The sequence below is a fragment of the Meles meles genome, chromosome X (genome assembly GCF_922984935.1).
Source record: "Meles meles chromosome X, mMelMel3.1 paternal haplotype, whole genome shotgun sequence".
Lineage (NCBI taxonomy): Eukaryota > Metazoa > Chordata > Mammalia > Carnivora > Mustelidae > Meles > Meles meles.
In genome coordinates, this window is record NC_060087.1 from 76,095,268 (window position 1) to 76,239,446 (window position 144,179).

The 144,179-nt window shown below is 37.4% G+C and overlaps 1 pseudogene; it reads right to left on the reverse strand.

Annotated features, from left to right (window-relative positions):
- Positions 1-4,513: 4,513 nt before the first annotated feature.
- On the reverse strand, positions 4,514-110,087 carry LOC123934689 (annotated as a pseudogene).
- Positions 110,088-144,179: the final 34,092 nt, after the last annotated feature.

Genomic DNA, 144,179 nt, shown 5'->3' on the forward strand with positions numbered 1-144,179 from the left:
AAGTGAACAGAATATACAGCCAAGAATTCTTTATTTATGACAGCAAAGCTGTCATTCAGCATAGATGGAGATATAAGAAAATTCCAGGACTGGCAGAGATTTAAAGAATATGTGACCATTAAGCTGGCCTTGCAAGAAATATTAATGGGGGTTCTGTAAAAGAAGAAAGGCCCAAAGAGTGATACAGAACAGAGATGTAAAAAGATGATCCATAGAAATAAGTACTTCAAAGGTAACATGATGAAAATAAAATCTTATCTATCAATAATCACTCCCAACGTGAATGGCATAAATGCTCCCACAAAACAACACAGGGTTGCAGATTGGATAAAAAGACAGTACCCATATATATGCTGTCTACAAGAGACTCATTTTGATATATCCAGACTGAAAGTGAAGGGATGGAGAACTATCTTTCATGCCGACAGACTGCGAAATAAAGCTGGGGTTGCAATTCTCATATCAGACAAATTAGATTGTAAGTTAAAGACAATAGTTAAAGATACAGAAGGACACTATATCCTTCTTAAAGGGTCTATTCAACAAGAATATCTAATGACAAGAATATTTATGTCCCCAAAATAGGAAGAGCGAACTACATAAGCCAACTGTTAAAATAAAGAGACATGTTGATAAAAATATGTTAATTGTAGGAGACACTAGCACAACACTGTCAGCAATAGACAGATCAACTAAGCAGAAAATTTACAAAAAAGAGCTTTGAATGACACTGGACCAGATGTATCTCATAGATGTATACAGAAAATTCCACCTTAAAACAAAAGAATGGTCATTCTTCTCAAACACACATGGGCCTTTCTATAGACAACATACTGGGTCACAAATCAAGGATCAACTGATACCATAGACAACATACTGGGTCACAAATCAGGGCTCAACTGATACCAAAAGATTAAGATTATTTGCTGCATATTCTCAGACCACAATGCCCTGAAACTGGAATTCAATCACAAGAAAAAGTTTGGAAGAAATTTAAACTGTTGGAAGCTAAACACCATCCTGCTCAATAATGATGGGTCAACAAGGAAATCAAAGAAGAACTTAATTCATGGAAACCAATGACAACAAAGACACATCAATCCAAAAACTATGGGATATGAGAAAGGTGGTCCTGAGGAGGAAATGCATAGCCATCCAAGCCTCATTCAAAAAAAAAAAAAAAAAAAAAGAAAGAAAGAAAAATCCCAAACACACCTACTATCTCTATACTTTAAAGATCTGGAGAAGCAACAACAAATTAAACCTAATCCAGGAATGAGAAGGTAAATAATTAAGATTAGAGCAGAGATTAATAAAAGAGAAACCAGAAATTCAGTAGAACAAATTAAAGAAACTAGAAGCTTATTCTTTGATAGAATTAATAAGATCGATAAACCATTGACTAGACTAATCCAAAAGAAAAGAGAATGGACCCAAATTATTAAAATTATGAATGAGAGGGGAGAGATCACAATAACACTAAGGAAATAAACACAATTATAAGAAATTATCATCAACATCTATATGACAATAAATTAAACAACCTAGAAGAAATGGATGCATTCCTGGAAACCCATAAAATATCAAGACTGAAACAGGAAGAAATTGACAACCTGAATAAACTAATAACCAGTTATGAGATTGAATCAGTAATCAAAAACTTCTCAAAAAACAAAAGTCCAGAACCTGAGGATTCCCTGGGAAATTCTACCAAACATTCAAAAAAGATATTTTACCTTTTCTCCTGAAGCTTTTTCAAAAATAGAAAAGTAAGGAAAACTTCCATACTTTTTCTATGAGGCCAGCATTACCTTGCTCCCCAAATCAGGCAAAGACATCATCAAAAAGGAGAATTTCAGCCCAATATCCCTGATGAATATGGATGTCAACATTCTCGAAAAGATCCTAGCTAATAGGATCCAACGGGACTTTAAAAGCATTCTCCCTTTTGACCAGGAGAGGGTTATCCCTGGGATGCAATGGTGGTTTAACATTCATGAATCAATCTATGTGACAAAACATATAAATTAGAGAAGAAAAAAGAAACACAATGTCCTCTCAATCGATGCCGAAAAACATTTAACAAAATACAACATCCTTTCATGATTAAAACCTTTCAGAGTATAAGAATAGAAGGAACATTCCTCAACTTCATAAGATTGATCTGTGAGAAACCCACAGCAAGTATCATTCTCAATGGGGAAAAACTGAGAGACTTCCCATTGAGATCAGGAACACGACAAAGGTGCCCGATCTCACCACTACTGTTCAACATAGGACTAGAAGTCCTAGCAACAGCAATCAAACAACAAAAAGAAATAAAAAGCATTCACATTGGTAAAGAATAAGTCAAACCCTCTCCACAGATGACATAATACTCTATGTGGAAAACCCAAAAGTTTCTACCCTCATATTACTAGAACTCATACAGCAATTCAGTAATGTGGCAGAATACAAAACCAGTGCACAGAAATCAGTTGCTTTCTTATACACTAACAATGAAACTGTAGAAAGAGAAAATAGAGAATTGATTCCATTTACAATAACACCAAAACTGATAAGATACCTTGGAGTAAACCTAACCAACAAGGTAAAGATCTATACAGCACGAACTACAAAACACTCATGAAAAAATTGAAGACACAAAAAATGGAAGAACATTCCATAGTCATGGATCAGAAGAATAAAAACTTTTAAAATATCCATGCTGCCCATAGAAATCTGTACTTTCAGACCATCCCAGTTTAAAAAAATGGCATTTAAAAATATTTTATTTATTTATTTGACACAGAGAGATAACACAAGTAGGCAGAGAGGCAGGAAGAGAAAGGTGTGGGGGAAGCAGGCACCCCGCCAATCAGATAGCCCAATGGGGGGCTCAATCTCAGGACACTGAGACCATGACCTGAGTCAAAGGCAGGAGCTTAACCCACTGAGCCACCCAGGTGCCCCAAAAGTGAGATTTTTTTTTAAATGCTGGGACAAACATCCCTAAATTTTGTATGGAAGCAGAAAAGAACCCAAATCACCAAGGAAATGTTGAAAAAGAAAAACAAAGCTGGAGGCATCACATTGCCTAATTTCAAGCTATATGACAAAGCTACATTTAGCAAGACAGCAGGTTCCTGGCACAAAAACACACACAGACCAGTGGAACAGAATGGAGAGCCAGAGTATGGACTCTCAACTGTATGGTCAACTAATCTTTGACAAAGCAGAAAAAAATATACAATGGAAGAATGAAAGTCTCTTCAATAAGTGATGCTGGGAAAATTGGACAGCTATATACAGAAGAATGAAACTGGACCATTCTCTTACACCATATGCAAAGACAAATTCTAAATGGATGAAAGACCTCAATATGAAACAGGAATCCATCAAAATCCCAGAAGAGAACATATGTAGTAACCTCTTCCACATCGGCCACAGCCACTTCTTTCAAGACACGTCTCCAAAGGCAAGGGAAACAAAACCAAATATGAATTTTTGGGACTTCATCAAGATCCAAAGCTTCTGCACAACAAAGGAAACAGTCAACAAAACAAAGAGGCAACCCATGGAATGGGAGTAGGTATTTTCAAATGACACTACAGAGAAAAGGCTAATGTATAAGGAACTCTTCAAACTCAACACCCAAAAAACATAATCAAGTCAAAAAATGAGCAGCAGACATGAGCAGACACTTCTTCAAAGGAGACATACAAAAGGATAACAAACACATGAAAAAGTGTTCATCATCATTAGCCACCATGGAAATTCAAATCAAAACCACATTGAGATACAAACTTAAACCAGTAAGAATGGCAAAAATCGACAAGGCAGGAAACAACAAATGTTGGAGAAGTTGTGGGGGAAGTTGAACCCTCTTACACTGTTGGTGGGAATGCTAATTGGTGTAGCCACTTTGTAAACAGTGGGGAGGATTCTCAAAAAATGAAAACTAATGTTACCCTATGACCCAGCAATTGCACTTCTGGGCATTTACCCCCAAAGATACAGATGTAATGAAAAGAAGAGACATATGAACCCCAATCATCATAGTATCATTGTCCACAATAGCCAAAATGTGGAAAAAGCCAGGATGCCCTTCAACAGAAAAATGGATAACGAAGATGTGGTCCTTATACACAATGGAATATTACTCAGCTATCAAAAAGATGAGCACCCAACTTTTGCATTGACATATTTAGGACTGGAGAGTATGCTAAATGAAGTAAGTCAAGCAGAGAACGTCAATTGTCATATGTTTTTGCTCATTTGTGGAACATAGGTAATAGCATGGAGTACATTAGGAAAAGGGAAAAATTACAGGGGATAGTTGTGACAATTCAATTGAAGATATGCTTGGGAACAGTCTCAGAGAACAGACTGGGTGTGGTGCATAAACAATGAATTCTGGAACATTGAAAAGAAATTTTAAAAATAAATAAAAATTAAAAAAAAGAAGCATCCCACTAAAGAATGAATGGGTCAACCAGGAAATTAAAAAAAATAATTTAAAATAATCATGATCCTATTCTATTAATCCTTGCCATCCTTGAGTTTATGGTACAATGTTTTGGTATTTGATGGGTCTATTTCAAGTGCCTCCAAACAACTGTCAATTGTTGCCTGCCAATTTGACATCTTCTTTTAATTAGCACCAATATTTAGAACACAGCTTAGAGCTATATGTTGTAGCTTCAATCTATCTGCTTTCCCAATAACAGCATTTGAACCTTCTACATGTCTTAAAGCTTTTGTATATATATATTTTAGTAGCTATCTCCCAGTTTTGGGATTTGAAAAAATATATTTCCGATTTCTTAAGTCTTCTCTTATTAGCAAAATTTTATCTACATATTTTAAATATATATCTGCTTCTTAAGATAAATCTGGATGATTGTCACCAGAACCATCATTTGGGAATATACCCCAGTGATGTCCCTCCTTTAGTTCTCTGCATTTTGTAATAACACATATTTTGGCAGGTTTTACACCTTTCACTTCTACATTTTCCATTATTCTTACCACATCCATTTCTTTAACTACTTGACCAAATACCATATTTTCCCCTCCAAATGAGGAGTTGGAACTGTTGATAAAGTACTAAGAACCACTTGTGTCACAGCTTGCATTTGCCATGCTCTATAAACCTTGCTCATGCTTATAATAGGAATTTTCATCTTCAAAAATTTCACTATAAATACTTTCTCTACATTTCACATTTTGATTTGAGAAATCTCCACCCTGAACAATAAATTTCTTAATAATTCATCGGAAAGGGCATCCTTTGAAATGGAGAGTTTTCCCAGTTGTGGGTCCAGTGAATTTTTCTCTTGTACCCTAGACATGAAAGTTTTTCGCAGTTTTGGGTACAATATCTGAGGATAATTCTAAGGCAACTAAACCAACTCACTCCCTATTGATGTCCATGTCAAAGAAGACTCTGGAATTACTGTGGTTGGAAGGCTTAGTCTGGGTGACAGTTGTGACACTTCAACTGAAGATGTGCTTAGGAACAGTCTCAGAGAACCTCATGGGCACACTGCATCTCAACCTGAGTGGCTTTCTCTTAAAAATATTTTATTTTATTTTATTTAAAAATTAGATTTACTTTTTTTTTTCAGAGAGGGGAGGCACAAGCAGGGAGAATGGCAGTCAGATGGAGAAGCAGACTCCTTGCTGAACAAGGAGCCCAATATGGGACATGGACCCAGGACACTGGGATCATGACCTGAGCCAAAGGCAGGTGTTTAACCACATGAGATACCCAGGCATCACAAAATAAAATATTTTAAATGAAAAAAATAAATAAATCCTTTCATCTTTAAGGCACTTTCTTCACATTATAATTTTCAAAATAGGAGAGAGAACAAAATATAGAACAAGCTTTGAGATAACAATTTGTGGTAATTAGGTTTGTTCCTTTTGCCTTCATTTCGGATCTATTTGTAAATGTGATGTTTGAAGGCCATTATTCTTGTTTTGGTTGTGTTGATCTTTTGTTACTTAATTGGTTACTGTGGATATAATCTATTCCAACAAATTACTTTTAACTAATATACCCTTTTATACTTTTCCATTTATTCCAAATGCTGTCCTTTTAGTATATTTTTTCCAATAATTACTCCCTTGCTCCTAATTAACTTGTGGAAAACAAACTTGCTGGGGATCCAAGGACCTCTGCTATATTGCCAGCACTTCATTCTTATAATTTGGACTAATATGGCTGGTTCATAGGCTATATAGCAGAAAATAATGATCTTGTTCTGGTCAAGAGGAAGGTGGGAAATGCAGCTTTTTAAAATTATTATTATTTTGTCTTTCTTCTGACCTTTGAAGGATTTTTAAAAATTTTTATTTATTTCTTATTTTTTATAAACATATAATGTATTTTTTTAATTTAAAATTGTTTTATTACCATGTTTAAAGAGCTTAAATAACTCTCTATACATATTTCTTCCTGGAAGGTTATAGATTTATTTATTTATTTATTTTTCTTTTTTTTCTTTTTTTTATTTATTTCTTTCTTTTTATAAACATATACTGTATTTTTATCCCCAGGGGTACAGGTAGGTGAATCGCCAGGTTTAAACACTTCACAGCACTCTCCATAGCACATACCCTCCCCAATGTCCATAACACGCATCCCCCTCTCCCACCACACCTCCCCCCAGCAACCCTCAGTTTGTTTTGTGAGATTAACAGTCACTAATGGTTTGTCACCCTCCCAATCCCATCTTGTTTCATTTATTCTTCTCCTCTCCCCCTAACCCCCCATGTTGCATTTCCATGTCCTCATATCAGGGAGATCATATGATAGTTGTCTTTCTCTGATTGACTTATTTCACTAAGCATGAAACCCTCTAGTTCCATCCACATCATCGCAAATGGCAAGATTTCATTTCTTTTGATGGCTACATAGTATTCCACTGGGTATATATATCACATCTTCTTTATCCATTCATCTGTTGATGGACATCTAGGTTCTTTCCACAGTTTGGCTATTGTAGACATTGCTGCTATAAACATTTGGGTGAACATGCCCCTTCGGATCACTACGTTTGTATATTTAGGGTAAATAGCCAGTAGTGCAATTGCAGGGTCATAGGGTATTTCTATTTTCAACATTTTGAGGAAACTCCATGCTGTTTTCCAGAGTGGTTGCACCGCCTTGCATTCCCACCAACAGTGTAGGAGGGTTCCCCTTTCTCTGCATCCTTGCCAGCATCTGTCATTTCCTGACTTGTTAATTTTAGCCATTCTGACTGGTGTGAGGTGGTCTCTCACTGTGGTTTTGATTTGTATTTCCCTGATGCCGAGTGATGTGGAGCCCTTTTTCATGTGTCTGTTGGCCATCTGGATGTCTTCTTTGCAGAAATATCTGTTCATGTCCTCTCCCGATTTCTTGATAGGATTGTTTTTTCTTTGGGTGGTGAGTTTGCTAAGTTCCTTATAGATTTTGGACACGAGCCCTTTATCTGATATGTCATTTGCAAATATCTTCTCCCATTCTGTCAGTTGTCTTTTGGTTTTGTTAACTGTTTCCTTTACTGTGCAAAAGCTTTTGATCTAGATGAAATCCCAATAGTTCATTTTTGCCCTTGCTTCCCTTGCCTTTGCCGATGTTCCTAGGAAGATGTTGATGCGGCTGAGGTCGAAGAGGTTGCTACCTCTGTTCTCCTCAAGGATTTTGATGGATTCCTTTCTCACATTGAGGTCTTTCATCCATTTTGAGTCTATTTTCGTGTGTGGTGTAAGGAAGTGGTCCAATTTCATTTTTCTGCATGTGGCTGTCCAATTTTCCCAGAACCATTTATTGAAGAGGCTGTCTTTTTTCCATTGGACATTCTTTCCTGCTTTGTCAAATATTAGTTGACCATAGAGTTGAGGGTCTATTTCTGGGCTCTCTATTCTGTTCCATTGATCTATGTGTCTGTTTTCGTGCAAGTACCATGCTGTCTTGATGATGACAGCTTTGTAATAGAGCTTGAAGTCCGGAATTGTGATGCCACCAACTTTGGCTTTCCTTTTTCAATACTCCTTTGGCTATTCAAGGCCTTTTGTGATTCCATATAAATTTTAGGATTATTTGTTCCATTTCTTTGAAAAAAATGGATGGTATTTTGATAGGGATTGCATTATATGTGTAGATTGCTTTAGGTCGCATAGACATTTTGACAATATTTATTCTTCCAATCCAGGAGCATGGAACATTTTTCCATTTCTTTGTGTCTTCCTCAATTTCTTTCATGAGTACTTTATAGTTTTCTGCATATAGATTCTTAGCCTCCTTGGTTAGGTTTATTCCTAAGTATCTTATAGTTTTGGGTGCAATTGTAAATGGGATTGACTCCTTAATTTCTCATACTTCTGTGTTATTGTTGGTGTACAGAAATGGAACAGATTTCTGTGCATTGATTTTATATCCTGACACTTTACTGAATTCCTGTATAGGTTCTATCAGTTTTGGAGTGGAGTCTTTTGGGTTTTCCACATATAGTATCATATCATCTGTGCAGAGTGATAGTTGGACTTCTTCTTTGCCGATTTGGATGCCTTTAATTTCTTTTTGTTGTCTGATTGCTGAGGCTAGGACTTCTAGTACTATGTTGAATAGCAGTGGCTATAATGGACATCCCTTCAGTGTTCCTAACCTTAACGGAAAGGCTTTCAGTTTTTCTCCATTGAGAATGATATTTGAGGTGGGTTTTTCATACATGGGTTGGATAATATTGAGGTATGTGCCCTCTATCCCTACACTTTGAAGAGTTTTGATCAGGAAGGGATGCTGTACTTTGTCAAATGCTTTTTCAGCATCTATTGAGAGTATCATATGGTTCTTGTTCTTTCTTTTATTAATGTGTTGTATCACATTGATTGATTTGCAGATATTGAAACAACCTTGCAGGCCTGGAATAAATCCCACTGTGTTGTGGTGAATAATCCTTTTAATGGACTGTTGAATCCTATTGGCTAGTATTTTGGTGAGAATTTTTGCATCTGTGTTCATCAAGGATATTGGTCTGTAGTTGTTTTTTATGATGGGATCCTTGTCTGGTTTCGGGATCAAGGTGATGCTGGGTTCATAAAATGATTTTGGAAGTTTTCCTTCCATTTCTATTTTTTGGAACAGTTTCAGGAGAATAGGAATGATTGGTAGAATTCTCCTGGGAAGCCGTCTGGCCCTGGGCTTTTGTTTGTTTGGAGATTTTTGATGACTGTTTCAATGTTCTTACCGGTTATGGGTCTGTTCAGGTTTTCTATTTCTATTTCTATTTCTATTTCTATTTTTCTATTTCTTCCTGGTTCAGCTGTGGTAGTTTACATGTCTCTAGGAATGCATCCATTACTTCCAGATTGTTAAATTTATTGGCGTAGAGTTGCTCATAGTATGTTCTCACAATTGTCTGTATTTCTTTGGTGTTAGTTGTGATCTCTCCTCTTTCATTCATGTTTTTATTTATTTGGGTCCTTTCTCTTTTCTTTTTGATAAGTCTGGCTACGGGTTTATCAATCTTATTAATTCTTTCAAAGAACCAGCTCCTAGTTTCATTGATTTATTCTATTGTTTTTTTTGTTTGTTTGTTTGTTTTCTATTTCATTGATTTCTGCTCTGATTTTTATGATTTCTCTTCTCCTGCTGGGTTTAGGGTTTCTTTCTTGTTCTTTCTCCAGCTCCTTTACGTGTAGGGTTAGGTTGTGTACTTGAGACCTTTCTTGTTTCTTGAGAAAGGCTTGTACCGCTATATATTTTCCTCTCAGGACTGCCTTTGCTGTGTCCCACAGATTTTGAACCATTGTGTATTCATTATCATTTGTTTCCATGAATTTTTTCAATTCAATTTGAAATTCAATTTTCTGGTTGAACCATTCATTCTTTAGAAGTATGATGTTTAGTCTCCATGTATTTGTGTTCTTTCCAAATTTCCTCTTGTAAATAAGTTCTAGCTTCAGAGCACTGTGGTCTGAAAATATGCAGGGAATGATCCTAATCTTTTGATACTAGTTGAGACCTGATTTGTGACCCAGGATGTGATCTATTCTGGAGAATGTTCCATGTGTACTTGAGAAGAATGTGTATTCTGTTGCTTTGGGATGAAATGTTCTGAATATATCTGTGATGTCCATGTGGTCCAGTGTGTCATTTAAGGCCTTTATTTCCTTGTTGTTCTGTTGCTTGGATGGTCTATCCATTTCAGTGAGGGGAGTGTTAAAGTCCCCTACTATTATTGTATTATTATTGATGTGTTTCTTTGATTTTGTTATTAATTGGTTTATATACATGGCTGCTCCCACGTTAGGGGCATAGATATTCAAAATTGTTAGATCTTCTTGTTGGACAGACCCTTTGAGTAGGATATAGTGTCCTTCCTCATCTCTTATTATAGTCTTTGGCTTAAAATCTAATTGATCTGATATAAGGATTGCCACCCCAGCTTTCTTCTGATGCGCATTAGCATGGTAAATTGTTTTCCACCCCCTCACTTTAAATCTGGAGCTGTCTTCGCATCTAAAATGACTTTCTTGTAGGCAACATACTGATGGGTTTTGTTTTTTGATCCATTCTGATGCCCTGTGTCTTTTGATTAGGGCATTTAGCCCATTAAGGTTCAGGGTAACTATTGAGAGATATGAATTTAGTGACATTGTATTGCCTGTGAGGTTGACTGTTACTGTGTATTGTCTCTGTTCCTTTCTGATCTACTACTTTTAGGCTCTCTCTTTGCTTAGAGGACCCTTTCAATATTTCCTGTAGAGCTGGTTTGGTGTTTGCAAATTCTTTCAGTTTTTGTTTGTCCTGAAAGCTTTTTATCTCTCCTTCTATTTTCAGTGATAGCCTAGCTGGAGTATTCTTGGTTGCATGTTTTCCTTGTTTAATGCTCTTAATATATCATTCCAGCTCTTTATGGCCTGCCATGTCTCTGTGGATAAGTCTGCTGGCAATCTAATATTTTTACCATTTTATGTTACAGACTTCTTTTCCCGGGCTGCTTTCAGGATTTTCTCTTTGTCAATAAGACTTGTAAATTTTACTATTAGATGATGGGGTGTGGTCCTATTCTTGTTGATTTTGTGTGGGGTTCTCTGCACCTCCTGGATTTTGATGCTTGTTCCCTTTGCCATATTAGGCAAATTCTCTCCAATAATTCTCTCCAATATACCTTCTGCTCCCCCTCTCTTTCTTCTTCTTCTGGAATCCCAATTATTCTAATGTTGTTTCATCTTATGGTGTTACTTATCTCTCGAAATCTCCCCTCTTGGTGCAGTAGCTGTTTGTCCCTCTTTTGCTCAGCTTCTTTATTCTCTGTCATTTCGTCTTCTATATCACTAATTTTTTTTCTGCCTCATTTATCCGAGCAGTGAGAGCCTCCATTTTTGATTGCACCTCATTAATAGTTTCTTTTTTATTTCAACTTGGTTAGTTTTTAATTCTTTAATTTCTCCAGAAAGGGCTTTTATATCTCCAGAGAGGGGTTCTCTCATATTTTCCATGCCTTTTTCGAGCCCCACTATAACCTTCAGAATTGTCATTCTGAACTCTAGATCTGACATATTACCAATGTCTGTATTGATTAAGTCCCTAGCCTTCAGTACTGCCTCTTGTACATTTTTTGTGGTGAATTTTTCCGCCTTGTCATTTTGTCCACATAAGAGTGTATGAAGGAGCATGTGAAATACTAAAACTGTGGCAAAGACCCCAGAAAAATGCGCTTTAACCAAATCAGAAGAGACCCCAAATCGTGGGGGGGAGAACGGGAATAAAAAGAGGTTCAGAAAAAAAAAGAAAAAAATTAAAAAATGAAAACAAATAAAGAAAAAATATAAAAAAGAAAGAAAAAATATATATATTAGATAAACTAGTTAAAAACGTTAAAAAAGAAAAGGGTAAAGTTTAAAAAAATTAGCAGAAGAAGAAAAAAGAAAGAAAAAAATTGAAAAAAAATAAATTAACCGCAAGACTAAAGAATCATGGGGAGAAAGCCATGAATGTCATGCTTTGCTTTCTCCTCCTCTGGAATTCAGCTGCTGTTCTAGGTATTGAATCTGCTTTCCTTGGTAGAAGAACTTCATCCTGGCGGGATTTTTTGTTGATCTTCTGGGGGAGGGGCCTGTTGTAGTGACTCTCAAGTGTCTTTGCGCGAGGTGGAATTGCACCACCCTTAACAGGGGCCGGACTAAGTAATCTGCTTGGGTTCGCTTTCAGGAGCTTCTGTTCCCTGAATGCTTTTCGTAGATTTCTGGAGGATGGGAATGAAAATTGCCGCCTCCCAGTCTCAATCCCGGAGGAGCCGAAAGCCTGGGGTCCCGCTCCTCAGTGCATCCCCAGAGACCAGCACACAATCACTCCCATATCCCCGGCCTCCAGCCATGCTCTGAGCTCACCCAGCCTGCGACCGGTTCAAGGTAACCCCAAACTGAGAGCTCACTACTTGGTTCTGTCTCTGTAGCCGGCTTCTCCGTTCTAATACCTGTAAGCTCTGTGACACTCCGACACCCCAACCCTTCTGTGACCCTGCGGGACCTGGGGCCACACTGACCCCGCGTGGGCTTCACCCCGGTTTAGCTTCTGGAGCAATGTCCCTCAGTGGAACAGACTTTTAAAGTCCTGATTTTGTGTTCCATTTTTCCGCCGCTTGCCTGGAGCTGGCCTCTCCCCCAGTGGTCTATCTTCCTGTTGTTTTGGATTCACTTCTCTGCCAGTCCTACCTTCCAGAAAGTGGTTGATTTTGTTTCTAGAATTGCCATTCTTCTCTTCAATCTCCTGTTGGATTTGTCAGTGTTTGCAATGTTTAGATAAGCTATCTAGCTGATTTCCTGCTACCTGATATAGTCTCAGCCTGCTACTTCTCCGCCATCTTGACTCCTCCCCTTTGGAGGATATTTTTAAATCCAATAATTCTTCATAAAGAAGTATTTCTACAAAAATTCATCTAAAATGCTTTTTTAAAAAGTTATTCTTGACTAATAATTTCATTAGTAAACTCTGCTTAGCTTTCTCATATTCTAAGGATTTCAGTTCCTGACCAAATTGTTTTGATAGATTTTTTTTTCAAGCAAAATAATTTTTCAAGAATTTAATAGGTCTTGTTGGTGGAAAGATTGGAGGTAATTGTTCTTGTTCTTTGAACTTAAACACTCAAATTCTGGCAGCATAACTTGGAAGTGGTCAGTCACAATTTTAAAAAGTGTGTTTATACCCACCATTGCAATGGTATTACACATTGCTGTGGTAGGCATCAGTTTTCTACCCATTTTAAAAATAAGGAAACTTATTTTTAAGTGGGGTGGAGTGGGGTGGGAGGTTGAGGAACCAGGTGGTGGGTAATAGGGAGGGCACGTACTGCATGGAGCACTGGGTGTGATGCCAAAACAATGAACACTGTTATGCTGTAAATAAGCAAGTAAAAATAAATAAATATAAAAAAATAAATAAAGAAGCATTTTTCTAGAGTGAAAAAAAATAAAAATAAGGAAACTAAGACATACACAACTAAGACAATGAAAATGAGTTGCTAAATGTCAACTAATATGTAGCATAGAATTACAATTTGAATTCCAGTTTTATGAGTCCAAAATCTTTTCATGCTCCTATAGCTTGCTGTCTCCCACAAAAGTTTTGGCTCTGAATTTGCTTTGTTAAATTTGTCTGGCTTTCATCAGTTAGGTAGAATGTTTAGGATCCTGGGATAGAGAATTGAAAACAGTGTTTCTCTGTTAAAATAATTGAATTTTCTCATCTACATATAGGGATAGGGAAAATAGTGGTGTTTTATAGGTTTCATTAAGAATAAATTTGAATATGCACAGCATCTTTTTTTAAAATTTTTTTTATATTTAGTTTATTTGACAGAGAGAAATCACAATTAGGCAGAGAGGCAGGCAGAGAGAGAGGAGGAAGCAGGCTCCCCACGGAGCAGAGAGCCCGATGTGGGGCTCGATCCCAGGACCCTGAGATCATGACCTGAGCTGAAGGCAGAGGCTCCAACCCACTGAGCCACCCAGGCGCCCCTGTACAGCATCTTAATAAAAGACAATTCACTGATTTCTTCTCCTCAAATTATCCAGATCCTCAAGTTGTAAAGAACTAAATAATCATTTCAAGAGTTACCAAATATAAAATTCAAAATAGAGAAAACTGCTCTCACATTGCTGTGAAACCTTTAACTACTTTTTAAATGACTGCTTGACATATTTTATTTTTTTTAAATTTAATTTAAATTTACTTTTGTGTGTGTTCCAAAATTCATTGTTTTTGCACCACACCCAGTACTCTATGCAATAAATGCCCTACTTAATACACACCACCAGGCTCACCCAACCCCCACACTCCTTCCCTCCAAAACTTTCAGTTTGTTTCTCAGAGTCCACAGTCTCTCATGGTTTGTTCTCCCCCTCCAACTTCCCCCAACTAACTTCTCCCCATTTTCCAATGTCCTCCATGTTATTCCTTATGGTCCACAAGTAAGTGAAACCATATGATAATTGACTCTCTCTGCTTGACTTATTTCAGTCAGCATAATCTCCAGTCCTATCCATGTTGATACAAAAGTTGGGTATTCATCCTTTCTGACGGAGGCATAATACTCCATAGTATATATGGACCATATCTTCTTTATCCATTCATCTGTTGAAGGGTGCTGTGGCTCTTTCCACAGTTTGACAACTGTGGTCATTGCTGCTATGAACATTGGGGGTAGAGATGGCCCTTTTTTCCACTACATCTATACCACTGGGATAAATACCCAGTAGTGTTATTGCAGGGTCATAGGGTAGCTCTATTTTTCATTTCCTAAGGAATCGCCACACTATTTTCCAACGTGGGGGCACCAACTTGCATTCCCACCAACAGTGTAAGAGGGTTCCCCTTTCTCCACATCTTCTCCAAGACATGTTGTTTACTGTCTGTCTTCTTCATTTCAGCCATTCCAACTGGTGTAACGTGGTATCTCAGTGTGGTTGATTTGAATCTCCCTGATGGCTAATGATGATGAACACTTTTTCATGTGTCTGTTAGCCATTTGTATGTCTTCTTTGGAGAAGTGTCTGTTTATGTCTTCTGTCCATTTTTTGAGGTGATTATCTGTTTTTTGAATGTTGAGTTTCAGGAGTTCTTTATAGATCTTGGATATTAGCCCTTTGTCTGTAGTGTCATTTGTGATTATCTTCTCCCATGCCATCAGTTGCCTCTTAGTTTTGTTGACTGTTTCCTTTGCTGTGCAGAAGGTTTGAATCTTGATGAAGTCCCAATACTTCATTTTTGCTTTTGTTTCCTTTGCTTTTGGGGACAATGTCTTGAAAGAAGTTGATGTGGCTGATGTTGAAGAGGTTATTGCTTATGTTCTCCTTTAGTATTTTGATGTATTCCTGCCTCACATTGAGGTCTTTTATCCATTTCAAATTTATCTTTGTGTATATTGTAAGAGAATGGTCGAGTTTCATTCTTCTACACATAGCTGTCCAATTTTCCCAGCAATATTTATTGAAGAGATGTTCTTTTTTCCACTGTATATTTTTTTCCTTCTTTGTCTAAGATTATTTGACCATCGAGTTGAGGGTCCATATCTGGGCTCTCTACTCTGTTTCACTGGTCTATGTGTCTGTTATTTGCCGGTACCATGCTGTCTTGCTGATCATAGATTTGTAGTAAAGCTTAAAATCAGGCAACGTGATGCACCCACTTTTGTTTTTATTTTTCAACATTTCCTTAGCAATTCTGGTTCTCTTTTGGTTCCATACAAATTTTAGTATTGTTTGTTCCCACTCTTTGAAAAATGCTGGTGGAATTTTGATCGGAATGGCATTGAAAGTATAGATTACTCAAGGAAGTATAGACATTTTAACAATGTTTATTCTTCCGATCCATGAGCATGGAATGGTCTTTCATCTTTTTGTGTTTTGTTCAATTTCTTTCATGAGGGTTCTGTAGTTCTTCGAGTACAGATCCTTTATCTCTTTGGTTAGGTGTATTACCAGGTATCTTATGGTTCTTGGTGCTATCGTAAATGGAATCGATTCTCTAATTTCCCTTTCTATATTTTCATTGTTAGTGTATAAGAGAGCAACTGATTTCTGTACATTGATGTTGTATCCTGCCACATTACTGAATTGCTCTATGAGTTCTAGTAGTTTGGGGGTGTAGTTTTTCAGTTTTTCATATAAAGTATCACACCATCTGTGAAGAGAGAGAATATGACTTTTTCTTTGCCAATTTGAATACCTTTTATTTCTTTTTGTTGTCTGATTGCTGTTGTTAGGACTTCTAGTACTGTGTTTAACAGCAGTGGTGAGAATGGACATCCTTGTAATGTTTCTGATCTCAAAGGGAAGGCTGTCAGCTTTTCCCCATTGAGGATGATATTCGCTGTAGACTTTCAGAAATAGGTTTTATGAAGTTGAGGAATGTTCCCTCTATCCCTATACTTTGAAAACTTTTATTCAGGAATGGATGCTATTTCTTGTAAAATGCATTTTCTGCATTAATAGAGAGGATTGTATGGTTCTTCTCTTTTCTTTTACTGATCTGTTCTATCACATTGATTGGTTTGTGAATGCTGTACTACACTTGCATCCCATGGATAAATCCCAACTGGTCATGGTGGATAATCTTCTTAATGTACTGTTGGATCCTATTAGCTAGGATCTTGTTGAGAATCTTGGCATCCATATTCACCAGGGATATTGGTCTGAAATTCTCCTTTTTGGTGTGGTCTTTGCCTGGTTTGGGGATCAGAGTAATGCTGGCTTCATAGAAAGAGTGTGGAAGTTTTCCTTCTATTTCTATTTTTGAAGCAGCTTCAGGAGAATTGGTATTATTTTTTCTTTTAATATTTAATAGAATTATCCAGGGAATCCATCAGGTCCTTGGCTCTTGTCTTTTGGGAGGTTTTTGATCACTGCTTCAATCTCGTTACTAGATATTAGTCTACTCAGGTTGCAATTTCTTCCTGATTCAGTTTTGGAAGTTTATAGATTTCCAGAAATGCATCCATTTTGTGTAGTAGCTTAACTTACTGACATATGACTGTTGGTAATAATTTCTGATGATTGTTTCTATTTCCTTGTTGTTGGTCATGATATCTCTCTTTTCATTCATAACTTTATTACTTTGGGTCCTCTCTCTTCCTTTGTATTAGTTGGTCCAGTGCTTTATCGATCTTATTGATTCTTTCAAAAATCAGCTTCTAGTTCTGTTGATGTGTTCTACTGTTGCCCTAGTTTCTGTCTCATTGATCCCTGCTCTAATCTTGATTATTTCCCTTATTGTATGTGGGGTTGCCTTAATTTGTTGTTGATTCTCCAGTTCTTTAAGGTGTAAGGAGTGCTAGTGTATTCTGGATTTTTCAATTTTTTTTTTTTGAGTAGGGCTTGGATGGCTATGTTTTTTCCCCCTTAGGACTGCCATTGCCGTATTCCACAGGTTTTGTACCAATGTGTCTTCTTTCTCATTGGTTTCCATGAATTTTTAAAGTTCTTCTTTGATTTCCTGGTTGATCCAAACATTCTTAAGCAGGGTAGCCTTTAGCTTCCACTTATTTGAATTCCTTCCATACTTTTTCTTGTGGTTGAGTTCCAGTTTCAAAGCATTGTTGTCTGAGAATATGCAGGGTATCTCGATCTTTTGGTATCAGTTGTGCCCTGATTTTTGACCCAGTATGTGGTCTATTCTGGAGAAAGTTCCATGGGCGCTTGAGAAGAATGAGTACTCTGTTGTTTTAGGGTTGAATATTCTGTATATATCTATGAGGTCCATCTGGTCCAATGTGTCTTTCAAACCTCTTGTTTACTTATTAATTTTGTGCTTGGATGATCTGTGTGTTACTGAGATTGGTGTGTTTAAATCCTCTACTATTAATGTATTCATATCAATGTGACTCTATATTTTGATTAACAGTTGTCTTATGTAGTTGACTGTTCCCATATTGGGGGCATAAATATTTACAATTGTTAGATCTTCCTGGTGGATAAACCCTTTTAAGGATAATGTAGTGTCCTTCTGTATCTCTGACTACAGTCTTTAGTTTAAAATCTAATTTATCTCATATGAGAAATCCCCAGTTTTCTTTTGAGGCCCATCAGCATAAAAGATGCTTCTCCATCCCTTCACTTTCAGTCTGAATGTATCTTTAGGTTCCAAATGGGTCTCTTTTAGACAGCATATGGACAGGTTCTGTCATTTTAGCTGATCTGCAAACCTCTGTCATTTTATGGGAGTGTTTAGGCCATTCATTTAGAGAGTTATTATTGAAAGATACATTTTTATTAACATCATGTTGCCTGTGAAGTCCTTGTTTCTATATATTGTCTCTGTAAATTTCTGTTCTATTATATTCTTGGATTCTTTCTTCTTCTATAGAACTTCCCTTAATATTTCTTGTTATGCTGGCTTGGTGGTCACACACTCTTTTAAACCTTGCTGGTCTTGGAAGCTCTTTATCTCACCATCCATTTTGAATGTCAGCCTTTCTGGATAAAGTATTCTTGGCTGCATGTTCTTTTCATTTAGTGCCTTGAATATGCCTTGCTTGTCCTTTCTGGCTTGCCGGGTTTCTGTGGTCAGGTCTACTGTTATTCTGATGGACTTTCTTTTTACATACGGAAATTATTCTCCCAGCTGCCCTCAGGAGCTCTTATTTAAATTTATGGTTCATCAGTATCACCATCAAATGTCTCGAGTTCTTTCTAGAATTGTTGATCTTGGGGGTTGTTCTTTCTGCCTCTAGGACATGAACACTGGTTCCATTACCCAGACAAATGTAAATAAGAAGAAAAAAAAAGAGAAAGAGAGAACTCAGCCAAAAAGAAACCCAAGGATAAAATTTATATAATACCAGAACAAAAACAAATACACAGAAACACTGACAGAAAAAGAATATGGGAGGGTAGCTATAAATCCTTGATGTGGGTGAGGAAGTTTATTTTGATTCTTCCTGTTGTGTATCTTGATATCTTTGTTAAAGGACTCAACTTCAAAAGAAAGGGAGATTAAAACTGGTTTATATATAGGGATAGTATTGATTAAGGAAAGAGGATTACCTTGAAGCTTATATCTATCTATCTATTTATACACACACACATACACACACACACACACATATATATATATATATATATTAAAAAAATAGAAAAGCAAAAGAAAAACACAGGTATATGTATGAAGAAGTTCAAGTTAAAAGGTTATTATGGAATATGTTGAATTGAACCTCTAGTTGTAATGGTAAGTAGGTTAAAAAATTAAAAAGAACAAGAATTGTGAGAACTAATTTAAAAATAAAAGTTGTATCTATGAAATGTACAGGTTTAGGGGAATACTAGGAACTTAATATCTTGTTTTCCCCTGATATTGGGGTTTTACAATTTTATGGGTACCCTGTAGTGGTTGCCCTCTCATTCTTTTGGCTGGCTTTCTGGGGGGAGGGGCTGCCCCATTGTTTTTCAGTGAATCTTGCTTGGCTTGAGTCCTCTGGCCCCCTATCAAGGGGCTGTGCTCTGGGGAATCCTGTTTTTCAGGCTTTTGTTCTCTGGTTGTTTTTGTGATTTCACGGCTTTTTGCAGCTTTTCAGAGGTTTAGTGGAAAGCAAATTGCACCCAGACCTCTGTCTCAGAGAGAAGCCTCAGTCTTCTCCCTTTGGGTGGTCCAGTACACACAGATTCCCCCTCTGCAAACTCTGCTCAGCTGTGCAAACTCCCACAATGCACGTCCCCAGCCACTGTCTCAGGGGTCACTGTCTCAGGGGTCACTGTCTCAGGGGTCAGCCCAAGCTGGTAGTATTCAGAGTCTCATTTGCTCCTTCGAGACCACTTGCTAGTGCCTGCACAGAGCTCTCTCAGGCGTTAGTGGGGAGCACAGTTCAGACCCCAGTTGTGTAGTGCGTGCAGAGCACAAATGGCTGTGGTTCTTAAGAGTGCTGGCTGGCGCTCACATCAGAGTCCCTCATGGGCACAGGTGAGAACTTGCTTAGCCCAGAGCTGGTGCAAGCAGCAGAAAGCTGGGGACTCAGGGACCATGGCCTGGAGGCATCGCCATACTCTCTCTGGCACAATTGGTTTCCAGCAGCGGCTGTCCTGTGTCCATGGACTTAGGCCAGTGCCATGACTGCCTGATTCACCGTTTCCCCTTAAGATCTTTTGCTCTTTTTTGAGTGCTTCTAACGAGACTCCAAGTTAACTCTGGTCCCTAATCACAGGGCACTTTCATATTGGGTTGTTACTTTCCAGTGGGTCAGTTCTGGTGCTACTGCCTTCTGTTTATCCTCAGATATCAGTCCAATCATTCCCACTCTGCTTTAATTCTCCACTGGAGTCTTCTGCCTCTGTAGAGATCCAGAAGTGTATAATCTTACATCTCAAGCTGATTGCATGAGTGTTCAGAGTGTTCTGGTAGATAGTTAGCTCACTTTAGGGGACTGTTTGAAACTAAGTCTTCTATTTCTCTACCATCTTGTCCCTCCTCTCAACTTTAAGTACTTTTGCCACATTCCCACCCATTCTCCTCCATATACACATCATCAACCTTTTAAATATCAAGAGTTGTATCAAAGAAGACTAACTTATCCCAAATATAACAAAAGCAAATAATAATAATAATAATAGCAATAATAATAATAATAATATAATGTGAATAGAAAAAAAAGAAAAGAAAAAAAAATCCCTGAATGACAGTGTATTCTTTTAAAGATTGTATTTGTTTATTTGAGAGAGAAAGAAGGAAATAGCAGTGGGGGAAGGGCAGAAGGAGAGGGAGAAGAAGACTTCTTCTTCTTCTTTTTTTTTTTTTTGAGAAGAAGTCTTCTCACTGAGCAGGGAGCATGAAGCTGGTCTCATCCCAAGTCCCTGGGGTTGGCAGCCCCCCAACTCTATGAGCCACCCAGGTACTACCCTCCTATTTTTATTAAAATATTTTATTTATTTAGACAGTTAGTTTTAAGAGTATACATAAACTGTGTTATTAGACTGAATTTCATTTGCTAAAGGCAAAGTTAGGACAAACTACAGGCCTAGTTGCTATAAAACATTCACTCCATCCCTCAATCAACTGGTAGCTTCTAGTGTATAAATTCTTCTCTGCCTCATTGTACGTTAGCTAGCTACACGACTGACCACATATTGACCTGAATGAGAGAAAAAATACATATAAATATATTTTTATTTAAGACAGCCACAACATCTATTATGACTATCATAATCAAGTTTTGAGTCCAACATTTTAAATAGATGTTTAGCAGTTTCTACCTCATAATTATGCAAAACAAAGAAATACTTGTTATCTTTATGATGTATCAAAGTTATCCTACACAGGAAAAAATGAAATAAAAAGAAAAAAGCAATGCTTAAGTGACACCAAATCTTTGTGATCAAAGGACAAAGGGGACATGGCTAACCTATTCAAAACCTTTCATTAAAAGATGAGTTTCCATGTGAGCACTGAGATACTGCAGAAAAAGATCCTGGTAATGAAATTAGTGTCACCTTGACCCTAATAGTTTCCACTTCTATTTCTTAAAACACTCATTCTTGGAGCTCTGAGCTATTATGCAATAAATCTGGCTACAATGTTAGAGACCAGGAAGGGATCAAAATATTACACTGAGAAAGAGAAAAGCCCAGCTAAGCTTACTGCCCCAACAACGTGCCAGGCCTGTGATCAAAGCTATCTTGGACCTTCCAGATGAGATGAGACACTAGATAAGTATTAATGAATGACCTTATTCAAGCTAAGGGAAAAAGCAAAATTATTTTACCAACTATGCCTTGTCTGAATTTTTGACACGTGAAAATTTTAGATATAATAAAAGGTGTGTTGTTTTAAACACTAAAGTTGGGAGTAGTTGTTACACAGCAGTATATATATATATGTAAATATATATGATATAATATAATGTGATATAATATAGTGTAATATAATATATGTGATATAGTGTAAATATATATGATATTTACTTTACCATGGTAAAGTAAATATCATATATAGCTAGCATTTTACTTCACTGTTATCTCCATAAACTCAAACAATAATTTAATATTTATTTAAAAAAATTCTGACTTACAATTTTGAATTTTTTTAACTAAAAATATCTTCAAAATCAGTAGTTTTTGTGGAAACAAAGGAACTTCAGTGCCCCAGTGTTGGACAACAGTAGCTTTATTGTGGATAAAATATGTTGTAAATGCATACATGTGATCTAACATAATTATAGAAAAATCCTAAAAGCAGATGTTGATGTTAAAATGACAAATATGTTACTCATGGCTATTTAGGTAAAGTAACATCATGCCTATGACTTAAATTACCTTCACCTGTTACATATAGTCACTTTTTTTTCATGCCAAATGGCAAAGGACTACTACTTAAATAAAGATATCTATTTGTCCTATTGGGATATTCATTATTTCCATTTTTAAACTAGCCAAGAAGTTTGCAGGGAAGATCAGAGATAAAAGAAGTATTTGTGAAATAAAAACAAATATCACAATATCAGCCATATCATACTATTTCTGAAAATGAGAGAGTTTATCTTTGGAGAAAAAAGACTGTTAAACTAAAAAGTCACATATGTCATTAAATAGGTGTAGGCTTTAAGAACACATGAGTTGGATAATATGTCTCGTTTCCTCATACATAATATTATGACCTTATTGTAAATACATACCTTAGAAAAGAAAACTTTTTATTAGAAAGTCTAAACCCTTTAGGTGTGAATGCCATTAACTTGAACAAGGGAACATGTATTCTTAGAAAAAGTATATTCTAAAATTAAAATTATTTTCATTGCATTTTATAGGTAATCTTAATTTATTTTTAATTTCAAATAGCATTAAAAGAACGTATGAGATTTGGTGTTTAATAAATGGAAGCTGTGCTTAAAATTTTTGAATCATTGTTATATAGATATTTCTGATTAGATAGTAGAAATGTTTTTTACTTTGAATGCATTGAAATACTTTGAAAATTGTTAAAGTAAGCATGCTTATAGAATCAATGCCCTTCTAGATGGTGATTTATCAAAAAACTTTCCTTCTCCAATTCAGTGAGGTGGACAGATCTCTGTACTAAGAATTAGTAGATCTGGCATTTAGTCTTTCTTTTGTCACTAATGAGCACTTAGACATAGTCAAGTTACTTTTTCTCCCTTAGTTTTCCTTTAGTCTATCTTTAGTTTACTAAGTGTTGAAATAGGACATTTTCATAAGAAGATCTTTAAGGTCTATTCCAGGTATAATTTTTTTATTATAATTTCCTCTCTAGTCTTGCTGAAGTCCTCATATTATTTGTTCCTTTAAGTAAAAACACTGAGTATTTTATTAAAAGGCAAATACTGTGTGAGAAGAGTTGCACATTAAGCCATTAATAATCATTAAAACCCCAAATTGATTCAGTTTGTTAAATTAACTATCAGGCACTTGAGGGAATAGAAGAAAGGGGAAGTTTGACATGAAGGGTAATGGGCAGAAAACTAATTGCAATGTGTCCTAACAAGCCAAGTGCTGATATACAGATATTGGGCACTAGTCTAGACAACATCAAAGTTTGCCTAAGAGAGTTCTTAGTGATATGCTCATGGGTGTAATGCAATAATGTCAAATACATACCCTAATTGAGACCCCACTGTATATGAAAAAGGGACTTATTTGATAACTTGGGTCCCAGATATTTTATTCTGGATCTGCTATCTCAAAAATAGCAAGTGACTTGCCATCATTTTGTGGTGGATTAAATACCTAACTAGAAGAGAAAAATATTGCTGTCCTGCTCCATGACAAAGTGAACTATAATAAGAACACATTTTTTAGGTCTGTCACAGTAAATGAACCCTTTCCAGGTAGTAGTAATTGTATGCTTTTGTAAAATGATGTGAAAGTTTTCAGCAGCCCTAAATTATACCTGCATCAAGAATGATAAAAAGAAGTATGAGTCTCACCTTCTATTTATTTATTTATTTATTTTAAATATTTTTTTAATTTATTTGTCAGAGAGAGTAAGAGCTAGCACAAACAGGGGAAATAGCAGGCAGAGGGAGAAGCAGGCTTCCCGCTGAGCAAGAAGCCCAATATTTGACTCAATCCCAGGATCACAGCATCACAATCTGAGCCAAAGGCAGATGCTTAACCAACTGAACCACTCAGGCATTCCTCACCCTCTTATTTACAGAGATTTTCCAAAACACTCACACTAAATTTGTACATAAATCTAATTGATCAGATGTTAGCCACTTATCCATACATAACTGCAAGAGATTTCTGGAAACAATGCTTAATCTGGGTACAGTGGATCATATATCTTGGAGGTCGATAGTAATCTGGGCCAAAATATGCACTATCACAGAGATCCTTACATACTACTTTTATTGAGGATAGAAAGTCTTCAGCTAAAAATGAAAATTAATTTTCAGAGAAGCCTTAAAGTTTGCAAGATTTTACTAACATAATTATCTAAATAAATAGTGATAACAGACTAGAATCCCAGAAAAGTATAATTATTATTGGAAGATAAAGCTTCTAATGTTAATAGTCAAAATACAGTAAAAATAAAAACAATAATAAATAACATATACAAGTACAATTTCTGTCTTGGATTATACACAATTATGCCTCTGAAAGAGTAGAACATATTCAAATTAGGAACTAAAGGATTAAAAATAACTGTCACTGGATGCCTGTGTGGCTCAGTCAGTTAAGTGTCTGCCTTCAGCTCAGATCATGATCCCAGAACCCTGGCAATGAGCCCCACATCAGGCTTCCTGCTCAGTGGGGAGCCTGTTTCTTCCTCTCCCTTTGCCTGTTGCTCCCCCTTGCTTGTGCTCTTTCTCTTGTCAAATAAATAAAATCTCAAAACAAAAAGAAATATCTTTCACTATAATGACTCACAGAGAATGAGCATATTAAAGTCACCAAAGTTCAGGAAAAAAGATGCTTTCCAGATAAATAAATAGAAACAGACATAGAAAAAAAAATTAACTAAACTTCTAGAATGTTCTACCTTTTCTACCTCTAGAACTTTCTACCTTGTCAGTATCATCTATAAACTTTTTATTTTTATTTTTATTTTTTTAATTTCTTCTCAGTGTAACAGAATTCACTGTTTGTGCACCTTACCCAGAGCTTCATGCAATACATGCCCTGCATAATACCCACCACCTGGCTCCCCTGACCTCCCACCCCCCACCCCTTCAAAACCCTCAGATTCTTTTTCATAGTCCATAGTCTCTCATGGTTCATCTTCCCTTCCAATTTTCATCAACTCCCTTCTCCTCTCCATTTCCCCATGCCCTCCATGTTATTTGTTATGCTCCACAAAAAACCTTTAAGACCAAAAATATATTTCATTAAGGATGAATTGTTTTTGCATCTTAATTAAAAAAAAACAGTTTTTAGGTATCATTTTTATCTATTGAACAAATATCAAAAAGAAATATCTGTCATCCATTCAATGTTGTTTCATAAGTTAACCAAGAGCTTTTTATATTATTGCTAATTTGTTCATACATTCTATTAGGTTAATAAGAAAAGCGTATCTAAAGAATTTAGAACAGAGGGGCATATAGTATAGTTTTGTTTTCAAAAATAGTCATTCTGGGACCATAAGAATCATGGACCACTACAAAAATAACAGAAGAGAACTACTGGTGTGCTGCAATTTGAGGTGACTCATTTTGAACAAAGGTTTCACAAAATCCATAGAGGATGGGCCACAGCAATGATAGGCCTGGAAAAATATAATTATAACTGTATAACAAACCAAAGGACAAATGGCATAAGAGAAACAGAGTATTGCAAGTTACTCACATGGTGCCATGTTAGGGACACTAGAAAAACATATATGTCTTCCCAGCTAACCCAGACATGGAACCTGAAATTCAAGATCAAACGCAACATGAATTACCAAGAAGGTAGCATAATAATCTGTTATCAATCATTAATGCCAAATCACAGATTTATTTATCATTCTAGCGTTCAGTAGGATTCTGAGTAGAAGAAGTACTGGAAAGGTAGGTTTGGTGTTAATAAGGTAATTAGTAAAAGTATGAAGCAAAGAAGCACTGGCAGAGTTAGATGGATGACTAGGAGGAAAAAGATCACAGGAACATTCTCTAGATAGCAGGAGACAAGACTCTAGGAAGTTAATACAACACATAAGACTAACAAGTAAATAAAAGTAAGTGCAGATCTTAGGAAGATGGTGGCAAAGTAGGGAGACCCTAAGCTCAACTTGTCCCCAAAATACAACTAGATAACTATCAAATCATCACAAATATAACAATAATTGATCTGAAGACTGGCAGAAAAAAAAAACTCTGCAACTAAAGGTAGACAAAAGGCCACATCAAAGAAGGTAGGAAGTATGGAGATATGGGTTGAAAGAGAAACAAACTGTGCTGCAGTGGGGAGGGAGGGAACCAGTACAGAGAAGGATGAGAGACAGAATAACACAGAGAGGAATGCACAGGGAAAACAAATTGCCATAGAACTGGCTTAGAGAACAAGAGGGATCAAATGTTGTGACTCCTGACAACCAATGGGACTTAAAGTATGGAGTCTGAAAGTCAGCAGGATTGGCTGGGATAGAGCTCTGAGGATATTGCACTGCTCTTAGAAAGCAGGCAGGCAAACAAACTACAGACATACAATGTGGATACCGTGACCTAAAGAGTGCCTGCAACATGTAGTAAGAGGTTATTTGCTCTTTTTAGAGTATGTACTAGAGTGGTGGCATTCAGGGAGACAATGCTCTGGGAACAAAGAAACTGGCTGGTACTACTTCCCTTCCTCACCATTCAGCATGAGCACAGGACTACCCGCAGGAACAAGAGAAGCACTGGCAGTTGTTACCTAACTTGTTTATTCCAAGCCTCACCTTCCACACTGCACATAGGTGAAACTCCCTTTCCTAGCCTCTGTCACACATGTCAGGAACCATCTCCCAGAAGACTGATACAAACATCTGCTCACACCACATCTTCTGATTCAGGAATATTGGGGAACTTTTGTTTTGGCACTAGCGGTGACAAGATTGATTTCACAAGTAGACCACAGCATAGCTACTTAAAATGCACCACACTCAAGCTAGGGAACCAAACACTGCCCAAAACAGACAAAGAGAGTTTCTGGAGATGACTGTACTGAAGGATTAAAAAAAAATCAGAGTGAAGCAGTATACATTGTAGATACTTGTTGAAGTGTCAGGCCCCAGAAACAGGGGCATTACATGACAGGGCACTACAGGATCTTTTCTTCATAAAGCTATTGCCCTCAAGGACAGGAGATATAACTGACTTTCTTAACAGGAAACAGGTAAAATGAAACAAAATGAGAAGACAGAGATATTTATTCCAAATGAAATAATAGGACAAGGTCACAGAGATCTAAGTGAAAAAATATAAGTAATATGGCTGATGGAATATTCAAAGCAATGACTATAAGGCTATTCACTGGATTTGAGAAAAGAGCAATAGACATCAGTGAGACCCTAACAGATAATGAAGATCCAATCAGAAATGAAAAATGCAATAAATGGCATTGGAAAAAAAAATGTTTCGTGCAATAAACAGCAAGCTGGAAGAAAGAGGGGAGAAAATTAATGACCTAGAAGATGGAGTAATGAAAAATAATCAAGATGAACAAAAACAAGAAAATGCAAAATGAGAATAGATTTAGGGAACTCAGTGACTCCATCAAATTAATAACATTCGCATTAGAGGAGTCCCAGAAGAAGACAGAGAAAAGGGGGAAGGAAATTTACTTGAAGAAATAATAACTAAAAACTTCTCAAATGTGGGGAAGGAAGCATATATCCATATCCAGGAGACACAAATTCTCCCCAACAGAAACAGCAAAAGAGTTGCACACAAAGACATATTGCAGTTAACTTGGCAAAATATAGTGATAAAGAAAAAAAAAAAGTTTAAAAACAGCTAGACAAAGAAGATGGTAACATACAAGGAAAACCCCATAAGGATAGCAGGCTATTTTTCACAAAATAACTTCCAGCCAGAAGGGACTGGCGTGATATATTGAAAGTGGTGAATGAGAAAAATCTGCAGCCAGCAGTACTCTATCTAGCAAGCCTATCATTCAGAATAGGAGAAATAATTTCCCAGACAAACAAAAACTAAAGGAGTTTGTGACTGATAAACCAGCCCTGCAATAAATATCAAGGGGGACACTTTGAGTAGAAAGTAGAGAACAAAAGTAACAATACAAAGGTAGGAAACACAAAAGTAATAAAGATGAATATTCTTGTAAAACATCAGACAAGGAACTCACAAAATAAAAGGATTGAAATATAACAACATAGACCTAAAATGTGGGGAAGGAAAGAAAAAAAGAATGTGTTAAAACTTAAGCAACCATCAGTGAAATATAGACTGCTATATGCAGAACAGGTTATATACAAAACTAATTGTAACCATATGCCAAAATGCAAAAAAAGTAAAATAAAAAGAGAAAGAAATATAAATATATAACTAAGGAAAATCAGCAAAACATGAAAGATAAAAAAGATCAGGGAAAATCTTCAGAACAACCACAAAAACTAAAAATGACAATAAAAAACACTCATAAAAGAAATTGAAGAAGACACAAAAAGATGGAAGACTGTTCCATGCTCTTGGATTGGAAGAATAAACATTGTTAAAATGTCTATACTGCCTAGAGCAATCTATACTTTTAATGCCATTCCGATCAAAATTCCACCGATATTTTTCAAAGAGCTGGAGCAAATAATCCTAAAATTTGTATGGAGTCAGAAGAGACCCCGAATTGCTAAGGAAATGTTGAAAAACAAAAACAAAACTGGCGGCATCACGTTACCCGATTTCAACCTTTACTACAAAGCTGTGATCACCAAGACAGCGTGGTACTGGCATAAAAACAGACACATAGACCAGTGGAACAGAGTGGAGAGCCCAGAGATGGACCCTCAACTCTATGGTGAAATAATCTTCAACAAAACAGGAAAAAACATTCAATGGAAAAACGACAGTCTCTTCAATAAATGGTGCTGGGAAAACTGGACAGCAATATGTAGAAGAATGAAACTCGACCATTCTCTTACACTGTACACAAAGATAAACTCGAAATGGATAAAAGACCTCAACGTGAGACAGGAATCTATCAGAATCCTAGAGGAGAACATAGGCAGTAACCTCTTCGATATCAGCCACAGCAACTTCTTTCAAGATATGTCTCCAAAGGCCAAGGAAACAAAAGCAAAAATGAACTTTTGGGACTTCATCAAGATCAAAAGCTTCTGCACAGCAAAGGAAACAGTCAACAAAACAAAGAGGCAACCCACGGAATGGGAGAAGATATTTGCAAATGACAGTACAGACAAAAGGTTGATATCCAGGATCTATAAAGAACTCAAACTCAACACACACAAAACAGATAATCATATCAAAAAAAGGGCAGAAGATATGAACAGACACTTCTCCAACGAAGACTTACAAATGGCTATCAGACACATGAAAAAATGTTCATCGTCACCAGCCATCAGGGAGATTCAAATTAAAACAACATTGAGATACCACCTAACACCAGTTAGAATGGCCAAAATTAGCAAGACAGGAAACAACGTGTATTGGAGAGGATGTGGAGAAAGGGGAACCCTTTTACACTGTTGGTGGGAATGCAAGTTAGTGCAGCCACTTTGGAGAACAGTGTGGAGATTCCTCAAGAAATTAAGAATAGAGCTTCCCTATGACCCTGCAATTGCACTGCTGGGTATTTACCCCAAAATACAGATGTAGTGAAAAGAAGGGCCATCTGTACCCCAATGTTTATTGCAGCAATGGCTACTGTCGCCAAACTGTGGAAAGAACCAAGATGCCCTTCAACGGATGAATGGATAAGGAAGATGTGGTCCATGAACACAATGGAGTATTATGCCTCCATCAGAAAGGATGAATACCCAACTTTTGTAGCAACATGGACGGGACTGGAAGAAATTATGCTGAGCGAAATAAGTCAAGCAGAGAGAGTCAAGTATCATATGGTCTCACTTATTTGTGGAGCATAACAAATAACATGGAGGACATGGGGAGATGGAGAGGAGAGGGAGTTGAGGGAAACTGGAAGGGGAGATGAACCATGAGAGACTATGGACTCTGAAAAACAACCAGAGGGTTTTGAAGGGGCGGTGGGGCGGGGGTGTGCGAGGTTGAGGAACTAGGTGGTGGGTAATAGGGAGGGCACGTACTGCATGGAGCACTGGGTGTGATGCCAAAACAATGAACACTGTTATGCTGTAAATAAACAAATAAAAAATAATAAAAAATTAAAAATTAAAAAATAAATAAATAAATAAATATGTGAAACCAAAAAAAATATATCTATCAATAATAACTTTGAATGTAAATGGACTAAACTTTCCAATAAAAAAACATAGAGTGATAGGATCAAAAAAAAAAAACAAACCACAAAGAAAAACAAAAAACAACACCCATGTATATTTGCTTAAAAAGGTCTTATTTTAATTATTTTTTTATTTCTTTCAGCGTAAAAGTATTCATTGTTTTTCCACCACATCCAGTGCTCCATGCAATATGTGCCTCTCTAACACCCACCAACTGGTTCCAACAACCTCCCATGCCCCACCCCTACAAAACCCTCAGGTGGTTTTTCAGAGACCATGGTCTCTCATGGTTCATCTCCCCTTCCAATTTCCCTCAAGTCCCTTCTCTATTCTCCATCTCCGCATGTCCTCCATGTTATTTGTTATGCTCCACAAATAAGTGAAACCATATGATACTTGACTCTCTCTGCTTGACTTATTTCGCTCAGCATAATCTCTTCCAGTCCCGTCCATGTTGCTACAAAAGTTGGGTATTCATCCTTTCTGATGGAGGCATAATACTCCATTGTGTATATGGACCACATCTTCCTTATCCATTCATCCATTGAAGGCCATCTTGGTTCTTTCCACAGGTTGGCGACCGTGTCCAATGCTGCTACAAACATTGGGGTACAGATGGCCCTTCTTTTCACTACATCTGTATCTTTGGGTTAAATACCCAGTAGTGCAATTGCAGGGTCATAGGGAAGCTCTATTCTAAATTTCTTGAGGAATCTCCACACTGTTCTCCAAAGTGGCTGCACCAACTTGCATTCCCACCAACAGTGTAAGAGGGTTCCCTGTTCTCCACATCCTCTCCAATACACGTTGTTTCATGTCTTGCTAATTTTGGCCATTCTAACTGGTGTAAGGTGGTATCTCAATGTGGTATTAACTTGAATCTCCCTGATGGGTAATGATGATGAAGTTTTTTCATGTGTCTGATAGCCATTTGTATGTCTTCATTGGAGAAGTGTCTGTTCATATCTTCTGCCCTCTTTTTAATATGATTATCTGTTCTGTGTGTGTTGAATTTGCGGAGTTCTTTATAGATCCTGGATATCAACCTTTTGTCTGTACCGTCATTTGCAAATATCTTCTCCCATTCCGTGTGTTGCCTCTTTGTTTTGTTGACTGTTTCCTTTGCTGTGCAGAAGCTTTTGATCTTGATGAGGTCCCAAAAGTTCATTTTCGCTTTTATTTCCTTTGCCTTTGGAGACATATCTTGAAATTGCTGTGGCTGATATGGAAGAGGTCACTTCCTTTGTTCTCCTCTAGAATTCTGATGGATTCCTGTATCACATTGAGGTCTTTTATCCATTTCGAGTTTATCTTTGTGTATGGTGTAAGAGAATGGTCGAGTTTCATTCTTCTACATATCGCTGTCCAGTTTATCCAGCACCATTTATTGAAGACGCTGTCTTTTTTCCACTGTATATTTTTTCCTGTTTTGTCAAAGATTATTTGATCATGGAGTTAAGGGTCCACATCTGGGCTCTTTACTCTGTTCCACTGGTCTATGTGTCTGTTTTGATGGTAGTACCATGCTGTCTTGGTGATCATAGCTTTGTAGTAAAGCTTGAAATCAGGGAACGTGATGCCGCCAGTTTTGTTTTTGTTTTTCATCAGTTCCTTAGTAATTTGGTGTCTCTTCTGATTCCATACAAATTTTAGGATTATTTGCTCCAGTTCTTTGAAAAATACCGGTGGAATTTTGATTGGAATAGCATTAAAAGTATAGATTTCTCTAGGCAGTATTGACATTTTTTTCCCATTTTATTTATTTTTTTCAGCATAACAGTATTCATTTTTTTATTTTTTTTTATTTTTTTCCATTTTATTTATTTTTTTCAGCGTAACAGTATTCATTCTTTTTGCACAACACCCAGTGCTCCATGCAAAACGTGCCCTCCCCATTACCCACCACCTGTTCCCCCAACCTCCCACCCCTGACCCTTCAAAGCTCTCAGGTTGTTTTTCAGAGTCCATAGTCTCTTATGGTTCGCCTCCCCTTCCAAATTTTTTTTTTAATAAACATATAATGTATTTTTATCCCCAGGGGTACAGGTCTGTGAATCGCCAGATTTACACACTTCACAGCACTCACGATAGCACTTACCCTCCCCAATGTCCATAGCCCCCTCCCCCTCTCCCAATCCCACCTCCCCCCAGCAACCCCCAGTTTGTTTTGTGAGATTAAGAGTCATTTATGGTTTGTCTCCCTCCCAATCCCATCTTGTTTCATTTATTCTTCTCCTATCCCCCTAACCCCCCATGTTGCTTCTCCATGTCCTCATATCAGGGAGATCATATGATAGTTGTCTTTCTCCGATTGACTTATTTCACTAAGCATGATACGCTCTAGTTCCATCCACGTCGTGACCCAGCAATTGCACTACTGGGTATTTACCCTAAAGATACAAACATAGTGATCTGAAGGGGCACGTGTACCCGAATGTTTATAGCAGCAATGTCTACAATAGCCAAACTATGGAAAGAACCTAGGTATTCATTGTTTTTGCACAACACCCAGTGCTCCAATCAAAACGTGCCCTCCCTATTACCCACCACCCGTTCCCCCAACCTCCCACCCCTGACCCTTCAAAACCTTCAGGTTGTTTTTCAGAGTCCATAGTCTCTTATGGTTCGCCTCCGCTCCCCAATGTCCATAGCCCCCTCCCCCTCTCCCAATCCCACCTCCCCCCAGCAACCCCCAGTTTGTTTTGTGAGTATTGACATTTTAACAATGTTTATTCTTCCGATCCAAGAGCATGGAATGGTCTTCCATCTTTTTGTGTCTTCCTCAATTTCTTTCATGAGTGTTCTGCAGTTCCTCGAGTACAGATCCTTTACCTCTTTGGTTAGGTTTATTCCCGGGTACCTTATGGTTCTTGGTGCTATAGTCAATGGAATCAATTCTCTAATTTCTGTTTCTGTGTTTTTATTGTTAGTTTATAAGAAAGCCACTGATTTGTGTACATTGACTTTGTGTCCTGCCAAGTTACTGAATTGCTGTATGAGTTTGTGGGTGGATTCTTTTGGGTTTTCCCTATAAAGAATCATATCATTGTTGAAGAGAGAGAGTTTGACTTCTTCACTGACAATTTGGATAAATTTAGTTCTCTTTGTTGTCTGATTGCCATTGCTAGGACTTCTAATACTATGTTGAACAAGAGTGGTGAGAGTGGGCATCCTTGTCGTGTTCCTGATCTCAACAGGAAGGCTGTGAGCTTTTTCCCATTCAGGGTGATATTTGCTGTGGGTCTTTCATAGATAGATTTTATGGAGTTCAGGAATGTTCCCTCTATCCCTATACTTTGAAGAGTTTTAATCAGGAAAGGATGCTTGACTTTGTCAAATGCTTTTTCTGCATCAATTGAGAGGACCATGTGGTTCTTTCTCTTCTCTTATTGATTGGCTCTATCACATTGATTGGTTTGCGAATATTGAACCATCCTTGTAACCCAGGGATGAGTCCCACCTGGTCATGGTAGATAATGTTTTTCATGTGCTGCTGGATCCTGTTTGCTAGGATCTTGTTGAGAATCTTCGCATCCATATTCTTCAGTGATATTCGTTTGAAATTCTCCTTTTTGGTAGGGTCTTTCCCTGGTTTGGGATCAGGGTAATGCTGGCTTCATAAAAAGAGTCTGGAAGCTTTCCTTCTGCTTCAATTTTTTGAAACAGCTTCAGGAGAATTGGTGTTATTTCTTCTTTGAAAATTTAGTAGAATTCTCCAGGGAATCCATGAGGTCCTGGCTCTTGTTTTTTGGGAGGTTTTTGATCACTGTTTCAATATCGTTACCAGATATCGGTCTATTCAGGTTGTCAATTTCTTCCTGGTTCAATTTTGGGAATATATAGTTTTCCAGGAATGCATCCATTTCATCTAGGTTTCTTATCTTATTGGCATATAACTGTTGGTAATTGTTTCTGATGATTGTTTCTATTTCCTTGGTGTTAGTTGTGATCTCTCCCTTTTCATTCATAATTTTATTAATTTGGGCTTTCTCTCTTTTCTTTTGGATTAGTGTGGCCAATGGTTGATCGATCTTATTGATTCTTTCAAAAAACCAGCTTCTGGTTTCATTGATACCTTCTATTGTATCTCTGGCTTCTACCTCATTGCTCTGGGCTCTAATCTTGATTTTTCCCCTTCTTTTGTGTGGAGTTGGTTTGATTTGTTGTTGGTTCTCCAATTCTTTAAGTTGTTGAGACAGCTGGTGTATTCTTGATTTTTAAATTTTTTTTTGATGGAGGTTTCGATGGCTATGTATTTCCCCCTTAAAACCACCTTTGCTGTGTCCCATAGGTTTTGGACTGAAGTGTCTTCATTCTCTTTGGTTTTCATGAATTTTTTATGTTCGTCTTTGATCTTCTGGTTTATCCAAGCATTCTTTTTTTTAATTTTATTTATTTATTTGATAGACGGAGATTGCAACTAGTCATATAGGCGGGCAGGGAGAGAGAGGAGGAAGCAGTCTCCTTGCTGAGCAGAGAGCCTGATGTGGGGCTTGATCCCAGGACCCTGGGATCCTGACCTGAGCTGAAGGCAGAGGCTTTAATGCACTGAGTCACCCAGGTGCCCTCTGATCCAAGCATTCTTAAGCAAGGTGGACTTTAGCTTCCAGGTGTTTGAGTTCCTTCCAACTTTTCCTTGTCATTGAATTCCGGTTTCAAAACATTGTGATCTGAGAATATGCAGGGAATAATCTCAGTCTTTTGGTATCAGTTGAGTCCTGATTTGTGACCCCGTATGTGGTCTGTTCTGGAGAAGGTTCCATCTGCACTTGAGAAGAATGAGTATTCTGTTGTTTTGGGGTGGAATATTCTGTATGTATATTTGAGGTCTATCTGGTCCAATGTTTCATTCAATGCTCTTGTTTCTTTATTGATTTTCTCTTTGGATGATCTGTCTATTACTGATAGAGGCGTGTTAAGATCTCCTACTATTATTGTATTCATATCTATATGACTCTTTATCTTGATTAATAGTTTTCTTTTGTAATTGGCTGCTCCCATATTGGGGGCATAGATATTTACAATTGTTAGTTCATCTTGGTGGATAGTCCCTTTAAGAATTATGTAGTGTCTTTCTGAATCTCTGACTGCAGTCTTTAGTTTAAATTCTAATTTATCTGATATGAGAATCGCTACCCCCGGCCTTGAGGCCCATTGGCATGAAAGATGCTTCTCCATCCCTTCACTTTCAGTCTGGGTGTATCTTTAGGTTCAAAACGGGTCTCTTATAGATGAAATATGGATGGGTCCTGTTGTTTTATCCAGTCTTCAACCCAGTGTCATTTTATGGGTACATTTAGGCCATTCACTTTGAGTTGATTATTGGTAGATACGTTTTTATTGACATTGTGTTACCTTTGAAGTCTTTCTTTCTGTAGATTGTCTCTATATTTCTGTTCAATGATATTCTTAGGATTTTTTTCTCTTTTATAGAACTCCTCTTAATATTGCCTGCAGTGTCAGCTTGGTGGTCGCATACTCTTTTAAGCCTTGCCATTCTTGGAAATTCTTTATCTCTCCATCCATTTTGAATGTCAGTCTTGCTGGGTAAAGTATTCTTGGGTGTATGTTCTTCTCATTTAGTGCCCTGAATATATTTTGACAGCCCTTTCTGGCTTGCCAGGTCTCTGTGGACAGGTCTGATGTTATTCTAATGGGCTTTCCTGTGTATGTAAGGAGCTTCTTTTTCCTAGCTGCTTTCAAGAGGGTTTGTCTACAGTTATAATTCTTCATTCTTACTGTCAGGTCTCTCAAGGACTTTCAAGAATCTATTATCTTGGGGGGGAACCGTTCTGCTTCTCGTACATGAATGCTGGTTCCATTCACGAGATTGGGTAAAATTTTCAAAGACAACTTGTTCCACTATATCTTCTAGACTTCTTTCTTTCTCCTCCCCTTCGGATTCCAATAATTCTGATGTTGGAACGTTTCATGGCATAATTTATTTCCCTGATTCTGTTTTCGTGGCTTCTGAGCTGTTTGTTCCAGGCTTCCTCCTGATCCTTTTTTCTGTATCTGTTTGTCTTCCAGATCGCTAATTCTATCTTCTGTCTCAGTTGCCCTAGATTTTAGAGAATTTAGATTAGATGGAACTCATTGAGAGCATTTTGAACATCATCCCTGGTGGCTTTCAGTTCTGCCCTAACATTGTGAACATCATCCCTGGTGGCTTTCATTTCTGCACCAATCAATTTAGTTTGGTCATCCATGGCTTTCTCCAGTCTGGCTATTGCCTGGATAATTGTTAGCCAGAATTCCCTTTCCAACATATTGCCTATGTGCATAGCCATTAGCTCTGTTGTAGAAGGCCCATCCTCTGTATTTTTCTTCTGTTGGGCATTTCTCCTCCTAGTCATTTTGGTGAGAGATGACTGATCAGATTTAGCTGGATGTATCAACTGTGGTGCATTTTAGGTGCACCCTGGAACGCTTCTGAGCAATCAGGATTCCCTACCCAAACAAAAGAAAAAAGAAAAGTAAAATAAAATAAGAGAGAGAGAGAGACGGGAGAAAAGGGAAGATAAAAGAGAAGGCTCAACCCACATGGGCCCCAGGTCTTATTTTAGACCTTAAGACACTAGCATATTGAAATAGAGGGAATGGAGAAACATCTACATTGCAAATATGTCAAAAGCATGCCAGAGCCATACTTATACTGGGCCAAATAGACTTTAAAATAAAGACTGTAACAATAGACAACGGTGGACACCATATAATCATAAAGTGATAATCTAACAAGAAGATAGAATAATTGCAAATATTTATGCACCCCACATGGGAACACACAAATACATAAAATATTTAATTAAAAAATTAAGAAAGAGAAGATGGTAGTGGAGTAGGAGGACCCTAGGCTTGCCTTGCCCCAGAAAAACAACTAGATAACTATCAAATCATCATATCCCCCAAATTAGCCCAAGGACTGACAGAAAAAACTGCACAACTAAAGAAAGAAAAGGGACAACATCCAAAAACGGATTTGCAGAAATGTGATTTAGGGGAGAAATTGATCATATATTGCTGCAGAGAGAAGGGAATTATGGTACTGGAGAGGTGTGAGAAGAGAAAGGAACACAGAGTACATGCACTGAGAACATTTCCCCAAAGACATTATCCTGGAAAATGAGAAATGCTGAAATTTCATGAGTTATTGCAACCAGCAAGAATTAAAACCTGGAGTTTTAAAGGACAGTAGGGATCTCTGGGATAAAGCCTGGAGAGTACTTCACTGTTCTTGGAGAGAAGGCAGGCAAACAACCCACAGGCAGACAACATGGAAACAGTGATCTAAAGAATGCTTGAGGCACACAGATGGGAAATTATTCACTCTTCTGAAAACGCATCTATAAAAGGCAGTGTTCATGAGGAAGACTTTTAGGGAACAAAGGAGTTGATAGGTGCAATTTCCATCCCCAACTTGTCATCATAAGTACAGAGCTACCTGCCAGAAACAGTACAGTGTTGACACTGGCTGCCTAAATTTCTTACACAAAGCTCCAGGCCGCTGTACTATGGCAGGAGTGTCCCAACCTGTCAGGGTTGCCTCAGTCACAGCAGAGCAGGTCCCTTCACCAGAAGACCAGCTAAACCACAGCCCATACTATGTTTCCCAGCCAGAGAGTTCTTCAGGGCCTCAGGGCTGGTAGAGGTGTTGTCAGGTATCATTTCACAAGCAGACCAGAGTATACCTAGCTAAAACTCACTACACCCAGGTCAGGGACCAAATACTGCCCAAAACAGGCAAGAAGTGCCTTTGCAGATGACTGGCCTGAAGGACAGAGTATCCACCCACAATACAATGGCAAATCACAGTGGACACTCCTACAAGTGCCAGACCCTGGACATTACATGACCTCTTCTTCATAAGGCCATTACTTTCAGGAACAGGAGACATAACTGGCTTTTCTGACACACAGAGAAAGCAGAAATTTAGACAAGATGGAAGAATTTTTCTGAAATGAAAAAAAAAAAAAAAAAGATTAAGGCCACAGCCAGAGATTTAAGCAAAACAGATATAAGTAACATGCCAGATGGAAAATTTAAAGGAATAATCATAAGAATACTCACTGGGCTTGAAAAAAGAATATAAAACTCTGGGACACCCTTAATACAGAGATTAAAGAATCAAAAAAGGATCAATCAGTGATGAAAAGTACAATAAATGAGATTGCAAAAAGGCTTGATCGAATAAACAGCAGGCTAGAAGATGCAGAGGAATGATTTAGTGACTTAGAATACAAAATAATGGGAAATAATAGAGGTGAACAAAAGAAAGAATTACGGAAGATGAGGATAGACTTAGGAACCTCAATGACTCCACCAAATATAATAACAATCATATTACAAGAGACCCAGAAGAAGAAGAGAAAAAGAAGCAGGCAGAAAATTTAACCGAGGAAATAAAAGCTGAAAACTTGCCTAATTTGGGGAAAGAAACAAACATCCAAATCAAAGAATCACAGAGAACTCCCTACAAAGTCAACAAAAGCAGGAAAAATACCAATATTTATTGTAATTAAATTTTCAAAAAATAGTGATAAATAAAAAATTAAAAAAAAAACACAAATCAGAATAGTCCTTAATTTACAAGGGAAGATCCATAGGGCTAGTTGGAGATTTCTGAACACAAACTTGGTAAGCAAGAATGGACTGGCATGATATATTCAAAGTGTCAAGGGGAAAAATCTACCACCAAGAATATTCTATCCAGTAAGAAGAATATTCAATACAAGGAGAAATAAGGCGTTTCCCACACTAAAACAGTAACAACAACAACAACACAAAACAAAAACAAAATAAAAACTAAGGAAAATCATAACCACGACATAAAACTTCAAGAAATATTAAAGGGGATTCTTCGAGTGCAAAGGAGAGAACAAAGGTGAAAAAACAGGAAAGAACCAGTGAAAATCAACAGAAACAACTACAAAATAAGGAATATAATGGCACAAAATATGTATCTATCTATAATTGCTTTGATTGTAAATAAAATAAACACTCCAAACAAAAGATACAGTGTGGGAAGCCTGGGTGGCTCAATGGGTTAAATGTCTTCTTTTGGCTCATGTTGTGATCCCAGGGTCCTGGGATTGAGCCCCGCATCAGCCTCCCTGCTCAGTGGAGTGCCTGCCTCTCCCTCTCCCTGTGCTGCTCACCCTGTTTTTCCTCTCTCAATCTCTCTGTAAAATAAATAAATCAAAAAAAATGCACCCTTTCTGACCACACACCATGAAACAAGAAGTCAACCAGAAGAAAAAAATCTGAAAAGACCAGAAATACATAGAAGTTAAAGAGCATGCTATTAAATAATTAAAGAGTTGATCAGAAAATCAAAGAAGAAAAAAATACATGGAAAAATAAAAATGAAAACACAATTGTCCAAAAGTTTGGGATGCATTAAAAGTCCTAAGTGGGGAGGGGGGAGGAGAAAAATGACAGAAGAGAGGAGACTTAAATTTCATCTGGTCCCAGGAATTCAGCTAGATAGTTGTCAAACCATTCTGAACACCTACAAACTCAACAGAAGATTGAAGGAAAGAATAGCACTTGAACAGAAAAGCGAACAGAAAAGTTACCACTTTCTGGAAGTTAGGACATGCAGAGAAATGAATCTGTGGTGATATACATGAAGACATGACACCACCATCAACCAGCTACCAGCCAGTGATAGAGCAACAGAGCATAAAATGAGAACGTTGAGAAGTCTGCTCTGCTGAGGCATATCATTCCAGTGGCTAAGCAGGGAATGGAACCCTTGCTGGGACAGTGTGGTCTCAGGACCCTCGGGGTCATAGAAAGACTGGGAGTGCCTGAGTGCAGAAGAACTCCCAATTGCCAGAGCTGGGAAGCCAGCTACAAAGACAGAGGTGAGGAATGGGCTCTCAATTTGGCATTGCCATAAACCATGATACACCACACAGCTCGGCCACTACTCTACAAGCAGGGACCAAACAAGTGGCTTATCCAAGGAGACTCCCATTCCTCCTGCAGTAGCAGAAACACAGGAGCACATTACAGGAATCTGCTGAGTTTGGAGACTCCAAACGGGGTCTTGTGCCAGAGATAGAAATGCTCAGACACAGGCTGGATGAGCACAGAGTGCAGACAGAGACCAGGGAGAGAAGAGTGATTTACTGCTTTTCTTAGAGGGCTCACTGAGAAGTAGGGCACTGAGTTCTCAGCTCCTCTAGGGCCAGAGATTGGGAAGCCACTATTTTCATTGTCATCATCTAAAGCTTCATGGAAAGACTTCAGGAAACACAAGCTACTGAGAGCAAACCTGAGCAGATTACATGCCTGGCTCCTAGCAAGGGCAGTGCAATTCTGCCTCAGGCAAAGACATTTGAGATTTGCTGCCACAGAACCCTCCCCAGAAGATCAGCAATTATATCCAGCCAAGACCAAGTTTACCAATCAATGAGAACTGCAAAACTCCAGTACTAGGGGAATACAGTACATAGAAATAACGGTGTTTTACCTATAGTTCTTTTGTCTTTCAAAGTTAATTTTTAATTTCTTAATTCTTTTTTCTTTTTCAATTTTTAAAAAATTTTTCTTCTTTCCTTTTTCAACCAACATGTTATCTTATCAATTCCTTTTTAGAAACCTTTTAAAATTTTCATTGTTATAGTCATATTCTAGCCCTTATTGTATTTAACTTTATTTCTTATACACACATATGCACACATTTTATATATACACACACAAACACACACACACACACACACACATATATATGTGTATATATATATATATATATATATATATATATATATATACACACATAAGTTTTCCTTTCTTTCAAATTTTGGTATATAGTTTCCTCTAACAGACAAAAAATAAACCCTAAATACAATGTATAGTTCTGTTCTAGTGTCCCACCTGATCACATTCTCTTCTTTTTTTTCTTTCTTTTTTCAATCAACTTCTTATCTTATCAAATCCTTTTTTTAAGAAATCTTTTCTTTAAATTTTCATCTTTATAGTCATATTTTATCTTTTATTGTATTTACTCTTATTTTATACATATATTTTTTTCCTTAAAATTTTGGGAGGCAGTTTCTTCCAACAGACCAAAATACACCCAAAATCAAGTATGTGGCTCTGTTCTATCCACCAGCCTGATCATATTTTTTCCCCTTTATTTTCCCCCCAGTTTCAGGTCTCTTCTGATTTGTTTAGTGTATATTTTTCTGAGATCTTTGTTACATTTTTAGCATTTTTGTTCTCTCATTCATCTATTATTCTCTGGATGAAATGGCAAGACAGAAAAATTCACCTTAAGAGAAAGAAAAAACTGTACTGAGTGTGAGGGACATAATCAATATGGACATTAGTAAGATGTCAGAACTCGAGTTCAGAATGACAATTATAAATGTACTATCTGGGCTTGAAAAAAAAAGCATAGAAGATGCTAGAGAATCCTTTTCAGGAGAAATAAAATAAGTAAAATATAACCAAATCAAAATGTAAAAGGTTATTAATAAGGTGCAATAAGAAATTTATTGTAGCTTTAACTGCTATGATAAATGAGACAGAAGAAAGAATTAATGAAATAGAAGACCAAATAATGGAGAATAAAGAAACTGAGAAAAAGAGAGACAAACAACTACTGGATCATAAGGGAAGAACACAAGAGTTAAGTGACACCATAAGATGAAAAAAATATTAGAATAATTGGAATCCCAGAAAAAGAAGAGAGAGGCAGAAAGTATATTAGAGCAAATTATACCAGAGAATGTTCCAAATTTGGAGAAGAAAACAGGCATCAAAATCCAGGAGGCACAGAGAACCCAACTCAAAATCAATAAAAATAGGTCAGTAACACATCATTTAATAGTAAACTTACAAGTCTTAGAGACAAAGTGAAAATACTAAAAGTAGCTCAGCCAAAAATAGTATGTCCAGCTAGGCTGCCATTGGAAATAGAAAGAGCGATAAAAACTTTCCAGGACAAACAAATTAAGACAATTTGCCAACATCAAACCAGCCCTACAGGAAGTATTGAAAAGGGTCCTCTAAGAAAAGGGAGAGCCTAAAAGTAACATAGATCAGAAGAGAACAGAGACAATATACAGTAACAGTCACTTTACAAGCAATACTATAACAGTACATTCATATCTTTCAATAGTTACCCTGAATGTAAATGAGCTACATGTCCCAATCAAAAGGCGCAGAGTATCAGACTAGATAAAAAAAAAATAATAAAACCTGTCAATATGCTGTCTGCAAGAGACTCGTTTTAGACCCAAAGACACCTGTAGATTGAAAGTGAGGGAGTGAAAAGCAATTTACCATGCTAATGGACATCAGAAGAAAGCTGGTGTAGCAATCCTTATATCAGACAAATTAGAATTTATACTAAAGATTATAGTAAGAGATGAGGAAGGACACTTTATCATACTCAAAGTGTCTCTCCAACAAAAAGATCTAACAATTTTAAATATCTGTGCCCCTAACATGGGAGCAGCCAATTTTATAACCCAAATAATAACAAAATAAAAGAAACACATTGGCAATAATACAATAATAGTAGGGGACTTTAACACCCCCCTAACTAAAATGGATAGGTCATCTAAGCAAAAGATCAACAAGGAAATAATGGTTTTAAATGACACACTCGACCAGATGGATTTCACAGATATATTCAGAACATTCCATCCCAAAGCAACAGAATACACATTCTTCTTGAATGCATATAAAACATTCTCCAGAACAGATCACATTCTGGGTCACAAATGAGGTTTCGGGTAATACCAAAAGACTAGGATCATTCCCTGCATATTTTTAGAACATAATGCTCTGAAGCTAGAACTCAGCCACAAGAGGAAATTTGGAAAGAACTCAAATACATGGAGGCTAAAGAGCATATTACTAAAGAATGAATGGGTTAACCAGGAATTTAAAGAAGACTTTCAAAAAATCATGGAAAAAATGAAAATGAAAACAAAACTCATCAAAATCTTTGGGATGGAGCAAAGGCTAAGAGGAAAATATATAACAATACAAGACTTCCCAAGGAAAAAGGAAGGTCTCAAATACACAACCTAACCCTACAGCTAAAGGAGATTGAGAAAGAATAGCAAATAAAGTGTAAATTGATCAGGAGAAGAGAAATAATAAAGATCAGAGCAGAAAACAATGAAATAGAAACCAAAGAAGAGTAGAATAGATCAGTGAAACTGAAACTGGGAACCACCTCTGGCCAGACATATCAAAGAGAGAGAGAGAGAGAGAGAGAGAGAAGGACCCAAATTAATAAAATCATGAATGAAAGAGGTGAGATCACAACAAACACCAAAGAAACACAAACGATTATAAAAACATATTATGAGCAACTATATGCCAGCAAGTTAGACAATCTGGAAGAAAATAATGCATTCATAGAGATGTAAACTACCAAAACTGATCCAGGAAGAAATAGAAGACCTGAACAGTCCTATAACCAGTAAGATTACTGAAGCAGTAATAAAAGAACAAATAAACAAACAAACTCCCAATAAACATGATGTCAGGACCAGATGGCTTCCCAGAGGAATTCCACAAAACATGTTTTTAAAATATTTTATTTATTTATTTGACAGACAGAGATCACAAGTAGGCAGAAAGGCAGGCAGAGAGAGAGGAGGAAGCAGGGTCCCTGCTGAGCAGATAGCCTGATGTGGGGCTGAATCCCAGGTACCTGGGATCATGACCTGAGCCAAGGGCAGTGGTTTTAACCCACTGAGCCACCCAGGCACCCTCTACAAAACATTTTAAGAATTAATACCTATTCTCTTGAAACTCTTTCAAAAAATATAAATTGAAGGAAATCTTCCAAACTCATTGTATGAAGGCAACATTACCTTAATCCCAAAACCATACAAAGACCCCATCAAAAAGGAGAATTACAGACCAATATCCCTGATGAATATGGGTGCAAAATTCTCACCAAAATGCTAGCCAGTAGGATCCAAAAGTACATTAAAAGGATTGTTCATCAGGAACAAATGGGATTTTTTTCTGACTGCAAGTCTGGTTCAAAATCCACAAATCAGTCAATGTGATATAGTACATTAATAAAAGGACAAAAACTATATGACACTCTCAATAGGTGCAGAAAATCATTTGACAAAGTATGGCATTCTTTCTTGATTAAAATTCTTCAGAGTGTAGTGATAGAGGGTACATACCTCAATATCCTAAAAGCCATCTATGAAAAATCCACAGTGAATATAATTCTCAATGGGCAAAAACTGAAAGCATTTCCCCTAAGGTTAGGAACACAGTCACTACCACCATTGTTGTTCAACATAGTAGTAGACGTCCTAGCCTCAGAAATCAACAACAAAAAGAAATAAATGTAATCCAAATTGGCAAATAAGTCAAACTCTCTTTCTTTGCAAATGATATGATACTTCATATGTAAAATCCTAGATTCCACCCCAACATTGCTTGAACTCATACAGGAATTCAGTAAAGAAGAATATAAAATCAATTCATAGAAATCAGTTTTATTTGTGTACACAAACAAAAGACAGAATTAAGATAATTTAAGGAGATGCTCCATTTACAATTGCACCCAAAACCACAAGATAACTAGGAATAAATCTAAACAAAGGCAAAGAATCTGTATTCAGAAAACTATAGAATATTCATAAAAGAAATCAAGGAAGAGATGAAAAATGGAAATAAGTTCCAAGCGCATGAATTAGAAGCACAAATATTGTGAAAATGTCTGCACTATCTAGATCAATCTACACATTCATTGCATTCCCTTTCAATATAACATCAACTTTTTTTTCACAGAACTGAAAAAAGAATCCTAAAATTTATATGGAACAGAAAAGACCCCAAGTAGCCAGAGGAATGTTGAAAAAGAAAACCAAAACCAGAGACATCCCAATTCCAGACTTTAAGCACTATTACAAAGCTGTAATAATCAATACAACATGGTAGGGACACAAAAAATACATATAGATCAATGGAATAGAATAGAGAGCACAGAAATGGACCCTCTACTCTATGGCCAACTAATCTTTGACAAAGCAGGAAAGAATGTCGAATGGAAAAAAGACAGTCTCTTCTACAAATGGTGTTGGGAAACTAGAGAGCCAGATGCAAAAGAATGAAACTGGAGCATTTCCTTACAGCACGCACAAAAATGGACTCAAAATGGATGAGAGACCTCAGTGTGAGACAGGGATCTACCAACATCCTAGAGGAGAACAGAGGCAGCAACCTCTTCGACCTCACCCACAGCAACTTCTTCCTAGAAACATTTCCAAAGGCAAGGGACACAAGGGAAAAATGAACTACTGGGGCATCATCAAGATCAAAATCTTTTGCACAGCAAAGAGTCAACAAAACCAAAAGACAACTGACAGAATGGGAGAAAATATTTGCAAATGACCTATAAGATAAAGGGTAGTATCTGAAATCTATAAAGAATTTATCAATCTCAACACGCAAAGAACAAATAATCCAATCAAGAAATGGGCAGAAGACATGAACAGACATTTATCTAAAAAAAGACACAAATGACAATAGACACCTGAAAAAGTGCTCAGCATAACTCAGCATCAGGGTAATACAAATCAAAACCACAATGTGATACCACCTGACCACAGTCAGAATGGCTAAAATTAAGAAGTCAGGAAATGACAGATATTGGCTAGAATGAGGAGAAAGAGGACCCCTCCTACACGGTTGGTGGGAATGCAAGCTGGCGCAGCCACTCTGGAGTACAGTACAGAGGTTCCTCAAAAAGTTGAATAGAGATACTCTACAACACAGATTTTGTACTACTGGGTATTTAGCCCAAAGATACAAATGTAGTGATCTGACAAGGCACGTGTACCCCAATGTTTATAGCAGCAATGTCCACAATAGCCAAACTATGGAAAGAGCCTAGATGTCCATCAACAGATGAATGGATAAAGAAGATGTGGAATAGATAGATAGATAAATATATCACATCATATACATATTTTTATATATATCATTTATATTTTATATATATTATATTTTATATATTATTTATATTTTATATATTATATATATAATATATAAAATGCAGCCATCAAAAAACAAAATCTTGCCATTTGCAGCAACGTGGATGGAACTAGAAAGTGTTATGGTAAGTGAAATAAGTTAATCAGTGGGGTAAAATTGTAATATGACCTCCCTGATATAAGGAATTTGAGAAACAAGACTTAGGAACATAAGGGGAAGAGAGGGAAAAAGAATGAAACAAGATGAAACCAGAGAGGGAGACAAACCATAAGAGACTCTTAATCTCAAGGAAATGAACTGAGGGTTGCTGGAGTGGAATGGGGTGGGAAGGATAGGGTGGCTGGGTGATGGACATTGGGGAGGGTATGTGCAATGGAGAGCACTGTGAATTGTGTAAGACTGATGAATCACAGACCTGAAACACTGAAACAAATAAGACATTATATGTTCATTTAAAAAAATAAAGTGCTAAGTGGAAAATGTAAAGAAATACATATATTAAGAAAAAAGAAAAATTTCAAATGGACAACCTAAACATACACCTGAAGGACCAAGAAAAAGGACAGCAAATGATGTTTAAAGCCATCAGAAGGAAGGAAATAAAAATGATTAAAGCAGAAAGGAATGATGTTGAAATTAAGAAAAGTAAGAGAGCAGATCAATGAAACCAGGAGGTGGCGCTTTGATAAATTAATAAAATTGATAAGCCTGTAGCCAGACTTTTCAAAAATAAAAGAGAAATTACCTAAATAAATAAAATCACAAGTAGTAGGGATAAATAAGAAACACCACAGAAATACAGAAGATTTTAAGTTATATTAAGAAAACTATAAGCCACAATTTAGAACAACTAAAAGAAATGGATAGATTTTTGGAAACATAAACTATGAAAAAGGAAACAGGACAAAACAGAAACCCTGAACAGACCCATAATCTGTAAAGAAATTGAATCAGTAATCAAAAAGCTCCCAACAAACAAAAATACAAGGCCAGATGGCCAATCAGGAGATTTCTACCAAACATTTTTTAAAGATTTTATTTATTTATTTGAGAGAGAGTGAGAGAGAATGAACAGGGAAAGCAACAGAGAGATGAAGAGGAGCCTCATGTGGGGCTCGATCCCAGGATACCGGGATTATGACCTGGGCAGAAGGCAGATGCTTAACCAACTGGGCCACCCAGGAGTTCCATCCACCAAACATATAAAAAAGAATTAATACCTCTTCTTCTGAAACTGCTCCAAAAAATAGAAATGGAAGGAAAAATTCCAGTCTCATTCTATGAGGCTGGCATTGCCTTAATCTCAAATCCTGACACAAACCTCACTAAGGAGAATTATAGACCAATATCCCTTATGAAAATATGTGCAAGGGGTGCCTGGGTGGCTCAGCGGGTTAAGTCTCTGCCTTCAGCTTGGGTCATGATCCCAGGGTCCTGGGATCGAGCCCCACCATCAGGCTCTCAGCTCTCTGCTGAGCAGAGAGCCTGTTTTCTCCCCTCTCTCTGCCTACTTGTGATCTCTCTCTCTGTCAAATAAATAAATAAAATCTTTAAAAAAATGGGTGCAAAAATTTTCACCAAGATAGTAACTAATGGGATGCAAAAGGACATTAAATGATTATTCACCACGACTAAATATGATTTGTTCCTGGGCTGCAGGGGTGATTAAACATCTGCATAGCTATCCATGTGATATACCATACTATTAAAAGAAAGGAGATAAAACATATGATCCTCTCAATTGAGGCAGAAAAAGCATTTGACAAAATACACAACTCTTTCTTGTTAAAAACCTTCCACATGTAGAGACAGAGGACCATATGTCAACATAATAAAGGCCATATACAGGACCCCACAGCTAATATCTCCTTAATGGGAAAAATCAGAGTTTTTCCTCTATCATCAGGAACATAAGAGGGATAGCCATTCTCACCACTTTTGTTTAACAAAGTACTGGAAATCCTAGGCTCAGCAAACAGACAACAAAAAGAAATAAAAGACATCCAAATAAACAAAGAAATAATAAAACTTTAACTCTTCAGAGGCAATGTGATACTCAATGAGAAAAACCCAAAAGAATCCACCACCAGATTGCTGGAACTGATACAGAAGTTCAGGAGTGTCACACGATATAAAATCAATGCACAGAACTCAGTTGCATTTCTATACACTATCAAGGAAATGGCAGAAAGAGAAATCAAGGAATCAATTTACATTTACAATTATAATCATTTATGATGGCTCCCAAAACCGTAAGATACCTAGGAATACCTAACCAAAGGGGTAAAAGATCTATACTCTCAAAACAATATGACATTATGAAGGAAATTGAAGAAGAAACAAAGGAATGGCAAAAGAATCCATGCTCATGGATGAGAAAAAAATATTGCTAAAATGTCTATACTACTTAGAATAAACTACATATTCAATGCAATCCTCATCAAACGCCATCAGCATTTTTCATGGATCTGGAACAAACAATCCTAAAATTTGAATAGAACCAGAAAAAATAGCCAAAGGAATGTAAAAAAGAAAACCAAAACTGGAAGCATCAGTATTCCAGACTTCAACCTGTGTTACAAAGCTGCAATTATTGAGACAGTATGATACTGGCACAAAAACAGATTCATAAATCAATGGAACAGAATAGAGAAACCAAAAATCTACCTTCAACTCTATGGTCAACTAATCTTAGATAAAGCAGGAAAGACTATCCAACGGAAAAAAAGACAGTCTCTTCAACAAATGATGTTGGGAAAATTGGACAGCCACACACCACAGAATGAAACTAGACTACTTTCTTATACCACACACAAAGGTAAATTCAAAATGGATGCAGGACCTAAATTGGAGACAGGAATCCATCAAAATTCTTGAGAAAACAAGCAGTGAAAAGTAGGAAATAGGGCAAACCACAGAATCCAAGAGAGATGGCTATATGAATACCAGAAATCATGGTTTACCAGAGCAGAGATTTGTAAGAGGAAACCAGCACAGGAAACAGAGGCCCATTGAAGTCTCTGAGTTAGTGGAAATATTCTCTATCTTGATAGTGGTGTTGATTATATGGGTGTATTTTCTATTAGAACTCATTAAACAATACCCTTAATATCTGAGCATTTTGGTCTATGTAAATTTATCTCAATATAAACAAAAATAGAAAAGTACTGCTTTCATAAAATTCTTAGTACATGGGAAAATACAAAACTTTTCATGCTAGGCATGAAAGGATTTCAAAATTGTGTAGAGAGAATGATTCCATTTGTATTTGTGTGTTTGTGTGATGAGAATAAACACTGGGAAGAATTCGTAATAAAATTTTAAAAAGGAGGGGAGAGAGAGACTATAATATCTCAGGTGGACAAAATAGGGTGATCTGTCTGTTTCTGATTGCTTTTTGTCTGTGCACTGGAAGACACTATATCCCAAAATTGCAAATTGCCTCACCCCTTATCAGGGGGATGGACTTAATGTGGGATTGTTGGCTGTGTGGCTTTTATTCCCTGGCATCTTTCTACTTCTCTTTAGAGGATCAGAGCAAATATGGTCATGTGGGAATCTCTGGCACTGAGTCACATGTTTGCAGTCCCATTTCTTCAATAAACCTTCCAGATAAAACCGTCTCCACTTCTGTGTGTACCAAACTCCACAGACTGACAATATTTATGCCCATAGAAACTCTTCTAGGGGAGTTTCAGGGACCTGTAAGTGTCTCTGCAGTTTGTGCCTTTGCAATTGCCTGTGGCCTTGGGCTCACAAGTGTACCCTTTTCTGCAGCTCCCAGGTAATGGATAGGTGCTGTCACAGTGTTCTTTTGGGGGCCACACCGCCCTGAGAGGTGTTGCCCTGTTGTGGGCACAAGACATTTTGTATCTTTCATGGGATGTTATACAGACAACAACTTCTAGTCCTTTTCAGGGTGTTCAAGCAGAGTGGTCTCCCTACTGGCCTGGCTCATGGTTCATGGTAAGCAGAGATGAGAGTCCCTTCTGGGCTCATGGACCATAACTAGTTTCCCTGATCCACTCCATGGGCACTCCATCAGTATGGGCTCCTGCGTTTATCCTGAGCCTTTTGGAATCCTTACACCACAATGATCCACCTAGAATTCTGTCCTTTTCATCTTCTCCACCCTTTTCATAAATGGATGCATCTCACTCAAGCAGATTTCCAAGGTTCCTGATTTTGTGCTCTGGTGTAATATCACTTTCTGGTGGCTGACTTATAGAGGCTTCTTCCCCCTCTCCATTTATCTTCCAATATTTCTTCTAAAGATTCAAGGTTCTGCACCTCCTACTTTGCAGAAAGTAGTCATTTTTTTCTGTCTGTAGAGACAGATAAGTCTTCTAACATCTCAGGTTGAATTTGTGTGTGTTCAGAAGTATTTGATAGATATCTAGGTAAATTCAAGAATATGAAGCAAGGTCCCCTACTCTGCCACCATCTTGAGGATTCCTCCAAGAGTACTGATTTCTTAATAAACTCTATAAAATGAAGCCCCGGATTTGAAATATAAAATACTAATATCTCCATTATTGTCTCTGCCATACTCTTCAGCCTCCTCCTTCCACCCTTGAATCTCACTGGCAATATATACCCCCAATCCAACAATTCTAAACTTCATGCAGTCCCCTCACATACACAACTGTTTTTTCTAATATCTATGGCTTTTTTCTTCTTTCCCCTGACCAATTTTCTCTTGCTTTACTTTAAATTTATTCAGCCAACATTCCTTAGAATTAGTTCCCTTTCTCACTACTATCACAATTCATTGAATTTGATTATATTTTATAGGACAATTATAGGTGTGAGTGAATACATTTAAAAAGTTTTGAATCAGGTTATCTATTGATAATACAGATAAGAAAGCAGCCTGAGGTCAGGCTTAAAAACATGAAAGATGATATATTAAGTCATCCAAAATAACGTCAAGTCATATTATGATCCCCTTTCAATGCAGAGGTTTTCTTGTTAGAAACTTCTTCAGAACTTCACATAAAACAGATAAGAAAGTTTTAAGGGGAACAAACTCAACTTGCAGGTGCCACAGTAGTTGACTTCTCTATTTGAAAGTTGTCACTTTTCTAGTGGGGGTGGCCATAAGGCTTCACAGACTCAAGAATATTTGCAAGATTAGCTGAATTTAGCTCTCTCTAATTAGATCCTTATTTCTTTCTTTTTTAAAATATTTTCCCACTAAGATTCAGAGTGTTTTAGGAATAGCCTACTTCAGAATCACCAAGAAGCATAGTAGATCAACATCCCTTGTTAGAGCCAAGCCTTAAAATGATGGAAGAGATGGTCTATTTTTAGTAAAGTGAATCTGTATCTCATGGCCCAAGTTCAGGATAAAATTGGATGCCCTTTTGCCTCAGGAAACTATTAATAATTAATGATAAATTTATTTCAAAAAGTGTTGTCCTCTTATTAACTTATGGAAAATAAATTAAAATATTAAACTCATTATTATTCATTCAACATTTACTGAGCATCTACTATATCTCAAACATAAGTTAGAGTGTAATATGTGCTGTTAGTGGAACAAATGACAATGAAGGATAGAAGACAGAGAAATGAGAATGATTCCAAATGAGTGAGAAGTAAGAAGGTCTTTCAAATTTGGTAGACTTACACAGTGATTTGTCATCTTAAAAAAAAATGCTGTGTATCCACTAGGTGCCACACATTCTCTAGTTGCTTCCAAATGTACATGTCCTAGAGCTACCTCTTACCAAAAAAAAAAAAAAAAACAAAAAAAAAACAAAAAAAAACCACTAATCTTAGTCCTATCCCATACCTGACAATCCCAATATTATCTTAAGCACTACTATTGAAAGAAAGACATCTAAAGATAGAAGAAACAAGTGATTCTGGGGCACACACTTCCTTGTATCCTCTATTAACATATATACTGTCCTTTCTCTATGTTTAAAGATTTTTCATTTATTTATTTGACACACACACAGAGACCACATGTATACAAAGAGGCAAGCAGAGAGAGAGGGGGAAACAGGCTCCCCACTGAGCAGAGAGGCTAACGTGGGGCTCAATCCCAGGACCATTAGACCATGTCCTGACCTGTAGGCAGAGGTTTAACCCACTGAGCCACCCAGGTGCTCCTCTTTCTGTATGTTTAAAATTCCCAACTCACTCATTCAGATAGATATGGAATCTTCTAATTGTATCAAATACCTATAAATGAATGATAAAAAGATCCTGGCCTAAAAAATGAATTAGCCTTGGGGAGATGCAGTAGATACAGCAAAGAAGATAGAATAAGATTTGAGAAATGTGATATATGACACCTAGAGAAGAAAATGAAGTTACAGTTATTCTAGCTCTAACTCATATCTTCAGTAGTAGATTCCACTACATATATCACTAATATACTTTATACCCAAAGAATATCAGGCTTCTATTTCTTAATGATGTACACTCAATTTCCATTAATTTGCTCAAGGTAATAATTTTGCCTTAGATGCTTTTCTTTCCATTTCACCCTGTTGAAGTTTCATCAATCCCTGAAAAATGCAAGTTTAAAAAAGCAACACCCTGGAGGATCTAGATGGTTCAGTCAGTTAAGCATCTGAATCTTGATTTTGGTTCATGTCATGATCTCAAGTCATGATATTGAGCCCACTCCACACTGAGCATGGACCCTGCTTAATATTCTCTCTCTCTCTCCCTCTCTGTCTCCCTTTCTGTCTCTCTCTCTGTCTCTCTCTCTCTCTCCCTCTTCTTCTTTTGTAAATAAATAAATAAATAAATAAATAAATAGGAAACCCTCTCTATGAAACTCTCTCAGATTTCTCCACAAGAAATTAATCTTTCCCTATAGATCTAAGCCACTTGTCTGTAATTCCATTATGACATTTATAGTGTTTAACTTATGCTAAATGGCATGTGTTTGTGCTTGCTGTCCTACAAGACTGTAAGTATCTCAAGAGAGGACAAACCTATTTCATTTATTTTGGTGAGTTGACATACTAGCTTAAAATTGTGCCTTGGCCATAGGTGCCCAATAAGAGAAACTGTCTTTAATATGGATAATGTAGAGAAGAGATAGGCAAGTTTTAGTCATGTACAGTTTTGAAACATCAGTGAACATACACAAAAACACAGTCACATAAAATCATATACAATAATGATGGCATTGCACTTTTAGGCCAGTTCCTTTCAAAAATTTTCATTATTTGACATACATTTTTTACAGTACAACAAATATGTTTATGATGGTATGCAAAATTTAAATAACAAAAATAATAGTAGCAATAATAGAGCTAATGATTATAGATTTTTTTTTAAATTTTCAACCAACATTTGGGATATAGCAGGAAAACAACAATTGAGGAGGAGGATCCTAGGCTCACCTCATCCCACAACACAACTTGCTAACTCTCAAATCATTCTTAATAAACTAGAAATAACCCTGAAGACTGACACAAGGAACAACTAAAGGGATAGAAGGCAGAGTGGGGATTTGGTTTAGGGAAGAAACGGGTAGTGACTCCTGATGAGGGGAGGGAGCCATGGTTATGGAGAAGAGCAAGAAATAGAGGAACACACAGGGAAATTCACAAGGAGAAAGTTTCTTCAAACTCATTGACTTGGAAAATGAGAAGGACTGAGTTTTGTTAGTTTTTCCAACAAGGAGACATTAAAGTCTGGAGTTGTTGTTGTTGTTGTTTTGTTTTGTTTTGCGTTTCCTTTTGTTTTTGAATTTAATTATTTTTATTAATATCTAATGCATTATTCGTCCCAGGGTACAGGTCTGTGAATCACCAGGCTTACATATTTCACAGCACTTGCCATAGCACATACCCACCTCAGTGTCCATAACCCAACCACCCTCTCCTGCCCCCCCACCCCCCAGAAATCCCCAGTTTGTTTTGTGAGAATAAGAGTCTCTTATGGTTTGTTTCCCTCCCGATCCCATCTTGTTTTATTTTTTCCTTCCCTACCTCCCAAATCCCCCATCCAGCCTCTCAAATTCTTCATACCAGATAGATCATATGATAATCATCTTTCTATAACTAATACCCTCAGCCTAATACCCTCTAGCTCCATCCACATCATTGCAAATGATAGGATTTTGGACTTTCCAGGGGCTGCATAGTATTCCACTGTATATATGTATCACATCTTTATCCATTCATCTGTGGATGGGCATCTACGTTCTTTCCATATTTTGGCTATTGTGGACATTGTTGCCATAAACATCCAGGTGCACGTGCTTCTTCAGATCACTGTATTTGTATCTTTAGGATAAATACCCAGTAGTGTGATTGCTGGGTCATAGAGTAGCTCTATTTTCAACTTTTTGAGGGATCTCCATGCTGTTTCCAAGAGTGGCTGCACCAGATTGCATTCCCACCAACAGCGTGTAGGAGGGTTCAACTTTCTCCACATGCTCATCAACATCTGTCATTTCCTGATTTAATTTTAGCCATTCTAACTGGTGTGGGGTTGTATCTCATTGTGGTTTTATTTGTATTTCCTTGATGCTGAGTTATGCTGAGCACTTTTTCAGGTGTCTGTTGGCCATCTGGGTGTCTTCTTTGCAGAAATGTCTATTCATGTCTTCTGCCCATTTCATAACTGGGTTTTTTTTTGGGGGGTGTTGGGTTTGATAAATTCTTTATAGATTTTAGATACTACCCTTTATCTTATAGGTTATTTGCAAATATGTTCTCCCATTCTATCAGTTGTCTTTTGGTTTTGTTGACTGTTTCCTTTGTTGTGCAAAAGCTTTTGATCTTGATGAAGTCCCAGTAGTTCATTTTTGCCTTTGCTTCCCTTGCCTTTGGCACTGTTTCCAGGAAGGAGTTGCTGTGGCTGAGGTTGAAGGGGTTGTTGCCTTTGTTATCCTCAAGGATTTTGATGGATTCCTGTCTCACATTGATGAGTCTATTTTTGTGTGTGGTATAAGGGAATGATCCAGTTTCATTCTTCTGCATGTGGCTGTCCAATTTTCCCAACATCATTTGTTGAGGAGACTGTCTTTTTTCCATTGGGCATTCTTTCCTGCTTTGTTGAAGATTAGTTGACCATAGAGTTGAGGGTCCATTTCTGTGCTCTCTATTCTGTCCCATTGATCTATGGGTCTGTTTTTGTGTCAGTACCATACTGTTGTGATGATGAAAGCTTTGTAATAGAGCTTGAAGTCTGGATTTGTGATGCCACCAAATTTGCCTTTCTTTTTCAACATTCCTCTGGTTAGTCTGGAGTTTTAAAGGTCAGCAGGTTTGGCTGGGATAGAGTCCAGAGGGCACTGTTTTGCTCCTTGACAGAAAGGAGACAAACAGGGGCACCTGAGTGGCTCAGTGGGTTAAAGCCTCTGCCTTCAGCTCGGGTCATGATCCCAGGGTCCTGGGATCGAGCCCCACATTGGGCTCTCTGCTCCGCAGGGAGCCGGCTTCCTCCTCTCTCTCTGCCTGTCTCTCTGCCTAGTTGTGATTTCTCTCTGTCAAATAAATAAAATTTTAAAAAAATTAAAAAAAAAGATTTAAAAGAAAGGAGACAAACAACCCAGAGGCAGACAGCATGGAAACAGTGATCTGAAGAACATCTGTATACACTGCGGGGAGATTATTTGATTTTATCTGGAGTGTACCTCTGAGAGATAGCATTCATAGGGTTACTTTTGAAGGAACAAAGAAGCTTTATATCATCATTTCCCCCCGTTCTTCACATAAACACAGAGCTATGTGTGAGAAATATCCCTTTGTTAACAAGGGCTGCCTAATTTGATCACACCAAGAACTACACTCCTGTACTCTGATGGAACTGCCTTTCCCAGTCCACATTTGCCTCAGTCCCAGCAAGATGGGCTCCTCCTCCAAAAGATAAGCAGAAACCCACATCTCCCAACCAGAGTTTTTATGGCCTCAGTTTAAGTGGAGGAGGTGAGAGATCCCATTTCACAAGCAAATTGGAACACACCTAATTAAAATTCTCCACATTCAAGCCAGGAACCAATACTTCACAAAGCAGGCAAAAATAGCTTCTGAAGATGACTTCCCTGAATGACAGAACAGCCAAAACAAAACATGCAGCACACATTAGAGACACTCCCTGACACAACATGCCTTGGGCATGACATGACCTCTTCTTTATAAAACCAACACTTCCAGAAACAGAAAACATAACCGGATCTTCTAACAGAGAGAAAAAGGCAAAGATTCAGATAAAATGCAAATACAGAATAATTTATCACAAATGAAAAAAACAAACAAGCAAACAAACAAGAAAAGGCCATAGCCAGAGATCTAAACAAAAGATTAAAATTCCTCTTCTTTATCCATTCATCTGTTGATGGACATCTAGGTTCTTTCCATAGTTTGGCTATTGTAGACATTGCTGCTATAAACATTCGGGTACATGTGCCCCTTCGGATCACTATGTTTGTATCTTTAGGGTAAATACCCAGTAGTGCAATTGCTGGGTCATAGGGTAGTTCTATTTTCAACCTTTTGAGGAACCTCCATGCTGTGAAGTGTGTAAACCTGGCGATTCACAGACCTGTACCCCTGGGGATAAAAATACATTATATGTTTATTAAAAAAAAATGGAAGAGGAGGCGAACCATAAGAAACTATGGACTCTGAAAAACAACCTGAGGGTTTTGAAGAGTCAGGGGTGGGAGGTTGGGGGAACAGGTGGTGGGTAATAGGGAGGGCACGTTTTGCATGGAGCACTGGGTGTTGTGCAAAAACAATGAATACTGTTATGCTGAAAAAATAAATAAAATGGAAAAAAATGGAAAGCCGGATCTCAAAAAAAAAAAAAAAAGATTAAAATTCCTGACATAGACTTTAAAGCAGTGATCATAAGGATACTCACTGGGATTGACAAAAGAGTAGAAAACTTCAGTGAGACCCTTGTTGCAGAGATAAACTAGTTACAAAGAATCCATCTTGGATGAAGAGTGCAATAAATGAGATTGGAAACACACTTGATGCAATGGACAGCAGGATGGAAGAATCAGAGGAACAAAGTAATGATGTCTAAGACAAAGCAATGAAGCTGAACAGAGAAAGAAAAATTATGCAATACAAGAATAGACTTAGGGAACACAGTGACTCCATCAAGTGTAATAACATTCACATTATGAGAGTTCCAAAAGAAGAGGACACAGAAAGGAGGGGGCAGAAAATCTGTATGAAAAAAATAATAGCTGAAAACTACCCTCATTTTTGGAAGGAAATAAGCATTCAGATATAAGAGGCACAAAGAACTCCCATCATAATCAACTAAAGCAGGCCAAAACCAAGACATATTATAATTAAATTTGCAAACTATGGTGGTAAAGAAAAAAAAATCATAAAAGTAGCAAGACAAAAGTTCCTTAACTCCAGGAACATACCCATAAAGCTAGCTGAGATTTTTCAACAGAAACTTGGCAGACATAAGAGAGTGGCGTGATAGATCAAAATGCTGAATGGTAAACAATCTACAGACAAGAATGCTATATACAGAAAAGCAACCATTCAAATAAAAGAAGTAATGGGGGTTTCCAAGACAAACAAAAACTCAAGAGTCTGTGTCCACCAAAGCAGCATTGCAAGAAATATTAAAGGAAATACCTTGAGTAAAAAGGAAACTATGGACTCTGAAAAAACAACCTGAGGGTTTTGAAGGGTCAGGGGTGGGAGGTTGGGGGAACAGGTGGTGGGTAATAGGGAGGGCACGTTTTGCATGGAGCACTGGGTGTTGTGCAAAAACAATGAATACTGTTATGCTGAAAAAAATAAATAAAATGGGGGAAAAAAAGGAAAGATGAAAAGTGACATTTAAAGGCAGGGATCCCAAAAGAAATAAAAATGAATAGTTCTATAAAAATCAGTAATGGAACTCACTTAAAAAATATGTAAAAATAATATATACCTGAAATATTAGAGGGGTGAGAAAATAATGAGTTCAAACACGAATGATCATCAACATAATTTAGCCTGCTATTTTCAGAAGATGTTATATATAAATCTACTGGAAACCATATATCACAAATGACTAAAAAATATACAAAGGAAAAAAATATGAATATATCACTAAGGAAAATCAGTAAACCATGATGGAAAGACAGGAAAGAAATAGAGAAAATTTTCAGAGACAACCAAAAAACAAGTAGTGACATGGCAATAAATTCATACCTATCAATAATTACTTTGAATGTAAATGGACTAAAGATTCCAATCAAACGGCATGGTGGGTCAGAAAGGATGAAAAATAAAAAAGACCCATCTATATACTGCCTATGAGGGACCTATTTGAGACTTAAAGACACCTGAAGATTGAAAGTGAAGGGAGGGTGGGGCGCCTGGGTGGCTCAGTGGGTTAAAGCCTCTGCCTTCAGCTCAGCTCATGATCCCAGGGTCCTGGGATCGAGCCCCACATTGGGCTCTCTGCTCTGCGGGGAGTCTGATTCCTCCTCTCTCTCCGCCTGCCTCTCTGCCTAGTTGTGATTTCTCTCTGTCAAATAAATAAAATATTAAAAAAAAAGAAAGTGAAGGGAGAGAGAAATTTTTATCTTGTAAATGGATGTCAAAAGAAAGCCAATACTAATAACAGACATAGTAGATTTTAAAACAAAACTGTAGCAAGAAAAAAAGGGCACTATACAATAATAAAGGGAATGATCCAACAAAAAGATATAACAATTGTAGGCGAACATGCACCCAACAGGGGGCACCCAAATATATAAAACAATTAATTAGAAATAAAAATGACCAATTGATAGTAAAACAAACAAATAAAAAACAAACAAACAAACAAAAAGTAAGGAACTTTAACACCACACATGTCAATGGACAGATTATCTAAACAGAAAATTAACAAGAAAACAGTGGCTTTGAATGACACCCTGGACCATATATGTTGAGAACATTACTTCATAAAATAATAAAATACACGTTCATTTCAAGTGCACATGGAACATTCTCTAGAATAGATCACATATTTGGTTACAAAACAGGCCTCAACAAATACAAAAAGATTTAAACCATACCATACACCTATACACACACTGAAACTAGAAGTGAGTAACAATACAAAATTTGGAAAGACCACAAATACATGAAGAATAAATACACCACAACTAAAGAACCAGGAAAGGAAAGAAGAAATTTAAAAATACATAGAAACAAATGAAACTGAAAACACAAGGTCCAGAACATTTGAGATGCAGCAAAAGTGGGAAGTATATAGCACTACAGGAATTTATGGCAAGAAGCAAGAAAAAAATCAAATAAACAACCTAAGCTTTCACCTATAGCAAACTAGAAAAAGAAAAAAATACCAACAATAAATCCAATAGAAGGAAGGGAATTATAAAGATTAGAGCAGAAAATAAATGACATAGAAACAAACAAACAAAACAGTACAAAAGATCAATGAAACCAGGAGTTAGTTCTTTGAAAAAAATCAATAAAGCTGAGAAACCTTTAGCTAGATTTATCAAGAAGAAAAAAAAGAACTAAATAAAAATCATGAATGACAAAGGCTAAATAACAAACAACACCACAGAAGTACAAATTATTAGAAGAGAATATTATGAAAAAGATCATATGTCAAAAATTGGACAATATAGAAGAAATTAATAAATTCTAGAAACATGAAAATTACCAAAACTGAAATAGGAAGAAATAGAAAAGTTGAACAGACTAATAAGAAGCAAAGAAATTGAATCAGTAATCAAAAAATCCCCAACAAACAGAAGTCCAGGATCGGAGGCTCAGATGGCTTCACAGGGTAATTCTACCAAACATTTAAAGAAGACTTAATACCTGTTCTCACCAAACTATTCCACAAAATATAAAAGGAAGGAAAACTTACAAATTCATTCTATGACACTACCATTACCCAGCTATCAAAAGCAGATAAAGAAGCCATTAGAAAAAAGAACTAAAGACCAATATTCCTGATGAACATAAATACAAAAATCCTCAACAAAATACTAGTCAACTTAATCCAACAATACATTAAAAAAATCATTCACCACAATCAAGTGGGGTTTATTCCTGGTTTACAAGGATGGATCAATATTCACAAATAAGTCAATGCCACACATCACATTAATAAAATAAAAAATAAGAAACATATGATCATTTCATTATATGCAGTGAAATAATTTGACAAAGTACACTAATCCATGATAAAAACCCTCAACAAATTAGGTTTAGATGGGACATTCCTCAACACAATAAAAACCATATGTGAAAAACACACAGCTAATGTCATCCTCAAAGGGGAAAAACTGAGAGCTTTTACTCTACAGTCAGGAACAACACATGGTTATTTACTTTGCCCACTGGTACTCAACATAGTACTATAAGCCTTATCCACAACATTAGGAACAATAGGATAAAACAAAATCTATAAAAAGGAAAATTAAAATAAAATAAAATAAAATACATCCAAAGTAACGAGGAGTAAAACTTTCCCTACATCCAGTTGATATGACACTCTATATAGAAAACCCAAAAGACTGCATTCAAACCATTGTTAGAATTGATCAACAAATTCAGTAAATTCACAGGATGGAAATTGAACTTACAAAAATCTGTAGCATTTCTATACTTTAATAATGAAGCAGCAGAAAGAGAAATTAATGAATTAGTCTCATTTAAAATTGCACTAAAAACAATAATATATTAATGAATAAACTTAATTAAAGTGGTGAAGTATCTGTACTCTGAAAATTACAAAATACTGATGAAAGAAAGTAATGATGATACGAGAGAATGGAAAGACATCCCATGCCCATGGATCAGGAGAACAAGCATTATTAAGATGTCTCTACTATTCAAAACAATCTATAAATCCAACGCATGCCTATTAAAATACCACCAGAATTTTTCACAAAGCTAGAACAAACAATTACTAAAATTTGTTTGCAACCACAAAGGAGCCCAAATAGCCAAAGCAGCCTTGACAAAAGAAAGCAAAGCTGGAGGCATCACAGTTCTGGACTTCAAGTTATATTACACAGCTAGAGTGATCAAAAGAGTACATTACTGGCATGAAATCAATGGAACCAGGTTCCAATTGATTGATCATATAGTTCCAAATGAACCTGAACATATATGGTAAATTAATTTTACACAAGTGAGAAAAGAATGTCCTATGGACAAAGGACAGTATCTTCAACAAACAGTGTTGGCAACACTGGACAGCAACATGCAAAAGAGTGAAAGTGAACCAGGTTTTTTTTTTAAAGATTTTATTCATTTATTTGACAGACAGAGATCACAAGTAGGCAGAGAAGCAGGCAGACAGAGAGGAGGAAACAGGCTCCCCGCAGAGCAGAGAGCCCGATGCGGGGCTCGATCCCAGGTCCCTGGGATCATGACCTGAGCCAAAGGCAGAGGCTTTAACCCACTGAGCCACCCAGGCGCCCCTGAACCAGGTTTTATACCATACACAAAGATAAATTCAAAATGGATGAAAGACCTAAATATGAGATCTAAAATCATAAAAATCTTAGAAATCATAAAAATGCCTAGAACATAGACAGTAACCTAATTGACATTGGTTGTAGCAACTTCTTTCTAGATATATCTCCTGAGGCAAGGGGAACAAAAAGTGAAAATAAAATATTGGGACTTCTTCAAAATAAAAAGCTTCTGCACAGTGAAGGAAACAGTCAACAATACTAAAACACAACTTATGCAATGGGAGAATATATTTTCAAATGACCTATCAGAAAAGGGGTTAGTATGCAAAATATATACAGAGCTTATAAAACTCAACTCCCCTAAAATGTATAATGTAACTAAAAATGGTCAGAAGGTAAGAATAGATATTTTTCCACCGGCAACATCCAGATGGCCAACAGGCATATGAAAAGATACTCAACTTCAGTCATCATTGGGGAAATATAAATAACAAATACAATGAGATTTTACTTCACATTTTTCAGAATGACTAAAATCAACACCACAAGGAATGATAGATGTTGACAAAGACATGGAAAATGGGGTGAGAATGCAAGCTGGTGCTGCCACTCTGGAAAACAGTATGGATGCCCTTCAAAAAGTTAAAAATAGATCTACCTTATGATCTAGCTCTTACACTACTAGGTATTTATCCAGAGGACACAATAATATTAACTTGAAGGAGTACATGCACCCAGATGGCTATATTTTTCAAAACCCTGAAAAAATGTGTTTGAATGACATACTGGACTGGATGAAATTCATAGATACATTCAGAATATTTCATTCTAGAACATCAGAATACACACTATTTTCAAGTGCACATGTAACACTCTCTAGAATAGATCACATACTGAGTCACAAATAAAGCCTCAAGTAGAAGAAATGATTGAAATCATACCATGAATATTTTCAGAACACAGCACTGTGGAACTTGAAGTTAACCACACATACAAAAATTGGAAAGATCATAAATATATAGAGGTTAAAGAACATCTTACTAAAAAATAAATGGGTTAGCTAGGAAATTAAAGAAGGAAAAAATACATGCAAACATATGAAAATGAAAACAAAACAAAGCAAAGACACTTCAGAATCTTTGGGATTCAGCAAAGGCAGTTCTAAGAGGGAAGTATATTGCAATACAGGTTTATCTCAAGAAGCAAGAAAAATCTCAAGTATACAACCTAACCTTACAACTAAAAGAGCAAGAAAAAGAACAGCACTTAGAGTCTAACACCACTAGAACTGAAATAATAAAGATTAGAGCAGAAGTTAACAATATGGAAACAAAAAGAACAGAAGAATGGATCAAAAAAGTAAAAGATGGTTCATTGAAATAAATAATAAAATTGATAAACCCATAGCCAGACTTACCAAGAGGAAAAAGACAGTCTCTAAATAAATAAAGTCACAAGTGAGAGAGAAATAAAACAATTATAAGAGAATATTATGAAAAAATATATGCCAACGAATGGGGCAATCTGGAATAAATGGGTGAGTTCCTGAAAACATATGAAGTGCAAAAACTGAAACAGGAAAAAATAGGTAATTTGAACAGACTAAAACCAGTAATGAAATTGAATCAGTATAAAAAATCTCCCAACAAACAAAAGGGCAGATGGTATCCCAGGGAAATTCTCCCAAACATTTAAAGAAAATGAAATAGCTATTCTTCTGGAACTGTTCTAAAAAATAGAAATGAAAATAAAACTTCTAAACTCCTATGAATCCAGCATTACCTTGATTTCAAAACCAGGCAAAGAACCCATGACAAAGGAGAATTACAGGCCCATATCCCTGATGAAGATGAATACAAAAATTCTCAGCAAAGTACTGGACAATCAAATCCAAGAGTACATTAAAAAGACTTACCGGGGCACCTGGGTGGCTCAGTGAGTTAAGCCTCTGCCTTCAGCTCAGGTTGTGATCTCAGTGTCCTGGGATCAAGCCCCACATCAGGCTCTCTGCTCTGCGGGAAGCCTGCTTCCCCCTCCCCCTCTGCCTGCCTCTCTGCCTACTTGTGATGTTTCTCTCTCTGTCAAATAAATTAAAAAAAAAAATTTTAAAAATTATCTACCACAATCAAGTGGGATTTGTTTCTGGGCTGCAGGGGTGGTTCGATACTTGCAAATCAATCAATGTGATACACCACATTAATAAAAAAAAGGGTAATGGGCGCCTGGGTGGCTCAGTGGTTTAAGCTGCTGCCTTCAGCTCAGGTCATGATCTCAGGGTCCTGGGATCGAGTCCCACATCGGGCTCTTTGCTCAGCAGGGAGCCTGTTTCCCTCTCACTCTCTCTGTCTGCCTCTCTGCTTACTTATGATCTCTCTCTGTCAAATAAATAAATAAAATATTTTAAAAAATAAATAAAAGAAAGGGTAAGAACCATATAATTCTCTCAATAGATGCAGAAAAAGAATTTGACAAAATACAGAATCCATTCTTGATAAAAAAGAAAAAAAAAACTTCAACAAAATAGGGATAGATGGAACATAACTAAACATCATAAAATTCACATACGAAAGATACACAGCTAATAGCATCCTCAGTGGGGAAAAACTGAAAGCTTTTCCTCTATGGCCAGAAACAAGACAAGGATATCCACTCTCACCTTTGCTATTTAACATAGTACTGGAAGTGCTAGCCTCAGCAATTAGACAACAAAAAGAAATAAAAATCATCCAAATTGTCAAGGCAGAAGGCAAACTTCCACTATTAGCAGACAACATGATACTGAATGCAGAAAACTTGAAAGACTCCACAAAAAAATTGCTAGAACTGATGCAAAATTTCAGCAAATTTGCAGGATGGAAAATCAATATACTGAAATCTGTTGCATTTCTGCACATCAATAATGAAGGATCAGAAAAAAAAAAAACCACAAGGAATTGATCCCATTTACAATTACACCAAAATCCATCAGATATCTAGGAATACTTTTAATCAATGAGATAAAAGGTCTGTATTCTGCAAATTGTAGAACATTTATGAAAGATATTAAAGATGACAAAAAGAAATAGAAAAATATTCCATGTTCATGGATTGGAAGAACAATTATTATTAAAATTATATGTGTAGATTGCCCAAAGCAATCTACACATATAATACAATCTCTATCAAAACACCACCAGTATTTTTCACAGAGCTAAAACAAACAATCCTAAAATTTGTACGTAACCAAAGGAGACCCTGAATAGACAAGGCAATTTTTAAAAAGAAAAGCAAAGCTGAAGGCATCATGATTCTGGACTTCAAGCTATGTTACAAAGCTGTAGTGATCAATACAGGATGGTACTGGCACAAAAACAGTCACATAGATCAATGGAACAGAATGGAATACCCAGAAATGACACACAACTTTGTGGTCAACTAATTTAAAAAATATCTATATTATTTATTTATTTATTTGACAGACAGAGAGAGAGAGAGAGAGAGAGAGAGAATGCAAGAGAGGGAGCACAAGCCAGAGGATAGGGAGAGGGAGAAGCAGGCTTCTTGCTGAGCAAGGAGCCTGATGCAGGGCTTGATTCCAGGACCCTGGGATCATGACATGAGCCCAAGACAGATGCCTAATGACTGAATCAGCTAGGCGCCCCAAGGCCAACTATCTTTTGACAAAGCAGAAAAGTATCTAATGGAATAAAAAGTGTCTTAAACAAATGTTGGAAAAACTGGACTGCAAAATGTGAAAGAATGAACCTGGACCACTTTCTTACACCCTACACAAAAATAAATTAAAAATGGATAGAAGACCTAAGTGTGAGACAGGAAACCATCAAAATCTTAGAAGAGAACAGAGGCAGCAAATTCTTTGACCTCAGCTGTAGCAACTTCTTACTACATATATCCCCCGAAGCAAGGGAAACAACAAAAATGAACTATTGGGACTTTATTAAGATAATAACTTCTGCATAGTGAAGCAAACCAACCAACAAACAAAAACAAAACAAAACAAAACAAAAAAACCCTAAAAGGCAGTATACAGAACGAGAGAAGATATTTTCAAATGACATATCTGATAGTATCAATATCCATAAAGAACTTATCAAACTCAATACCCAAAAAACAAATAATATGGTGAAGAAATGGACAGATGGCATAAATAGGTACTTCCCAGAGAATACATCCAGATTGGTAACAGACACATGAAAAGATGCTCAACATCACTCATCATCAGGGAAATACTTGTCAAAATGATGATAAAATACCACCTCACACCTGTCAGAATGGCTAAAAACAACAACACAGCAGATGTTGGCAAACATGTGGAGAAAGAGGGATCCTCTTACATCATTGGTGGGATGCAAACTGGTGCAGTCACTCTGATCAACAGTATAAAGTTTCCTCAAAAAGTTAAAAATAGAACTACCATACTACCTAGCAATTGCACTACTAGGTATTTATCCAAAGGACACAGAAACACTGATTCAAAGGGGTACATACACCTCAACATTTATATCACCTTCATCAACAATACCCAAACTATGGAAAAACCCAAATGTCCATCAATTGATGAATTAATAAATCATAATAATCATATTAATAATTAATTATGAAATAATTATGAAATAATTATAATAATCTTATATTATATATTAATAAATATAATCCTTAATAGTGATTCATAATATATATAACAGCTGGGTTATATATATAAAGTAATATTATTTAACCATGAAAATGTATGAAATCTTGATATTTGCTATAATGTAGATGGAGCTAGAGTATATTATGCTAAGTGAAATAAGTCGATCAGTATAAGACAAATACCATATGATTTTAATCATAAATGGAATTTAAGAAACAAAACAGATGGACATGTAGGAAGGGGGGGAAGAAAATAGAGAGGGAAATAAACCATAAAAGACTCTTAACTATAGAGAACAAATTGAGGGTTGATGGAGGGAGTTGGGTGGAGAATGTGCTTAAAGGGTGATGCATATTAAGGAGGGCACTTGTTATGATGAACATTGTGTGTTTTAAATAAGTGATGCATCACTAATTATACTCCTGAAACCAAATTACACTCTATGGTAACTAACAAGAATTTAAATAAATATTTGGAATAAAAGAAAAAAAAATAACTATGGAGAACAACCTGATGGTTACCAGAATGGAGGCTGGTAAGGGTAGGGGATGGATTAAGTAGGTGGTGGGGGGTGGGTAACTGGCTGGGTCAGTTGGTTGAGGATCTGACTCTTGATTTTGGTTCCATATTGGAATCTGCACCCAGTGGGGAGTCTGCTTCTCTCTCCCTCCCTCTGCCCCCTCCCTCTTCCTTTACCCCTCTCCCTATCATGCTCTCTATTTCTCTAAAAATAAACAAATCTTTAAATAATTGATGGTGGGGCTTAAGGAGCGCACTTGTTGTGATGAATAACAATTGATGTATGGAAGTGTTGAATCATTATATTGGTCACCTCAAACTAATATTACACTGTGTGTTAACTAACTGGAAATTAAGTAAAAACAATAACATTTTCAATCAACATTTGAGTTTACTGAATTTTATCATATTATTACTAGGTACACATTTCCATTTTTACTATTACACTATTTCTGCACCTCCAGTACACGAGGTTATAATCCTATATTTGACTCCCATATTAGTCAGTGTTTTCCAGTAGAATTGATCCGACACTGTGTGTGTATGTGTGTAGGTGTGTGTGAATGCATGTGTATACACAAGAGTTGACTCACTTATTTTTATACCTCAGAAGTCCAAAATATGCAAGGTAGGCAAGCAGGCTGGAGATCCAGAGAAGAGTCGGTATTGCAGCTGAAGTCCAAGACTGTGTGGAAGCAAACTTCCATTTTCCTCAAAGGACCTCAGTGTATTTTCTATTAAGGCCGTCAACTTATTGGATGAGATCTACTATAATAAAAGTTAATGTCTATTGAAAAGCTACAGATTTAAATATTAAAAAATACCTTAAGAGTAAGTTATATCAAGACCAGTGTTTAAAAAAATATTATAGGAAAATAGCTTAGCCATACTGACACATAAAATTTATTTGTCCTTTTAATCTTTTACATGTGTCAATCCCAATAGCCTTTAATTATTTTTGTTCTTTTCTGAATTTGTCCTAATATTTCCATGATTAATGCCAAACCATCAATTAATCATGAATTTTGTAGGAAAAAATTAACTCACAAGCAAATAAAACAACTATGTGAACTTGCTTAAAATGCCAATCTAATATAAAGTCTCAACTATAAATATATGGATAAATGCATAAACCATTGCTCTATTACAAAAAAAGAAAAAAGTGTCAGTCCTTCTTATTGTATATGACTCTAGAGTTAGGACTTTTAAATGATTTTCCTACATTTACTATGCTGAGATTATAACAAAGAACATCTAGCATCACAGCATGATTGTGAAAATGATACACAGTATGCTTTGGTGAATTGCATACTGTGTGTAAGAACCTATAATAGAACCATGAACTACAGAACAGAATGTTAACATATCTGTTGGATATATCACAATTAATTCATCTTTTAAAATTTTCTTATTACTCTGTGAGGTCTACTGCTGAAAGGCACATTTTAACTGGAGAAAAAATGTCCATTTATAATTTAAAATTGTTCATTTAATAAAAATCAATATATCTGGTTATATTGAGGAAACAAATTACATGATAAATTACATGAAAGTTCTTGACTATTAAAAATTGCTCCAAACAGAATGCTGAACCCCTCAGAGAATGGAAGCATGGGCTGGAGACTGTGAATCCTGATTCCATTCCTGCTGTTAGAGTAGGATGTTGCTGAGTCATTCCTATGTCCTGGTGTACCCATGTAGCAAACTGATAAATATTTGAAGGGTATTTGATTATCTGGGGACTGAGAAAACAGCTTACCTTTTCTATGTGTAAAAAAGCTTCATGCACCCTGAACTAGCTCAGCTGTCAACATCGGATTTTACTGCAATATGTACTGCATGATCTCTGCATTGCTGTAACCATATCTTGAGTTGAGATTTCAGTGGAGGAGCAAGATAGAAGTGGAGTAGGAGACCTATATATCATCAGGTCCCAGTAGTTCAGCTGGATAGTTATCAATTGATTCCGAATGCCTAAAAACTCAACAAGAGATTGAAGAGAAGAGTAGCAATTCTAGGAAAAGAAAATTGACCACTTTTCTGAAGGTAGGATGTGGGGTGAAGTGAATCCAGGGCAACTTTTGGGAGGATAGATTGTGGAGGAAGAGGCCAGCTCCTGGCAAGTGGTAGAGCAGCAAAGCACAAAATCAGAACTTTTGGAAGTCAGCTCCACTGAGGAATAGTCACTCTAGAGACTAAGCAGGGGGTGGAGCCCTTATGGAGACAGTGCAGTCTCAGGACCCTTGGGGACACAAAAAGGCCAGGGGTCTCTGAGCGTGGAAGAGCTCTGAGATATTGGAGCAGGAAAGCTGGCTACAGAGATGGAGCAGAGGAGTGGACTCTAAGCTCAGGTTTACCTTAAACCATGATCAAAGACACAGGCCACTACTCTTTGAGCAGGGACCCCACAAGTGGCAGATCCAGGGAAATTCCCTCCTTCCTCCTCTGGCAGGAGCCATGCAGCACATTGCAAAAGTTACCTGGGTTTGGAGACTCCAGGCGGGGTGTGCACCAGAGATAGAAATGCTCAGTCAGAAGCTTGGTGAGCTCAGAGTGTGGTTGGAGACCAGGGAGATGGGAGTGATTGACTGCTTTTCCCTGAGGGTGCACTGAAGAGGGGGGGCCCAGCTCTCAGCTCCTCTGGGGCCAGAGATTGGGAGGCTGCCATCTTTATTCCTGTCCTCCATTTTCTTATTATTTTAAAAACTTTTTCCTCTCTCTTGTTTTAACATTTTTGAACTAATTTACCTTATCAATACCTTTTTAAAAATGTTTTTAACTTTCTACTGTTATAGTCATACTCTATCACTTCATTATATTTAACCTTATTTTTGTGTACATATAGGTTCCTTTTCTTCTTTAAAATTTTGTGATACAGTTTCTTCTAATAGATAAAAATATACCCTAAATTTAGCAGAGGACTTTGTTCTAGCTTCCAGTGTGATCATATTGTTTCCTTTTTTTCTTTTTTCAAACAACTTCTTATCTAATCAATTCCTTTTTTAGAATCTTTTTAATATTCATTTTTTAAAAGATTTTATTTATTTATTTGATAGACAGAGACTGCAACCAGTCAGAGAGGCAGGCAGGGAGAGAGAGGAGGAAGCAGGTTCCCTGCTGAGCAGAGAGCCGGATGTGGGGCTTGATCCCAGGACCCTGGGATCATGACCTGAGCTGAAGGCAGAGGCTTTATCCCACTGAGCCACCCAGGCGCCCCTTAATATTCGTCTTTAAAGACACATTCCATCCTATCAACGTGTTTACCCTTATTTTTCATAAATATAAATTTTTCTTCCCTTAAAATTTTGGGAGGTAGTTTCTTCTAACAGATCAAAATACATCCAAAATCAAGTGTGTGGCTCTGTTCTATTCACCAACCTAATGTGTATACACACACACACACACACACACACAAACAAATACACATGGGCAAACAAGAAAGGAGGATATATATATATTTGTAATTTATATTTATATATATAAATATATATAATATATACATTATTTATCTGTTTTCTTCCTTTCTTTTCTTTGTTTATATATTATATAAAATATACTATATAAAATAATATATAAATTATATATAATTTATATTATGTATAATATAAAATAATATATAATTAATAATATAATTATATATAATTATATATATATATATAAAATTTCTCTTTGTTTTCTTCCTCCTTTCTTTTTTTTTTAAAGATTTTACTTATTTATTTGACAGAGAGAGATCGCAAGTAGGCAGAGAGGCAGGCAGAGAGAGAGAGAGGAGGAAACAGGCTCCCCACTGAGCAGAGAGCCCAATGTGGGGCTCGATCCTAGGACCCCAGGATCATGACCTGAGCTGAAGGCAGAGGCTTTAACCCACTGAGCCACCCAGGCATCACTTCTTCCTCCTTCCTTGTTCACCCAGCTTTGGGTCTCTTCTGACTTGGTTAGTGTATATTTTTCTGGAATCATTGTTACCCTTTTAGTATTTTGTTCTCTCATTCATCTATTCTTATCTGGATAAAATGACAAGGCAAAAAAAAACTCACCACAAAAGGAACAAGAGACAGGACTGATGGCAAGGACTTAATCAATATGGGCATTAGTAATATGTCAAACCTAGAGTTCAGAATGACAATTATCAAAGTGCTAGTTGGGTTCATAAAAAGTATGGAAGATACTAGAGAATGTCTTTCTGGAGAAATAAAAATAACTAAACTCTAACCAAGTAGAAATTTAAAAAGCTATTAATTAGGTGCAATAAAAAATGGAGGCTCTTACTGCTAGGATAAATGAGGCAGAAGAGAGAAATAATGATATGGAAGACCAAATGATGGAGAATAAAGAAGCTGAGAAAAAGAGATACAAACAACTTCTAGACCACAAGGGGAGAATTCAAGAGATAAGTAATGCCATATGATTAAACAATGTTAGCATAATTGGGATCCCAGAATAAGAAGAAAGAGAGAGAGAGGCAGAAGGTTTATTGGAGCAAATTATGGCATAGAATTTCCCTAATTTGGAGAAAGGAACAGGCATGAAAATCCAGGAGACACAGAAAACCCCCATCAAAATCAATAAAAATAGGCCCTCACCCCATCATCTAATAGAAAAACTTACAATTCTCAGTGACAAAGAGAAAATCCTGAAAGCAGCTCAGGACAAGAGCTCCGTAACATACAATGTTAGAAAAGTTAGATTGGCAGCAGACCTATCTACAGAGAACTGGCAAGCCAGAAAGGACTGGCATGATATATTCAGAACAATAATGAGAAAAATATTCAGCTAAGAATAGTATATCCAGCTAGGCTGTCATTGAAAAGAGAAGGAGAGATAAAAAGCTTCCAGAACAAACAAAAACTAAAAGAGTTGGCAAACACCAAACCAATCCTACAGAAAATTTTGAAATGGTATTCTAAGCAAAGAGAGAGCCTAAAAGTAACAGACCAGAAAGGAACAGAGACAATATGCAGTAACAGTCACCTTACATACAATACAAAGGCCCTAAATTCATATATTTAAATAGTTACCTTGAATGTAAATGGGGTAAATGCCCAATCAAAAGACACAGGGTATCAGAATGGATAAAAAAACAAGGCCCATAGATATGTTGTCTACAAGAAAGACACCTCCAGGTTTAAATTGAGATGGTGGAAAACAATTTACCATGCTAATGGACAACAAAAGGAAGCTGGGGTGGCAATCCTTATATCAGACAAATTACATTTTGAGCCAAAGAGTATAAGATGTGAGGAAGGATACGATATCATACTTAAAGTGTCTGTCCAACAAGAAGATCTAACAATTTGAATATCTATGTCCCTAACATGGGAGCAGCCAATTACATAAAGCAATAACAAAATCAAAGAAATCCATTAATAATAATACAATAATAGTAGGGGACTTTAACAACCCCCTCACTGAAATGGAGAGATCATCTAAGCAAAAGATCAACAAGGAAATAAAGGCTTTAAATGACACACTGGACCAGATGGACATCACATATACATTCAGAACATTCCATCCCAAAGAAACAGAGTACACGTTCTTCTCTAGTGCATATGGAACTTTTTCCAGAATGAATCACATCTTGGGTCACAAATCAGGCCTCAAATGGTATCAAAATATTAGGATCATTCCCTGAATATTTTCAGATCACAGTGATTTGAAAGTAGACCTCATCCACAGGAGCAAAGTTGGAAAGAACTCAAAAACATGGAGGCTGAAGAGCATCCTACTAAAGAATGAATGGGTCAACCAGGAAATTAAAGAAGAATTTTTTTAAAAATTCATGGAAAGAAAAAAGAGAAAGGACCCAAATTAACAAAACCGTGAATCAAGGCGGAGAGATCACAACCAACACCAAAGAAATAAAAAAAAATTATAAAAAAATATTATGAGCAACTATACACCAGTAAATCTGACCATCTGGAAGAAATGGATGCATTCCTAGAGACACATAAATTACCAAACTACACCAGGAAGAAATGGAAAACCTGAACAGACTGATACACAGTAAGGAGATTGAAACAGTAATCAAAAAACTCCCCCCAAATTAAAAAAAAAAACATAAACAACAAACAAACAAAAAACAAGAGCTCAGGACCAGACAATTCCAAGGGGAATTCTACCAAACACTTAAAGAAGAATTAATACCTATTCTGCTGAAACTGTTCCAAAAAATAGAAATGGAGGGAAAGCTTCCAAACTCATTTTATGATGCCAGCATTATCTTGATCCCAAAACCAGACAAAGACCCCATCAAAAAGGAGAATTACAGGGGCGCCTGGGTGGCTCAGTGGGTTAAGCCACTGCCTTCGGCTCAGGTCATGATCTCAGGGTCCTGGGATCGAGTCCCGCATCGGGCTCTCTGCTCGGCAGGGGGCCTGCTTCCCTCTCTCTCTCTCTGCCTGCCTCTCTATCTACCTGTGATCTCTCTTTCAAATAAATAAATAAAATATTTAAAAAAAATGGAGAATTATAGACCAATATCCTTGATGAACACAGATGCAAAAATTCTCCCCAAAATACTAGCCAATAGCATCCAACAGTACATTAAAAAGATTATTCATGGGCGCCTGGGTGACTCAGTTGTTTAAGTGACGGCCTTTGGCTCAGGTCATGATCCTGGAGTACTGGGATTGATCCCACATTTGGCTCCTGCTCAGCAGGGAGTCTGCTTCTCCCGATGACCTCTCTCCCTTCATGCTCTCTCTCTCGTTCTCTCTCCCTCAAATAAATAAATGAAATATAAAAGGATTATTCTCCACAACCAATGGGATTTATTCATGGGCTGCAATGTTGGTTCAACATCCACAAATCAATCAATGTGACATAGCATATTAATAAAAGAAAGAACAAGAACCACATGATATTCTCAATAGATGTAGAAAACGGATTTGACAAGTACATCATACCTTCTTGATCAAAACTCTTCCCAGTGTAAGGATAGAGGGTACATACCTCAATATCATCAAAGTCATCTATGAAAAACCCACAGAGAATATCATTCTGAATGAGGAAAAACTGATTCCTTTTACCTTAAGATCAAGACATGGCAGGGATGTCCAATATCACCTCTAATATTCAACATAATACTAAAAGTCCTAGCCTCAGAAATCAGACAAAAAAATATGTAACTGTCCTTCAGAACAATGTATTACTTAAAATATAACCCATGAGAAATTATACTAGTTACCAAGCATGTTTAGATAGAGCCTTAAGAAAAATATATACTGGCAACAGGCCTCTGGGGGAGAGGATGATATACATCCTTGAAGATGAGCAGCTGGGGATGTCTGGCTTGCTCAGGGCAGAACACAGCCTGCTTCATGGAAGCCGAGCAGCTGGGAACGGCTGGCCCAGTCAGGGCAGAACAATGCCTGATTCATTTTTCCATTATCTCCCCTTCCCCCCAGATCACCTGTGGCTAATTAGATAAGCCATTTGAATGTGCTTGCTCAACTATAAACTTTTATACTGCTTGGCCAGATATATTTTGCCTTTCTTGTTTATCTACAAGGCATATGATTAATGTTTAGCTTTCTTTGGCTCCTTTGTTGATTAAAGTCTATATCTAATAAAAAATGGAACTGAGGAGTTGTTCAGGACAACAGTCTTTTCTACTGTTGTCCCCTGCTCCCTTTCTCTTGCAGCTGACTTGTTTGTGTCTCATTCTTCTCCTGTGTGCTGTCAGGAAACAGCAAAAAAGAAATAAAAAGCAGCTGAATCAGCAAAGAAGTAGTAATACTCTCACTCTTTGCAGATAATATGATACTTATGTGTAAAACCCCAAAAGACTCTACTACAAAATTGCCTAAAGTCATACAGGAATTCGGTAATGTGTCAGGATATAAATTGAATGCACAGAAATCAGTTGCATTTCTATGCACCAACAACAAGACAGAAGAAATAGAAATTAAGGATTTAATCCCATTTAAAACTGAGCTCAAAATGATAATATACCTAGGAATAAACCCAACCAAAGAGGGAAAGAATCTGTACTCAGAACTATAAAGTACTTGTGAAAGAAATTGAAGAAGACACACACAAAAAAAAATGGAAAAATATTCAAGGCTCATGGGTTGGAAGAAAAAATATTGTGAAAATGTCTATACTACCTAAAGTATTCTACATGTTTAATGCAATCCCTATCAAAATACCATACATTTTTGGGGCACCTGGGTGGCTCAGTGGGTTAAAGCCTCTGCCTTCGGCTCAGGTCATGATCCCAGGCTCCTGGGATCGAGCCCCGCATCGGTCTCTCTACTCCGCCGGGAGCCTGCTTCCTCCTCTCTCTCTGCCTGCCTCTCTGCCTAGTTGTGATTTCTCTCTGTCAAATTAATAAAATATTAAAAAAAATACCATAATTTTTTTTTTCAAAGAAATGGAACAAATAATCCCAAAATTTATATTCAACCAGAAAAGACCCAGAATAGCCAGAGGAATGTTGAAAGAGAAAACCAATGTTGGCGGCACCACAATTATAGACTTCAAGCTCTATTGCAAAGCTGTGTTCATCAAGAAAGTATGGTACTGGCACAAAAACAGACCCATAGATCAATAGAAGAGAATAGAGAGCACAGAAATTGACTCTCAGTTCTATGGTCAAATACTCTTTGACAAAGCAGGAAAGAATGTCCAATGGAAAAAAGACAGTATCTTCAACAATTGGCATTGGGAAAATTGGAGAGCCAGATGCAGAAGAATGAAATTGGACCATTTCCTCACACTGCATACAAAAATAGACTCAAAAATGGATGAAGGACCTCAGTGTGAGAGAGGAATCCATCAAAATCCTTTAGGAGAACACAGGCAGCAACCTCTTTTACCTCAGCCACAGCAAATTCTTCCTAGGAACATCACTGAAGACAAGGGAAGCAAGGCCAAAAATGAACTATTGGGACTTCATTAAGATCAAAAGCTTTTGCACAACAAAGGAAATAGTCAAAACCAAAAACAACTGACAGAATGGGAGAAGATATTTGCAAATGACATATCAGATAAAGCTAGTATCCAAATGTATAAATGAACAAATAATCCAATCAAGAAGTAAACAGAAGACATGAAGAGACATGTCAAAAAATGGGCAGAAGACATCCCACTCAGCATCAGGAAAATACAAATCAAAACCACAGCGAGATACCACCTCACACCAGTCAGAAAGGCCAAAATTAACATGTCAGGAAATGACAGATTTTGGTGAGGTTGTGGAGAATGGGGAATCCTCCAACACTGTGGGTGGGAATGGAAGATGGTGCAGCCACTCTGGAAAATAGTATGGAGGTTCCTCAAAAAGTTGAAAATAGAGCTACCCTACAACCCAGAAATCATACTACTGGGTATTTACCCTAAATATACAAATGTAGTGATTTTTTTTTTAATTTTATTTATTTATTTGACAGAGAGAGAGATCACAAGTAGACAGAGAGGCAGGCAGAGAGAGAGAGAGAGGGAAGCAGGCTCGCCGCTGAGCAGAGAGCCCGATGCGGGCTCGATCCCAGGACCCTGAGATCATGACCTGAGCCGAAGGCAGTGGCTTAACCCACTGAGCCACCTTGAAGGGACACCTGCACCCTAATGTTTATAGCAGCAATGTCCACAATAACCAAACTATGGAAAGAACTGAGATGTCCATCAACAGATGAATGGATAAAGAAGATGTGATATCTATATCTATATCTATATCTATATCTATATCTATATCTATATATATCAGAATATATATATATATATATATATATATATATCTCCACACACACATACATACATACATACATACATACATACATACATACAACGGAATACTATGCAACCATCAAAAAATTCTCATCATTTGCAGCGACGTGGATGGAATTAGAAGGTATTATGCTAAGTGAAATAAGTCAATCAGAAAGACAATTATCATATGATCTTTTTGATATGAGTTATTTGAGAGGTACAGTGAGGGGTTGTGGGGGTTTGGGAGGGGAAAAAATGAAAAGATGGCATCAGGAGGGAGACAAACCATAAGAGACTCTTAATCTCTGGAAGCAAACTGAGAGTTCTGGGGGATAGGGGTGGGGGAGAGATAAGGTGGTTGGGTTATGGACATTGTGGAGGGTATGTGCTATGGTGAGTGCTATGAAATGTGTAAGACTGATGTTTCACAGACATGTAACCCTAGGGCATATAATACATTATATGTTAATTAAAAAAAAGTGTTCCTATTTAGTTTACCACATATAGGTATCCTTCACTGAACATTTAGAGAAAAAAAAAGTCATTTCTCAAAAGTATTTGTGCTACTTTTCAAATGGACTTACTCATGTGACAGCAACTAACAAATGCTGAAATTTTCTCATTTCAGTTTATTAGCTCAAATTGAAAATATTTTCTCTAGGTAAAAACACAGTTCACAAATCCACTCAAAGACATAATTTTTAATTTGAACCAAATTATGAGACTACCAATTAAATTTTTTGTCAAAAAGCTAGGTTTTATTCCTCTGATAGTTAATGTTATTAATTAGACTTTCCCTGCATTATTTTATAGGCATGAGTTTCTTATTTCAGCTCTCCATCCTGTATCACCTTCTTGAAGTACTTACTGCTTCAGTTAAGTGCAATTCTATTTGTCCCTAATGTATTAATAACTAGATTGCCTTTTCAGGCTAGCCTAAGTCTGATTACATTAGTTTTCTGTCTCAACTTTTTGCTTTTTATATTTTATTCTAGTTTTCAAACATTGCAAAAAAACAGAATGTGTTACTCAATTTCTTTGTCAGATATAAAGTATGGAATAAAACAGAAAACTTAAAAAAAAAACTCCTTAAACAAAATTCAGTGGACTCAAACCATCAAATAATCTTTTTTCTTTTTTTCTTTCTTCTTTTCTCTTGTGGAAAAACTTAAGTCACAAGGAAACAATGTGAATTTGCTTAAAGCAGCTATGGGTTCAAGTTATGGAAATACAGGAACTTAATTATCAATCAATTAATAATTAATCAATTAATACACATTTGTTTCCACTCCAATCATTTTCTTCCTTTTCAAATACATGTATGTAATGACATGCTGCTTTGGAGACAATCCAAAGTTGTCAAAACTCAGTTCAAAAGAGACTAGGGAACAAGTAGAATATCCAAGCCTAAACACTCAGGAAAATGGCAGTTAAAAATGAGATGGAAAAAAAGGTGAGATGGAAACAGGATTACTTATTGGAAATGTAAATTAGGAAAATCTCATGTCTACCAAGTCAAAGAGGAGTAGTATAAAACTGAAAGTAACTTTGTAAATGTCATGGATATATTCTGTTCCTGTGAGTATTTCCTGTCGGGGTTCATGATGACTTGTTGAGAGTAGAACTTTGCATCTATAAGCTCATAACCATACTATGTAATAATGGGGAAGGCATTGTTACTGTGGCTCTACCCCTAGTTTATTAGTTCCCAGAAGGCAAAAATCATGACATGATCACCAAGTTTGGGGGCGCCTGGGTGGCTCAGTGGGTTGGGCCGCTGCCTTCGGCTCGGGTCATGATCTCAGGGTCCTGGGATCGAGTCCCGCGTTGGGCTCTCTGCTTGGCGGGGAGCCTGCTTCCTCCTCTCTCTCTGCCTGCCTCTCTGCCTGCTTGTGATCTTTCTCTGTCAAATAAATAAGTAAAATCTTAAAAAAAAAAAATTACTTAATATATGTTTGTGAATGGCTTAGAACACATTTAGCTTCATTTTTTTTTTAATCTTTACATGTTTGCCTTTAGTGGATTTTTTTTAAAAGAGAAATAACCTTTGTATTATAGAAAATAACCTTTGTATTATAGAAAATGCATTTATTCTCATTTTAGTATAATCATAAATATATCAGAGAAGTTTGAAATAGTGAAAAATTAAAGCAAAATACATTTTAATTAAGCCTGTTTAATTGAAAAGATTAATCAGACCGCCATACTCATAAACACCTTCTACAATCTTTCTATAGTTTATTGAATTTTTGTATGCTGGCATATGACCTATTTACCCAAACTATATGGTTAGAATTTCTCAAAATATTTAATAGCATGCATAATTGCTGTTGAATTCATAGCTAAGTCCTATGATCAGAATATGACTAATAAAATACAATTGTGCAAAAACAGCATTATGCCTCAATCTTGAGAAAGATTTTTATGACGCCTGATAAAAAGTATGACATATTAAAAAAGATACGAAGCCACGTTACTGAATTGCTGTATGAGTTCAAGTAGTTTGGGGGTGGAGTCTTTGGGGTTTTCAATATAAAGAATCATGTCATCTGTGAAGAGAGAGAGTTTGACTTCTTCCTTGCCAATTTGGATACCTTTTATTTCTCTTTGTTGTCTGATTGACATTGCTAGGACTTCTAACACTATGTTGAACAAGAGTGGTGAGAGTGGGCATCCTTGTCGTGTTCCTGATCTCAACGGGAAGGCTGTGAGCTTTTTCCCATTGAGGATGATATTTGCTGTGGGTCTTTCATAGATAGATTTTAGGAAGTTCAGGAATGTTCCCTCTATCTCTATACTTTGAAGAGTTTTCATCAGGAACCGCTGCTGTATTTTGTCAAATGCTTTTTCTGCATCAATTGAGAGGACCATGTGGTTTTTCTCTCTTCTTACTGATTTGTTCTATCACATTGATTGATTTGCGAATGTTGAACCAACCTTGCAACCCAGGGATGAATCCCACCTGGTCATGGTGGATAATCTTTTTAATGGGCTGCTGAATCCTGTTTGCTAGGATCTTGTTGAGAATCTTCGCATCCATATTCATCAGTGATATTGGTCTGAAATTCTCCTTTTTGGTAGGGTCTTTGCCTGGTTTGGGGATCAGGGTAATGCTGGTTTCATAAAAAGAGTCTGGAAGTTTTCCTTCTGCTTCAATTTTTTGGAAGAGCTTCAGGAGAATTGGTGTTATTTCTTCTTTGAAAGTTTGGTAGAATTCCCCAGGGAATTCGTTAGGTCCTGGGCTCTTGTTTTTTGGGAGGTTTTTGATCACTGCTTCAATCTCGTTACTAGATATCGGTCTATTCAGGTTGTCAATTTCTTCCTGGTTCAATTTTGGGAGTTTGTAGTTTTCCAGGAATGCCTCCATTTAATCTAGGTTGATTAGCTTATTGGCATATAACTGTTGGTAATAATTTCTGATAATTGTTTCTATTTCCTTGGTGTTAGTTGTGATCTCTCCCTTTTCATTCATAATTTTATTAATTTGGGCTTTCTCTCTTTTCTTTTGGATTAGTGTGGCCAATGGTTGATCGATCTTATTGATTCTTTCAAAAAACCAGCTTCTAGTTTCATTGATACGTTCTACTCTATCTCTCCTTTCTACCTCATTGATCTCTGCTCTAATCTTGATTATTTCCCTTCTTGCATGTGGAGTTGGTTTGATTTGTTGTTGATTCTCCAGATCTTTAAGGTGTAGAGACAGCTGGTGTATTCTGGGTTTTTCAATGTTTTTGAGGGAGGCTTGGATGGCTATGTATTTCCCCCTTAGAACTGCCTTTGCTGTATCCCATAGGTTTTGGACCAAAGTGTCTTCATTCTCATTGGTTTCCATGAATTGTTTAAGTTCATCTTTGATCTCCTGGTTGATCCAAGCATTCTTAAGCAAGGTGGTCTTTAGCTTCCAGGTGTTTGAGTTCCTTCTGAACTTTTTCTTGTGATTGAGTTCCAGTTTCAAAGCATTGTGATCTGAGAATATGCAGGGAATAATGTCAGTCTTTTTGTATCGGTTGAGTCCTGCTTTGTGACCCAGTATGTGGTCTATTCAGGAGCAGGTTCCATGTGCACTTGAGAAGAATGAGTATTCTGTTGTTTTAGGGTGGAATGTTCTGTATATGTCTATGAGGTCGATCTGGTCCAATGTTTCATTCAATGCTCTTATTTCTTTATTAATTTTCTGCTTTGATGATCTGTCTATTTCTGAGAGAGGCGTATTAAGATCTCCTACTATTATTGTATTCATATCAATATGACTCTTTATCTTGATTAATAGTTTTCTTATGTAATTGGGTGCTCCCATATTGGGGGCATAGATATTCACAATTGTTAGATCATCTTGGCCGATAGTCCCTTTAACAATTATGTAGTGTCCGGGCGCCTGGGTGTCTCAGTGCGTTAAGCCGCTGTCTTCGGCTCAGGTCATGATCTCAGGGTCCTGGGATCGAGTCCCACATCTCTCTGCTTGCCGGGGAGCCTGCTTCCCTCTCTCTCTCTCTCTGCCTGCCTCTCTGCCTACTTGTGATCTCTCTCTCTCTCACTGTCAAATAAATAAATAAATAAATAAATAAATAAATAAATCTTTAAAAAGAATTATGTAGTGTCCTTCTGTATCTCTGACTACAGTCTTTAGTTTAAAATCTAATTTATCTGATATGAGAATCGCTACCCCAGCCTTTTTTTGAGGTCCATTGGCATGAAAGATGCTTCTCCATCCCTTCACTTTGAGTCTGGGTGTATCCTTAGGTTCAAAAAGGGTCTCTTGCAGACAACATATAGATGGGTCCTGTCGTTTTATCCAATCTGCAACCCTGTGTCGTTTTATTGGCGCATTTAGGCCATTCACATTGAGAGTGATTATTGAGAGATAGGTTTTTATTGACATCATGTTGCCTTTGAAGTCTTTCTGTAGATTGTTTCTATATTTCTGTTCAATGATATTCTTAGGATTTTTTCTCTTTTATAGGACCCCCTTAATATTTCCTGCAGTGTTGGCTTGGTGGTTGCATAGTCTTTTAAGCCTTGCCGGTCTTGTCAATGTACAGAAATCAGTGGCTTTCTTATACACTAACAATGAAAATACAGAAAGGGAAATTAGAGAATCGATTCCATTTACTATAGCACCAAGAAACATAAGATCCCTGGGAATAAACCTAACCAAAGAGATAAAGGACCTGTACTCGAGGAACTACAGAACACTCATGAAAGAAATTGAAGAAGACACAAAAAGATGGAAGACTGTTCCATGCTCTTGGATTGGAAGAATAAACATTGTCAAAATGTCTATACTGCCTAGAGCAATCTATACTTTTAATGCCATTCCGATCAAAATTCCACCGATATTTTTCAAAGAGCTGGAGCAAATAATCCTAAAATTTGTATGGAATCAGAAGAGACCCCGAATTGCCAAGGAAATGTTGAAAAACAAAAACAAAAGGGGCGGCATCACATTAGCCGATTTCAAGCTTTACTACAAAGCTGTGATCACCAAGACAGCGTGGTACTGGCATAAAAACAGACACATAGACCAGTGGAACAGAATGGAGAGCCCAGATATGGACCCTCAACTCTATGGTCAAATAATCTTCGACAAAACAGGAAAAAATATTCAATGGAAAAAAGACAGTCTCTTCAATAAATGGTGCTGGGAAAACTGGACAGCGATATGTAGAAGAATGAAACTCGACCATTCTCTTACACCGTACACAAAGATAAACTCGAAATGGATAAAAGACCTCAACATGAGACAGGAATCCATCAGAATCCTAGAGGAGAACATAGGCAGTAACCTCTTCGATATCAGCCACAGGAACTTCTTTCAAGATATATCTCCAAAGGCCAAGGAAACAAAAGCAAAAATGAACTTTTGGGACTTCATCAAGATCAAAAGCTTCTGCACAGCAAAGGAAACAGTCAACAAAACAAAAAGGCAACCCACGGAATGGGAGAAGATATTTGCAAATGACAGTACAGACAAAAGGTTGATATCCAGGATCTATAAAGAACTCCTCAAACTCAACACACACAAAGCAGGTAATCATATCAAAAAATGGGCAGAAGATATGAACAGACACTTCTCCAACAAAGACATACAAATGGCTATCAGACACATGAAAAAATGTTCATCATCACTAGATATCAGGGAGATTCAAATTAAAACCACATTGAGATACCACCTGACACCAGTTAGAATGGCCAAAATTAGCAAGAAAGGAAACATCGTGTGTTGAAGAGGATGTGGAGAAAGGGGAACCCTCTTACACTTTAGTGGGAATGCAAGTTAGTGCAGCCACTTTGGAGATCAGTGTGGAGATTCCTCAAGAAATTAAGAAGAGAGCTTCCCTATGACCCTGCAATTGCACTGCTGGGTATTTACCCCAAAGATACAGATGTAGTGAAAAGAAGGGCCATCTGTACCCCAATGTTTATTGCAACAATGGCTACGGTCTCCAAATTGTGGAACGAACCAAGATGCCCTTCAACGGATGAATGGATAAGGAAGATGTGGTCCATATACACAATGGAGTATTATGCCTCCATCAGAAAGGATGAATACTCAACTTTTGTAGCAACATGGATGGGACTGGAAGAGATTATGCTGAGCGAAATAAGTCAAGCAGAGAGAGTCAAGTATCATATGGTCTCACTTATTTGTGGAGCATAACAAATAACATGGAGGACATGGGGAGATGGAGAGGAGAGGGAGTTGAGGGAAACTGGAATGGGAGATGAACCATGAGAGACTATGGACTCTGAAAAACTACCAGAGGGTTTTGAAGGGGCGGGGGGGTGGGAGGTTGAGGAACAAGGTGGTGGCTAATAGGGAGGGCACGTACTGCATGGAGCACTGGGTGTGATGCCAAAACAATGAACACTGTTATGCTGTAAATAAACAAATTAAAAAAAATATATATACCCCCCCCCCCCAAAAAAAAAGATACGAAGCATTTATCTAAGGTTGTCCACCACTGGCAGCTCAGGATTCATGGTTACATACTGAACCCTGTTAATTTAGATTTATTCCTTTTCATTCATGACAAACCACAAGAAAATGTTTTTCGGTACCTATTATCTATTATGCAATGCTCTGCTGTAGATATGGATTAGAAATAAAAGGGACAGAACAAGGACCTGAATAACTAATTAATTATAGGAAAGAGAAGCACAAGTTAGAAAATTTTTCCTAAGATGATAAGTGTTAATAGACAAAAGTTTTAATGATTTTATTCCTCCTTGTGATTTATATCTAATAGTTACATCCAGGAATAATGTTATCCACTATAACACTTCTATCTTCATTTATTCCTTGGACTATATTGTAATTTCCCATAATACAAGTCCACCAACATCTACCACTAATAAGACTTGCATAGTGTATAAAGTTGTACACATGGATGCTTATGTCTCACATATAAAACAATAACTTCAGAAAAAAATTGATTTCTAGAGTAAAAGTTCTGATACTAGCAACAAACTACAAGAAAGATAGGTTTTGGAAATCAAAAACTTCTTAAAGTTGCAGAACAAATATTCTATTTATTCAAAAGAGAAATCAGAAAAAGATGGGCAAAAGGTAACATATGTATTGACATTGTTACTACTGCATGGGATTGATAGTAATATTAATCACCCGAAAGCTATGTTGATATAAATTCAAAAATCTTATTTAAGATACTTAAAATCTGATTAAAACATTAAACTAAATATTTAAGAACTTGGAAACTATAAGGTTTTTTTTCTTTTTCGGTTTTATAAATATTAGTCATTATACTTCACCCATCAACTAACTTAGGATATAGAAAATTTCAAAGAATACTACTTCTGCACATACAAAAAGGAAGAATGGGATTCTCAAAAGTCCTCATGACACCTTATAGTTAAAATGAGGAATTATGTTTCAAGACAGACCCCTTAAACCAGCTAGGACAAAGAAGCTCCTTACATATAGAGGAAAGCCCATTAGAATAACATCAGACCTGTCCACAGAGGCCTGGCAAGCCAGGAAGGGCTGGCAAAATATATTCAGTGTACGAAATGAGAAGAACATGCAACCAAGAATACTCTATCCAGCAAGACTGACATTCAAAATGGATGGAGAGATAAAGAGTTTCCAAGACAGGCAAGGCATAAAAGACTATGCAACCACCAAGCCAACACTGCAGGAAATATTAAGGGGGGGTCCTATAAAAGAGAAAAAATCCTAAGAATATCATTGAACAGAAATATAGAAACAATCAACAGACAGAAAGACTTCAAAGGCAACACGGTGTCAATAAAAACCTATCTCTCAATAATCACTCTCAATGTGAATGGCCTAAATGCGCCCATAAAACGACACAGGGTTGCTGATTGGATAAAACGACAGGACCCATCCATATGTTCTCTGCAAGAGACCCTTTTTGAACCTAAGGATACACCCAGACTGAAACTGAGGGTATGGAGAAGCATCTTTCATGCCAATGGGCCTCAAAAAAAGGCCGGGGTAGCGATTCTCATATCAGATAAATTAGATTTTAAACTAAAGACTCTAGTCAGAGATACAGAAGGACACTACATAATTCTTAAAGGGACTATCCATCAAGATGATCTAACAATTGTGAATATCTATGCCCCCAATATGGGAGTACCCAATTACATAAGAAAACTATTAATCAAGATAAAGAGTCATATTGATATGAATAAAATAATAGTAGGAGATCTTAATATGCCTCTCTCAGAAATAGACAGATCATCGAAGCAGAAAATTAATAAAGAAATAAGAGCATTGAATGAAACATTGGACCAAATCGACCTCATAGACTTATACAGAACATTCCACCCTAAAACAACAAAATACTCATTCTTCTCAAGTGCACATGGAACCTGCTCCTGAATAGACCACATACTGGGTCACAAAGCAGGACTCAGCCGATATCAAAAGACTGACATTATTCCCTGCATATTCTCAGATCACAATGCTTTGAAACTGGAACTCAATCACAAGGAAAAGTTCAGAAGGAACTCAAACACCTGGAAGTTAAGACCACCTTGCTTAAGAATGCTTGGATCACGGGCAGCCCTGCCTTTGCCCCAGACCTCTCCTCAGTCACAGAAAAAAAAAAAAAAAAAAAAAGAATGCTTGGATCAACCAGGAGATCAAAGATGAACTTGAACAATTCATGGAAACCAATGAGAATGAAGACACTTTGGTCCAAACCCTATGGGATACAGCAAAGGCGGTTCTAAGGGGGAAATATATAGTCATCCAAGCCTCCCTCAAAAACATTGAAAAATCCAGAATACACCAGCTGTCTCTACACCTTAAAGAACTGGAGAATCAACAACAAATCAAACCAACTGCACATGCAAGAAGGGAAATAATCAAGATAAGAGCTGAGACCAATGAGGTAGAAACGAGGGATACAGTAGAACGTATCAATGAAACTAGAAGCTGATTTTTTGAAAGAATCAATGAGATCGATCAACCATTGGCCACACTAATCCAAAAGAAAAGAGAGAAAGCCCAAATTAATAAAATTATGAATGAAAAGGGAGAGATCACAACTAACACCAAGGAAAAAGAAACAATCATTAGAAATTATTACCAACAGTTATATGCCAATAAGCTAAGCAACCTAGATTAAATGGACGCATTCCTGGAAAACTACAAACTCACAAAATTGAACCAGGAAGAAATTGACAACCTGAATAGACCGATATCTAGTAACGAGATTGAAGCAGTGATCAAAACCTCCCAAAAAACGAGAGCCCAGGACCTGACGAATTCCCTGGGGAATTCTACCAAACTTTCAAAGAAGAAATAACACCAATTCTTCTGAAGCTGTTCCAAAAACTGAAGCAGAAGGAAAACTTCCAGACTCTTTTTATGAAGCCAGCATTACCCTGATCCCCAAACCAGGCAAAGACCCTACCAAAAAGAATTTCAGACCAATATCACTGATGAATATGGATGCAAAGATTTTCAACAAGATGCTAGCAAACAGGATCCATCAGCACATTAAAAAGATTATCCACCATGACCAGGTGGGATTCATCCCTGGGTTGCAAGGTTGGTTCAACATTCGCAAATCAATCAATGTGATCGAACAAGTCAATAAGAGTAGAGAGAAGAACCACATGGTCCTCTCAATTGATGCAGAAAAAGCATTTGACAAAATCCAGCATCCGTTCCTGATGAAAACGCTTCAAAGTATAGGGATAGAGGGAACATTCCTGAACTTCATCTATGAAAGACACACAGCAAATATCATCCTCAATGGGAAAGAGCTCACAGCCTTCCCGTTGAGATCAGGAACACGACAAGGATGCCCACTCTCACCACTCTTGTTCAACATAGTGTTAGAAAACCTAGCAACGGCAATCAGACAACAAAGAGAAATAAAAGTTATCCAAATTGGCAAGGAAGAAGTCAAACTCTCTATCTTCGCAAATGACATGATTCTTTATATGGAACACACCAAAGACTCCACCCCCAAACTACTTGAACTCATACAGCAATTCAGTAACGTGGCAGGATACAAAGTCAGTATACAGAAATCAGGGGCTTACTTATACACTAACAATGAAAATAACAATGAAAATAGAGAATCGATTCCATTTAATATAGCACCAAGAATCATAAGATACGAGGGAATAAACCTAACCAAAGAGGTAAAGGACCTGTACTCGAGGAACTTCAGAACACTCATGAAAGAAATTGAAGAAGACACAAAAAGTTGGAAGACTGTTCCATGCTCTTGGATCAGAAGAATAAACATTGTTAAAATGTCTATACTGTCTAGAGCAATCTATACTTTTAATGCCATTCCAATCAAAATTCCACCGATATTTTTCAAAGAGCTGGAGCAAATAATCCTAAGATTTGTATGGAATCAGAAGAGACCCCGAATTGCTAAGGAAATGTTGAAAAACAAAAACAAAAGGGGCGGCATCACGTTAGCCGATTTCAAGCTTTACTACAAAGCTGTGATCACCAAGAAAGCGTGGCACTGGCATAAAAACAGACACATAGACCAGTGGAACAGAGTGGAGAGCCCATATATGGACCCTCAACTCTATGGTCAAATAATCTTCGACAAAACAGGAAAAAATATTCAATGGAAAAAAGACAGTCTCTTCAATAAATGGTGCTGGGAAAACTGGACAGCGATATGTAGAAGAATGAAACACGACCATATTCTTACACCATACACAAAGATAAAATCAAAATGGATAAAAGACCTCAACGTGAGACAGGAATCCATCAGAATCCTAGAGGAGAACATAGGCAGTAACATCTTCGATATCAGCCACAGCAACTTCTTTCAAGATATGTCTCCAAAGGCCAAGGAAACAAAAGCAAAAATGAACTTTTGGGACTTCATCAAGATCAAAAGCTTCTGCACAGCAAAGGAAACAGTCAACAAAACAAAGAGGCAACCCACGGAATGGGAGAAGATATTTGCAAATGACAGTACAGACAAAAGGTTGATATCAAGGATGTATAAAGAACTCCTCAAACTCAACACACACAAAACATATAATCATATCAAAAATGGACAGAAGATATGAACAGACACTTCTCCAATGAAGACATACAAATGGCTATCAGACACATGAAAAAATGTTCATCATCAGTAGCCATCAGGGAGATTAAAATTAAATCCACATTGAGATACCACCTGACACCAGTTAGAATGGCCAAAATTAGCAAGACAGGAAACAACGTGTGTTGGAGAGGATGTGGAGAAAGGGGAACCCTCTTACACTGTTGGTGTTAATGCAAGTTAATGCAGCCACTTTGGAGAACAGTGTGGAGATTCCTCATGAAATTAAGAATAGAGCTTCCCTATGACCCTGCAATTGCACTGCTGGGTATTTACCCCAAAGATACAGATGTAGTGAAAAGAAGGGCCATCTGTACCCCAATGTTTATCGCAGCAATGGCTACGGTAGCCAAACTCTGGAAAGAAGCAAGATGCCTTTCAACAGATGAATGGATAAGGAAGATATGGTCCATATACCCAATGGAGTATTATGCCTCCATCAGAAAGGATGAATACCCAACTTTTGTAGCATCATGGACGGGACTGGAAGAGATTATGCTGAGCGAAATAAGTCAAGCAGAGAGAGTCAAGTGTCATATGGTCTCACTTATTTGTGGAGCATAACAAATAACATGGAGGACATAGGGAGATGGAGAGGAGAGGGAGTTGAGGGAAACTGGAAGGGGAGATGAACCATGAGAGACTATGGACTTTGAAAAACAACCAGAGGGTTTTGAAGGGGCGGGGGTGGGGTGGGAGGTTGAGGAACCAGGTGGTGGGTAATAGGGAGGGCACGTACTGCATGGAGCACTGGGTGTGATGCCAAAACAATGAACATTGTTATGCTGTAAAAATCAAATAAAAAAAAGGAAGAATGGGAGGAAATGTTTGCCTCATCCCTCAAACACAGCTAGATAATTATCAAATAATTCTGAACACCTAGGAATTTTTTTTTTATTTTAAAGATTTTATTTATTTATTTGACAGAGAGAAATCACAAGTAGGCAGAGAGGCAGGCACAGAGAGAGTGGAGGAAGCAGGCTGTCCGCAGAGCGGAGAGCCCGATGCGGGGGATCGATCCCAGAACCCTGGGATCATGACCCGAGACGAAGGCAGAGGCTTTAGCCCACTGAGCCACCCAGGCGCCCCCCAACACCTAGGAATTTGATCTGAGGATTGGGAGGACACTGCACAATAGTAGGAATAAAGAGACCATGTCATTGAAGGTAATAAGTGTGGTGATATGATTTGGGGGAGACAAGGATTGTGGATTCTGTGAAGTGGAGGGAGCCCTGATCACAGAGAGAGGAGAGAGACAGAGACAGAGACAGAGAGACAGAGATAAAAGCAGTACTTAGGGGATAGCACAAGAAAAACACTCCCCCAAAACCACTGACTGGGAAAACAAGAAGGACTGATTGTTGCAGGTTTTTACAAACAACTTTGCTGGAATTCTGAAATTTTAGAAGGCTGTACATTTTCCAGTTTGAAGCCTGGCAGGTATAGCAGTGCTCCTGTAGAGCACGAGTTCAGAGACCTGGGAGGGAACAGCATGTTCTGAGGATCCCCTCGGTCTTAGAGTGCATTTGGGAGAGGTTTCACAGATTCCCTGGGGACAAAAGAGCTAGTGGGTGCCATTGAACTGTCCCATTCATTAGCATAGAGACAGAAATGCCTGCTGAGGACAGCTAACTTGGATGTCAGCTTTTTGCTATGCTTTACCATAAAATCCAAGCCTCTGCATGGTCATGTGACTACTTTTCTGGGACAAACCAGTATCAACAGCATGGTGAGACTATCCCCCAGAGGATCAGTGAGGGTCCACACCACACTGGGTACCTAAAATTTGGAGTTTTGAAATCCAGTCATAGGCCTGAGATAAAACACAGTAGGACTGTGCCACGGGCACACACTGCACAGATGCAGACAAGATGAAGAAAGGGATATTGGCAGAAGCTTGGGACACAAGAGGGGAGATTGTTTCCTTTCTTGTGAGGGCTTCCTGAACAGCACCATGCACGAACTTCAATCTCTGGGGAAGAGATCAGGCCGATGAAGTTTCGGACCCCTTCCATCAGCAAAGACAGTCTTTAGTGAGAGGCACAGAACACACAGTGGTGCCTAGAACTGATTCCACCAACCCAAACGCTGCTGTGCTCTTCAAGAACTTTTTTTGTTTTATTTGTTTATTTTCAGTGTAACAGTGTTCATTGCTTTTGCACCACATCCAGTGCTCCATGCAGTACATGCCCTCCCTATTACCCACCACCTGGTTCCTCAACCTCCCACTCCCCCCCCGCCCCTTCAAAACCCTCTGGTTGTTTTTCAGAGTCCATAGTCTCTCATGGTTCATCTCCCCTTCCAGTTTCCCTCAACTCCCTCTCCTCTCCATCTCCCCATGTCCTCCATGTTATTTGTTATGCTCCAGAAATAAGTGAGACCATATGATACTTGACTCTCTCTGCTTGACTTATTTCACTCAGCGTAATCGCATCCAGTCCCATCCATGTTGCTACAAAACTTGGGTATTCATCCTTTCTGATGGAGGCATAATACTCCATTGTGTATATGGACCACATCTTCCTTATCCATTCATCCGTTGAAGGGCATCTTGGTTCTTTCCACAGTTTGGCGACCGTGGCCATTGCTGCAATAAACATTGGGGTACAGATGGCTCTTCTTTTCACTACATCTCTATCTATGGGTTAAATATCCAGCAGTGCAATTGCAGGGTCATAGGTAAGCTCTATTCTTAATTTCTTGAGGAATCTCCACACTGATCTCCAAAGTGGCTGCAATAACTTGCATTCTCACCAACAGTGTAAGACGGTTCCCCTTTCTCCACATCCTCTCCAACACACATTGTTTCCTGTATTGCTAATTTTGGCCAATCTAACTGGTGTCAGGTGGTTACTCAATGTAGTTTTAATATGAATCTCCATGATGGCTAGTGATACTGAACATGTTTTCATGTATCTGATAGCCATTTGGATGTCTTCATTGGAGAAGTGTCTGTTCATATCTTCTCCCCATTTTTTGATATGATTATCTGTTTTGTGTGTGTTGAGTTTGAGGAGTTCTTTATAGATCCTGGATATCAACCTTTTATCTGTACTGTCATTGCAAATATCTTCTCCCATTTCGTGGGTTGCCTTTTGTTTTGTTGACTGTTTCCTTTGCTGTGCAGAAGCTTTTGATCTTGATGAAGTCCCAAAAGTTCATTTTCGCTTTTGTTTCCTTTGCCTTTGGAGACATATCTTGAAAGAAGTTGCTGTGGCTGATATCGAAGAGGTTACTGCCTATGTTCTCCTCTAGGATTCTGATGGATTCCTGTCTCATGTTGAGGTCTTTTATCCATTTCGAATTTATCTTTGTGTACAGTGTAAGAGAATGGTCGAGTTTCATTCTTCTACATATCGCTGTCCAGTTTTCCCAGCACCATTTATTGAAGAGACTGTCTTTTTTCCATTGAATATTTTTCCTGTTTTTTCAAAGATTATTTGACCATAGAGTTGAGGGTCCATATCTGGGCTCTCCACTCTGTTCCACTGGTCTATGTGTCTGTTTTTATGCCAGTGCCACGCTGTCTTGGTGATCACAGCTTTGTAGTAAAGCTTGAAATCGGCTAATGTGATGCCGCCCCTTTTGTTTTTGTTTTTCAACATTTCCTTAGCAATTCGGGGTCTCTTCTGATTCCATACAAATCTTAGGATTATTTGCTCCAGCTCTTTGAAAAATGCCAGTGGAATTTTGATCGGAATGGCATTAAAAGTATAGATTGCTCTAGGCAGTATAGACATTTTAACAATGTTTATTCTCCCAATCCAAGAGCATGGAACGGTCTTCCATCTTTTTGTGTCTTCTTCAATTTCTTTCATGAGTGTTCTGTAGTTCCTCGAGTACAGGTCCTATACCTCTTTGGTTAGGTTTACTCCCTGGTATCTTATGGTTCTTGGTACTATGGTAAATGGAATCGATTCTCTAATTTCCCTTTCTGTATTTTCATTGTTAGTGTATAAGAAAGCCACTGATTTCTGTACATTGACTTTGTATCCTGCCATGTTACTGAATTGCTGTATGAGTTCTAGTAGTTTGGGGGTGGAGTCTTTGGGGTTTTCCATATAAAGAATCATGTCATCTGCAAAGAGAGAGTTTGACTTCTTCCTTGCCAATTTGGATACATTTTATTTGTCTTTGTTGTCTGATTGCCATTGCTAGGACTTCTAACACTATGTTGAGCAAGAGCAGTGAGATTGGGCATCCTTGTCGTGTTCCTGATCTCAACGGGAAGGCTGTGAGCTTCTTCCCATTCAGGATGATATTTACTGTGGGTCTTTCATAGATAGCTTTTATGAAGTTCAGGAATGTTCCCTCTATCCCTATACTTTGAAGCATTTTCATCAGGAACGGATGCTGGATTTTTTCAAATGCTTTTTCTGCATCAATTGAGAGGACCATGAGGTTCTTCTTCTTCTCTTATTGATTTGTTCTATCACATTTATTGATTTGTGCATGTTGAACCCACCTTGTAACCCAAGGATGATTCCCACCTGGTCATGGTGGATAATCTTTTTAATGTGCTGCTAGATCCTGTTTGCTAGGCTCTTGTTGAGAATCTTAGCATCCATATTCATCAGTGATATTGTTCTGAAATTCTCCTTTTCGGTAGGGTCTTTGCCTGGTTTGGGGATCAGGGTAATGCTGGCTTCATAAAAAGAGTCTGGAAGTTTTCCTTCTGCTTCAACTTTTTGGAACAGCTTCAGGAGAATTGGTGTTATTTCTTCTTTGAAAGTTTGGTAGAATTCCCCAGGAAATTCGTCAGGTCCTGGGCTCTTGTTTTTGGGGAGGTTTTTGATCACTGCTTCAATCTCGTTACTAGATATTGATATATTCAGGTTGTCAATTTCTTCCTGGTTCAATTTTGGGAGTTTATAGTTTTCCAGGAATGCATCCATTTCATCTAGGTTGCTTAGCTTATTGGCATATAACTGTTGGTAATAATTTCTGATGATTGTTTCTTTTTCCTTGGTGTTAGTTGTGATGTCTCCCTTTTCATTCATAATTTTATTAATTTGGGCTTTCTCTCTTTTCTTTTGGATTAGTGTGGCCAATGGTTTATCAATCTTTTTGAGTCTTTTATAAAACCAGCTTCTAGATTCATTGATACGTTCTACTGTATCTCTCGTTTCTACCTCATTGATCTCTCTCTACTCTTAATTATTTCCCTTCTTGTGTGTGGAGTTGCTTTGATTTCTTCTTGATTCTCCAGTTTTTTAAAGTGTAGAGGCAGCTGGTGTATTCTGGATTTTTCAATTTTTTTGAGGGAGGCTTGGATGCCTATGTATTTCCCCCTTAGAACCGCCTTTGCTGTATCCCATAAGTTTTGGACCGAAGTGTCTTCATTCTCATTGGTTTCCATGAATTGTTTAAGTTCACGTTTGATCTCCTGGTTGATCCAAGTATTCTTTTTTTTTTTTTTTTTTTTTTTTTTTTTTTTGATCCAAGCATTCTTAAGGAAGGTGGTCTTTAGCTTCCAGGTGTTTGAATTCCTTCTGAACTTTTCCTTTGTGATTGAGTTCCAGTTTCAAAGCATTGTGATCTGAGAATATGCATCTTTTGATATCGGTTGAGTCCTGCTTTGTGACCTAGTATGTGGTCTTTTCTGGAGAAGGTTCCATGTGCACTTGAGAAGAATGTGTATTCTGTTGTTTTAGGGTGGAATGTTCTGTATATGTCGATGAGGTCCATCTGGTTTCATTCAATGCTCTTATTTCTTTATTAATTTTCTGCTTTGGTGATCTGTCTATTCCTGAGAGAGGCGTATAAGATCTCCTTCTATTATTGTATTCATATCAATATGACTCTTTATCTTGATTAATAGTTTTCTTTTGTAATTGAGCGCTCCCCTATTGGGGGCATAGATATTCATAATTGTTAGTTCTTCTTGGTGGGTAGTCCCTTTAAGAATTATGTGGTGTCCTTCTGTATCTCTGACTACAGTCTTTAGTTTAAAATCTAATTTATCTGATATGAGAATCGTTACCCTGGCCTTCTTTTGAGGCCCATTGGCATGAAAGATGCTTCTCCATACCCTCACTTTCAGTCTGGGTGTATCCTTAGGTTCAAAATGGATCTCTTGTAGGAGATAGGAGAAGAATAAATGAAACAAGATGGGATTGGGAGGGAGACAAACCATAAATGACTCTTAATCTCACAAAACAAACTGGGGGTTGCTGCGGGGAGGTGGGATTGGGGGAGGGGGAGCGGGCTATGGACATTGGGGAGGGGAAGCGAACCATAAGAGACTATGGACTCTGAAAAACAACCTGAGGGTTTTGAAGGGTCAGGGGTGGGAGGTTGGGGCAACCTGAGGGTTTTGAAGGGTCAGGGGTGGGAGGTTGGGGGAACAGGTGGTGGGTAATGGAGAGGGCACGTTTTGCATGGAGCACTGGGTGTTGTGCAAAAAGAATGAATACTGTTACGCTGAAAAAATAAATAAAATGAGAAAAAAAAAAAAAAATGGATCTCTTGTAGACAACATATGGATGGGTCCTGTCGTTTTTTTCCAATATCCAACCATTTGTCATTTTATGGGTGCATTTAGGCCATTCACATTGAGAGTGATTATTGAGAGATAAGTTTTTATTGACATTGTGTTACCTTTGAAGTCTTTCTGTGTGTAGATTGTTTCTATATTTCTGTTCAAGAGCATACTTAGGATTTTTTCTGTTTTATAGGACCCCCGATATTTCCTGCAGTGTCGGCTTGGTGGTTGCATAGTCTTTTAAGCCTTGCCGGTGTTGGAAACTCTTTATCTCTCCATCTATTTTGAATGTCAGTCTTGCTGGATAGAGTATTCTTGGCTGCAAGTTTTTCTCATTTAGTATTCTGAATACATTTTGCCAGCCCTTCCTGGCTTTCCAGGTCTCTGTGGACAGGTCTGACATTATTCTAATGGGCTTTCTTTGTCCTAGCTGCTTTTAAGAGGGTCTGTCTTGAAACATAATTCCTCATTTTAACTATAAGGTGTCGTGAAGACTGTCGAGAATCTAAAATCTTGGGGGGAAATCTCTCTGCCTCTAGTACATGAACGTTGTTTCCATTCGTGAGATTGGGAAAATTTTCATAGACATGTTCTTCCACTATATCTTTTAGACTTCTTTCTTTTTCTTCCCCTTCAGGGATTCCAATAATTCTGACGTTGGAACATTTCATGGCATCATTTATTTCCCTGCTTCTGTTTTCTTGGCTTCTGAGCTGTTTGTTCCAGGCTTCTTCCTGATCCTTTCTCTCTATCTGTTTGTCCTCCAGATCACTAATTCTATCTTCTGTCTCAGTTACCCTAGCTTTTAGAGAATTTAGATTGGATTGGAACTCATTGAGAGCATTTTGAACATCATCCCTGGTGGCTTTCAGTTCTGCCCTAATCAATTCTGTTTGGTCATCCATGGCTTTCTCCAACCTAGCTATTGCCTGGATAATTGTTAGTCTGAATTCCTTTTCCGATATTGTCTATGTCGATAGCCATTAGCTCTGTTGCAGAAGGTCCATCCTCTGTGTTTTCTTCTGTTGGGTATTCCTCCTCCTAGTCATTTTGGCAGAGATGACTGAAGAGATGCAGCTGGATTCATCGATTGTGGTGCAGTCAAGGTGCACCCTGGAATGCTTCTGTGCAATCAGGGTTCCCCACCCAAATGAGAAAAAAAAAAAGAAAAGAAAAAGAAATAGAAAAGAAGAAAAAAAAAGGAAAAAAAAGAGAGAGAGAGAGAGACAGGTAAAAAAGGGAAGATAAAAGAGAAGGCTCAGCCCGCATGACCCCCAAGGTATAATTTATGAAGTTTACAAACAAAAACAGACAAACAAAAAGACTGATAAAAATATATGACAAGAGAAAATATATATATATATACGCAAAAAAAGGGAAGAACCTCATCGGAAAGAACCCCAAGTCAAAGATTTATATACTATCAGAACAAACACAAATTCACAGATACACTGGCAGCAGGAAAAATTGGGAGAGTGGTTATAAATTCTCAATATGGGCGTGGAAGTTTATTTTAATTCTTCCTGGATGTATCTTGATTTTTTTTTAAGGGACTCAACTTTCCTAAGTTACAGGGGGATTAAAAACTGGTTTGCCTATAGGGGAAGCATTGATTGGAGAAAGGGGATTACCTTGAAATTTAACTCTATATGTATATTAGAAAATAAAAATTAAAAAAGAATAACCTAGACTAAACTAAGTTAAAATTAAAAAGAATTAAAAAAAATAGAAAAGCAAAAGAAAAACACGGGTGTATGTATCAAAAATTCAGGTTAGAAGGTTATTAAGGAATTTGATGTACTGGACATCTCAGTGTGATGGTAAATAGGTTAAAATATTATCTGTATATATTATAAAAAAAGAACCAGAATATTGGTAAAGAGTTAAAAATAAAAGTTGTATTTATGAAGTAGTGGTGGTTGTTCTCTTGTAGACTTCTTTTTTTTTTCTTCCTTCCTGGTTGGTTTTCTGGGGGAGGGGCCTGCCACGTGGGTTTTCAGACAATGATGTTCCCTGAGTTAGGTCCTCCTGCTCCCCTCAAGGGGATGTTCTCTGAGGAAATTGTTTATTTCAGGAGTTTGTTCTCTGGGGGTTTTTATGTTCTTTCATCTGTTTTCTCTTGCCTTGACAGCTTTTGATGGTTTTTGGAGTTTTAGAGGAGAGCAAACTGCACCCCGACCTCCCTCTCAAAGAGAAGCCTCAGAATGCTCTATAGAGCCTCTGGCAGAGTCTGTTCTGAGTCAAGGTCCCTGGGGATGCAGGAGCTCCTCATTGTACCCTATGCTAGGGCCGCGGTGGCTGTCTGGGCAGCTCCAGACCACCAGAGATGTTCCAAGCAGAGATCGCACACTGAGATTTTCCTGCTGTTCCGGGATGTGAATGTCTGGTTTTTCCAGATGCCCGAGCTCCAGGCTAGCACCTATGAGCACCTCTCCCAGGGAAGGGTGTGGGATTGCCATCTGGCCAGGCTCCCAGCCCCTCACGGGAGCCGGGCCCCACTCGTTCTCGGGAGCGCGGGTGGCTCAGGCGCACTGGCAGCTCAGGGACAGAGACCTGATTTCTCTGCCGCACCCTCTCTGGCTCAGCACCAAGGGAGGCTTCCTGGGTCTGGGGACTTAGGTCCCTGTCCCTAACCGCCCCGATTCCCACTATTTCCCCCCGTGATCCCTTGCTCTTTTTTTTTTTTTTTTGAGTGCTTTCAACCAGACTCCAAGTTAATGCTGGTCCCCAGATGCTGGGCACTCTCGTATTGGGGTATTACTTTCCAATCTGTCTCCTCTGGTGGCTCCCTCCCCCTTTTGTTTATTTTCCGATATCAGTCTGATGTTCTCACTCTGCTTTACCTGCCACTGGCATCTTCTCCTCCTGTAGAGATCCAGACGTGTATAATTCTGATCTCAGGCTGATTTCATGGGTGGTCGGCATTCTTTGGTAGGTAATCAGCTCACTTTAGGGTACAGGTTGAAACGGCACCTCCTCCTACTTCCCTGCCATCTTGACTCCCCTCCAAGAACCTTTTTTTAATAGGACGAGTGTGATTGTGAACCAGAGCATCAGCAAGCCCCTTGCTTAGAAGACTAGCATAAATCCCCCATGCTTACCAGGTTTTCTAATTGTAGAAGGCTGAAATACTTCAGCTATAATGGAAATAGGACCAGGCACAAGTTTTCCTAACACTCACACACAAAGACCTAGACACAATGCCAAGATGGAGAAATTCATTCAGAAAGAAGTACAAGAAGATGTCAAGGCGAGGGAGCTAATAAAAAAAATACTGGTAAAAGTAATATGTCTGAAAATAATTTTATTTTATTTTTTATTTTCTATTTTTTTTTAATTTGAGAGACAGAAATCACAAGTAGTCAGAGAGGCAGGCAGAGAGAGAGGAGGAAGCAGGCTCCTGGCTGAGCAGAGAGCCCAATGTGTGGCTCAATCCCAGGACCCTGGGATCATGACCTGAGCTGAAGGCAGAGGCTTTAACCCACTGAGCCACCCAGGCACCCCAAGAATACTGTTCTTGTAAATCACGGAGACGTTTATGAACCGAAGTCGACTCCTGTCATGATCTCTGTGAGTTTACCATTTGCTTTTCCCTCTCTTAGGTTCTGGGCAGCCAGGGGGCTCTGAGGAATGTCACACGGATCCCACCTGGGGCAGGAGGGGGTGAAAATAATTTTAAAACAATAAACATGGGGCGCCTGGGTGGCTCAGTGGATTAAGCCACTGCCTTCGGCTCAGGTCATGATCTCAGGGTCCTGGGATCGAGCCCCGCATCGGGCTCTCTGCTTGGCGGGGAGCCTGCTTCCTCCTCTCTCTCTGCCTGCCTCTCTGCCTACTTGTGATCTCTCTCTGTGTCAAATAAATAAATAAAATCTTTAAAAAAATAAAATAAAAAAATAAAACAATAAACATGACTATAATAGCTGGGCTTCAGAAAAGAGTAGAAGAAACTAGAGAGAAACTTATTGTAGAGATAAACAACAAAAATATGGTAAATATGGTAAAAAAAATGCTATAACCAAGATGCAAAACCAACTGGATGTAATGACTATAAGAATGGAAGAACAGAAGAATGAATATGTAATACACAACAAAATTAGAGAAAATAATGAAGATGAAAATGAGAGGGTAAGAAAAATGTTGGATCAAGAATGTAGACATAGGGAACTCAGTGACTCCATAAAGCATAATAACAATCATATCATAGGAGTCCCAGGAGAAGAGAAGGAAGGGGGGGAGGTTTATTTGAGGAAATTATAGCAGGAAATTTTCCTAATCTGGGGAAAGAAATAGACATTCAAATCCAGATGGCATAGAGAATTCCCATTAAAAAGGAAAAAAAAAAGGTACTAATACCAAAACATTTCATAGTAAAATTAGCCAAATACAGAGATAAGGAAAGAATCTTGAAAGCAGCAAAGGAAAAGAAATCCGTAAACTACAAGAGAAGACAAACCACCTTAGTAGTGATCTATCCACAGAAATCTGACAGGTCAGACAAAAGAGAGTGGTATGATATATTCAATGTGCCGAAGAGGAAAAATATGCAGCCAAGAATACTTTATGCGTCAAGCTGTCTTTCAGAATAGAAAGAGAGATAACAAGTTTTCCAGACAAATAAAAACTAAAGGAGTTCCTGACCACTAAAGGAGCCCTGTAAGAAATATTTAAGGGGGCTATTTGAGTTGGAAAGACAACAAAGACTAGAACAGAGAAAATCTCCAAAAATAATGACTTTACAGGAAATACAATAACATTAAATTCATATCTATCAATAATCACTCTGAATATAAATGGACTAAATGTTCCAATCAGAAAACATAGGGTATCACAATGGGGTAAATGAAACCAACAACAACACAAGAACCATCTATGAGCTGCCTACAAGAGACCAATTTAAACCTAAAGATAGCTCCAGGTTTAAAGAGAGGGGAGGAGAGCAATTAATTAAGTTAATAGATGTCAAAAGAAAGCCAGATTTATATCAGACAAACCAGATTTTTTTTGTTTTGCTTTTATTTTTGCTTTAATGCTGGGGCCAGGGTTATTTTTTTTCTGGGATTTTTAAATTTATTTATTTTTTTCAACATAACAGTATTCATTGTTTTTGCACAACACCCAGTGCTCCATGCAATACATGCCCTCCCTATTACCCACCACCTGGTTTCCCAAACTTCCCATCCCTGCCCCTTCAAAACTCTCAGGTTGTTTTTCAGAGTCCATAGTCTCTTATGGTTCGCCTCCCCTTCCAATTTTTTTTTAATAAACATATAATGTATTTTTATCCCCAAGGGTGCAGGTCTGTGAATCTCCAGGTTTACACACTTCACAGCACTCATGATAACACATACCCTCCCCAATGTCCAGAACCCCCTCCCCCTCTCCCAACCCCACCTCCCCCCAGCAAACCCCAGTTGGTTTTGTGAGATTAAGAGTCTTTTATGGTTTGTCTCCCTCCCAATCCCATCTTGTTTCACTTATTCTTCTCCTATCCCCCTAATCCCCCATGTTGCAGCTCCATGTCCTCATATCAGGGAGATTATATGATAGTTGTCTTTCTCCAATTCACTTATTTCACTAAGCATGATACCCTCTAGTTCCATCCACGTCATCGCAAATGGCAAGATTTCATTTCTTTTGATGGCTGCATAGTATTCAATTGTGTATATATACCACATCTTCTTTATCCATTCATCTGTTGATGGACATCTAGGTTCTTTCCATAGGACAAACCAGATTTTAAACCAAAGACTGTAACAAGAGATGATGAAGGAACTATTTAATAATAAAGAGTTTTATTGAACAAAAAACTAATTATTGTAAATGATTATGCTTCCAAATTGCCAACACCCAAATATATATCTCAATTATAATAAAAATAAAGAAGCTATTTGATAAAAGTACAGTAGCATCAGGGGACTTTAATAACCCACTTACAGCAATGGACAGATCATCTAAACAAAAAAATCACAAGAAAACAATGGCTTTGAATGACACTCTGGACTGCATGGACTTCACAGGTATATTCAGAACATTTATCCTAAAACAGCAGAATACATTCTTCTAGAGTGCACATGGAACGTTCTCCAGAAGAGATCACATACCGGGTCACAGATCAGCCCTCAATGAGTACAGAAACTTTGGAATCATACCATGCACATTTTCAGGCCACAACTGTATGAAACGTGAAGTCAATCATAGGAAAATAGTTAGAAAGACCACAAATACATGGAGATTAAAGAACAACCTACTAAAGAATGAAGGGCTATCTGGGAAATTAAAGAAAATTAAGTATATAATATAATTATATATATACATATTTGATGATATATATACACATTTGATTATATATATACATATATATACATTTTATAATATATATATACATATTTGATGATATATATATATATGTGTGTATATATATATAATCAAATTTAAATGAAACATGACAGTCCAGAATCATTGGGAGGAAGCAAAGGAAGTCTTAAGAGGGAAAGATATAGGAATACTGGCCTACTGCTAAAAGCAAAAAAAAGTCTTAAACACAAAACCTATCTAAGAAAAGAATAGCAAATAAAGCCTAAAACTGTCAGAAGGAGGGAAATAATAAAGATTAGAGTAGAACTTAAAATGATATGGAAACAAACAAAAACACCCAGTAAAACAGATCAGTGAAACTAAGAACTGGTTCTTTGAAAGAGGTAACTAGGTAGATAAACCACTGGGCACCTGGGTGGCTCAGTTATTTAACCGTCCAACTCTTGTTTATGACTCAGGTAGTGATCATGAAAAGTTGTGGGATTGAATCCTATGCTGGGCTCTGTGTTCAGTGTGGAGTCTGCTTCAGATTATTTCTCCCTTTCCCTCTGCTCCCCCAAATTGCATGCTCTCGCTCTATCTCCCTATAATCAATAATCAATACATAAGGTCTTTAAAAATAAATAAATAAATTGGTAAACCCCTAGCCAGACTTATCAAAAAAAGAATGAAAGAAAAAAAGAATCCAAATGAATAAAGTCACAAATGAAAAAGGAAAGATCATAACTAACATCAGAGAAATACAATTTTAAGAGAATACTATGAAAAATTATATGCCAACAATCTGGGAAGTCTGGAAAAAATTGACAAATTCCTACAAACAGATAAATTACCAAAATTGAAACAGGAATAAATAGAAAATTTGGGGCACCTGGGTGCTCAGTCATTAAGTGTCTGCCTTTGGCTGAGGTCATGATCCCAGGGTCCTGGGATCAAGCCCCACATCGAGTCTGCTTCTCCCTCTCCCACTCCTCCTGCTCAGTACCCTCTCTTTCTGTGACTTGCTCTGTCAAATAAACAAAATCTTTAAAAATGAAATAGAAAATTTGAACAGATTCATAACCAGTAAAGAAATTGAATCAGTAAGGAAAAAGTATCCCAACAACCAAAAGTCCAGGGAATAGATAGCTTCCCAGGGGAATTTTACCAGAAATTTAAAGAAAAGTGAATACCTATATTTCTCAAACTATTCATAAAGTAGAAATGGAAGGAATACATCCAAATTCTTTCTATGAATCCAGCATTACCTTGATTCCAAAAACAAAAATCTGACAAAAAGAAGAATTACGTGCTGATATCCCTGATAAGAATGGATGCAAAAATTCCCAACAAGATACTATCAATGGAGTACATTGGGTACAATACAGCACATTAAAATAATTAATCTCCACAATCAAGTGGATTTACTCCTGGGCTGCAGAGATGGTTTGATATTTGCAATTAATCAACATGATACATTGTATTAATAAAAGAAAGGCTAAGAAATCTATGATTCTCTCAATAGATGTAGAAAAAGCATTTGACAAAATACAGCATCCATTCTTGTATTGATAAGATGAGCAGTCCTCAAAACCATAAGGGCTATATGCAAAAGACCCACAGCTAATGTTATTATCAGTGAGGAAAAACAGATATTTTCCTGTATGGCTCAGGTCGTGCTCCCAGGATACTGGGATTTAACTCTGCCTCTGACTCTCTTCTCAGTGGGAGCCAGTTTCTCCTTCTCCCTCTGCCTCTCCCTCGGCTCAGGTTCTCTTTCTCTCTCTCAAATAAATAAACTCTAAAAAATAAAGAAGAATCAGAAAAATAAATCAAACGATTGATCCCATTTACAATTATACCAAAAAGGATAAACTATCTAGGACTAAAGTTAACCAAAGAGGTAAAAGATCTATATTCTGAATGCTATATAACACATTTATAAAATGTTTACTTATTTATTTCGAGTAGTAGCAAGTGTGGGGGGATGGGCAGAGGGAGGAGGGAAAGAATCTCAAGAAGACTTCCTGCTTGGTGTCACACCCAGTTTGGGGCTTGATACCACAACCGAGAGATCATGATCTAAGTCATAATCAAGATTTGGACAGCTAACCAACTGAGCTGCCAAGGTGCTCCTGATAACCATAGAAGATTCATTAAAGATATTGAAGATGACACTAAGAAATGAAAAAAAAAACTTTCTATGCTCATGGATTGGAATAACAAAGACTCTTAAAATGTCTTACTACCCCAAGCAATCTATACATTTATTGCAATCTCTATCAAAGTACCACCACCGTTTCTCACAAAACTAGAACAAACAATCCTAAAATTTTTATAGAAGCAAAAAAGGCCCCATATAACCAAGGCAATTTTGAAAAAGAAAAGAAAAGTTGGAGACAACACAATTCCAGATCAAGGGTATTGGCAAATAAAAGAACAGAATAGAAAATTCAGAAATGGACCCACAGCCATGAGGTCAACTAATCTTCAACAAAGCATAAATAATATCCAATTGAAAAATGACAGTGTCTTCAACAAATGATGTTGGGAAAAATGGATAGCAATATGCAGAAGAATGAAACTAGACCACTTTCTTACACCATACACAAAGGTAAATTCAAAATGGATGAAGGAACTTAATGTATTACAGGGAGTCATCAATATCCTAAAGAAGAACGTAGTCCACAACCTCTTTGACTTCGTGTAGCAACTTACTTACTAGACACATCTCCTGAGGCAAGGGAAACAAAAGCAGAAATGAACAATTAGGACTCCATCAAGATAAAAATCTATGCAGTGAAGGAAACAATCAACAAGACTAAAAGACAACCTATGTAACAGGAGAAGATATTTGTAAATGACATCTGATAAGTTAGTATTCAAAATCCATAAAAAAATTTTGCAAACTCAACACCATAAAAACAAAAACAAAACAATCCCGTGGGAAAAATGGGCAAAAGACATGAATAGATACTTCTCCAAAGAAGATATAAAGATGGCCAACAATCACATGGAAAAATCCTAACATCACTCATCATCAGGGAAATAGAAATCAAAACCACAATGAGATACCACCTCATGCTTGTCAGAATGTGTCAAATTAACTACACAAGAAACAAAAGATGCTTGCATGAATGCAGAGAAAGGGGAACACTCTTACACTGTTGGTGGGAATACAAACTGGTGCAGCAACTCTGGAAAACAGTATAGAGGTTCCTCAAAAACTTAAAAATAGAAATATCCTATTCCCCAACAATCACACTATTAGGTATTTACGCAAAAGAGCCAAAAACCTGTGATTTGAAGCGCTATATGGACCCTAATGTTTATTGCAGCATTATCAACAATAGCCAAATTATGGAAAGAGGCTAAATGTCCATCAACTGATGAATGTATAAAGGTGTGGTATGTATATATAGTGTTATATTTCCCTCATAGTGCAGATCTATGAGCAAAAAACATTTGTCTCTGTGGGAAAATTGTGATGTTCAACCTGTGTCAATTTCCTATCTTCTCTTTGAAACAAACCCTTTAAGGCACTAGGGAATAAGCATCCTGTTGTAGTAAAGATATTAAATGAAGATACATTGTAACAGGTGAGGAGGGGAAAGGAAAAAGAAAACAAACAAACAAAAAATACCCCTCTCTTCTTGAAGAAGAGCTGGGATTCATTTTGGACCCAGACCATTAAAGGTCTGCTGCAGATGGAGGTAACAAGATCATGGAGAAGGTACCCACTCCAGAGACCCAGGGACATAGGACCTGCTTTGAAAGAGGATAAATATAAACAACAGAGAGCACACTGACAATACCTTACCACATTACCTATAAGTGCCAAGTAATAAGTGATAGAATATACTTCTGGAAAATAAGCAAATCTGTCAGAGATACGCTAACTGAGATACAGACCAAAATAGAAAACATACACCAATGGTGAAGTAGACAATGAGGAAAAACAGTAGCAAACCAGTATCACACTTATAGCAGGTAATAAAATATTTAAAGTTGTGGTATGCTAAGGTTAACATAGCAATAACAAAATTCAAATCCAATGTGATAAGCAGAATTCAAAGGTGTCTTTCCTAGATTCTCATCCCTTTGTTAAATATTCAAAACCTAATCTAGTAACTTCTATGAAGGGAATTTGCACTTACTATTATGGTTATGGACTTTATGATTGGAAGAATTTTCTGTCCTATGTAGTTGTGTCCAATCTAATCACTTGAACACATTAAAGCAGGTAATTCTTTTCCTGGCTGGAGGCAGAGAGGTGTAGCAGAAGAGGTAAGCAGAAAAATGAAGCAGAAAGGGAGTTCAGAATGATTCACAGAGTAGGAAGGACATGATTTACCATTGCTAACCTTGATGATGGAGTAATAGATCCATGGGACAAGGAATGTGGGTGACTTCTACAAGTTTAGAAGATCCCTGGCTGTAAGTAAGCAAGGAAATAGGACCTTAATCCTACCAACATGTGGGAATAAATTATTTCAACAATCTGAATGAGGTAGGAAGTACAATCGACCCCTAGAAAACTTGCTTCCAGATAAGAACTAACAGCGTTTTCAGCCTTGTGAAACCCTCAGTGGAGAGATCAGTCAAGTTCAATGAACTTCTGACCTACAGCAGGGTAATGTTTTATATATATATACATATATATATATATATACATACACATATATATGTATGGTATATACATATATATATGAATACATATACATGTATATACATGTATATACATGTATATACATGTATATGTGTATACATACATACACATGTATATACATGTATATACATATACATATATGTATATATACATGTATATACATGCATATGTATGCGTATGTATGTACATGTATGTATGTATGTGTGTATACATATGTATGTATATGTATACGTATACATACATGTATGTATGTATACATATACATACATACATGTATATGCATGTATATACATATACATACACATATATGAATATATAAATATACATATATACATGTATATATACATATATATACATATATGTGTATATATGATATTATTTATTTATTTGAGAGAGAGAGATCACAAGTATGTAGAGAGGCAGGGAGAGAGAGAGGGGGAAGCAGGCTCCCAACTGAGCAGAGAGCCCAATGTGGGGCTCAATCCCAGGACCCTGAGACCATGACCCGAGTTGAAGGCACAGGCTTAACCCACTGAGGCACCCAGGCCCCCCATAATCTAATATTTTTATAGCAAGTTTTATGGCAACACTAGATAGCTAATGTTCAACCCAGCTCCTCACTATATTGACTAACTTTTCATGGAAAGCCTAGGAGACTATGTATATCCAACTAGAGAAACTATTTGCTTCAGTTTCTAGTGTGATACACAAAGTGCAAGCTTTCAAAAAAAAAAAGCTGTAAGGCATATAAAAAGAAAGAATAAAGGAAAACATTTTCAGGAGACAAACAAAAAATAATCAACAGAACACAGTCTGACATGGATGTTGGAACTCTTAAGCAGGATATTTTAAAGAACTAAGAGTAATATATTAAAGGCTTTAGTAGAAAGAATGAACACCATGAATGATGATACAGGCAATTTTAGCAGATATAAGGAAGGTGTGAAAAATAATCTGATATAAATGAAGAAGCACAAATCACAGTAACACAGATAAAGAATGACTTCTACAGACTCATCAGTAGTATTGACACAGCTGGAAAGAATGAATAAGCATGAAGATAGGTCAGTAGAGATTACCCAAACTTACAAAATTGGGGGGGGGGCGAAAAAGACAAAGACCATTCTAGGACTGTGGGATAATATTAAAATATCTAATAAATGTGGAACTGAAATATCTGAAGATTAGGAAGACAATGGGGTAAAAGAAATGTTTGAAAAAATTAGAAAACACCAATAACATTATTCATAAAAACACTCAAATTGAACTTCATTAAAATTAAAACCTGCCCTATGAAAGACACTCTTTTTTTTTTATTGCATTATAATTTATAGGCATTAACAGTAAACACATTTTTTTTTCTCATTTTATTTATTTTTTCAGCGTAACAGTATTCATTCTTTTTGCACAACACCCAGTGCTCCATGCAAAACGTGCCCTGAAAAACAACCTGAGGGTTTTGAAGGGTCAGGGGTGGGAGGTTGGGGCAACCTGAGGGTTTTGAAGGGTCAGGGGTGGGAGGTTGGGGGAACATATGAAAGACACTCTTAAGGGAATGAGTGCCTTAAGGGAATGAGCCATCAACTGGAAGAAAACCTTTGCAAAACAAATGACAGATAAAGAACTTGAATGCAAAATTCACAAATAATTCTTAAAATCCAACAGTACTTCTCCAAAGAAGACATACAAGTGGGTAACAGACACATGAAAAATGTTCATAATCATTAGCCGTCAGGGAGATTCAAATCAAAACCACATTGAGATACCACCTTACACCAATTAGAATGGCCAAAATTAGCAATACAGGAAACAACGAGTGTTGGAGAGGATGTGGAGAAAAGGGAACCCTCTTACACTGTTGGTAGGAATGCAAGTTGGTGAAGACACTTTGGAGAATAGTGTGAAGATTCCTTAAGAAATTAAAAATAGAGCTTCCCTATGACCCTGCACTTGCACTACTGGGTATTTACCTCAAAGATACAGATACAGTTAAAAGAAGGGCCATCTGTACCCCAATGTTCATAGCAGCAATGACCACAATCGACAAACTGTGGAAAGAACCAAGATGCCCTTTGGCAGATGAATGGATAAAGAAGATCTGTTCCATATATACTATGGAGTATTACGCCTCCATCAGAAAGGATGAATACCCAACTTTTGTATCAACATGGACAGGACTGGAGGAGATTATGCTGAGTGAAATAAGTCAAGCAGAGAGAGTAAATTATCATATGGTTTCACTTACTTGTGGAGCATAAGGAATAACACAGAGGATATTGGTTGAAGGAGAGAAGTGAGTGGGGGCAAATCAGAGGGGAAGGTGAACCATGAGAGACTGTGGACTCTGAGAAACAAACTGAGAGTTTTGGAGGGAAGGGGGTTAGGGGGTTGGGTGAGCCTGGTGGTGGGTATTAAGGAGGGAACGTATCACATGGAGCACTGGGTGTTGTGCATAAACAATGGATCTTGGAACACTGAAAAAATAAAGTACAATAAAATAAAACTGAATAGAGAACATGAAAGAAAGGAAGATGTGGTCCATATATACAATGGAATATCACTCAGCCATCAGAAAGGATGAATTGAATTGTGGCAAATCAGAGGGGGAGACAAACCATAAGAGGCTGTGGCCTCTGAGAAACAATATGAGGGTTCTAGAGGGGAGGGGGTGGAGGGATGGGTGAGCCTGGTGGCAGGTATTAAGGAAGGCATGTATTGCTTGGAGCACTGGGTGTTGTACATAAACAATGAATCTTGGAACACTGCATCAAAAACTCTTGATGTATTTTATGGTGACTAATGTAACACAATTAAGAAAAAAATATTATGGGTTCTGAGGAGATATTACAGCTGCTAAATGGAATGTAACCTGAAGATAAGGTTATTGGTTTATAACCACAAATTAATTTACTTATATTTAAAATATTTTAAAGCTGTTTTATGTTTAGAATAAAGTTGAGAGGAGGTACAGAAATTTCCCATATATTCACTGCCTCACAGATGCATAGCTTGCCCTATAACGAACATCCTTCATCAGAAATCTATACCTGGGGCGCCTGGGTGGCTCAGCGGGTTAAAGCCTCTGCCTTCGGCTCGGGTCATAATCCCAGGGTCCTGGGATCGAGCCCCGCATCGGGCTCTCTGCTTGGCTGGGAGCCTGCTTCCTCCTCTCTCTCTCTCTGCCTGCCTCTCTGCCTACTTGTGGTCTCTGTCTGTCAAATAAATAAATCTTTAAAAAAAAAAAAGAAATCTATACCTATCTATCTATCATCTATCATTTATTCATTTATTTATCTTACCGAGGATGAATCTACATTGACCCATTATAATCTTCCAAAGCGCATAATTTATCTTATGCTTCACTCTTGGCATTGTAAATTTTATGTGCTTGGAAAAATGTATAATTACATATATCCATTATTATAATATCATACAGGGTATTTTCACTGCCCTAAAAATCCTCTATGTTTTGCTTATTCATCTTTCCTCCCTTCCTACACACACATCCTAAGTAGCCACTAATTTTTTTTATTATATCCATAGTTCCTCCCCCTTTATAGAATGACATATCATTGAAGTCATATAGTATGTTGCCTTTTCAGATTGGCTTCTTTCTTTTTCTTTTTAAAGAGATTTTATTTATTTGACAGAGAGAGACACAGCAAGAAAGGGAACACAAGCAAGGGGAGTGGAAGTTGGAGAAGCAGGCTTCCTGCTGAGTGGGGAGCCCAATGTGGAGCTCGATCCCAGAACCCTGGGATCATGACCCAAGCTGAAGGCAGACACTTAATGACTGAGCCACCCAGGTGCCCTGGCAATTTGCTTCTTGATATCTACATTCAAACAGAGAATACTAGGATTGTCAACAACATCAATAATTTTTTTTTTCTTTTCAGCATAACAGTATTCATTGTTTTTGCACCACACCCAGTGCTCTATGCAATACGTGCCCTCCTTAATATCCACCACCTGGCTCCCCCAACCTCCCACCACCCCCCCCGCCCCTTCAAAACTCTCAGGTTGTTTTTCCGAGTCCATAGTCTCTCATGGTTCACCTCCACTTCCAATTTCCCTCAACTGCGTACTGTATATTTAAGGTTTTTCATGTCTTTTCATGGCTTGAAAGTTTATTTCTTTTTAGCACTGAATGTACTGAATGTACCACAGTTTGTTTAGTCATTTACTTACTGAAGGTCATTTTTGTTCTTTCAACTTTTGGGAATTATGAATATAGCTGCTATAAACATTCATGAGCAGGTTTTTGTGTGAATGTAATATTTCAACTCTGGGTAAATACCAAGGACTTGATTTCTGGATTCTGTTTAGTTTTGTAGTAAACCATGAAACTTACCTCAAAGTGGCTGTACCATTTTGCATTCCCACCAGCAATGAATAAAACAACCTTTTGCTCCACATTTTCACCGTTATTTAGTGTTGTCAGTGCTTCGGATTTTGGCCATTCTAATGGGTATGTAGCCATATCTCATTGTTGTTTATATTTGCATTTTCATGAAGACCTCTGTTTGGAGCATCATTTCATATGCTTATACTCCACGTGTATGTTTTCTTTGGTGAGGTTTCTGTTAAGATCCTTGGTATAAATTTAAATCAGTTGGTTTTCTTATAGTTGAGTGTTAAGTGTTCTTTGTAGACTTTGGATAATAGTCCTTTATCAGGCATATCATTTGAAAATATTTTCTCCAGTCTGTGGTTTGTTTTCTAATTCTTTTTGATTTTGCTTTTCACAGAGTAGTAGTTTTTAGTTTTAATGGAGTTCAGCTTCACTTTACTTACTTTTTACATGTAGCTTAAACCATCTTTTCTCATTTAGAACAAATGCAGAATGCTAAGTAACAAAAGTTGTTTATGCTTTAGATATGTGTCATGGTCAGTACAATTTCCTTAAGGCATAAGTGGAACATATAGTACTGAAGTATAGAAAGACATTAAAATATGCTACTTGAAATTACTGCCTCAGCTGCTTATTCATTATTGCATATGGTACAATAGTACTGGGTTATTGGCAATACCTGTAAAACACTGATCCCCTCTTCTTTATAATATATGGTTCTCTACAACCTATAGACTTCTAAAAGTGTTATTTCTGTCCATACTATACCATTATCAAAGGAAATTCCAATATTCTGGTGCATCTGATAACAAATTGGAACCTATAGATCAACTCCAGAGCCATCACTGTGGAGAAGATAGCATGTATTTTTTTTAAATTTTCTCAATCTTAACTCCATCTTTTTATTCTCTGTAAAATCAACAATGAGATTCAAAGAAATTCTCATATTTGAGCGAGAGATGGATTTTCAGTGTCAGAAGCCTAGCTAATCTTCACTTCGGTGTCTGTTTAATTAACATACTTGTTATTATAGATGTTATATTTTCCAAGCCTAGAAGTATTTGATTAATTTCTATTCAGATGGCACTTACATTATTAGTGACAACTTATCCTTAGAATAAAATGAAATACTCTAGATTAAATGAATAGAAAGAATTATAATGTATTATTAGTTTTTGTTTTCCCCACCCCAAACTAATTCTTTTGGGAAATCTATGAAAGTCAGAAACCTAGAATAGGATGAAGCAATAAGTTAATAAAGGATTAAAATATTTGACTTACTAGGTTTTTTCCAAGACCTAATTTTTCACTGCATGCTAAATGCATTCAAGATAGTAAGTGGACTTAGAGGAAGTAAGCATGTGTTAATATAATATGAAAATATGTTTCCCTCAAATGACATTACATTCAATGAATAGACATGTAAAATTGACAGTAATTTTTCTACCTCTCTAATGAGCTTTCACTTTCATTAAACATAATTAAAAAGGATCTACATACTAAGTTGTCCTTGCAATTTTTTTTCATTTTTTAAATTTTTATTTGTTTATTTTCAGCATAACAATGTTCATTGTTTTTGCACCACACCCAGTGCTCCATGCAGTACAAGCCCTCCCTATTACCAACCACATGGTTCCTCAACCTCCCACCCCCCCCCCGGCCCCTTCAAAACCCTCTGGTTGTTTTTCGAATTCCATAGTCTCTCATGGTTCATCTCCCCTTCCAGTTTCCCTCAACACCCTCTCCTCTCCATCTCCCCATGTCCTCCATGTTCTTTCTTATGCTCAACAAAATAAGTGAGACTATATGATACTTGACTCTATCTGCTTGACTTATTTCACTCAGCATAATCACTTCCAGTCCCGTCCATGTTGCTACAAAAGTTGGGTATTCATTCTTTCTGATGGAGGCATAATACTCCATTGTGTATATGGACCACATCTTCCTTATCCATTCATCCCTTGAAGGGCATCTTCATTCTTTCCACAGTTTGGCGGCCGTAGCCATTGCTGCAATAAACATTGGAGTACAGATGGCCCTTCTTTTCACTACATCTGTATCTTTGGGGTAAATACCCAGCAGTGCAATTGCAGGGTCATAGGGAAGCTCTATTCTTAATTTCTTCAGGAGTCTCCACACTGTTCTCCAAAGTGGCTGCATTAACTTGGATTAACACCAACAGTGTAAGAGGGTTCCCCTTTCTCCACATCCTCTCCAACACACATTGTTTCCTGTCTTGCTAATTTTGGCCATTCTAACAGGAGTCAGGTGGTATCTCAATGTGGTTTTAATTTGAATCTCCCTGATGGCTAGTGATGATGAACATTTTTTCATGTATCTGAGAGCCATTTGTATGTCTTCATTGGAGAAATGTCTGTTCATATCTTCTCCCCATTTTTGATATGATTATCTGTTTTGTGTGTGTTGAGTTTGAGGAGTTCTTTATAGATCCTGGATATCAACCTTTTGTCTGTACTGTCATTTGCAAATATCTTCTCCCATTCCGTGGGTTGCCTCTTTGTTTTGTTTCCCTTGATGTGCAGAAGCATTTGATCTTGATGAAGTCCCAGAAGTTCATTTTCGCTTTTGTTTCCTTGGCCTTTGGAGACATATCTTGAAAGAAGTTGCTGTGGCTGATATCGAAGAGGTTACTGCCTATGTTCTCCTCTAGGATTCTGATAGATTCCTGTCTCACGTTGAGGTCTTTTCTCCATTTCGAGTTTATCTTTGTGTACGGTGTAAGAGAATGGTCGAGTTTCATTCTTCTACATATCGCTGTCCAGTTTTCCCAGCACCATTAATTGAAGAGACTGTCTTCTTTCCATTGAATATTTTTTCCTGTTTTGTCGAAGATTATTTCACCATAGAGTTGAGGGTCCATATCTGGGCTCTCCACTCTGTTCCACTGGTCTATGTGTCTGTTTTTATGCCAGTGCCACGCTGTCTTGGTGATCACAGCTTTGTAGTAAAGCTTGAAATCGGGTAACAGGATGCAGCCAGTTTTGTTTTTGTTTTTCAACATTTCCTTAGCAATTCGGGGTCTCTTCTGATTCCATACAAATTTTAGGATTATTTGCTCCAGCTCTTTGAAAAATACCTGTGGAATTTTGATCGGAATGGCATTAAAAGTATAGGTTGCTCTAGGCAGTATAGACATTTTAACAATGTTTATTCTTCTGATCCAAAAGCATGGAACAGTCTTCCATCTTTTTGGGTCTTCTTCAGTTTCTTTCATGAGTGTTCTGTAGTTCCTCAAGTACAGGTCCTTTACCCCTTTGGTTAGGTTTATTCCCAGGTATCTTATGGTTCTTGGTGCTATAGTCAATGGAATCAATTCTCTAATTTCCCTTTCTGTATTTTCATTGTTAGTGTCTAAGAAAGCCACTGATTTCTGTACATTGACTTTGTCTCCTGCCACGTTACTGAATTACTGTATGAGTTCTAGTAGTTTGGGGGTGGAGTCTTTGGGGTTTTCCATATAAAGAATCATGTCATCTGTGAAGAGAGAGAGTTTGACTTCTTCCTTGCCAATTTGGATACATTTTATTTCTCTTTGTGGTCTGTTTGGTGTTGCTAGAACTTCTAATACTATGTTAACAAGAGTGGTGAGAGTGGGCATCCTTGTCGTGTTCCTGATCTCAACGGGAAGGCTGCAAGCTTTTTCCCATTCAGGATGATCTTTGCTGTGGGTCTTTCATAGATAGATTTTATGAAGTTCAGGAATGTTCCCTCCACCCCTATACTTTGAAGCGTTTTCATCAGGAAGGGATGCTGGATTTTGTCAAATGCTTTTTCTGCATCAATTGAGAGGACCATGTGGTTCTTCTCTCTTCTCTTATTGATTGTTTTCTATCACATTGATTGATTTGCGAATGTTGAACCAACCTTGCAACCCAGGGATGAATCCCACCTGGTCATGGTGGATAATCTATTTAATGTTTTGCTGGATCCTGTTTGCTAGGATCTTGTTGAGAATCTTTGCATCCATATTCATCAGTGATATTAGTCTGAAATTCTCCCTTTTCGTAGGGTCTTTGCCTGATTTGGGGATCAGGGTAATGCTGGCTTCATAAAAAGAGTCTGGAAGTTTTCCTTCTGCTTCAATTTTTTGGAACAGCTTCAGGAGAATTGGTGTTATTTCTTCTTTGAAAGTTTGGTAGAATTCCCCAGGGAATCCATCAGGTCCTGGGCTCTTGTTTTTTGGGAGGTTTTTGATCACTGCTTCAATCTCGTTACTAGATATCAGTCTATACAGGTTGTAAATTTTTCCTGGTTCAATTTTTGGAGTTTGTAGTTTTCCAGGAATGCATCCATTTCATCTAGGTTGCTTAGCTTATTGGCATATAACTGTTGGTAATAATTTCTGCTATTTCCTTGGTGTTAGTTGTGATCTCTCCCTTTTCATTCATAATTTTATTAATTTGAGCTTTCTCTCTTTTCTTTTGGATTAGTGTGGCCAATGGTTGATCGATCTTATTGATTCTTTCAAAAAACCAGCTTCTAGTTTCATTGATACGTTCTACTGTATCTCTGGTTTCTACCTCATTGATCTCTGCTCTAATCTTGATTATTTCCCTTCTTGCATGTGCAGTTGGTTTGATTTGTTGTTGATTCTCCAGTTCTTTAAGGTGTAGAGACAGCTGGTGTATTCTGGATTTTTCAATGTTTTTGAGGGAGGCTTGGATGGCTATGTATTTCCCCCTTAGAACCGCCTTTGCTGTATCCCATAGGTTTTGGACCAAAGTGTCTTCATTCTCATTGGTTTCCATGAATTGTTTAAGTTCGTCTTTGATCTCCTGGTTGATCCAAGCATTCTTAAGCAAGGTGGTCTTTAGCTTCCAGGTGTTTGAATTCCTTCTGAACTTTTCCTTGTGATTGAGTTCCAGTTTCAAAGCATTGTGATCTGAGAATATGCAGGGAATAATGTCAGTCTTTTGGTATCGGTTGAGTCCTGCTTTGTGACTCAGTATGTGGTCTTTTCTGGAGAAGGATCCATGTGCACTTGAGAAGAATGAGTATTCTGTTGTTTTAGGGTGGAATGTTCTGTATATGTCGATGAGCTCCATCTGGTCCAATGTTTCATTCAATGCTCTTATTTCTTTATTAATTTTCTGCTTCGATGATCTGTCTATTTCTGAGAGAGGCGTATTAAGATCTCCTACTATTATTGTATTCATATCAATATGACTCTTTATCTTGATTAATAGTTTTCTTATGTAATTGGGTGCTGCCATATTGGGGGCATAGATATTCATAATTGTTAGATCATCTTGGTGGATAGTCCCTTTAAGAATTATGTAGTGTCCTTCTGTATCTCTGACTAGAGTCTTTAGTTTAAAATTTAATTTATCTGATATGAGAATCACTACCCCGGCCTTCTTTTGAGGCCCATTGGCATGAAAGATGCTTCTCCATCCCTTCACTTTCAGTCTGGGTGTATCCTTAGGTTCAAAATGGGTCTCTTGTAGACAACATATGGATGGGTCCTGTCGTTTTATCCAACCTGCAACCCTGTGTCGTTTTATGGGCGCATTTAGGCCATTCACATTGAGAGTGATTATTGAGTGATAGGTTTTTATTGACATCGTGTTGCCTTTGAAGTCTTTCTGTCTGTAGATTGTTTCTATATTTCTGTTCAATGATATTCTTAGGATTTTTTCACTTTTATAGAACCCCCGTTAATATTTCCTGCAGTGTCGGCTTGGTGGTTGCATACTCTTTTTTTTTTTTTTTTTTTTTTTTTTTTTTTTTTTTTTTAGATTTTTTTTTTTTTTTTTTTTTTTTTTCCCCCTTTTATTAATTTTTTCAGCGTAACAGTATTCATTCTTTTTGCACAACACCCAGTGCTCCATGCAAAACGTGCCCTCCCCATCACCCACCACCTGTTCCCCCAACCTCCCACCCCTGACCCTTCAAAACCCTCAGGTTGTTTTTCAGAGTCCATAGTCTCTTATGGTTCGCCTCCCCTCCCCAATGTCCATAGCCCGCTCCCCCTCTCCCAATCCCACCTCCCCCCAGCAACCCCCAGTTTGTTTTGTGAGATTAAGAGTCATTTATGGTTTGTCTCCCTCCCAATCCCATCTTGTTTCATTTATTCTTCTCCTATCCCCCTCCCCCCCCATGTTGCTTCTCCATGTCCTCATATCAGGGAGATCATATGATAGTTGTCTTTCTCCGATTGACTTATTTCACTAAGCATGATACGCTCTAGTTCCATCCACGTCGTCGCAAATGGCAAGATTTCATTTCTTTTGATGGCTGCATAGTATTCCATTGTGTATATATACCACATCTTCTTGATCCATTCATCTGTTGATGGACATCTAGGTTCTTTCCATAGTCTGGCTATTGTAGACATTGCTGCTATAAACATTCGGGTACACGTGCCCCTTCGGATCACTATGTTAGTATCTTTAGGGTAAATACCCAGTAGTGCAATTGCTGGGTCATAGGGTAGTTCTATTTTCAACATTTTGAGGAACCTCCATGCTGTTTTCCAGAGTGGTTGGACCAGCTTGCATTCCCACCAACAGTGGAGGAGGGTTCCCCTTTCTCCACATCCTCTCCAGCATCTGTCATTTCCTGACTTGTTAATTTTAGCCATTCTGACTGGTGTGAGGTGATATCTCATTGTGGTTTTGATTTGTATTTCCCTGATGCCGAGTGACGTGGAGCACTTTTTCATGTGTCTGTTGGCCATCTGGATGTCTTCTTTGCAGAAATGTCTGTTCATGTCCTCTGCCCATTTCTTGATTGGATTGTTTGTTCTTTGGATGTTGAGTTTGCTAAGTTCCTTATAGATTTTGGATACTAGCCCTTTATCTGATATGTCGTTTGCAAATATCTTCTCCCATTCTGTCAGCTGTCTTTTGGTTTTGTTAACTGTTTCCTTTGCTGTGCAAAAGCTTTTGATCTTGATGAAATCCCAATAGTTCATTTTTGCCCTTGCTTCCCTTGCCTTTGCCGTTGTTCCTAGGAAGATGTTGCTGCGGCTGAGGTCGAAGAGGTTGCTGCCTGCGTTCTCCTCAAGGATTTTGATGGATTCCTTTCTCACATTGAGGTCCTTCATCCATTTGGAGTCTATTTTCGTGTGTGGTGTAAGGAAGTGGTCCAATTTCATTTTTCTGCATGTGGCTGTCCTTTTTTAAGCCTTGCCGGTCTTGGAAACTCTTTATCTCTCCATCCCTTCTAAATGTCAGTCTTGCTGGATAGAGTATTCTTGGTTGCATGTTCTTCTCATTTAGTACTCTGAATATATTTTGCCAGCCCTTCCTGGCTTGCCAGGTCTCTGTGGAAAGGTCTGAAATTATTCTAATATGCTCTTCTCTCTATGTAAGTAGCTTCTTTATCCTTGTTGCTTTTAAGAGTGTCTGTCGTGAGACATAATTCCTCATTTTAACTATAAGGTGTCATGAGGACTTTTGAGAATCTAAAATCTTGGGAAGAAATCTCTCTGCCTCTAGTACATGAACATTGTTTCCATTCGTGAGATTGGGAAAATTTTCATAGACAACTTCTTCCACTATATCTTCTAGACTTCTTTCTTTTTCCTCCTCTTCAGGGATTCCAATAATTCTGACATTGGAACTTTTCATGGCATCATTTATTTCCTTGATTCTGTTTTCGTGGCTTCTGAGCTGTTTGTTGCAGGCTTCCTCCTGATCCTTTCTCTCTATCTGTTTGTCCTCTAGATCACTAATTCTATCTTCTGTCTCAGTTACCCTAGCTTTTAGAGAATTTAGATTAGATTGGAACTCATTGATAGCATTTTGAACATCATCCCTGGTGGCTTTCAGTTCTGCCCTAACATTGTGGACATCATCCCTGGTGGCTTTCAGTTCTGCCCTAATCAATTCTGTTTGGTCATCCATGGCTTTCTCCAACCTAGCAATTCCTGGATAATTGTTAGTCTGAATTCCTTTTCTGACATATTGTCTATGTCGATAGCCATTAGCTCTGTTGCAGAAGGTCCATCCTCTGAATTTTTCCTCTGTTGGGTATTCCTCCTCCTAGTCATTTTAGTAAGATATGACTGAACAGATGCAGCTGGATTTATCGATTGTGGTGCAGTCAAGGTACACCCTGGAACGCTTCTTTGCATTCAGGGTTCCCCACCCAAATGAGAGAAAAAAGAAAAGAAAAAGAAATAGAGAAGAAGAAAGGAAAAAAAAGGAAAAGAAAAGTGAAAGAGAGAGAGAGAGAGAGAGACAGGAAAATAAGGGAAGATAAAAGAGAAGGCTCAGCCAAATGGGCCCCAAGGTAAGATTTATGAAGTATACAAATGAAAACAGACAAACAAAAAGACTGCCACTGGCGCCTTCTGCTCCTGGAGAGATCCAGAAGTGTATAATTCTGATCTCAGGCTGATTTCATGGGTGGTCGGAGTTCTTTGGTAGGTAATCAGCTCACTTTATGGTACAGGTTGAAACGGTGCCTCCTCCTACTTCCCTGTCATCTTGACTCCCCAGGACACATATCTTTTAATACATGTGAGATTTATTGGGAGAATTTACTCCCGTTATCAGGTACATCAATTGCAATGATCTTCTCCCATTCTCTAGGCTGCCTTTTAGTTTTATTGATTGTTTGCTTTGCTGAACAGAAGATTTTTATCTTCAGAAAAGTCCCAATACTTCATCTTTGCTTTTGTTTCCCTTGAGTTTCTGTGGGCCAGGAATTTGGGAGTAGCTTAACAGGATGGTTCTGGCTCAGGATCTCTCCTGAACATCAGGATACTTGCATTTTATGAAGATTTTGCACTACACTCCATTTGATAACAAATATGGAAACTAATAAAAATATTCTGTTTTTGTTTGAACATGCTGAAGATGAAGAGGTTAATCATGTAACCCCCCCCTTTTTTTTTCTTTTTAAACATGAAACCTTGGGGACCTACACACTCCCTGAAATTCTATGTGCTTTACTTACTTAAATATCTGAAATCTTAGAATTTCTTTCATGAGAAAAATGACCTTATCATTTGTGCTTCCTATAGCCAAGTAGGTAATTGAAAGTAGTTTTATTAATCATGGATAAAGTTCCTAAGCTCACAAAAATGAACAATAAAATTATTCTTTTCCTCTTTTCAAACGCCTTGTTGGCCTACAACAGTCTGTTTTGGGTGATAAATTTGTAAAAAAGGTGAGTAGACATTCTGAGAAAAGGGCACAATCTCCCCTTTACTAGAAGGTTTACAAAAAGCAAAGACCAAAAAAAATGCTTTTGGAATCTTCGCTCTCAATTCTTATTCACTGAAGATTTGACTCAATTTCTTCCCCTGTCATTCAATATCTCTCCTTCTAACTCAACTGTTGCCACGATCTAGAGAGATTTCTTTCTTTTTAATTTTTATTTATTTTTTTCAGTGTAACAGTATTTTTTTGTTTTTACATGACACCCAGTGCTCCATGCAATACCTGCCCTCCCTATTACCCACCACCTGGTTCCCCCAACCTCCCACCCCCTGCCCCTTCAAAACCCTCAGGTTCTTTTTCAGAGTCCATAGTCTCTCATGGTTCACCTCCCCTTCCAATTTCCCTCAACATCCTTCTCCTCTCCATCTCCCCATGTCCTCCATGTTATTTGTTATGCTCCACAAATAAGTGAAACCATATGATACTTGACTCTCTCTGCTTGACTTAGTTCACTCAACATAATTTCTTCCAGTCCCATCCATGTTGCTACAAAAGTTGGGTATTCATCCTTTCTGATGGAGGCATAATACTCCATCGTGTATACGGACCACATCTTCCTTATCCATTAATCATCTGAAGGGCATCTTGGTTCTTTCCACAGTTTGGCGACTGTGGCCATTGCTGCTATAAACATTGGGGTACAGATGGCCCTTCCTTTCACTGTATCTGTATCTTTGGGGTAAATACCCAGCAGTGCAATTGCAGGGTCATAGGGAAGCTCTATTTTTAATTTCTTTTTTTTAAATATTTTATTTATTTATTTGATAGACAGAGATTGCAACTAGTCAGAGAGGCAGGCAGGGAGAGAGAGGAGGAAGCAGGCTCCCTGATGAGCAGAGAGCCCGATGTGGGGCTCGATCCCAGGACACTGGGATCATGACCTGAGCCGAAGGCAGAGGCTTTAACCCACTGAACCACCCAGGCGCCCCTCTATTTTTAATTTCTTGAGGAATCTCCACACTGTTCTCTAAAGTGGCTGCAGCAACTTGCATTCCCACCAACAGTGTAAGAGAGTTCCCCTTTCTCCACATCCTCTCCAACACACGTTGTTTCTTGTCTTGCTAATTTTGGCCATTCTAACTGGTGTCAGGTGGTATCTCAATGTGGTTTTAATTTGAATCTCCCTGATGGCTAGTGATGATGAACATTTTTTCATGTGTCTGATAGCCATTTGAATGTCTTTATTGGAAAAGTGTCTGTTCATATCTTCTATCCATTTTTTGATATGATTATCTGTTTTGTGTGGGTTGAGTTTGAGGAGTTCTTTATAGATCCTGGATATCAACCTTTTGTCTGTACTGTCATTTGCAAACATCTTCTCCCATTGCGTGGGTTGCCTCTTCGTTTTGTTCACTGTTTCCTTTGCTGTGCAGAAGCTTTTGATCTTGATGAAGTCCCTGAAGTTAATTTTCATTTTTCTTTCCTTGGCCTTTGGAGACATATCTTGAAAGAAGTTGCTGTGGCTGATATTGAAGAGGTTACTGCCTATGTTCTCCTCTAGGATTCTGATGGATTCCTGTCTCACGTTGAGGTCTTTTATCCATTTCGAGTTTATCTTTGTGTATGGTGTAAGAGAATGGTCGAGTTTCATTCTCCTACATATAGCTGTCCAGTTATCTCAGCACCATATATTGAAGAGACTGTCTTTTTTCCACTGTATATTCTTTCCTGCTTTGTCGAGGATTAATTGACCATAGAGTTGAGGGTCCATATCTGGGCTCTCCAATCTGTTCCACTGGTCTATGTGTCTGTATTGATATCTGTACCATGCTATCTTGGTGATCACAGCTTTGTAGTAAAGCTTGAAATCAGGTAATGTGATGCCACCAACTTTGTTTTTGTTTTTCAACATTTCCTTAGCAATTCGGGGTCTCTTCTGATTCCATACAAATTTTAGGATTATTTGCTCCAGCTCTTTGAAAAATACTGATGAATTCCTGGAAAATTATAAACTCATAAAACTGAACCAGGAAGAATTTGACAACCTGAATTGACCAATATCCAACAACGAGATTGAAGCAGTGATCAAAAACCTCCCAAAAAACAAGAGCCCAGGACCTGACAGATTCCCTGGGGAATTCTACCAAACTTTCAAAGAAGAAATAACACGTATTCTCCTGAAGTTGTTTCAAAAATTGAATCAGAAGGAAAACTCCCAGACTCTTTTTATGAAGCCAGTATTACTCTGATTCCCAAACCAGGCAAAGACCCTACCAGAGAGGAGAATTTCAGACCAATATCACTGATGAATATGGATACTAAGATTCTCAACAAGATCCTAGCAAATAGGATCCAGCAGCACATGGAAAAGATTATCCACCATGAGCAGGTGGGATTCATCCCTGGGTTACAAGGATGGTTCAACATTCTCAAACCAATCAATGTGATAGAAAACAATCAATAAGAGAAGAGAGAAGAACCACATGGTCCTCTCAATAGATGCAGAAAAAGCATTTGACAAAATCCAGCATCCGTTCCTGATGAAAACACTTCAAAGTATAGGGATAGAGGGAACATTCCTGAACTTCATAAAATCTATCTATGAAAGACCCACAGAAAATATCATCCTCAATGGGAAAGAGCTTGCAGCCTTCCCGTTGAGATCAGGAACACGACAAGGATGCCCACTCTCACCACTCTTGTTAACATAGTATTAGAAGTCCTAGCAACAGCAATCAGACCACAAAGAGAAATAAAAGTTATCCAAATTGGCAAGGAAGAAGTCAAACTCTCTCTCTTCACAGATGACATGATTCTTTATATGGAAAACTCCAAAGACTCCACCCCCAAACTACTAGAACTCAAATAACAATTCAGTAACGTGGCTGGAGACAAAGTCAATGTACAGAAATCAGTGGCTTTCTTAGACACTAACAATGAAAATACAGAAAGGGAAATTAGAGAATCGATTCCATTTACTATAGCACCAAGAACCATAAGATACCTGGGAATAAACCTAACCAAAGAGGTAAAGGATCTATACTCGAGGAACTACAGAACCCTCATGAAAGAAATTGAAGAAGACCCAAAAAGATGGAAGATCATTCCATGCTCTTGTATTGGGAGAATAAACATTGTTAAAATGTCTATACTGCCGAGAGCAACCTATACTTTTAATGCCATTCCGATCAAAATTCCACCGGTATTTGTCAAAGAGCTGGAGCAAATAATCCTAAAATTTATATAGAGAGATTTCAATGTCCACTAAAAATGTTGTCCCTACAGGGGTGCTTATGTGGCTCAGTGTGTTAAAGCCTCTGCCTTTGGCTCAGGTCATGATCTCAGGGTCCTGGGATTGACCCCACATCGGGCTCTCTGCTTCGCAGGTAGTCTGCTTCCCCTTCTCTCTCTCCCTGCCTCTCTGCCTACTTGTGATCTCTGTGAAATCAATCAATCAATCTCTCAATCTTTAAAAAAAATATTCTCCCTACAGCTCAATCTTGAAATGCCTAGATTTTCAGAACATAAGTGAACTTCTCATTTTACTTCAGTAACGTCTCTCTCATGGCCAACCCCTGAAAATTGCATATAACCAAACCATTATTAAATCTTAATAGTCCAGTCATTGACTACAATCTCCTAACCTTCCATATTTTCCATGGATTCATTCCACCTGCACATAAGTTTCATGTTCCTTTTATCTCTGTGTTTCTTATTTATTCATTTATTTGGCAGACTTTGCACTAAGTACTTTATATGCATTATATTATTTAATCTTCATAAAAACCCTATGGAGTAAGTACTATTATTACCCCATTTTACAGGCAGGGAAATTGAGTCATAAGAGGTCACATAGCCAATAAGTGGCAAATATTTTTTTTGTGAGTATTGCCTTTCTAAGCATAAGCCCTGAATCTTTATCATGGACACCACTTTACCCATCCATGTTTTCTTCCCTCTACCTTTTCACTTTTTTAAAGATTTTATTTATTTATTTGACAGACAGAGATCACAAGTATGCAGAGAGGCAGGCAGAGAGAGAGGAGGAAGCAGGGTCCCCACAGAGCAGAGAGCCCGATGCAGGACTCGATCCCAGGACCCTGAGATCATGATCTGAGATGAAGGGAGAGGCCCAACCACTGAGCCACCCAGGTGCCCTACCTTTTAATTCCTCTCAGAAAACACTTCAAATATTCATCATTGTCTTTAAGACCATAATTCTACTTCTTATTTTTTTTAATATTTTATTTGTTTATTTGACAGACTGAGATCACATGTAGGCAGAGAGCCAGGCAGAGTCAGGGGGATAGGGAAGCAGGATCCCTGCTGAGCAGAGATCTTGATGTGGGGCTCAATCCCGGGACCTTGAGATCATGACCTGAGTTAAAGGCAGAGGCTTAACCACTAAGCCACCCAGGTGCCCCCACAAATCTCCTTCTTTTGTTTTTTCGTTTTTACTCATAAAAACACAGTTTTGTTTCTATTTTTTATCATGTTCAGTTAACCACTGTATAGTACATAATTAGTTCTTGATGAAGTGTTCAATGATTCATTAGCTGCATATAAAACAATTCTACCTCTACACCTGACTATAAAAGCAGAAGATATTCTCTTAATTTACTGAAAAATATGGGGTGTTAAGGCATGATTTTCTTAAATACCCATTTCTCTATCAACAAATTTGCTCATACCACTGCAATTAATATACATTCCTCCAGACACAAAGAAAAATCATTTATCTACTTTTGTCCAAGGTCATCTGCCTACCATTACAAATTGCCCAAAATAAATGTTAAAGGATTGGTAGACTTGATCATTTACCTTCTCTTGAGTATCTATTCAAACTTGCTTGCCCCTCTCAGCTAAGCTTTTTGAGAGATTAATCTGCATACAATGGATGCAATTGCTTACATTTTTCTGATTTATCAATCCACCGTAATTTTGTTTTGCTTTTACCATTTTATTGAAAACCGTCTAGGTCAGCTCACCAATAACTGTGAAATTGCCAAAAGCAGTGAACATTTTCTAGTATTTATCCTGACTGGCCTCTCTCCTGTACTTGACATTAATGACATCTGAATTAATTTTTCTTCTTTCCTCACTTCTGTGAGGCAGTACAAATGGAGTTTTTCTCATATTTCTCTGGCTACTAATTTTCTTTTTTCCTCATAAGTTCATATATCTCTTCTAATCCTTAAAAATTAGCTTAGGGATAGTTATATGTACATAATATTATGTCATTATAAAGGATGATCATCTAAGTCAAGAGAATTCATATTGTCCCATTGTTCTCTATTTAGTTAAATATCTCCTTCATAAGCCTGTGAGCTCCTGTCTGATTCCTGCACAGTGTCTGACAAACAGTAAGGCATCAGAAATACTAATTAAAGAATGAATTTATTTTTAAATATTTGTGTAAATAATTTTTTCTATAAGGTCATATGTCAAGTGGACATTCCCATTTTCATTTTCTTAAACTGTATTATTAACCCTTCACTATTTTACCATGTTTAATTTTTATAGGAACCCTATTAATTTTTATAAGAACCCTTGCCTATGAGATAGGCAAGAAAGATACAATATTTCAGAAAAAAAAAAGCTAAAAACTAAAGGACACACAGCATGATGGGTATTGAGGAGGGCATGTGCCGTGATGAACACTGGATGTTATACTTAACTACTGAATCACTGAACACTGCATGAAGGACTAATTATGTACTACACAGTGGGTAACTGAACATAATAAAAAAGGATATGTATTTGTGCTTTAAAAAATAAGGTTAATCTAGAGTATGAGAAAAGAAGTACAGATTGTACAAAGCTTTAAAATCAACTCCAAACCAAATATTTTAAAAAGTACAACCAAAAATATTAAAGAATAGATAACAACATATTACTATTAAATATGTCTTTGTGAAATTATCTAACTCTAAAAATGTTCCAAGCACAATATAAAAATTGCAAAGTACATAAGCTAAAATAATTGTATATTAAATATCACTGACAGTTACTGAACCATGGATATTAACTTTAAGAGGTATCACATAAATGAAGTTTATTTAAATATTTCAATTAAAGCCCCAAGGAGTTGCTATATAGAACCTAAACAAAGTATCTTAGCATTTATAATCCCCTGGTGGTCTAAGTTTATAAGTCATCAAAAAGAAAATATTTTTAACCATAGTGATACTCCATTTAACCTTGAGGATTTATTTTCTTATATCTATAGTGTCCAATTTAAGTGACTTTGGCATGAGTACATGAATTCTGACAACAATCTATCCAAGGTTTAAGTTGCATAGGAAAATAGGAGTAGAAAAAGAGGAAATCTGAGATACAAGTGTTACTAAAAATAGAGAAATTGCTTAACAAAGTCTCTTAGATGCTGACAAATCTAGTGGTTTATATCTCTGACCAGGTATCTAGATCATTGATTTCCTTCTTCAGGCAATAATGGTAGGGAAAATAGGGATTTATTCTCCATTCAATTCTGCATTTATTCCCCAATTTCTTAATTTGTGCCTGCTATATCTCAGCACATTTCCAGGACTCTAATGATACGACAATACACACACACACACACACACACACACACACATATGTGTGTGTGTTCGTGTGTGTGTATATATACATATATATTTGCATATGCTGCGTGTGTGTGTGTGTGTGTGTGTGTGTGTGTGTTTGATTATGCTGATTAATGCTATGAAAAAATACAGAAAACTAAGAAGATAGAGAGACCAGGAGTAATTTTACACAAAGTACTCAAGAATGGGTCCTCTGAGGAGGCAGGACTTTAGCAGAAATATGAACAAAGTGAAACAATCCCAAAGTAGTTTTCCAGATACAGGGAACGGAAAGCACAAATGCCCAGGAGTACATTTTACATATAATAGGAAGAGCAAGTAACAAAGAGTGGAGAAGTGAAGATGATAAAGCAGAATTTGATAGAGTCTGAGTCAAATTGGACAATGTAGACTAGTGTATAGACTTCACATTTTTTTTTATTTGTTTATTTACAGCATAACAGTGTTCATTGTTTTGGCATCACACCCAGTGCTCCATGCAGTATGTGCCCTCCCTATTACCCACCACCTGGTTCCTTAACCTCCCACCCCCCCCCCGCCCCTTCAAAACCCTCTGGTTGTTTTTCAGAGTCCATAGTCTCTCATGGTTCATCTCCCCTTCCAGTTTCCCTCAACACCCTCTCCTCTCCATCTCCCCATGTCCTCCATGTTCTTTCTTATGCTCCACAAATAAGTGAGACCATATGATACTTGACTCTCTCTGCTTGAATTATTTCAGCATAATCTCTTCCAGTCCCGTCCATGTTGCTACAAAAGTTGGGAATTCATCCTTTCTGATGGAGGCATAATACTCCATTGTGTATATGTACCACAACTTCCTTATCCATTCATCCGTTGAAGGGCATCTTGGTTCTTTCCACAATTTGGCGACAGTAGCCATTGCTGCAATAAACATTGGGGTACAGATGGCCCTTCTTTTCACTACATCTGTATCTTTGGGGTAAATACCCAGCAGTGCAATTGCAGGGTCATAGGGTAGCTCTATTCTTAATTTCTTGAGGAATCTCCACACTGTTCTCCAAAGTGGCTGCACTAACTTGCATTCCCACCAACAGTGTAAGAGGGTTTCCCTTTCTCCACATCCTCTCCAACACACGTTGTTTCCTCTCTTGCTAATTTTGGCCATTCTAACTGGTGTCAGGTGGTATCTCAATGTTGTTTTAATTTGAATCTACCTGATGGCTAGTGATGATGAACATTTTTTCATGTGTTTGATAGCCATTTGTATGTCTTCGTTGGAGAAGTGTCTGTTCATATCTTCTGCCCATTTTTTTGATATGATTATCTGTTTTGTGTTTGTTGAGTTTGAGAAGTTCTTTATAGATCCTGGATATCAACCTTTTGTTTGTACTGTCATTTGCAAACTTCTTCTCCCATTGTGATATCTAGTAACGAAATTGAAGCAGTGATCAAAAACCTCCCAAAAAACAAGAGCCCAGGACCTGATGAATTCCCTGGGGAATTCTACCAAACTTTCAAAGAAGAAATAACACCAATTCTCCTGAAGCTGTTCCAAAAAATTGAAGCAGAAGGAAAACTTCCAGACTCTTTTTATGAAGCCAGCATTACCCTGATCCCCAAATCCGGCAAAGACCCTACCAAAAAGGAGAATTTCAGACCAATATCACTGATGAATATGGATGCAAAGATTCTCAACTAGATCCTAGCAAACAAGATCCAACAGCACATGAAAAAGATTATCCACCAAGACCTGGTGGGATTCATCCCTGGGTTGCAAGGTTGGTTCAACATCCACAGATCAATCAATGTGATAGAACAAATCAATAAGAGAAGAGAGAAGAACCACATGGTCCTCTCAATTGATGTAGAAAAAGCATTTGACGAAATTGAGCATCCCTTCCTGATGAAAAGCTTCAAAGTATAGGGATAGAGGGAACATTCCTGAACTTCATAAAATCTATCTATGAAAGACCCACAGCAAAGATCATCCTAAATGTGAAAAAGCTTGCAGCCTTCCCATTGAGATCAGGAACACGACAAGGATGCCCACTCTCACCACTCCTGTTCAACATAGTATTAGAAGTTCTAGCAACGGCAATCAGACAACAAAGAGAAATAGAAGGTATCCAAATTGGCAAGGAAGAAGTCAAACTCTCTCTCTTCGCAGATGACATGATTCTTTATATGGAAAACCCCAAAGACTCCATCCCCAAACTACTAGAACTCATACAGCATTTCAGTAACATGGCAGGATACAAAGTCAATGTACAGAAATCAGTGGCTTTCTTATACACTAACAATGAAAATACAGAAAGGGAAATTAGAGAATCGATTCCATTGACTATAGCACCAAGAACCATAAGATACCTGGGAATAAACCTAACCAAAGGGGTAAAGGACCTGTACTTGAGGAACTACAGAACACTCATGAAAGAAATTGAAGAAGACCCAAAAAGATGGAAGACCGTTCCATGCTCTTGGATCAGAAGAATAAACATTGTTAAAATGTCTATACTGCCTAGAACAATCTATACTTTTAATGCCATTCTGATCAAAATTCCACCGGTATTTGTCAAAGAGCTGGAGCAAATAATCCTAAAATTTGTATGGAATCAGAAGAGACCCCGAATTGCTAAGGAAATGTTGAAAAACAAAAACAAAACTGGCGGCATCCCGTTACCCGATTTCAAGCTTTACTACAAAGCTGTGATCACCAAGACAGCGTGGCACTGGCATAAAAACAGACACATAGACCAGTGGAACAGAGTGGAGAGCCCAAATATGGACCCTCAACTCTATGTTGAAATAATCTTTGAGAAAGCAGGAAGAAATATACAGTGGAAAAAAGACAGTCTCTTCAATAAATGGTGCTGGGAAAACTGGACAGCGATATGTAGAAGAATGAAACTCGACCATTCTCTTACTCCATACACAAAGATAAACTCGAAATGGATAAAAGACCTCAACGTGAGACAGGAATCTACCAGAATCCTAGAGGAGAACATAGGCAGTAACCTCTTCGATATCAGCCACAGCAACTTCTTTCAGGATATGTCTCCAAAGGCCAAGGAAACAAAAGCGAACATGAACTTTTGGGACTTCATCAAGATCAAAAGCTTCTGCACAGCAAAGGAAACAGTCAACAAAACAAATAGACTTCACATTTTAGTCTAAGTTAAATGGAAAACTAGTGAAGAGTTTTGAGTATGAGAAAAACATTACTAGACTACTAAACATAGCCAAATTTTTACTTCAATCAAAGATATATGTATTTGTCAACCAATTATACATCAATCAAAATATATATTAACAGATTCATATAAATGTAAATAAAACTTAATAAGAAATATTTTAAGACCCAAGATTAAAAAAAAAAAAAACTGCCGAGGCACTTTTAAACTCTCCTATCTTCAAAATTTTAAATTTTGGGACACCTGGGTGGTTCAGTCAGATAAGTATCTGCCTTTAGCTTAGGTCATGATCCTATGGTCTTGGGATCAAGCCCCAAGTCTGGCTCCCAGCAGGGAGCCTATTTCTCCCTTCCCTTTTGCCTGCCACTTCTCTTTGGTGCTCTCACTGTCTCTCTCAAATAAATACATAAAAATCTTTTAAAAATTTAAAATTTAAAGATTTCCCTTAAAGCTTTTTCCTACTCTCAGTGCTATTTGTTTTGATCTTAGATTATTAATCTCTTCTAACTCTTCTATCTTTATCTATATATGTTGAAGATATTTACATGATGGTATAATTTTAGGAAGTATTATCTCCCAAGTCAGGTTTTCCCTTTCCCTTTTGAGGACTAAAGCCTTCAAAAGTATAAAGCAGGGTTATTTCTGTTGAAATGATTATCAGTTAGTCTCAGTGACAATACAACTAAAGTAATTTACATGTTTTTATACACAATATCTTTATTCTAAATGTGCTTTTTCAAAAATATGACTTATTAATAGAAATGCATTTTTATTACATGATATGTTGTACCAGGCACTGTGGTAAGTGCTAACAGGCATATGAAAGAATATTCATCATCCTTAGCCATCTGGGAAATTCAAATGAAAACCACATTGAGATACCACCTTACACCAGTTAGAATTTTCAAAATCAACAAGACAATAAACAACAAGTGTTGGAGAGAATGTGGATAAAGGAGAACCCTCTTACATTGTTGGTGGGAATGCAAGTTGGTGCAGCCATTTTGGGAAATAGTATAGGGATTCCTTTGGAAATTAAAAATAGAACTTCCTTATGATCCTGCAATTGCACTACTGGGAATTTACCCAAAGATGCAGATGTGTAAAAAGAAGGGCCATCTGTACCCCAATGTTCCTAGCAGCAATGGCCACAGTCACCAAACTGTGGCAAGAACCAAGATACCCTTCAACAGATGAATGGATAAAGAAGATGTGTTCCATTTTGTATCAACATGGACGGGACTGGAAGAGATTATGCTGAGTGAATTAAGTCAAGCAGAGAGAGTCAATTATCGTATAGTTTTGCTTATTTATGGAGCATAAAGTATAACATGGAGGACATGGGAAGATGGAGAGGAGAAGAGAGTTGGGGGAAATTGGAGGGGTTCATGAACCATGAGAGACTGTGGACTCTGAAGAACTAACTGAGGGTTTTGGAGGGGAGGGTGGTGGAAGGTTGGGTGAGCCTAGTGGTGGGTATTGTGGAGGGCATGTATTGCATGGAGCACTGGGTATTGTGCTTAAAAAATGAATTTTGTTGCTAAGGAAATGTTGAAAAACAAAAACAAAACTGGCAGCATCACGTTACCCGATTTCAAGCTTTACTACAAAGCTGTGATCACCAAGTCAGCGTGGTACTGGCATAAAAACAGAAACATAGACCAGTGGAACAGAGTGGAGAGCCCAGATATGGACCCTCAACTCTATGGTGAAATAATCTTCGACAAAACAGGAAAAAATATTCAATGGAAAAAAGACAGTCTCTTCAATAAATGGTGCTGGGAAAACTGGACAGCGATATGTAGAAGAATGAAATTCAATCATTCTCTTACACCGTACACAAAGGTAAACTCGAAATGCATAAAAGACCTCAACGTGAGACAGGAATCTATCAGAATCCTAGAGGAGAACCTAGGCAGTAACCTCTTCGATATCAGCCACAGCAACTTCTTTCAAGATACGTCTCCAAAGGCCAAGGAAACAAAAGCAAAAATGAACTTTTGGGACTTCCTCAAGATCAAAAGCTTCTTCACAGCAAAGGAAACAGTCAACAAAACAAAAAGGCAACCCACGGAATGGGAGAAGATATTTGCAAATGACAGTACAGACAAAAGGTTGATATCCAGGATCTATAAAGAATTTCTCAAACTCAACACACACAAAACAGATAATCATATCAAAAAATGGACAGAAGATATGAACAGACACTTCTCCAACGAAGACATATGAATGGCTATCAGACACATGAAAAAATGTTCATCATCACTAGCCATCAGGGAGATTCAAATTAAAACAACATTGAGATACCACTTGACACCAGTTAGAATGGCCAAAATTAGCAAGACAGGAAACAACATGTGTTGGAGAGGATGTGGAGAAAGGGGAACCCTCTTACACTGTTGGTGGGAATGCAAGTTAGTGCAGCCACTTTGGAGAACAGTGGGAGACTCCTGAAGAAATTAAGAATAGAGCTTCCCTATGACCCTGCAATTGCACTGCTGGGTATTTACCCCAAAGATACAGATGTAGTGAAAAGAAGGGCCATCTGTACCCCAATGTTTATTGCAGCAATGGCCACAGTTGCCAAACTGTGGAAAGAACCAAGATGCCCTTCAACGGATGAATGGATAAGGAAGATGTGGTCCATATACACAATGGAGTATTATGCCTCCATCAGAAAGGACGAATACCCAACTTTTGTAGCAACATGGACGGGACTGGAAGAAATTATGCTGAGCGAAATAAGTCAAGCAGAGAGAGTCAAGTATCATATGGTCTCACTTATTTGTGGAGCATAACAAATAACATGGAGGACATGGGGAGATGGAGAGGAGAGGGAGTTGAGGGAAACTGGAAGGGGAGATGAACCATGAGAGACTATGGACTCTGAAAAACAACCAGAGGGTTTTGAAGGGGCGGGAGGGGTGGGAGGTTGAGGAACCAGGTGGTGGGTAATAGGGAGGGCACATACTGCATGGAGCACTGGGTGTGATGCCAAAACAATGAACACTGTTATGTTGTAAATAAACAAATAAACGAATAAAAAAATAAATAAAAAATGAATTCTGGAACACTGAACAGAAATTTAAAAATAAATAGAAATTTTAAAAAATCTTTTAAATGAATTATTTAATACATGAATGAATTTCTATTATACAGATAAAAAAGCTTAAAGCACAGAAATTTAATCACTTGTTCAAATATATATACCTGGTATATAGCATAGCTGGGACTCAACTAAGTTTTGCCTGACTCCAAAGTCCTTTCTCATAATCACTACTTGTTTTCCCTCTACATTCTCTGTCATTCTCACCTGTGCTGTTTTCCCCAACCTGGATAAACCCATAATGTTCACCTTACTCATGATTTCAAATTTTCATAGTCATCTCCTTATCCAGTTATTCTTAAATTACTGGTCCTCTAGATTGACAAAGTCTTTAGTATAATGAAGCAAAACATTTTTTCTTGCCTTAGGTCATTAACCACTTTTACAGGTATTTTTGTGCTACCTTTAAAAAAAGTAGAATATATCCATATCCAAATATTTCATATTTGATTCACTTATTTTATTTTTTTAAATTTTTAAATTTAATTACTTGACAGACAGTGATCACAAGTAGGCAGAGAGGCAGGCAGAGAGAGAGGAGGAAGCAGGCTCCTTGCTGAGCAGAGCACCCGAAGCAGGGCTCGATCCCAGGACCCTGGGATCATGACCTGAGCCAAAGGCAGAGGCTTTAACCCACTGAGCCACCGTGTCCCTGATTCACTTATTTTAGAGATAGAGTGTATGTGCAAGCAGGGAGAGGAGCACAGAGGGAGAGGGAAAGAAATCTTCAAGCAGACTCCCCTCTGATTGTGGACCCTGATTAAAGGTTCAATCCCAGGACCCTGACAACATGACCTGAGCTAAAATCAAATGTCAAAGGCTTTTGACATAATAGACTGAACATAATAGACATAATAGACTACATAGTAGACTGAACCACATGGGCACCCCTAAAAGAGTACTTTTAGGAACTGTAATAAGATATAACAAGAAATTTAGTCAAACTTTGATGACTTAAGTAGTTTGGGGGAAAAAAAGAATTTTAGAATTTTAAAAATGTAGCCAGAAGAGTAGATAAAATTATAGACATTTGTGTCTAGAGAAAATACTTGGATTTTTTTCTGATAAATTTAGTAAGTTTTTATGCAGTGAACTCAGTTTGTAGACTAGATAGTTGGTTACCTAAAGTTTGTTCTAATAATGATACTCCAAATATTTTGGTATACAATGTTCTCACTTCAAATCTGACATGAATTCCTTCTGAAGAGTAAGAAAAAGTCATCACAAATATATTTTCAGCAACTTTTAGATTCATGCTTTTGAAGTTCTCAAGGTTGTGTTCATGCTCTAGCTCATTGTATAGCAACCTCTGTATTGACATTTTATGAGAATTGGTTATGTCCTGTTAACCAACATATTTGCTCATCCACCAGTCGCTGTTTCCTTATATTATACCCTTATTGTTCTATTCATTATACTTAGAGCTTTGATTCTTGACCATGAAAATATTTCTAAAAATATCCATATTCTTCTCTCTACCATTCTAGTTGTAATGTCCCCAAATCTGTCAGTGAGACTACAATAGTTTTCTCACAGGACTCTGCTACTACCATTGGTTTGATTCTCCATAGAGTAAAAACAATTTTAAATGATAATATGATAAATCTCCATAGAAAAATCTTCCAAAAGCTTCTCATCACAATTATAATAAAATTCAAATTTTTTATTAACAAGGTCTAAAATGATTCAGCCCCTATCTTTCTAACTTAATTTCTTATGTTTCTCCATTATGCTTTCTTTACTCTAACCAAAGTTGCCTTCCTGTAGGCCTTAATTATGCAAGATACATTCTAGAATCAGGGTTATTTTTACTTTCTGTCCTACATTGTGGAAAAGTTATTTTAGAATTTCATTTGATGGGCACCTGGCTGGCTCAGTCATTAAGCAGCTGCCTTTAGCTCAGGCCATGATCCCAGAGTCCTGGGATCAAAGCCCACATTGGGCTCCCTGCTCAGCAGGAAGACTGCTTCTCCTCTCCCCCTCCCCATAGTTGTGTTCTTTCTCTCTGTGTGTCAAATAAATAAATTAATAAAATCTAAAAAAAAAAGATTTTCATTTGACTAGCTCCTTAATATTATTTTAAGATGAAGCTAACAAACCTTGTTTGAACAGACTAACTGAAGTTGACTTTCATCTCCAATTTGATTTGATTTACACATATAATTTTATTTGATGCTACTTCCAAATACACTAGAATGTAAGATTTATATCTCAGGAATTTTCTTTATGTGCTCAGTGTTGTAGTCCTAGCACATAGAAAACTATCACAAAGTAGATGCTTAAATATAATACATATGTTTTGAAGGAAAGAAGAAAGACTTATCAGTCACACCTCAGTGAAGCCCTGTTGATCAAGTTCCTTCTTGAAAGAAAAAAAGTAAAAGAAAAGAAAAACAGCATAAATCATACAGGTTACCTGAAATTAAGGTTTTGGGAAGGATGGGATAGGATTTTCCTATTCTCAAGATAGGAAAAGTTTGTAGAACTTGGGGTCGTGGTCATATTTTGCTTGCTTTTCTATTTTGAATAAGACTTGCCCTGTATACTTCAGAAATGGAAATTAAGGTATAGTCATCTTCCAACAACATATTTATGTATGCAACAAATTTGGTTAATTTATATACCAAAGTGAGACTTATAGACTGAATTATTAAATTTAATTCTATTTATAGCTATTTATTATTTACATTTTTAGGTATTTAGGCTCATGTTAACCTATCTGGAGAGATGTTAATTATAGCAGCTGATGTGATATATCCTTAAGAGCCATCCCCAGTCCTCTCCATCAGGACTGAAATGTTCATCCTCCCATCTCTCTTCCTGACTATAATGCCAATTATTAGTGTTCAGTCACAATATGATTTTTTCTGGGTAAGTGTTGTGTCTTCTAAGAGAAAGCAGAACATGTACCTCAGTGGAGCTGTACTACCTAGGCAACATATACTGACAGTGGTAAGGACAGTATATATGGTCCTATATCCTAAGGATACTGGATCAAAGATTATGGGATATAAATTTGGATGAAAGAGAGTTTATCAATACAGGAGCTCTATTTCAGAATATAGTTGGTGTCAAGGGTTAGCAAATAACAGCCCACTTCTGTTTTGATAAGTAACGTTCTTTTTAACCAAAGACTCTATGGCCTGAAAAGCCCAAAATATTAGTTCTCTTACCCTTTACATAAAAAGAAAAGAAGGAAAAGAAAAGAAATAAAATGAAAAGAAAAGAAAAAAAAATGTTTGGTGACCCATGATCTATAAAAAAGAACCATAGTAAGTGATACTACCAATCTGCTATAATGACCCTTATAAATACAGATAAAACAATTAACCTCACTGAGCTGAAGTAGAAATGTCAAAATAACCATGGGTGAACATGAAATGATGGGTCAAAACACTTAGTGAATTAAGAATATTAGAGTAGAGGAGTGCCTGGATGGTGAAGTAGCTTAAGCTTCTGACTCTTGGTTTTGGCTCAGTTTATGACCTCAGAGCTGTGAGATCAAGCCCCACATTGGGATCCATGCTCATTGTGGAGCCTGTTTAAGATTCTCTCTTCCATTCTCCCTCTGCTCCCCTCAAATAAATAAATATTTTAAAAAGAATGTTAGAGTAGATATATTAGGTAAGGCCAAGAGCCTAACAAATAATTATGTTCCATGGAGAGCCTAGAAGAGACCTCATTTATCAAACAATAAAGATATTTCTGATGTTAGGGGCACGATGATCACTGAAAAACTCAGTTGTGAGAGTGGGAGATGCTGATGGCAGTTACCTAAGCAGAAATTTCAGAATCATTTGTCTGGTTTTTAGATCTGAGCCTGTAACCCATGGTATGAAGAAGAGGTCATGTACCTATGAGGTTGAAATGCCATGGCAAGCATATATAGTTATGATTCTTCTGCCAATCATTTCTCAAAGAGGCCTAGGACCAATTTCTTGTATAAGAGCACACTATACATAGGGCACATCAAAAATTTTGAGGACTTCTGGGTACAAGGTCTGAATTGACTTTGATATTCAGGGGCACAAAATGTCATTTATGCCCCCCACACAAATGGGGTGGGAGTATATGGCAGCCAGGTAGTAAATGGAGGAGTCTAGGCCTAGGTCTGGTTCAGAGTAATCCACTGGGTCCACCATCAGCCTGTGGTCATTTTCATGATCCATGAATGTTTAATTGGAATGCATTCATTTGGTACTTAACAGGTAGTTCTTTAGGTTATTTGTTATTGTAGTAAAGAAGCCAAATTGAAACTGCCTACTTCCCTACACAAGATAGATAAACAATATTGTCTCCTGGGGAGTGGTACAGATAAATACCAACCATACAGATTTAAATAAAATAGGGTAGTGATCCACATGTCTCTACTTAATTCACCAGTTTGGGTTTGGCACATACAAAAATCCAGTTGGATCCTAAAAGATGACTGTGTGGACTATTACAAACTCAACTGTGTACTACCTCATTGCTAGCTGCTGTGCCAAATGTGATATTTTTGCGACAGCAGGTTAACAAGATTTCAGGTACCTGGTATGTGGTCATAAATTTAGCAATTTTAAACATAAATTTAATTTTTTAAGTTATAATTAGAAAATAAGATAGAAATAGATCTCATTTAGAGCACCTGGGTGGCTCAGTCTGTTAAGTAGCTGTCTTCAGCTTGGGTCATGATCCCAGTGTCCTGGGATTGAGCACCACATTGGGCTCCATGCTTAGCAGGGAGCCTGCTTTTCTCTCCACCATGCTTGTGCTCGCTCTCTCTCTCTCTCTCAAATAAATAAAATCTTTAAAAAAGAAATAGACCTCATTTGGGGAGGGGTGGACCATTGTATACATTGATGGTCTTGCCCTATGGCTGTGTTACCTCTCCTGCTCCTTATCATAAAATAGCTTGATGATATCTGGACAGTCTGGACATGCTGAAGGACATCATATTGATCCAATATATCAGAACATCATGTTAATCCGAGTGGGTTAGCGAGAACTGAAAAGTACATTGGAAACCTTGGTAAGGAGTATTCATTCCAGAATGTGGGACATAAAACCTATAAGAATCCAAGGCTGGTCACATCAATGAATTTTGGAGGGCCCAATGGTCTGGAGCATGAGAGGATATCCTTCCAGTGTAAATGATGCCTCATTTCCAATCATTAAAAAAGAAGCACAAATCCTGCTAGGAATAGTGTGGTTGGTCCAATGGGAATGGGAACAAACTGAAGATATTTGTATTCTCATGGAGATGCCCTGTGGAATGTATCCATACCAAAACAAAAACAAAAAACAAACAAAAACTAAAAAATAAATGAACAGAATGACTCATCTAGCTGACAGCAGCAAGTATATGTCATCACTTACATAGTATGGCACAACGAGTAGAGGGACAGAGTATTCATGGTGGCCACAGCATGAGCTGGCATACACCAAAGATGATACTTCAACTCCATCTCCCCAAAGTCCAATGTGTCTGCAATAAAAATTATTGCTGCATCACTGATATGGCCCTATCCCTTAGACCAACCATCCACTTAGTAATGACTTGAATACACTGAATATGGAGTCATTTTGACTGGGAAAATGTTTGGCTTTCCTATCTACAGAGCCTAAATAAAAAGCTTGTTAAGGGCTTGATTCACTGATATTACATATCACTTAATGTAGCATCAGTCCAAAAGACTTTCCTACTTTAAAACAAAGGAGGTGCAGTAGTGGGTACCTTGGTCTAAGTAGAGACTATACCATCCTGAAGTTATCAGTCTGATAGAAAAGTGCAGTGATCTATTAAAAGTCCAGCTGAGGCACCAATTTATAGATATTACACTGTGACAATAGGTTGGGGCCATATTCCAGGAAACAGTGAATATTCTAAATTAATAACATTACATGATTTGTTGTCCCAGAGAGGTAGAATATGTATGTTCAAGGACCAAAATGAAAAAATGGGAGTGAACTTGTTTACTGAGGTTTTCAGTGACCAATTTGTAGAATCCATGCCTCTCCAAAGGACACTTTGAGCTCTTCAGGTTTAGGAGTCTTGACTTGAAGATATAAATGTTTCTACCTGGAGACAGAAACAAATTCTTATTTAGAATTCAAGCCAGAGGTGCCTGGGTGGCTCAGTCCATTAAGCATCCAACTCTTAATTCCAGCTCAGTTCATGATCTCAGGATCATGAGATTATATCCAGCATTGAACTCTGCTATCAGTGGGGAGTCTGCCCCAATGTTCTCCCTCTTTTTCTGCCCCCCTTCTCTCTCTCAGGTAAATAAATAAATATATTAAAAATCAAACTATAATTGTCACTCTTTTTCTTTGAGCTCTTTCTGCCAAGAGATAAGTTGGCAAGGAAAGGAATCACTATCATGGCAGGGTAATTGATCCTGATCTCTGAGGATGGACTGGGAATGCCATTACTCAATGGGGTAGGGAATATGTTTGCACTCAGGTGACCCACTTGGTTATCTCTTGGAATTCTTTATTCTATCTTTTTTTTTTAAATTTTTTTCTTCTTTGTTATTTAAATTTAATAGCCATGATATAGTATATCATTAGTTTATTATTATTATTATTATTATTAACATATAATATATTATTTGTTTCAGGGCTACAGTTCCATGATTCATCAGTCTTAGACAATTCCCAGCATTCACCATAACATATAACCTCCCCAGTGTCTATCACCCAGCCACACCAACCCTTCTACACCCCTATCCTCAGGCAACCTTCAGTCTGTTTCCTGAGATTAAGAGTCTTTTATGGTTTGTCTTCTTCTCTGGTTTCATCTTGTTTTATTTTTCCCCTCCCTTCCTCTATGACCCTCTGTCTTGTTTCTCAAATTTCTCATATCAGTGAGATCATTGATAATTGTCTTTCTCTGATTGACTTGTTTCATTGAGCATGATACCCTCTAGTACCATCCATGTCGTTGCAAATGGCAAGATTTACTTTTTTATCATGACTGCATAGTATTCCATTGTGTGTGGGGGGTGTGTGGGTATGTATGCATATACATACATATACATATATACACCACATCTTTATCCATTCATATGTTGATGAACATCTAGGCTTTTTCCATAGTTTTGCTATAGTGGGCATTGCTAGTATAAACAAAGGGGCATGTGCCCCTTTGGATCACTGCATTTGTATCTTGAGGGTAAATACCGAGTAGTCCAGTTGCTGGGTCATAGGGTAGCTCTATTTTCAGCTTTTTGAGGAACCTCCATACTGTTTTTGAGAGTGGTTGCACCAGCTTGTATTACCATCAAAAGTATAAGAGGGTTCCTCTTTCTCCACATCCTCTTCAAAATATGTTCTTTCCTGACTGGTTAATTTTAGCCATTCTGATGGGTGTGAGATGGTATTTCATTGTGGTTTTGATTTGTATTTCGCTGATGCCGAGTGATGTTGAGCATTTTCTCATGTGTCTGTTGGCCATTTGGATGTCTCCTTTGCAAAAATATCTGTTCATGCCTTCTGTTATTTATATTTTTATTTATATATTTATATATAACATATAAATATATATATTTATATTTATTTTATATTTATATTCTGTTATTATTTGTTCTTTGGGTGTTGAGATTGATAAATTCTTTATAGATTTTTGTTACTAGGCCTTTATCTGATATGTCATTTGCAAATATCTTCTCCAATTCTCTCAGTTGTCTTTTGGTTTTGTTGATTATTTCCTTTGTTGTGCAGAAGATTTTAATCTTGATGAAGTCCCAATAGTTCATTTTGCCTTTGCTTCCCTTGTCTTTGGCGATGTTTCTAGGAAGAAGTTGTTGCGGCTGAGGTCAAAGAGGTTGCTGCCTGTGTTCTCCTCAAGGATTTTGATGGATTACTTTTTACATTGAAGTCCTTCATCCATTTGCAGTCTATTTTTGGGTGTGGTATAAGGAAATGGTCCAGTTTCATTTTTCTGCATGTGGCTGTCCAATTTTCCTAACACCATTTGTTGAAGAGATTGTCTATTTTCCATTTAACATTCTTTCCTGTTTAGTCAAAGATTAGTTGACCATAGAGTTGGGTCTATTTCTGGGCTCTCTATTCTTTTCCATTGATCTATGTGCCTGCTTTGTGCCAGTACCATACTGTCTTGATGATGACAGCTTTGTAATAGAGCTTGAAGTCTGGAATTGTGATGCCACCAACTTTGTTTTCTTTTTCAACATTCCTCTGGCTATTCTGAGCCTTTTCTGGTTCCATATAGATTTTAGGATTATTTGTTCCCTTTATTTAAAAAAAGTGATGGTATTTTGATAAGGATTGTATTAAATGTGCAGCTTGCTCTAGGTAGCATAGACATTATCACAATATTTTTCTTCCAATCCATGAGCATGGAATTTCTTTGTGTCTTCCTCAATTTCTTTCATGAGTACTCTATAGTTTTCTGAATACAGATTATTTTCCTCTTTGGTTTGATTTATTCCTTGATGTCTTATGATTTGGGGTGCAATTATAAATGAGATTGAATCTTTAATTTCTTTTTTTTCTGTATTGTTGTTGGTGTATAGAAATGCAACTAATTTCTGTGCATTAGTTTTATATCCTGACACTTTACTGAATTCCTGTATGAGTTCTAGCAGTTTTGCAGTGGAGATTTTTGGGTTTTCCACATAAAGTATCATATCATCAGCAAAGAATGAGAGTGTTACTTCTTCTTTGCCAATTTGGATGCCTTTAATTTCTTTTTGTTGTCTGATTGCTGAGGTTAGGATTTCTAGTACTGTTTTGAATAACAGTGGAGATATTGGACATCCCTGCCACATTCGTGACCGTAGGGTAAAAGGTCTCAGTTTTTCCCCATTGAGAATGATATTCTCTGTCAGTTTTTCATAGATGGCTTTGACGATATTGAGGTATGTACCCTCTATCCATACACTGTGAATAGTTTTGAACAAGAAAGGATGCTGTACTTTGTCAAATGCTTTTTCTGCATCTATTGAGAATATCATATGGTTATTGTTCTTTCTTTTATTTATGTACTATATCACATTGATTGATTTGTGGATGTTGTAACAACCTTGCAGTCCAGGAATAAATCCTACCTGGCCATGGTGAATAATCCTTTTAATGTCTTATTTGATCCTATTGGCTAGCGTTTTGGTGAGAATTTCTGCATCAATTTCATTAGGTATATTGGTCTGTAATTTTCCTTTTTGATGGGGTCTTTTTCTGGTTTTTGGGTCAAGGTAATTCTGACCTCATAAAATGAGTTTGGAAGTTGTCCTTAAATTTCTAATTTTTGGAACAGTTTCAGGAGAATAGGTATTAATTCTTCCTTAAATATTTAGTAGAATTCCCCTGGGAAGATATGTGGCCCTGGGCTCTTGTTTTTTGGGAGATTTTTGATTACTGTTTCAATCTCTTTACTGTTTATGGGTTTGGTCAGGTTTTCTGCTTCTTCCTGGTTCAGTTTTGGTATTTTCTGTCTCTAGGAATGCATCCATTTCTTCCAGATGGTCAATTTTGCTGGTGTATAGTTGCTCATAATATGTTTTTTTATAATTGTTTGTATTTCCTTTTCTAAAAGATTTTATTTATTTATTTATTTGACAGACAGATACCACAAGTAGGCAGAGAGGCAGGCAGAGAGAGGGGTGGAAGCAGGTTCCCTGCTGAGCAGAGAGCTTGATGTGGGGCTCAATCCCAGGAACCTGGGATCATGACCTGAGCCAAAGGCAGAGGCTTTAACCCACTGAGCCACCCAGGTGCCCCTAATTGTTTCTATTTCTTCGGTGTTGATTGTGAAATATATATATATAATATATAATATATAAAAATATATATAAATAAATATTTATTATTATTATTTATATTATATTATATATTATTTATTATTATATTATATATTTATTACACAAAAATAAGGAAAAACACAATGAAAGGATGGAATATAACTATAAAGATATTTTTGTGTATATATATATATATTTTTTTTTACACAAAAATAAGGGAAAACACAATGAAGGGATGGAATATAACTATAAAGATGAAAATTATAAAATATTCTATAAGAGGAATTGGTAAGATAAGAAGTTGGTTGAAAAAAGATAAAAGGAAGGGGGAAAAAAGGAGAGATTGTGGTCAGGCTGTGGACTAGAACAAAGCTGTATGCTAGATTTAGGGTATATTTTGATCTATTAGAAGAAACTCTATCTCAAAATTTTAAAGAAAGAAAAACTTATATATATATATAATATGGTTAAATATAATGAGAAGATAGACTATGATTATAATAATGAAAACTTAAAAATATTTTTATAAAAGTATTGATAAGATAAAATATTTTAAAAGGTTAAAAAATAAGAAAAAGAAAAAAAATTAAGAAATAGAGTAAGGAAAAAAGAAAATTAAAAAAAAATTAACTTTGAAAGACTAAAGAATCTTGGGAAGAAAGCCATGAATTCTCTGTGCTTTATTCCCTTATCTCTGGAGTTCTCAATTCTCATGGATCAGTGATCTTGGTCTTGGCTGGATGTTTTTGATGATCTTCTGGGAGAAGGACCTGTTGCCATGATTATCAAATGTCTTTTCCTGAGGCAGAAATGCACCATCCTTGCCAGGGGCAGGCTAAGTAATTTCCTTAGTTTTGCTCTCAGTAACTCGTACAGCTTTGGAGGAGGAGAATGAAGCTGAAGGCCTCCTAATCTCCTGCCTAGAGGAGGCAAGAGATGGGGCTTGGGGCCCACTCCTCAGTGCACCCTCAGAGAAAAGCAGTCAATCACTCCTGTCTTCCTGTTCTGTGACTACACTTCGTGCTCCCTATGCCTGTGACCAGGATTTCTATCTCTGGGACATGACCCCATGTAGAGTCTCCAAACCCAGATGATTCCTACAGTGTGCTCCTGTGTTGCTCCTCCTGGTGGAGGAAGGAGGGGGGAATCTCCCTGGATCTGTCACCTGTAGGTCCCTGCTCAAAAAGTAGTGGCCCAACTTTGCTTTGTATCAGTGTATGGCAACCCCAAGCTGAGAATTCATTCCTTGGCTCTGTCTTTGCAGCCAGCTCCCCCACTCTGACACCTGGGAGCTGTGCCACCCTCAGGGACCCCCAGTCTTTCTGTGACCTGAGGGTCCTGAGACCACGCTGTCTCAGAGAGGGCTTCACACACTGCTTAGCCTCTGAAGCAACGTCCCTCAGTGGAGCAGACTTCTAAAAGTTCTGGTTCTGCTCTATTCTTGCTGGGAGCTGGCCTCTCTTCCCCACAATATATATTCCCATATATTGCTTCAGATTCGCTTCGCTTCATGTCCTGCCTTCCAGAAAGTGGTCGTTTTTCTTTTCCTAGAATTGCAGCTATTCATTTATTCAATCTCCTGTTGAGTTTGTAGGTGTTCAGAATGGTTTGATAACTATCTAGCTGAATTCTTGGGACCAGAAGAAATTTAGATCTCCTACTCCTCCACCATCTCGCTTCTTCTCATGTTTTATTATTATTATTATTATTATTTACTCTTTCAGTTTCTTATTTTATAATTGGACAGCCATATGCAGAAGAATGAAACCTGACCATTTTTTGAAGCCATAAACAAAAATAAACTCAATAGGGATAAAAAAATACAAACTAAATGTGATTCAGGACTCCATCAAAATCTTAGAGGAATATACAGGCAGCAACCTCTTTAACCTATGGAATAGAGACTTCTTGCTAAACACACATTCAAAGGCAAGGGAAACAAAAATATAAATGAACAATTGGGACTTCAAGAAGATAAAAACTTTTGCACAGCAAAGGTAACAATTGACTAAACTAAAAGACAACCATTCCCCTAAAATGGGAAAATATATTTGCCATGTCTTATTAAATAAAGGGCTAGTATCCAAAATCTATAAAGAACTTATTAAACTCAACATCCAAAAAGCAAATAATCCATTAAAGAAATGTGCAGATGACATGAATAGACATTTCTACAAAGAAGACATAAAAATAGCCAACAGACACATGAAAAAATGCTCAACATCACTCATCATCAAGGAAATACAATTCAAAACCACAATGAAATGCCACCTCAAACCAGTCAGCATGGCTAAAATTAACAAGTCAGGAAACGACAGATGTTGGCAAGGATGTGTAGAAAGGGAATCGTCTTACACTATTTGTGGGAATGCAAACTGGAGCAGCCACTCTGGAAACAGCATGGAGGTCACTCAAAAAATAAAAATAGAGCTACCCTATGACCCAGAAAGTACACTAGGTATTTATTTAAAGGATACAAACATAGTGATCTAAAGGGGC